We start from the raw sequence: 106,987 nt of genomic DNA, 5'->3' as shown, positions 1-106,987 counted from the left end.
GTAGCGAGTCGCATTGTCAGCGACACTTGATAATTGAATCGAGGACAAAGACCTTCTGTGACTTTATTTGAGGAACTGTGCAGGATAGGTATACCGAGGTTGTTCCGAGGGGAAATGCGAAAGCTGTCGGTAACTTTTCGCGGTTTTATTTTCGAGTTCGCTTGGGGTTTGAAACTGTCTGAAATTAGCTTTTGATGCTCCTTTAAGGGAAAAGGGGAATAGATGGTAAAGGGAAGAGAATCGCGGTGAAATGGTTGTATAATTAACAGGCATGAAAACGTAATCTTTCGTGGAAATTTTTCGGTCCGTTTTTATCTTCGTGCGCCGGAATTTTGATGTATGCAACGCAGCTATCTGTGCGGAAACGTGTAAAGGACGTGAAAATGCGGATGATAATTTTCATTTAAAAAACACTGTTTTAAAGTATCCTTATTTTTACTTTTTATCACAAAGTTCATGTTCGATTTTTGAAACATTGAAAACGTCAAACTACGATGGAATAACATTTTTAATAAAATACATCCAAAGAATTCTGTACAAAGCGTATAATCAACCATTAATTATAATGCACCGTTTAAGTCAGCTATTAAACACCGTGTCAAATTTAAATCCTATTGAAATTTAGTTTAATATCGTATAACGATACTCAGTCGCATTTATCAAACGTGTACTAAATCTGACGTAACGGAATAATTGTAATAATGTAAAATTTGCAGTAATTATCGAAGATTACTATTTTATTTAATTATGTTTCATATCCGAATAAATAGAGAATTCGCCAAAATTAATATCGAATAAACAAATGAACATCAAGTTGTTTAATGACTATTAATGGAAAAGAGCACGAACCGAACATTCTCTTGGTAAAATAATAAACAAAGGAGTAACTTGAAAACGAACGAATTTTATGCAATATCCCTCTGAAACTCTGATCCAAAAGCATATAGCAGTTTATACAGTCACGGTATATCTTTCCTCGAACTGGCCTGTATAAATCGTACCTATTTTTTCACTTTTTAAATTGTTTATTCTATGTATCTTTATATCAGAGTAATTTAAACGATTTTATAAATCCCTCGTTGAAGTGAAGATATCACGCTGCATAAATACGAAAGAAACGAGAGAGTGAAAATACGTTAGGCGTTGAAAAGTCACAGAATGTGGACAAAAAAAAAGTGTTACCAAAAAAGAAAATGTGCGATTGCAAAAAAAAAAAATTGCGCTACGCCGATGTTGACCTGTGTAAAACTGTATGGATCGATGCAATGCCCGGATATAGTGTCATATTGTTTTAAAAACAGTGGAAAATACCCTTTCTCTCCTTAAGCCTTAAATCATTCTATCAAAAATGATACTTTTTATACAACACTTTACACTTTTCTTCGATCCTTTTTCTTTCTCTTTATTTAACGATAATTTTAACGATATTGTTTGACGATATTCGATTGCCACACGCATTAACATTTTTATAAAACGAGCTTCTTCGTTTTACAAATTCTCGAGCATTTCCCACTAACGTGACGTTACTCCTTTTCCGAGTACAGCCATTATAAGCCAAGTAATTAAACTACTTATCGCTTTCCTTAGTCGTTTAATAACCGATTGGCCAAGTCATGATTTAATAATAAAGATCACAGCTTGATACAGATACGATAGCATATTAAAAATATCGACATTTTCATGGTATTTATCGTGATAACTTATTGTTCAGTATTGAAAATTGAGTTCACGAAATATCGATAAATTTCTAATATTTGACACTGCCACAGATATGTTGTAACAAAATATTTGGCGTTGCAAACAGGTGTTGGACGAAACAAACAAAAATGTGAATATTTTAATTTAGATTTATTAGGCCCTTCGCTTTTTCGGGATAGATATTTCTGAAACTTATACTCCCTTCATAAATACAAAGATAATTAGTTTCATAAGTTTCATTATGTTTCTTTATTAAAAGTAAGTCAGTTAATAGCTTCGAAACTTCTATTCATACTAAAGATTATTATAGTACTTTGAAATAAATGGGAAACGACGTTTCTGTTTGATCTTAAAGAAAATTTTAATAATTTTTGATAATATAGATAACAATATAAATTTAATAATTACCAGCCTTTCTTTCCGGTCATTGCTGAAAAAAAAAACAGATGTCCGTATGTGCTTTTTTTATATCTTAATTTATATTCTACCGAGCACGTCCAGAAAGATAGAATCTAAATAAAGTTTTGCCTCGTATGATAAATATTATAAGGAGAATTTTACTTTGCATATTTTATGCACTTTTGCACGCTCGAATTTCCTACAAATACACGTACGATTTAATTCGATGGCTTGTTTCATAACACGTACATCATACGTATAGCATTTTTTTCTCTACGTTTGTCCGACGAAAAATAGAATGTGAATAATAAATACATAACTCTTTGGATTTCGTGTATCGATTACACGTGCTATAAGAAGCAGAATATGGCGCGCATCCCCTGACGTCGAAGAGCGGGCATCGTATTTTGATACAAGTTTCTTTGGGAATATACAATTTCAAATATAATTGAACGCGTATCTCTCTGATTTCGATCCAATAAGCGTGGATAATGTCTCAAATAAGACGCGTACGCGATTACGGCTTTACACGAAAACGTATTTATGGAGCACCGTAGCTAAAAATAGATACTCGCTGTTATAAATGATAGGTATTAATACGGAAAGAATTGTTTTCGCGTCTCAAAATTGATGTTTTAAGACGAAATGAAAAGTAAAGACGCTGGCAAACCTACATTTTTGCGAGAGAGGATTCTGTCGTTGTTTAAAATCAATTAAATAAAAAAAAAAAGATCAAATTAAATAATTCATAAGTATAAAATATAAATACGAATTGAATTTTGATAACATTACCGCTGTAATCTTTGTGCATGAACGATATAATAATTGTAGTTGAACGATTTTTCGAAAACGACCACGACTTTGCTTTTAAAAATAGAAATGGAGAAAATCAAAATCACTCGCGAAATGTCTGCAAGTGTTGCGAAGCAGGTTTTCAGATAAAATGCATATAGGACGACTATAAAATTCATTTATTGTATCTTATCAATTTGTATAAAATATTGATTTATCATTACAGGTCACACATGGATACGTGTATAATCTATTATACAATTTATCATTGTTACGTGTATCATATTGTTTAAGACCCAAGAAAACCTATGTATATACCGCTTAAACTGTAACTGAAATCGTTTACACATATGTATATGATTAATACATTAGCAGAAGTATATAGCTCCTTTCGATCAGATTAGATAAAGAGAAGTACGTTATCTGCCAATAATTTAAATTTCATATTCACACGAATAAATAAATAGTTACTTTGATCACATACGGATTTTTCCAATTAAGAAATCTTGAGGATTTAAAAGCCACAAATTACTACATAAACTAGACTTCTTTGGAAAGATACGTGCAACAAAATTGCTTTTGCGGTTATTAATCCTAAAAAAGAAAAAATTGGTGCAACCTTTGATTAATCTTTCTTTCCTTCTTTTTTTTTTTCTATTTTCTTTCTCTTTTAGAATCTTCATTTTAAAAATTAATGGCTAGAACGTCCATTAGAGAAATAAGTTTCCGAAAATTAAATTCTAAAACATAAATTCTAATTAATAAAACTGAAGAAATTTTGTTTTCCTTCGTGCTGATAAATCATACCAAACTGTAACGCAGAAAGGAGCAAGCTACTTTTTTTAAGATATTTTACTTAAAACACTAACTTGTGAGACATACGGAGAAAATGACTAATCATAAACACATATTAATTTATCCCTACCTATAGATTTTCACTAATGAAAAATTATTATTGTTGCCGTTAGATCTCGTTTTTCGCAAAGTAAGACCTGAACGTTTGCAAAATGTCAATCTTTGAAAATGTATAATTATCTGCTTGTTCGAGGCACTCGTACATCTCACATCGATATTAGCATGCGCTTATAACGATAAATATGTCGTTATTATATCTAAAGAACGTTGTAAAATGCTTACTTTTAATATTTAAAGCTTATCATTTCTTATAATCGGTAGTAAATGTTCGTAACCATCCATTATAGTATATTTAACGTTCTTTTTTTTTTTTATATTTTTTACTATATGTATACTTTTTTTTATCATTATTATAGTGATATGACCGATACAAGTGCATCTTGTCTGTCAAGGTACCTATCTCGTATGTACAACATTACTTCTAAACTATGTAACATCTCAACATGAAAATGTCAAATCAAATCAATTGTTAGTACTCGCTCAATATCCATTGCAGATGAATCTCATGACAAGAAAAATTTTAACGATTAAATTTACTTATTTGCACGAAAGAAAATAACTGCAATTGATAATAACATAAGAATAGTAACAGTCAAATAATAACAACTTTCTCATTCACAGATCATGTAATGTTGAGATGTTATACATATTCATATACATCCTAAAGAATAATAAAGCATTTGATAAAAATAGCTGGCTTTTATTACAATCAGTGGAGATACGATTAATATTAATGAGAGATTTCATGAAATCTATTGATATAAGATATTTTTAATATCAGCAATTAAACTTCTCAAGTTACTGTTAATTATGAACAAGCTTTCAGTAAAAAATACGAACTTATTTGAATCTGTCTTTTGGTCAATTCACGTTTAAAAATACATATGCATTGTTTTATGCTTTTATCCTTTCTTTCTCCTCTATTTTCAATGCAAACAGTCACAAAAGACTACCTATAAAATAGATTTTTTTCTTTCTACGCAAAAAAGAGTACTTAAATGTATAATCTCTGAAGTACCAGTCTGTGCAAAATACTTTAAAGTTTGAACACAGTTTTTACATGGAAACAAAAGCTTTTTTCTAACTTTGTTCCAAATTTTTTCTTCCTTTCTTCCTAAATTAAGACAAGGAATCTTGTGAAAACTATGACTTGAATTTTCCATCTCAATTTAGTAAGAACTAGGTGTTAAATATTCATATTTGATCCTTGACTTCTAAACAGATTAACAACATAGTAACCAATACATAGCCAACTGATTATATTGGTATTTTTTCAACAATTATTATTACAGTTAATCTACATCCGTAATATTTACAATATTGTATACTTTAAAATTAATAGACGTTGTATGTGTAGCTTGTATAGTAGATTTGTATAAGTTGAATTTTCATTTCTAACTTTGACTGAAATAGAATACTTTTCTTTGAACGCACCAAAATCAAAGTAGTGGCACGATCATCATTTGAAATGAAACATATTCTATTAATCTGTCAGTCAGTATTTTATTGCATTAAGTCTTATCGAGTATCCTTACTTGCTCAGAGGGTATTTTTCTTTTATATGACATAACATTTACAAAAAGGTTCAATTTATAGTCACGTCTCAAGTACTTCTCTGTATGAGTAATCTAGCAATCACATAATACAAAGTAGCTATTTTTACATTCTCAAAATTGGAATTACAAATTATCGATAAAAATAATATGTCCAATTATAATTGGAGCTATTGCATATTACATTATTGACTTTACGAAATAGACGAAATAAATGTAAAAATAATCGAAAATTAAATAATGAAAAATGTTGTTTTTTTTACATAATAAACAATACATGAGAACATAACAACTATAGTAAGCATATTTAGTTAAGTCAGATATTGATGGTATTCGATATAATTACAACCAGAATTTTAAAATATTAAATCATTGAGACAATTATTCTCTTAATAAATACCTTCTATATCTTAGTACAAAGCTGTTAATATATGTCATGCCATAACATAATACTATCGATAGATTTCTCCGTAAAATTTAATTTGCGAAGAAAACGATACTATAATACATGTCAGTGTTGTCAAGGATCATATCATTGAGAATTACAAATAATATTAATAATAAATATCATACACAAAGATCATGAATCGATCAGTAAATAAAAACACTTGTTTTAGTCATTCTCTTGTTTTACCATTAGCTTAGCCTTCATAGATTCATAGAATACTTGGAGAAGATCTTCCCGACTGAACTTCGAACTGACTGCTTCAAAAATCTTTAATAAATCCTCTTTCGATTCACAGAATTGTTCGATACATTCGACTGCAAACTGGGAAGACCAAAGTTCACTGAAAATATTCTCCATAACAGGAGAAGATTGAGATTCCAAAGCTTGCGCTATGTCAGCTGGACTATTATTTTGCAATGCTATATCTAAAACGACACGCGGTGGTATTAATTCATCATTTGCGACTGTATGGCTAATGATTACATCCATTGGCATTCTTTTTAACATAGCGTTTAAACTAGATAATTCTGTCATAGGCTTCCTTATCCCCTGTTGTTCTTCTTCTTTCAATTTTTTGGACAACATTTCAGCAAGTTCTGAAGATACACATTTTTCATAAACAGCATCCTTAACTTCGTTAAAATCGAGAATATCCAAACAATCACTGGTCTTTATCTTTTTTCTATATGTATTCAATACTTTTACAAAAAATTGTTTGTCAGCACTGAAAATATCAGGAAGCCGAAGCAAAACTTTATTCACTCCACAAGCACGGCATGCCATCTTCAATATTACTTCATTAGAATTTTTTCTATTTTCAGTGCCAAGCATTCTGATGGTTTCACTTTCCAATTCCACCTGTGATACATGTCTCATTTTATTCTGAAAAAACAAATAATTGTATATTTTCAGCTAAATATCTTTTAATTTTTAATTAGCATTAGAGCTGTGATGAAACGTCATACGGAAATACAAACAAAATATTTACTTTATATTGTAGAAGAAGTTTTTCTGGAGTGCATCTCCTTACTGCACTTTCTAGCACTAAGTTAACATCTATCTCATCCAAAAGGTCTTCCAAAGCCATTTGTGCTGCAACCGATTTTGTCGCTTTATTCGCTCCTGCTTTGGATAGATAAATAGAGTCAATACTAGTACAGGTTCCAACAGTTTTTGTTGCTTGTGTTGTTGTCACTGCATTTCTAGCGCAAGAGCTAGAATTTTCAGTATCATTTTCTGATGTAGAAATGGTAACCTTAGATGATGCTGGTATACTCGTAATTTGTCTAAATAAAAACAGAATTTTGTTATACAATCATCATAAAGGAAAAAAGAATAAATACATAATTTAATACTATTATTAACATACGTAGTTGTCACATTTGATGATTCTGATCCAGTCGTTTGTGCAACTTCATACGTTGCTTGAGAATTAGTTTTAGAAGCATCAACTGTAAGCATATTTGACAATTCATTTGAAGCTGATTCTGTTGTTTCCTTAAACATCTTACATGCATTCTTATCGATTATAACATTGTTAAAAACTGTACTAGAGCTTGACTGGCTTAATGGTATATGATTTATTAATTCATTACGTATTTCACCAGTGCTGCTTTTTATTGCTTGATCTTCGGTTGTTACTTTCCGTGTAGATGCAGGTACATTAATATTTACAGAACATGATACTTCGTTGTTATTTGATACTTTTTCAGCATGTTTTTTCTCAAAGCATTTTAAAACATTTTTTACAAATTCAACTTTTGAATTACTCTTTACTGGAATTCTGTTTATTTCACGTTCAGATAATTGGGCGAGATCCCCAATGGTTTGAATATTTCTATGTTTAAAACACGTAAGTAAATGTTGCACCCAAAGAGGATTAGTCAAATGATCAATGATAGATGTTATAGGTTCTTTACACAGTATTAATGTGCGATATATAGGTTGAATAGAATCTAATAATTCTGGATGTGGAGTTTCTACATTAAATTCGCTTGTATTCTCACTGTCTTGACTTGAAGGTAAGCTTCCAAATACTGAATCTGTAACGGGTAGAGTATCTTGTTCTTGGATATTCTCTTGCATATTCTCAGTTGCTTGTGTACTAGTCCTTATTAATTTTCCGCAGAAAATTTCGTCTGAGTTTGCTGAAGAATTCAATACAGTAAGGTTTGCTGCATCTATTGTATCGTCTAAATATTCAGAATTCGCATGTTTTTCTGAAGAATGTTTTATTATAGAATTGTCCTGAACATTGAATTTCAGCAGATCTAATGAATTATTCATAATAGATGTATTTTCTATAGCGCTTGTATCAACATCAGAAGTCCTTTCTTCAACAAAATCATTATGTTTAGTATCTATTCCGGTAAACATGTCTTCCTGTGTCATTGAATGATCAAATTCATTATTTTCTAAACTAACATTACAATCTTTTGATACTTCCAAAATTTCATCTTTTTGACTTTGATCTATTTTGCTTGTAAATGTCCGTTTTACATGTTTGGAAGACGTTGAATCTTGGGTAATTTCAAGTTCAATATTTAAATTATTAATTTTAATATTATTTGGCATTGGAACTGCATTTGTTGACTCATCTTCTACAGAATTACACATTTGCACATCATTATCTATAGTAACATTCTCTGAATATTCTAATTCTTCAGCTATTTTTGTCAATAATTCGTTTTCTCTTTCACATTGTATGTCAACTTCGGATGCATTTGTCACATCAGTTTCTTCATCTTTTTCCAACTTATCTGAGTCTGTTGATACCAATTTCTGCTTAATTTGTTTTAACCTTAATGGCGAATCCTTACGTACTAGTCCACGTGAAGTAAATTTAATAGCTTTATAGATTGAGTCAGTAGATGTAATTTCATATCCCATTTCCTTTGAAACTGGAGGATCCGCAAAGCTTACTCTTTTTCGCTATAATAAAATATAATATATCACAATTAACATGTCTTAATGGATTCTAATATTACGTTAAAAAATATCTATTATATTTATTTTATAAAAATATTTATTTTTTGTATTATATCAATATAATTATAAAAATATGTAAATTATAAATAAAATTATAAATAAAATCATATTTTTATATTTTATTAAATAGCCTGTTGTTATACATTTGAAAAAGATTACCTTACTAGGAGTTACAGCTTCAGGATCAGGTTCTGGAATATATTGACGTTGACGTTTCAATATACTTGCACTTGGAGATGCAGTCAATGAAGGTGGATTTGCACTTGACCATTCTAGAATTGGCAGTTCATCTACTTGAAGCATGGTTTCTTCACCTATTTTATCACTTTGAGCATCAGTTTGTGCAGATATGCAATCTACTGATTTGTCAGCTTTTGTGAAAACTTTTTCTCCATCATTTTTCAAATTAGAAAATAATTTTATTGGAGGGGAAGAACAATAATCTGTTGACCTCATATTATTAAAAATTTTCTCTTGTCTGCTGCTACATGTTGCTGTTATTTTATCAACTTCTTTCAACATAGGTGCTTGTTCTTTTTTTCCAAGCAACATATCATTGTCCGTATCTTTGGATTTTACTCTTTTAACTGTATGTTCTTCATCTAAATTTATTACATAGTCTTCAGCTTCCATTCTTGCTTGTTTTGTTACTAACCCTAACATATGAGCTGCACGTCCTTGTGCTGAGAAGGTTTTTAATTTTGTCTGGCGTTTGGTATTACTTTTAGGCGATGATAACTCAAGCAAGGATTTAAACACTGATCCATCATTTACTTTTTGCACTTCAGATACACTATCCTTTTCATTATCACATAAATTATTTTCAATAATAGGAGTTGAAATCTTTGGTTCATTGATACTGATTTCATTGGTTTCTTCAAATTCCTTAACATTATCTTTAGGAACTTTGATATTGTCGTTATCACAATCATTTGAAACAATTTTAGCTACCTCCTCATTCTCAGCTGTAGCATCACAGCATTTCATCAAAGGAGAAATATCGTCCACTTTATTAATTTTAATAAAACATTGTTTTTCAGTACATTTTTTTAACAATTCTAATATTTCTTGGGAACTTTCTACTATATCTTCTGCATCATCTTGAGTTTGATTTTTTCCTTCTATGGACTTAAGATCTTGATTTAAAATTTGTGTTTCGCTATATGATTTATTATTATTAACTACTTCAACATTATTTTCAGTAGATTTTTTTGTATAAAGTAAATCACATTTATCATCTGATATACTTTTTGAAGTAATTTCTGTCTGTACATTTTCTTTTTGTTTCTTTTCCCCTACTTCTTTTTCTCCTTCTAATGAATTCTTTTTATTCTGTGAAATAGCTTTTTTATCTTCAATTTTGTTAAGTTCAATTCTTACTTTTGATAATTTACTTTTATCTAATTTAGATAATGCTTGTGAATCTTCTACTACATCTTCCATATCATCTTGAGTGTGACTTCTACCTTCAGTAAATTTAATATTTTGAACAGTATCATTAATTTCAATAGCTCTTTCGGTATTAAGTAAATCGCACTTATTATTTGGTATACTTTTTGAATTAACTTCTGTCTCTGCAGTTTCTTCTTTTGTATTTTCTTTGACTTTTCTTTGTTCTTCTAATCCACTCTTTTTATTTTGTAAGATCTTTCTTGTATCTTCACCTTTTTTAACTTCAACTTTATCCGATCTCTTAGGTCTGCCTCTATGTCTTGCTTCTCTCTTTGCAATATTAGCACCTTTGTTTTCTTCTGGTTGCTTTTTATCATCACAACATTTGGATCGCCGACTACGTGATAAGGGACTGTCAAATACCATATTTATACGTAAACGAGATATTTCATTCCTAGTACGTTGGCTTAAATTCGCTTCATCAATTGCTATTACACTCGTTACTGCATTATCATTTTCTACAGATTCACACCTATCGCTATCACTAGCTGTCTCCGTTAAAAGAACTTTCCTTCGTTGACGCACATTAGTTGTTTCGCTTTCACTATCTGAAATTGATTTTCGTTTAATACCTCTTTTTTCTTCTTTGGTTAATTTATTTTCTACATTTTCCGATGCTTTTTGTTTATTAATTATTTCAGACTTGTCGTGGATTAATTTCGTCTTTAAGCTGCTTCGCAAAATTTTATTTGTGTTTGACTGTCCCGGTTGATTGTAAATAATTTCTTCAAGTTTTGACGGAGTAACAGGCTTTACAGCAACATTATAACGATTGCGTCGTTTACTACTATCTAACATAGATGGAGATAGACTTTTGTCATCTTTATTTTCTAAAGATTTCTCTTGTGTATTAGCATCTAAATCTGCTGAAGTTTCTGGATCTGCATTGTCATAAGCATTTTTCACCGTTATCATTTGATCTTCTTCTATAAGCAAATTTTCATTACTGTAAGCATTATCTTTTGCTTTTTGTATGGATTCTAATGGTATGTTTTGTTCAACGTTGTCTGTTGATTTTGTATCATTTTCAGCAATTGATTTACTAACTGCTTCTAATTCCTTCATTTCAATTTTGTTTTCTTTATTTGCATCATCATCTAACATATTTCTTATTGAAATATTATCTTTTTTGTTATGATCTTTCTCTGCTTCTCCTAAACTTTTACTTTTTTTATCAAACCATTCTTGTAAATTTTGAGTATCTTGTGATGAAGATTGTGACAAATCATTATACAATGCTGCAATATCTTCTTTCCTTCGTTTCAAAGACTCTTTCTGGTGTTCTGTCAAGCGATTGACATCAAACTTTAAGTTTGTTTTAATGAAAACATAATCCTGTAATTGAAAAAATGCAAAGTATAACAGTTACAGAAGAAACATATTTACAATTATTACATAAATTCCTGTATATATATATATATATATATATATGTATATACCTGTGACTCTGTGTCAATTGATACTTTCTTTTCTGTATTTTTGACTGGTTCTGATTCCTTAACTAATTTTTGGCTATTAGTTCCTTTTAAGAAACCACTACTTACTTGGTTTAGTGACTTTTCAATTTGATCATTTTTCATTTCTGTAATTTCAGCCTTGCTTAATATCTTATTTGTCCCTACTTCTTTTTCAATTTCTTCCAATATTAATTTAGGACTATCACATAACGCATTTTTCAATTGGAAGAGAGACATTGTTTGAACTTGTATATCAAGACTTGAATGATTTAATGCTTTAATAATTATTTTTTTGTAAGATGAAAGAAGACTATAATTTATTAGTTTACCAAGTCCTTTAAAAATTATAATTACACTTTCCCATGTACTTGCTATCTACAAATGAAATATTTTAAGGTTAATTCTATTTTTATTATATATTCAATTAAATATTGTAGAATATTCATCAATTAAATGAATATTATATCAACTAAATATAAAAGAATATTAAAAAGTATGTATACCTCTTTATGTAGCATTTCTAATTCAGATTGAAGCATGAGCTCAATAGCAGGTTTACAAACGAGCAAATATAATATTGCTTTTTCTGCATTATATCCATAGATAGTAATAATTACTGCTGACAGTGCTTTAAGAGCACGTTCACATTCTTTAGTTCTTTTATGGGATAAAAAGTACATGACAAGATCCACGATAAGATGTATAATAGATGGAACTTCTGTATTCGCTGAAAGTTAGATTGAAAATTAAATATTTATCTTATACATTCATTAAGGTTGTTTCTTTCCAAACTTCCGTTAAATCAGTAACATACCCAATAAAAGCTTATAGTTGATAGTTTTCAGCAAAATGTCTAAACAGTTTAAAATAAGATTAGAAGACCCTCTATTTTCTGTTAAACAATGTTGCATAATACTTGCAATATTTAACAAAATTTCGTTTGATTTTACTGTTGTTATAAGATCTGTTCGCATTTCGAAATGCTTATATAAACATTTCCAAGCCTTTGCTACTTCTTGAACCTACCATAAATAGCATACAAACTAAGATAAAAGTTTATGTATATAATTTAGAAGTTATGAATTATTTAATAAAATTAACCTGTTTGTGGTCCTCCAAATTTATATACATAAATGGAAATGCTACAATAGATTCAACAGTTTTAAAGTTATGTTCTGTAGTACTTCCTTCATTAATTTCTTGTATATCACTCATGTATTCTCCTAATGCACATGCCAAAATAAACCATAATTCAAGAATAACAGATCTGGAAAATATTGTAAAAATAATAAAAAAGTAAGATAAAATTAACTTTATAATTAATATTAATTACTATTTTAAATTGCCTATAACTTACTCATTTTTATCTTCTGCATTTAATAGTAAATATATTTTTTCATGCATTTCTTTCAGACAATTAAATGCATGTAAATAATATATGTTTTTCTTTTGAGACTTAATACATTGCCAAAAAAGACATTTTAATGCTTTATAATGATTCCTTAAAGAGACAGTTATAATATATTTCAGTGCATCTTTTTATAACAATAACATATGTTGCACTAGTATTAGTACTAATATATATTTGTATCAATACTCACTTTTCAGCTTTATTTAGAATTGAAGTTTGTAGAAATTTGAATACCAATTTTGACAATGTATCATCTTGAAAATCAAAATCTGTACTCAAATCAGCAATTTCAAATAAGATTGTGTCAAGAATCAAATCTTTAATCATTGGTTTATCCCCAGCATAGTTTGTTAATTCTGTAATAACCCGTGTCATATCTTTATACATAATCTCCTGTAAAATATCATTTAGCAATTATTTTATATAAATGTATTTTAAAACAATCATGTATTTTTCATTAATAATATTTAAACCAACCTTTTCTGCAACTTTTGATTCTGATCTAATTTTAATTTTTACATAACTGACCAAGCTTGTCCATAGTATTTTACCAAATTGATATCTGTTTTTCATTTCTGCATTTGTAAGTTGGCTCAGTACAAGCAAAGCTTCTCCTACACTGTGAATTATACTTTTATAACATTCTCGAAAAACAACATCAGATATAGGATGCGGAAGTCTTTCTTCCAAAATTGGAGCAGTATAACTATCTTGTTTTGTGACAAGAAGTTGACATAAAGCATCCACAGCAACAACTTTTGTTTTAAAAAATCTTTTTCCTGGTGAGGCTACCACATCAAACTTTGAAGATAATAATGGTGTATCTCCAAGAGGTCCAAAACAAAAATTTAAAAACTGTGTGATTACAGGATTAACAAATTTCTGAATGTCTTTATAAAGCTTAATAATTACATGCCACCAAACTTCTAACTTTGTTAATGCTATTAATTCAGTTTTACTATTTTTGGCATTCAATGGAATACATAACAATTTTACTCGTCTAGCAGTAGCAAGTTCTTGTGGGTCTAAAGCAAAATTGTCCACCAGTAATTTCCATGAAAGAAATGCTTGCCTGTACCATAAGATATTATCATCATTATTTCTAATTTTTAATGAAAAATATAATTATTGATATAAGCGTTATATATACCTGCGTATAATTGTATCTGTAGATTTAAATGCTTTTTCTTCAACACTTAATAAATTATTTATTAAACCAGCACCACGATGGAGGTCCACACCAAGAAACTGAATACTAACATTCCATTGTGTAGCCCAATCTAATTCACATGTAGATACTAAAAGTAACATACGTTTGCAGTATGTAGACTGTAATGTTGCTATATAACGAGTCCATGCAGGTGCTAGTTTAGTACGAACATGTGATACTATATTTGTAGCTAAAGCTTGTTGTAAAAGTTTTAAAGCAGGACCTCTTTGTCTTTTATGACCCATATAAGCTAACAGTATTACTTTATCCATTAACAGGGCATGAAACTGTAAAGACATTCAATTTAGTATTTTTATATTTTTGTAATATTACAAATATTGCTTACATACTCTTTGAACTTTAATATCTGATGTTGTTGCAGCCACTTTATACAATCTTCTTAATAAAGTTATACAATAGTTAATTGTTTCTTCTTCTACCCTTTGGTCATCTGATAGTGGCTTAGTTTCTGCATCTATCAATGCTTGTAGATTATCTACGCATGCATTTGATGCCGTCCATGGCATTGTATTTGTTTGTATTGTACACATACAATTATTAAAGAAGTTTACAGCATATGCGTCATAAGCAAATGTTGATATAGCATTGTCTTCAACTACCTCTAATAACTTAAGAATTTTTAATCTGAAATTGCAATGATTGAAAGAAGTTACTGAAATTATTAATGTTTACATAAACCAATAAAATTATAGTTTACCACTAACAAAAACTATTAAAATTTAAAATTTTATATAAACAAACCTATTTTTTGGACTTATCTGCCACATAGCTTCAAATAAATTTAAAGTATGATCTTTGAAGTCCTGAATAACTACATTTAATGTTTCATATGCTTCGTTCTGTATGTCATTATTTCCATTTGCAAATGCATCTATAACCAGTTTACATAATTCCTTATATTGCTCTTCTTTAATAGATTTTGTAGATTCTAATTTTTTACTGTTACTGAAAGTAACATAATTATTAGCAAATTTAACAAAATCTACATATTACAATACAATATATTTTATATAAAAAAGCTAATAATATTATTATAATTAAAATATGATATGGTATAAATAAAATAAGGTAATATATATATATATATATGAATTTACAGATAAAAATATCGAAATTTGTACCTGCGGATATAGGTTAAAGCTTCACGTTTTTCCTTGATATTGCTATTTTCCCGCAGCATTTTCAGCATTCGCGGGAAAGATTGCATGTTAGAAGCCATTCTACAAATCTTCGTCTTTCAAAGAATTACAATGGAATTTCGTTCATCTCATCAAAAATGTGTTTACGAAGAATTTTCCACGAAAATTAAAATAAGATCTTCTGCGCTCTTACTAATATATCACATGAAATTAAAATGAAATCGTTTACTGATTCCCTTCGAAAATCTTTTTTTATAGACATTCGATATCTTCAAAGACTATCTCCTACAAACAGCCGAGAAAACAGGTTGTAGTAAGCAATTATTAAGTATTAGTACGCATTAATACATAGCGCATATTGCCACACACCTTCTACTTTAGCTCTTTCTTCATTTCTCTGTTTACGTTTTCCTTTCTCCTACCTTTTTTTCCCTCTCCTCGCTTTTTTCTTTGTGTCAGGAAATCACAATGCAACCAACGAAAACAAGTTTTGTTTTTGGAAAGAGATACAATTGGGTATACAACAGTTCAACGTTTCACATTCCCGGCGAGTTTGCAAAGTGCACGTAAACTTTAGATACCGTTTTCAATAGATTTTCGCTACATCTAATCAAGGAATTATGTTAATTATTAAAACAAAAATATCCTTTATTTTGTTACGTATCTAAATTATAGAGGCACTTTGTAAACTGCGTAATACAATTCGAAAAATGCGTATCAGTAAAAATCGTCTGTCCGCCAAAATATGTATCCCTACCACGTGATGCTCAAATATTAAACTAAAACTGAAGTTGACTCGACTCACTCGACTGTGACGCACTAATGTACATTGTAAATTGTAATGTACAGATCCACGACTATGTAGGTAGAACAAAGATAAAATTGAATATTTGTTTAATGCTGTTTAAAAACATTAACAATTTCTATTTATAAGCAAAATATTATTTGACTTTATTTAAATATGAATTTTAGCAGGTTCCATTCAGTTATTTATATTTATAACTTTTATATTTGCTTGAAATAATTTTTAAAAAGCTTTGTACTTCCTTTATATGCTACTTCAATGCATGTACTTACCATGTACGCGTTTGTTGTACTTCCTCCCAAATATACACATCAAACAAATTAAAAGAAAATACCAAATTTATAGTAATTAGATTTGAACTTTTGTATTCGTAAATAAAGTATTTGAAATAAATTGAAATATTTCAAACATAATTTTTTCTAGAAATTATTAGAAATAATAAGAAATTGATTTACAAACATTTATTTAATTTACTTTTAAATTAAAGTTATTCAATTATAAAAAGTTAAAAAATAAAAATATTTTTATTTATAAATGTATTTTATTATAAATTTTATATCCATTAAAAATTTCACTTTTATGTCATTTATTGGTACAAGTAAATACTCAATTTATTTAAAAATTACGTAGATAAACTTAGTTCTGTATAGTTAAATAATAAAATGCAATCATATAAATATTTTATTTAAAAATCTATGTTATACATATATCAAATCATGAAAGGTCCACATATATATAAAATAGTAATTGTATCTATTTTTACAATAGTTTATTATACTATCAAGTTAAGAACACAACCATAGTCGTACACTATTGTCCCTACCTTGTGGTAGGCTATCACAAAACCTTTGTCCTGTACTAGTAGCAATGATGGGTAAACTTTTGTGCAAGCTTACACCATTTATACAGTCACATGATAATTTTATTTTATGTGATGTATTAAGATCTTCGCAATTTGAACTTTGTGGTAATTTCCAAATTTTAATATCTCCATTTGTACCACCTAAAATATTTAAAATAATAAGAGGAATTATCTTTGCAATAATATAACATATTTTAATAATTACTTATTAACATACCCGAAACTATTTCGTCTCCATTAGATGTAATGTCAAACTGAATTCTCTGATTTGTATCAGACTGGCGTCCTTCAAGGGAGTACAGAACATTACCTGGGTTACGCAAATCCCAACATAAAAATTCATTACTACGCCTAACTACAGAAAATAATTTTGTTCCACAAGGGCTAAATTCAATTTGAGTCACTCCGCTTCCTGTTTTAAAAGTACATAATGGCCCATCTCTATATAAACCTAACAAAAGTATATAAGTGAATTATCAGAATTATATTGTTAGCATTAGTGATATTTTCATAATGAAATATAATCGATATCATTTACTTACCAATGTTCTTAGAATATGTACCAAAAGCAACTAATCCTGGCATAATTGGATTTTCTCGAATACAGGAAACTAGACCTATTACATTTGGAAAATCTCTTTTAAATTGAATGGTATTTATTTGGCGACCTGGATGTTCCACATTAAACACTCTTAAAGCATTTTTGAAGCCAGCCCATACTTCTTTAGCAGAGTCAATAAATTGAATACTAATTGCAGCTTCTACTTCATCAACTCTAACAACAGAATAGAATATTTAATAAAAACTTAATGAAAATATAAATATATTGGTAAACTATTTATATTACTAACTGATTATAAGCTCGATAAGTTGCTCTTAATTCACCATTAAAAGCATCCCATAAATGTATAGGACTTTCTTTACTTGTACTTAAAAAGCAACAACTTGCAGGTTCCCATGAATTCATAAAAGGATACCAACAAGCATCATATATAAGTCCTCCTTCTTTTACTGTTAAAGCTGCTGAAAATTTTGTGGATGATAAATTTGAAGGAATTTTTTCAGAATATAATTCTGTAGGGAGTTCATAAATTCGAATCCTAAAATCTTCTGAAGGTACTAGTAAACATGTTCTGTCAGGAGACCACTGACAACCCTTTGTAAAATTTTCATATGATTCAGTTGTCTGATATTCTGCAGTTGCTTCGCATAATAATCTTGGAGAATTATTCCAATTGTAATAAAACCAATTGGTTGAGTATGTTTCTTCTATATTTTTTATAGCTTCAATTTCACTAGTAAGTAGCAAGCTTTCATTGTTTTGTACTTCTGGTATTTTCCTTGTAATATCTTCCTCTAATTTTTCTGTTACTTCTGGTATTTTCCCTGTAATATTTTCTCTTATCTTTTCCGCGACTACTGGTATTTTCTCTGTAGCACCTTTTCCTTTTCTCCCTCTTAAAATTTCTTCTTTTTGAAAATCTTGTGACACTTTTGTGTCTTTGAAAATTGATGATTCTTCAATCGCCACTGATTCTGGCTAAAATATACAATAAAATAGAAAGTACTATATTAATAAAAATTTAATAATTACTCTATAAATTTTTTATAAATACATCAAGAAAATATTGATTTTAAGTTTTAAGATTTACCGTATCTACAACAGGTTTTGTAGTTGTTTCTGTATCTTCACAACATTCCATTGTGAATAATGAACGAAAACATTACCTTTTTACCTTATTATATTTAAAAAAGTACATATTTTATATAATTCAAACTTGTAAACATTAAAATATTTATAAATTGTAAAATATTTTTACAATTTATAAAATAATACATAAATCAAAAGAATTGTTTTTATATATATTGTATCTGTTACGGCATAATAAATTATTTCCTATATATAATAAATTATTTCAGTATATTATGTTCTACTGTCATCTGCATGTGTTGATCGTCCATAAAACTAGAATTAAACACCATATATGAAATGAAAAGCGATTTAACTGAAAAATAAACAATAGGGATATTTTATTTTTACTTAACTGTAAATTCTATAAATTACCAGAATAAAACTTTAGGTATTAAAATACGACCGTGGTATCAAGTATTAATTACCAAAGATACAATTGCGATAGAAAGCCACGTGATATTTCAAAATACTATATATCGGTAAAGAAAATGAGGGGCTCACTCCTTCATCAATGCTACCAATGGCTATCAGTGACGTTACGATACGCGGCAAAGACAAAACGGAAATACAATTCTTTTCATATTTTATAACTTTTTCAATGAAAATTAACTACGAAAAGAATCTTGTATCTTTTCCATTATCTTTTACATATGTATATTAAAAATTAAAATTTTAAGCAAATCCTGTTTAATCCATAATAGAATCTTTTTTAGTGAAGAGTATCGTTAGCTATAAATTTACACGTATTTTAAAGTTTGTTGGTAAACACAACATCTAAATCAAATGTAACGTTTTTTGTCCCGAAATAGTATAGGATTTACATTCCATCCCTTAGTAAGCAGTCAGCAATCATAAAGAAAAGTTGAAATGATGGAAAGTTGGGATTGTAAGTGATAAAATGTTTTAATAGAAGAAAAATGAGTAACAAAAATTACTTTAAACACATTACTTCTAAACAAAATGCTATACAGTATAAATATTATTTAATATAATTGTATATAACAAACATACAACTTAATTTCAGTTTTAAAATTGAAAATTAATTAATGAAGTACTTTTTAATAAAAAAAGCTTTCTTTTACCTTACTCAGGTGAATCAAACTCTAGTACAGAGTACTATGATGCAATTGAATTTCAAGAAGAGCATAGCCCAATAAACAAATTCGGAAAAAGACGGAGTACATCGTTACCGAACATAAATTTACAAGGTTTGTGTAATTGCTATATTTATTCTCCTAATATTATATCTATATAGAATGTAATTATAACTATTTTCTACTTTATTGAGGAAGAAACACTGGAAGTTTCACCTAGAATCGATACGAAACCCATAAGACCAGTTGCCGTTTTAAAGCAATTATATACGTATTCTGCAATTAGTAAGTAGTCTTAAAGTATTTGAATTTTAAATATAACAAAATAAATACGAAAGAGAAATTTCTTAACGCCAAAGTTATTTCTCAGTATAAAAGCTAATAATAATCTATTATATGTATATTAACATTTAATCTTTTTTAGAATCAAATATAAAGCGGTCAGCGTCATTAGTAAATAAAACAAGAAGAAAACTAAAGCCATTTATAACCATAACACCTGCGACGCCATTGTAAATGTTAAATTAAAAAGTTAAGTCATTTATTGAAATAAATATTTAGATTTTATTTATATTTATTTTATGAAAACTACATATATATATATATGTTCGAACACTTGAACACTACTCATTATTAGCTCTGAATACGAATGTTTCTTTTTTTTTTCAAAACATTATAGTACCAATCACAAAATGTATGAAGGATAAAAGCTGATTAATTCGTAATTTTTTCAGATATGAAACATGCATTGCATTTTTCATTATTAGTGTATTGTAATAGTTAGTTTTAATAGAAAATTGTGCTTCCCATTTATATTATATGATACGTCAAATATGGAATTTATTCCGTATATTGCAGAAAACTCAAGTTTCGTTAATTCTTACGTATAGTGCACACTGAATATGTACTTAACATATATTAAAAATCTATAAAATCCTGGTTACATCGTGTAGGTTTTCTTTGTAAACTAAAGTAATAAAATTCAAGCAGATTTAGAAAATCTAGAATCCTAATAGGTGATAAAAGACATATTGATAAGTATAGGTTATATATTCTATCAATTTTATAATACAAGGATATTCAAATACGTTTTACAAGTACATATTGAGATATTGTGGATATTGGTAACGAAATAGGTTTTTAGAATTATTTGTATGGCTTCTCAACGCGAGAATTGATTGTAATTTCAATAAATAAATAAAAAAAAAAAGAAATTTGTATGGCTACGCTCCATGAACTATAAATAGCACATTACTAAGAGAGGAATTATTTAGAATAGTAAGAAGGGATTATTTAAGAAATATTTTATTGTTGAACCGTGGATAAATAAAATAACAGGATGATGAAGAAACAATAAATAGGTAATTAATCGAATAATTGTATCAGAATATCTTTTTCTAATTTTATGAGAATGTTTAAAAATTTAAATTTAAAAAGTTGAATTTAATCAAATATTTAACTATTCTTCCTCTTGTTCATATATATATATATATATATATATATATATATATATATATATATAATATTGTTTTATTTTGAACTATAACATTTTTCAATTCGCGTAATGTTCAGAAGAGTTTATTACAGATTTTTTAGTCAGTTTTATTGTATTCCTATACATTGTATTTATATTCTTACATTGTATTACATTCTTATATATTGTATTCTTATACATTATATTGTATCTTAAAAATATCTTTGTTTTTATTATTATTACATTATTAGGAGCATTTTTTAGGAGTATATTTTTTACTCATTTTTAATTTTTTTTAATAAACACTTTAAAATTTTTAATAAATATAAGAAAATAAAGGTAATGTAGTCGTGATTTACTGCGTGTAATAGTGATTTATTGCGCTGTCAAGATAATGGATTTTAGACCTTAAGAATCCAACAACTACGTTTTAGTCTTCTTAAAGAAATTCTATAGAATAGACTCATGCATACTTTGTACCATTTGACCTATGTACATCTTTTGTGTCCTTGGCGAAAATTCCTTTTACAGTCCAAGCAGGTATAATTACAGAAAGGGATTAAGGAAATACTGTTGGAACAAAGGTTTCCAGGGTTGTAGCAGATGTGTCGAAGTGGTCAAAATTTCACTATGCGACTCATAAATCTTAACAACTTCATGGTATTATTGCTGAACTGACAAGTAGATTGTTACTTGTACCGTTAATTTAAATGCAGGCTATATTTGACCATAATTGTTTGCTAAATCACAAAGACAAGTCTCCGAAAATACTTGTTTCATTTATTCTAATTGTTATTGTTATAAATATATATCTTACTCTTCTAATATAACATTAACAAGCAAAAATATTACCTAGTAAGAAAAGTATATAATTCATTAAATAAAAATAATTTTACTTCTTAATATAACTTTACTTCAAATCTCTATTTATAACTGAAATTCAATATATATGTATAGTTATATATTCAATATAAATATTATTTATAATGTATGTCTTCATATATTTTATGTTACAATTGTTAGAAGTTCGACATTTTTAAATTCTTCATAATAATGAAAACTTTCTCCCGAAGTTCAACGGAAATTGCAATCCTGTGCCTTCTTACACATCCACAAAAGTAAGAATTTTTAAAGCCTCCGATCTTTGTCCTTCGCTTTGTAGCCCATGCCATAAATGCGTAGTAAAAGATACAATAATCCGTAACAAACATCTGCACTCGGTAAGTGTTTTCGTGGAAATTCTGGAAAAGTCTTTTAAATGGGATGTACTTGCAGGCCTCAGTAAATACTTTGTGAACAATGGCATTTTTCTTAGCTCACACGTTAAGAACCATAAAGGTATAGGAATATAGAAAAATAATTTTATTTTTATTTAAAAATTATTTACTCCACTTTGTTTAGAATTTTTCATAGAATATTAAGTTTCTACGATCTTCGAAATTTTATGTCGCAATCTCGTTCTTATTTCGTGAAACAAGAAGGCTCTCAATGTTTCAGGAGAAAGTTTGACATAAAATTGAAACAAGTTGTGATTCGAAATTTTTCAATTTGTAACGACGTTTAATTCTTAAAAAAGAAAGAACAATATCTATTTTTTGACGACGATTGAAAAAAATTTTTTTTAGAAGATTGCCAGAACTGATTGGAAAGTTTCTTAAAAGATAAGCTGGGTACTGTTTGGCGAACACTCTTTATACCTGTTCCTACCACTTACCGACTTACCATTTACCATGTACCCTGCTTGTGCGTATTGTTAAGCTGACAGTAGGTAATCGGTGATTTATTAGGTTAGAAAGTACAGTTCCGAAACTGTGTTTCACCATAGCGATGTGCATTTCGTATTTTCTAAAACAGCTTTTATGGTAGAGTAGCAATTGTACTTAAAATTTTTTTATTTATTTGTTGAAATTACAATCAATTCTCGCGTTGAGAAGTACTTTAAATTGACCAGAAAAAAGACGTTATAACTGTATAGTTAATATATATAAATTATATAAAAAATAGATATAATTGTATCGTGTATAGGCAGCGATAATTTTTAAATTTTTCCGTTATAACGTATATTTTTCAAGCAGAATTATCAGTTTCTGAGTAAATTGGTTCCTGTATAAGGGACGATTCTCATCTTCTAAATAACTTATATAGGAACGTATATACAAATAAGTATTCCTACATTTTACATGCTATAACTATTTATCTATAAGTACAAAAATTCTAACGTTCAATTTTAAAATCGAATTCCTTTATTTTATAGGTGAGGAAATAATTTCTTTGCACGAAGTACCAAGCAGTTCCTTTACATTATGAGACAAAGGCGTCACAGACATAACTAATTTTCATTTCTTCTATCATGATACGTTAAACATTGGCAATATATACTTTGACGCTGGAAAGCGTTATCGTCAAATTAAACTGACGAACGAACGAATTCGCCAATAAGAGAGGACATAATAAGCTACTTACGTAAATGGGAACCGTGAATTTTAACATGAAGGTGAATTCCGTTTACGCGCTAGAATGGCGCACGCGCATTCTATATTGCGTATAGGAAATACGTAAGTACATAGAGAGAGAGAGAGAGAGAGAGAGAGAGAGAGAGAGAATGGGGAGGAAAATCGAGAAGAGTAGCTGGAACGTCGATGAACGAACCACCCCCGCGTGGTGGTCTCTTTTGGCGCGTGGGTGCTTCCAAGGTCATCGCAAGAGCGAAACTGCTACGACGCCTTCGTCGCGACGCCCGCGCATAAAGCGTGGGTAGAGACTATATACGCGTGTACTTATGTATAGCTAGTGCTACACGCCGTTTCAATTCATCGAACTGGTCCATTCACGAAAAGTTTCAACTATCCTATCCTCGAAAATTCACGACACAACGAACGTTACAGCAGCCTTGGCCGATCGAAACTTCCAAATTTCCCTCATAATAAATTTTGAGATATATCGGACCTCGGTGCGAAAAAAAGCTCCCAACTTTCCTTCTGGAAAGTTGGCTACATCGTGGTTTAGTACAGTGTCTGTTGATGGAAAGTTTGACGCTTCGAGAAAAATTCGTTCCACCGAATTTCGTCATGGTAGTCATTGGTGCAAAGTTTTGGGCAAAGAAAGAAAAGGTTACTCTATAACGTAGAATTTTACATGAAAACTTTCGTTTCAAAGCTTCAATCTTATCGGTCGATAAGCTGTTTATAAATGTAGCTATCTGATTGAAAAAAATGTATTTTTTTATATTTTTAATATTATTAGAATATTTCATATACTTTGAACATTTGTACTTTCCTGCAGATTTCAAAATTATTAAATATTCTGCTAATCACATTCATAATTCGTACACGTTATTATTAAAATCGTGCTTCTGACATCAGGCATTGTTTGTTCATATCAAAATACATAAACAGTTTATAGAAATTTTTTTTTGTTATTTATTAAAATAACAATCAATTCTCGCGTTGAGAATCAGTTTATGGAAATGGCTACATTAAACAGGCATAATGTTATTATGTTATTATATGCTTATTCAGCGTTAGTGAAAGATAATTTATTCGTAACAGTACTGTGACATGATAATATCCTTTAAATTAATATACTTCGATACAGACTTATTCAATTTGAGACAGTTACAATTTATTTAATTACATAAACTAATGTGGTAGAGCGAAACGTACAGTATATTTTGAAAGATATTAGTCTGTCTAGATACTTTGTATCTTTTTATTGTATGAAGGAATTAACTGTTTGCGTTAGACGTGATCTTGCCAAAAACAATGACTTTATACTTTCCTGCTAAATCCGCCCACATGTGCACCCACAACTATGTAAGCACTTAGGTACGCCCACGGATCCTGTATCCTACAACTCACTAAAAAGTTTTGATCAATCTGTCATTTTAAAACATAAGAAATATTTCGATTGTCCATAGTAAATGTAATTCAAAGTAATCGTAAATTACTTTGTATAACTACTTTGATAGATTGTATAACAATTTAATGATATAAAAAGATGGCATTAAATGCTTAATACTTAAATGTGAATTACGATAAGATCATAAATCATATACTGTCAACACGTACATTCCTATAAAATCATAGTTTCTCTATCACCCAAAATTAAACTTCAGATATTACAGAAAAGAAGATGATACTAATTCAACCTTTCCTATATGTTTCGACAATTAAGTATGCTTTATAAACAAATATTTCATTCGGAAAATTCTTTGCGTCAAGTCTCAAGATATTCTCCGTTGAACAACGATGTTTCCAGCAAATGATATTTCGTTTGCAGGATATCTGTACTTGCTGAATCCTGATCGCTCCGATACGACCCAGATCCTATAAATGATACATCCTGTACTGGTCATATCAAAGGAGAAAAGAGGGGAGTGTGTGATAAAGCTCGACGAAGGGAGGAGACAGGATGTTCTCGATCGTTAAAGCGCCACAGCGCCGCGCCACGTGATCCTCACGCCCAAGGTACTCATTCATAAACCTGAGGTTGCGCTAATTCTTCATACGTCAATGTTACTACTAATGGCGACCTTTTAAAAAGCGAATCACATGCAATTCGGGAATTGATCGTGCCAACAACTCTCCATAGAAATATTTTTCCATTCATATCGTTCATGTCTTACGTCCAGTTTTATTTGCATATTAATAGGTGCGTGGACTCAAAAGAGAACATATCAATCACCTGATATGTTTATAAGCTCGACTATTATTCTGGTTCGGTAAATTAGCAATTGACGTGAAAACTGAAGAGAAATATTCAGGTTTATATCTCCCACCCTATTCTCTTTCCTTATCTCTTTATATCTTTCACATAAATACTTATAACACTTCCATGATTGAAATCAATATTCATTTACTCGTTCGATTTGAATGTTCAACAGGCTTCTCGTATAACATAATTTTAATTTTAGATTATCCTACGGTTATCAATAACTGGTACGATATTCTCATAAAGAGTATAAGATACTGAAAAATCAATTTCATAAAATAAACTTCTATCAGGAAGAAGAAATTTAATGAAATACATCAAAGAACTGTAATTGTAAATGTCTGACACATTGTTTATCTATTTAACCCACCCCCAAGAGAGACCAAAAATTATGCATATTACAAATAGCTCTAGCAAGCATGATTTCCAACAGAGATCATCGATTGCCTTGTGCAAATAAAATGTCCACATGGACCTAAAGGCACCAACTTCAGGATCATAATTTATCATCGGTTTGCGTCCTTTGACGAGAACAATCGTTGTATAAAAATCGTGAACAATCGGATATGACACCTGTTTCTCCACAGAATGGAGAACCTGACTTGTCTGATCAAACCTACCTTGGTTGAAGGTCGCCGTTGGAGGGATATAAATAAAAGTAGAGTGGATGTATGATTGTGATTGTGTAGCTGGACTCCCCTCGCATTGAGCGGTGGGCTCCATTCATGATTTCCCCGCGCACGCGTCCTATCGTCCCTTGATATGGAAAACTCTTCCGCCGAGTATATAGGTGCTGGATTACGTAGCTGCATGTACACGTACGCTCTGGAGGAGGTGACTACGATTAAATCGTCTGCGCCCTGGAATGCCGCCACAGTGGTAAGCTTCTATCCCTCGTAAGAGAAATCAAATACTAACGATCTATCGAATGCACGTACGTACGCACACGAGTGCAATCGTTCACAATGACACCGTACAGCAATCATGTATAGAGTGATGTGACCGTGTTTCCCTCGGTGAAAAGCTCTTATCTCTCGTGTTTACGACCACGAGCTCTACATCATTCTTGCGTTAGAGTCATGCACGTCATATGAGTCATGAGGAACTGGCTTCCGCTCATCCTCGTTGCTTGGTCATTCATTTATTCTGCACCTGGTGAATAACACGTTTAACTGGACTACAAGCTTCATTGCATATGGATACATATTGTTGCATGCTACTACTTCCGTGTCGTCACATTCACACTGCGAGGCGCCGACCTCTTCCAATTCACTTCCAAACGAAATAACTTATAAATCTTAATAATTGATTTTTATAATAATTTATATGTGATGTTGGAGCTGTATATATGCTGCCTATAACTCGAAGTGGAATGGTCCGATATATATCTGGATCTGAAATGGTTCGATTTAACGAAAATTCTTAGGTCCTCGTAGAGGAACGTAAACGTTAAATCGAATGAAAATAGATGGTAAGGGATGGTAGGGATAGAACAGTTAGGAGAGAGAGAGAGAGAAAAAGGGAGTATTGTGTATTTGTTGCTCCAACGTGGAAAGATAGTGCGGGGGTGTGAATCGCCAATTCGAATGTGGGGGTAAAAATGCATTCTCTCGATTGGTCGAGAAAAGCTCGCTTGCCTGGCTAAACGGACGGCGGAGGGTTGGAGCGGGGGAGCAGAGGAAGAGGAGAGGGGCAGAGGGTGCTAAAGGGATCCGAGTTTCAAACCAGAACTCAGTACTCGAGTTGTCGAATTCGGGAGATCACTAGACATCAGAGGTCCGACATACCCCTGCAGTTGCATTCTTCGACGACCACGTGCTCACACTTCTTCCGGTCTTTCCATCCATTTAAACTTATTATCGCGCCAGCCTCCAGCGGTGGAGGATCAGTTGATACTTCTTGCTTCAACCATTCATCTTGGCCTTCTAGGAACAACTTCTTCTTAACAAGGGTATTTATCTTTTTTTTTTTTTTTAACATTTTAACGTATTTTATATGTTAGATTTATAGTTCGTTTGTTGTTTTTTTTCTTTTTTCTTTTTTTTTTTTTTTGTAATTTGAATGAAAATCGTTAGACAAAGAGAGGCAAACGACTCTCCTGTTTCATGTAACTTTAAATAAATGAGAGCGTACGCTCTCGCAATGAAACGAAAGTGAAAACGATTCCATCGATTCTTGACTCTCGGTCAGTTTAAAGGTATTATTAATGTTGTGATCGAATAGAGCGACGTAGGGCGTTAATTAGATAGCTTGAAAATTGATTGTCACTCAGGTCGAACGTTGTTCGTTTACATTCGTGTATTTGTGTCGTAAAGTGCTCTTCTCGAACGACATTGAAATTCGAACGAGAGGGAAAGTAAGTATCTACGACGACGTTACCCAACGATGAAAACGAAATTCGGGAAGTTCGTTCATTTTCATCGGTTTGTCAAACGTGTCTCTATGATCGCTTACTTTCTGTCACTTTAAAAATATTTTTCAATAAAAATACGGTGGTATCGTGAAGTTAATATTTAATCGTTCTTTATTTTTTTTTATTTATACGTACAAGTGTATATAAATGAATTTGTTTAATATAATTTGAATAGAAGACATTTTGAAATATCAACATTGAATGTTTAAAAGAACTCTTTTCTGAATTTTTTAAACTGTAAGTATAGATTGTGTGTTGTAAAAAATTTTATTGGGTTTAATGATATAATAAACTGAAAAGTTTATATTTTAATATAATAAAATAAATATATACACGTATATATTGTCCGATAGATACGCAGACGCGTGTATTTTCCTCTTATCTGAGAAACAAATCTTATAAAAATATTTCGATTTATATTCATACTTTGTCCACTTATATTTTTTCAATTTTAACTTTTAATATATTACATTATATATTTAAATAACTATTTACACGAAATATCTAGCTAATTTTTCTTTACGTACATAATATTGCTCGTTAGGTAGCAAAACATTGTATGAATTTCTAGCTATTTTTTGCTATACTCTAAGCATAGTTTTCTTTAAAACATTCATACAGTCGATATTGAGAAATAATAAAAATACAATTTAAAATCAATTTATCATTAAAACCAATTTAAATTCAAAATAGTTTTCCATATTTTGCTTATCCTATTTTTGATCGACATGAAATAAAAGCATCGTTTCCGGATGAATTGTTTAGAATATCAAAATCTACGGTGCGATATTTCATTAATATTTATTTCCATTCTATATATATTTTCATACATTAATTCATCAAAAGTAAAAACTTTTGAATTTCACTTTCGTGTAAAATTCCAAAAACAATATCCTTGGAAAACAATTCTCAGCATCTTTCCTACAAAGGAAGCATCCTATATATATATTCAGTAACCCAAACAGGAAACAGCTAGATAATTCCTTTTCATATTTTCCTTATCTTCTTTTCTTTGTTACCTAGTGACAATTTTAAATTTGAAACATCCGACAAATTTTTCAAATATCTCCTAGAATAGTGACAGTTACCTGTTACTAGCCTCGTTTACAATTCCTCGGAATTTCTTGTTGCTATACGTTACTGGGGGTCCCAGGGAATGACAGATACACATACTTCACTTTCTCTTTCTTTTTGACCCTCGAAAAGAATAGCAAGTCTAACCTTCGTCACCATGGTAATTTCAAGGATAGCACCCCCTAACTGCTGCAGGCCAGCTGCTGGAAAAACGGAAAAAGGGAAAGTTTGCAGGTCAATGTGTAGGGTTTTCGCTTGAAATTACCGTAAACCAGACGTGCCATTTCTTCATAGACAAACCATCCCTGATTCTTAGCGGTCATAGTGGACCAACTTTTATAAATATATTATTAAACAAATAATTAGTAGATTTGTTTTTATTAATTTATTAAATTATTGTAAATGTAGAATATTTATAGAAATATTTTTGTTTTCGTGTTGTAAATTTCTATTTTTAGTCGAATGTTAGAACTTTTTCGTTTGCCTGAAACATTTTCTTTGTCGATTTTATACTCTTATTCGATAAATAGAACAGTTTTTTTTTTTCATACAAAGGTGAGAGGAGGTCATCCTTATACTATAAGGGTCATACAGATTTTATCAGGCGAATATTGCAATATTGCGTTTTATTAAAATTTGATTGTTCAATAATTTCGTTCAGGATGATTGTTCAGGAATTTTGCCAATCCAATATTATATTATTAGCAAACGTTTTACAAATTATTTAAAACAAATTACGTTTGTTAAACGCGATATAAAAAGCAATAGAATTGCATGGTATTATATTAAACTTTTGATAGAAAGTTAATAAATTAGGTTTTTCCTAAACGTATAATGCATACAAGTCATTTTATATAAGAAATAAATTGTGATTGACGTTTTGTATTAGAGAAATTTCTGAAATATAATTAAGGGATATACTCACTCTGAAATAACGTACAATATATTTTGTCGTTGTTGATATTTCATTAATTATAGTTAAACGAATATTAGAGTTGTAATTAATGAATATAATTTTATTCAGATTTCAGAATGCATTTTCTAATATACCCTTTGATAAACGTGTCAATTAATGAGTTATGTAGTTACATAAGAACGGAATTCACACAATTGAAAACTAATTAACAGTATTATCGGCCAGACGATGAAGTTTCATTCATACGGTTGTCAGTATTGAACTCGTTGTATGAGATTTTACATTTATGAAGGCAACACGAGTCATTTCCCTGTCATATTAATATTCGGTTTGAAGTATGCGTTAAATTGAAGAACTTGAAAGACTAAAAGACTAAATTCTTGTTTAAACGCAGCTATTAATTCTCATTGAGGAATTATTTTGATTTATTATTATAAATGTACGATAGAAATTTTAATGTAGTTTAAAATTCATAATTTCATAACGTAAATACTCTCACCATATAACTGTTGCATTCGATCTTGTGTATAATATGGAATATAATTTACAGGAGAAATATTTTTAATAATTAAAAGCAAATATTATTCTTAATAACACTTTATTTGTTACGTAATTCGAAACCCGAGAGATCACAGAATGGGACTTGGTTTACATCGTTTTTAACAATATTTACCTTTACATTCTTTAAATATATTACAATATGCTATTTTATTATATACGTAGATGCATGAGTATTTCTAGAAATAGAAATGCAAATATTCGTACATTAATGTTAATGTCAGAAGCTTGTTTGAGATGTTAATTTCATTTTATTCTTGACGCAAGCGTGATTTATACTGTAGTCGCATCATGTTACGAAGTTATAGTGTGTAATTTCTAACTTCTAGAGCGACTGGAGTAGCAGCTTTTGAACTAGAATGAGATTCACATTAATTTAGATTTTTAGTAATTGCTATAGATAAGTCATCTGATAGCAATAATGCAATAATAATATAAGGAAATAAGTAACTTTCAAGCCACGTGGCCTCATAGAAAACTGAAAGTCGATTCCGTTTTTAAGGATTGTTTTTTTTCTTTAGAAATCCCCTGATTTGACTATAGTTCATATAAATAACAATAGAAACCTGAAAAATTTTCCGTGTCTTTACCATTTACCATGAATTCGAAATACATTTTCATTCAATACCATCTTCAACAGAGGTGACGATGAAACGAATGAAGTAACGAATTCTATCCCATCGAATCGAAGTCTCTATATTTGAGTCACGAATAGTACTTTAACGGATGGAGAAAGTTACGATTAGAAGCTGACTGAAACATTCATTTAGAAACACATAGACGGCGATACGTGTGTACTTACGTCGAATTTCCTACTGTTATTGATTTCTACGAGGTCCCACCAATGGAAGCGGGATCCCATTTCTCGACCCCCGAACTAAAAAGGGTATCACGGTTCTTGGCTGTGCAGGACTCGTATGATGACCTTGAACCAGCTGTGCAGGGGTGTTTCGTCTTTAAAACTAGATCAAGAGGTCATCCGTACGATTCAAAATGCTTTTCCGTTGACTCCCCTATGAATCGATCTTGATTCAGCTTGTAACTATGATACTGTAAATACATTCGATATTTTTTGATCCGTAAGTCACGATCGATACGGTATGACTGTTAAAGGGACCAACGAGAAGTATCCCTATGTCTTGTCGAGTGTCCCAGTTTTCTCTAAGTCGATCTTCAATTTCTTCTACGGATATAAGTAAGGGGAAGATGTTATGTACGAGTACGTCGTTTGTTACGAATAAAATTTCCACCTACAAAATGTATTGACAAAATTTCGTTGAGAATACCTTAGACATCCTGTATATGTATGCGTACATATATATATACACCATATTGTTTAAGAGTAAAAGTTTCTGCAGAAATCAGCGAAGAAATTAATATTCATTTTCTTAGGATTTTATACATACAGAACCTTACATTATGTTTACGGTGTATGTAGTGGTTGATACAACGTGTAAGCTAGAGTACAGCTTTGGGGTTACTTACTTTCACGTTTGACAAAAATTTGTGTAATATAATGAAAATAATTACATAAGTCTTGATTTAAATTATTTGAATTATTTTTGTTCCAGGTGAAGTTATCACGACGAGACAACAATTCCATATTGAATTTCCCGAAGTGTTTTAATTACACACCTACAGCGTCATGGATCAAAAACACAATTCTAGATTAAATTACTTCTTCCATACTCCAAGCCTTCCACACATCCCAGGACCGGAAGATCCGAATGCAGAACTTCTTAGGGTATGAAGTGAAAGAAACTTTTATTATTCACACTTACCAATGTTGAATCACACACAAGATCAATATGGATGTTTTAAATAATTTTACATGTTTACACATTACACACACAAAACAAGTAAAAACAAGATTTTTTAATGCAAGTTTCATTTAATATCCATTTCTACATAAATTTGAAACATTTTTGCAATACCTTAGTGAGGTACTAACGGATCCAAGGTGTTCAATTATAAAGTAAAGGATTTTGATTTTTATTCTATCACACTTGTACGTTTTCTTTCGTTACAGTTGGCCAATGCATACCAGCCGCCACTTATCAGACCCGATAATCCCAGCGCAAGTCCACCAGGCACTAGTGCATCGTCCCCAAACAGCATGAACTCCCCACCCGGTTACAGTGCATCCCCAGAAGAATGTCAGATGGATAAATTGATTACCACTTTAGCACAAGTCTGCAGCGGTAGTTTGAGTATATCGGGTATATCTGGTATACCGGGTATACCGGGTATACCGGGTATATCGGGTATATCGGGTTCCCGCAGTAATAGATTCTTACAAGCTACCGATGTATGCAAGGATTGTACTGAGATACCTTGCGGAAAGTGCTCTAGGCGTCAGCGTTTGGTAAATATATTTTGATCTATCAGCCTTCCTTAAACGGTTAACTTCTATGTGTAATCTTTAACTTAAGTTTATTCGTTATAGATTTCTTATATAATAAATAAATTTAGAATATATAATATAAAAATAATAAATTATAAAAATTAATAAATTAATTATAAAAATTAATAAATTAATTATATAATTAATAAATTATAAAAATAAAATTAGAATAAAATAAATTTTAAAAAGTAAAAATTTCAATAGTATCTGAGAACTACCATAGAACTATGTTATATGCTAACGAAGTATCTTTTTTTCTTGTACACAGAATGTTCCGGACGCAGAGATCGGGGCCGAATGTGCTCCGCCGCAAGATGCACCGGTGGAGGTACTGAACCCCGCAGTCGTTAATCCAAATTTGTTTCTTTTACAAAGGCCATTTTACTGCGATATTCATCATCATGGTCAACGATTATTTTGTCAGACTTGTTGCACACCTATTTGCGCTGAGTGTGGATTCCAACTTCATCAGGACCACGCTACAATTGATTTCAATAAAGCCATTGAAGAAACTTGCATTCAAGCGGGCCAAGTACTGAAAGACGCTAAGCTTGGAGTTTCGGTCCTCACTGATGAATTAGATAATGTGCAAGTAAGTTATCCTTTGAGAAATTCATTTATCGCAGATATAACAAAATATGATAATGATAGTTTACATCGAGAATGTTTAATATTATTGTGTCGGTACCTTCTAGAAAAATTAAGCACAGCGAATTGACTGAAGTAATAACAGTTAATATTAGATATCTTAAATCAAGAATTATTGATACATTATCAACATCTATGTCGAAATATATAATTAGATACAATGTTTTTAGAAAAATTAAATATACAGAACAATGCTCCTATTAACCGCCCGCTTGCAATCTTATCTTTGACGTCATCTGCTTACTGGGTTGTCTAAATCCATGCAGCTGTTCTTTTTTAGGATTTTGTTTTCAAAAATTTTTCAATATAAAAATTTCCAAATACTCTTCTAACCAGGTTTCCAGTATACTCTCCGATAGTTTCTATCGCTGTATGTTACTTCGATTCTTTTAAGGAGAGCAAAATTTAAACAAAAATATGGCGAAAATGAAAATTCACTTAAAATCACTGGTGGAAAGTAAACAAGTGTGCAGATGGAGGGTTTTAATGTATTCGTAAAATGTTCGTGTCTACAATTTCTTTTGCAGGTAGCGGCAGAACTGTTAGATCAAAAAGCAAGACAAGCAGCTGCAGATTTGACAATGTGCACGAAAAGAATAGCTGTCGCTTTGGAGGCGAGAGAAAGAGAACTGTTAGACAGTATAGAGAAAGCCAGAATTGAAAAATATACTGCGCTACAGGAAAAAGAGGATGGGATCAGAAATGGAATAATGCGACTAACTCGAGCTGCTAACAAACTTAGTCAAATTATGGAGAACAAAGCTTATATTAACAATCCAATGAATCTAACAATTACCAAGGATATGGCTTCAGCTGAGGTATTGAAATCAAATCAATGAAATCAAATATCTAATATTTTTTAGTTTTTCGATATCTAGATAACTAACGAATCCTCCCAACATTCGTTATACGTAGCGAAACTAATAGTACTAAAAACCTTTCCACTACTATCATTTTATCGACATTGCTGGTTATCAAAAAATAGTACTGTAACTAAATATATTTAACAATTGTAACATCGTAGTTATTAGGTTACTCTATATGAAATGTTTCTTTAAAATCTGATATTAGTTGGTAGATATCACATGTTATCAATCTTCTGATATTCAATCGTGAATATATGGCACAAAACATTTTTCTACCTCTCTGATCCTGCGCTTGTGCATCATTTTCCAAAATCTCGATAGTATTTCGACAAATGTTTCCTCTCGTGGAATATTTTAATTCTAGAATTACCAATATTCATAAATTTACAGGCTAATGAAAAAGACGAACAGAATCATGCTGAAATTATCTTCCTCTGCATACACACGTTTTCTTTATACGTTCTATCTAAAATCTAATACAGATTTGATTGATTTGTTGTTTCATATGGCTTTTACATTATTCTTTTAGAGATATTGTGTCACTGCCTTAGTGAAAAAATTAGATTAATATTTAGTATAGGATGCTTATCGATATTGAATTATTTTTCATAATAATGTTAATATTAAAGGTCTCATAAAGGAATATAAAAATCACTATAACACCGTCTCGTAGATATCTGCTATAAAGATCAAATTTGAAATCGATTACTTTAACTTCCTAAATTTCAGCGTTATAGTAATAAATTTTATATCTTTCCGTCACTTTAAGATGCATAAACACTCTACTAACGCATGATTTTTATCGAATACAGGTTTTCCAAATCTATCAGAACTATCGATCCCTTCCATCTCATGATGAAAATTGGATCTCTTTCAATTCTACGGACATGAATGTAATGGGCGCTATAGCAGGTTTTGGAAGCATTATGGTGAATAATCCGGGACCTATAGGCGATCGACGACCTTTAAGACACCATGAAAGTCCGCGTCCTATGGTCTTTGAATATAGATACTGTTTTTTATCAGTTTCACCAATTGGAGGAAGAGCAGTTGCTTTAAGTGATTCGCCCGTCGTAGTAAATCGAGGCCATGATGCGCCAACGAGAGCCTCAATAATAATTGGAAACACCGGCGATGTTGATGACAATCTGTGCCGACCATGGGGCGTAGCATGTGATGGAGAAGGACATATAGTCGTTGCAGATAGGTCAAACAATCGTATTCAAATATATAAACAAGATGGTTCCTTTTTAAGAAGATTTGGTTCATATGGTACCGGACCAGGACACTTTGATCGCCCGGCTGGCGTAGCCATCGATGCACGTCGCCGTGTAATTGTAGCTGATAAAGATAATCATCGTATACAGGTAATTCAAACTATTCTCAAATATAATAAAAATAAGCAGTGAGAGAATAGCGAGTTTGAAAGTATTTGAACCCTCGTTTATCTTTAGTACGATATCGCTTAATTACAGAAATCCAACTAAACAAACCTGTAATGATCCCGTCACATGCCACTAATATAGCGAAATGTGAGAAACAACTTTCAGAAGCAAGTATAACAAATTTGTTAGCCATATGAAGTACTGTCAACAATTCTGTTAATTAACATGATTTCATTTGTTGTATCATTCAATCTTATTATTTTTTATATCGATATTACAGAAATCTTTTTTTTTTTTTTTTTTCATGACAAGAGTCGTTATGATTAATTCAAATAGGAAAGCATAATAATTATAAGCATAATAATTAAAAATAAGCGATCGAAACACTTGTTAATAGAATAGGTAGAAAATCGATAAATTTAAATTTTCTAGGGTTAAAGAAGAATCATTCGTATTTCGTCAATTTTTAGATTTTGACGATGGATGGCCAATTTCTTCTATTTTTCGGCGAAAAAGGCAGCCGCTGTGGTCAATTCAATTATCCATGGGATGTGGCTGTGAACAGCGAATGCCAGATAGCCGTGTCCGATACTAGAAATCATCGCGTCCAGTTATTCAGTCCTGAGGGCACTTTCCTACGAAAATACGGCTTCGAAGCCTCGCCGAATATGTGGAAGCATTTTGATTCACCGCGTGGCGTTGCTTTCAATCCCCAAGGCAAGGTCATTACCACTGATTTCAATAATCACAGACTAGTGGTTATCGATGCTGATTTCGTAAACGCCAACATTTTCGAGTGCAAGGTCGCTGGTGGCAACAAACAGTTTCTGAGACCACAAGGTCTGGCAATCGACGATGAAGGAAACATTATCGTAGCTGACTCTAGAAACCATCGAATACAGATATTCGACAGGTCTGGTATGTTGATAAGACGATACGGCAGCTACGGTAAGGGCGATGAAGAAATGGACAGACCATCGGGAATATCTTTATGTCTCGACGGTAAAATCGCCGTCGTAGATTTTGGTAACAATCGTCTCCTTCTTATTTAAATGATCAATCCGGTTGTAGGAATAAGAGAGGGGGTGGCGGGAAAAAAACGACAGTAAGAATAAGATTTTATATATGGGGGCTAAAGAAAAAAGAAAAAAAAATTACGCGACGATTGCGAACACACCAACTGTTCGATATTTTAGAAGCAAGCGTGTAACGCTTTAGTCAGACAAATTATTAGAGACATATTTTCTTACTAATTATATATTTTATGAAAATCCGTATAGATTCTTTTCGAAACTTCGGATTGTCTATGTGCCAAATACACAAGTACAAAAAAAAAGAAACTTTCAGAACTTTTCGTTCTGAAATCATATCGCTATGGATGTTCTCATCTGTGGCGAATAAGCACAACGTGGAAATAACGTTTCTCTATAGATGTTCCGTTTGGAGAGGAATATTATTTTTACGTTATTACGTACTTAACGTTATCTGTAAATTCATGGATAATAACAGAAAACGAAAAATTACAATAATTGAGTATGGTTATGGCAATAATAATTTTTTTGCAATAAAGAATATTAGAAAATTTTTATAATTCAAAAATTTTTCGTGTGATATAAAATGCTGGCCATTGTAAATTGGAATTTTTTTGTTTTATAAACGGTAGAGTTGTTTTACTTTTATTTATTTCTTCTTTACCCACTAACGAATTTTAGTAAAAATTTAAAAGATTGTTCGTCTGTTTTTTCGGTGGGAATATTTATTAAATCGGATCGCAAGTTTGAGAGTAGCACAATACAAGTGATATAATTATATATATATATATATAAAGAAAATAGTTGTCATTTCCCATGAAAATGTAACTATTTTCTCTGGTATAGTAGATATTTCGTAACAAAGATACCGAAATTCTACTTCTATAGCTTGCATTAGCTTTACTTTCAAAATTTGCTGCCATCCATAGTAGATGTTTTTTTTTTTAAAGAAAAAATCATTATTAAATAATGATAGAGTAGAATGCTGAATTGACCAGCTATCAAAATTCAGGATATTGTTTAAATTAGTGATAACCGTCTCATGTTGATTACACAAGGAGATATAAATGCAATTTATGAAGGATCTTTGTGATTAAAAAAATGCTTTTATCGGTGTGTGTATAATTAAGGTGAAATAACGGAATGCACCAAGATAAAAGTTAGATATATACGGTCGATGGTATGGGCAGAATTACGAAGGAAGTATTTACATAAAGAAAGAATGAGAATACATCGTCTCTTAACGATACCACAGTTGTCAAAGAAATACAAAAAATCAATGTCGTAGTAATATTTCGGACATATCATACATCGAAGACATTTTTTGTACTAGCATCATTGTACTAGTATCTATAGACTAGTAATGATTATCATTATTATTTTGTTCATGTTTATTGTTAGCATATGATTAATTTCATTTACCATTTTCATCGACTTTTTCCTTTCGCAATCACATTCGTGACTAGTAACATCGTTACCTATTATCTTAATTATCCGAATTGATGTCACAACAATTGGGAAAAAGTTAATGCAAAACGGTGTTTACTGTAAAATATGAATTCTATACTATGTATAAGAATTCAATGCATCGCTAGTCAGTCTTAAATGAATGTGAGGATATCTAATTTAGTTTGCCGTTAATGAAACTCACGAAGGCATTAGTTGCACTTGCACTCTGTAAGACTGAAATAAGACTGACTTAATAGATGTGAAATTTTGTTCCCAGTTCGTTTCTTCCTTATACAGAAACTTAAAAGAAGAATTTGTTTGAATATTTATTTTGATGTATTCACAATTACAGTTGACGAATTTTTAAGTAGAGTAATTTAATTGGCCTATACGTACTATGTCAAATTTTATTTATATTTTTTCTCGTTTTCTTCCTTCTTTTCGGGTAAGATGGTGATATATTTACCAAATAACCGACTTATATTGGCATAATAGTTTACACAGTCAGCAATCAATTAAATATTAGTTCTAGGAACTCATTGTCAAAGGATATATGATCTCCAATTGCATTGTGTAGAAATGTCTTCACAAAACCGAACTACTTAAAAAGTGGAAGGAAGAGAGAAACATTAAGAAGGATAAAGACTATTTTAACAAATCGCTACGCTAAACATGTTCAAAAACAGCAGTTCAACGTTAATACTGTTGAAGAGGTCTCTACACACGAAATATGATTTATCAGAAGAAGTTTTTACAAAAAATAATTTCTTCATATTAAAGGACCTCTAGCGTTAGAGTATATAGCAATAATGTTGTCCCTGGTATAGAACAATTTTATTAGCAAAATATCCTTATGTAATGCATGTGTTAAGACACAAAGATTAAGCTAAATTTTAAATATGTACCATCCTGCTCAATTACTACATACATTTAACTAATCAGGGACAGTTACAACACAAAATATTTTCGATTGAATATTTCTCAAAAGAGACACGATATAATATGATTTCTAGCATGAGAGCAAAGCCAGAGAATAATTGTCCAGCGTTGCACGTCCATTTAAAAAAAATTCATGGATAAGTTTGTTCTTCTATAAGATATTTGATGAACGAAAACGTTTTGTTATAGTTTCTTATACTACAACAGAATGATGCTGATACGAATTCAATATTGTATACACAGTGCACTATAATACGTATGTATAAAACTATATTCGGTAAACAGAAAATGTAATAGATATATACCAGATATATATATATATATATATACGTATACATTTATATATGTATATATACATATACCTGGTATATATACTAAACAACGTAAAAGTATTGCAAATCTTGCATACAAGATAGTTTACGAATGCTCTATGATATTATCCAGGAAATGAGATTTCTGTGACAAGAAGACAAAAGAAATAAATTGATTCTTGTTATTTTTTTAGACTGCTGAACTTTTTACGGGCAGTTTGCTGTCAAAATTTGAACATGTTGTATGCTCGATATGCGATAAAAAGTTGATATTTGTGTGAGGCAAATGCAGACATGAGATATATGATCGTGTTAAAGAAAATAATAATCAAAACTAAACAAAAATTATGAACACAGATCGAAATTTTTTTCGAAAATTTATAAAAAATTCCGTATGTCTGCGAAAAGTTTTTTACAATATAGATGATGTTTGGAAACAGATAAGCTGTTTCTTTTTAACAATCTATTGCACGTTGCGAGGTGGCGTAATAACAAAAAAAAAGATAAAAAAGCAGTAGAAAAAGAAAAAAAATTAAAAGAAAAAATTGTTATGCTTAATCATTTTCTAGTATAGTTCTATCATTTAAAAGCTGTATTTGTTATAAATTTGTTGTGCTCGTTAAAAATGCACGCCATGCATTTTAACAAATTTATAATGGTACTAATTGATTTACATGCATATTTGCATAACTAAGAGGTGTAATCACCTTCTAATAATCATTGACTAACACGCAATAATCCAATTTCAGTCCCATTTTTTTTTTTTTTTTTTTTTCATAAGAAAAGATGAAAATTGGAGAATGCGTGTGCGATTTATTATTTTAATTTTTTCATTTTTAAGAAAATGAACTAGTGCTCTCTTCAAGAAATATCAGAGAGGACTTAATAATATTTAAAGATAATTAGTTACTTAAGTTAAAAATCGAGAGCAAGAAAGTTGCTCTTCGAAATGTTTGAAATTAACCCTTTCGCTGCGAAGGACGTGCATATACGAATTTGTGAAAATTCTAAATGTGTATTTCGCATGATATAACATTTTTTGTCTTTTTTGTATTAAAATATTTTTAATTCTAAGGATACTATAGCAAAAGGGTTAATACAGTGTTAACAAAATGGAATTATGTCCAAGCGACATAGTTTACATTTAATTTTTCAATTTTTTATAATAATTTTTATATTTACGAATGTGTGATATTATCCGACGCAAACTTTCAGTTTTACAAATACCCCCATTAAAATTTTTCAAATTTTAATACCACTTGTAAAATTCTCTTCCCTCCCTCCAATTAATATTTCAGGTTTTGAATATAATCGGTTACATAATTTTTTAAATGTATCACAGCTATGTTTATGATAAATTTTCGACTCGTTTCATTTTCTTACTCAAATTTCGTTTCCTTTGAATTACGTTCGTTTTCAGAACGAATTTCAGATAAAACAATATAACGCAATTGATATTCACGTATTTATTTTAGTGTTCGTTTCGTTGAACAAAAAGAAGAAACATCATTGTGAGCGTCAATTAAAAACGTAGGATATAGAATAAATAATAAGGATAAAGTAATAAATAACGAATAAGGATTAGTACGTTTAAAAGAAGTCAATAAAAAATAACATGCAGCATTGTATGCTTTTGTATCTGACCTATAACCTTATATTCATATTCTTTTTGATAGTTTTAACTACAAGTCAAAAAGGTAAATACGATAGATCACGAATACCTCCTTAAAAACGAACGATAAACGAATAAAGATGAGTACTATTTTCGAACAAGATAGAATTATAAGACACACAATATTATCAGATGGAAATATTTATTCATTGTTCATTGTAGCACGTAATGCAATCCTTACCGATTTAATGAGATGCAAACTAACGCAAAAGGGAATGGAATATAGAGGAACAATAGCCAAAACTTCCGGTGGCATTCGATGCCAATCTTGGTACGCAGAAGAACCAATACACGAGGTAGCTTTTATCTAAACTAAATTATTAGTTTGAAATTGATGATAATTTCAAAGAAATATTTTTCTATCTAAGCCTTTTATCTTTTTTTTTTTTTATTGAAACTTCATAGATACTTCATAGAATATTCGTGAAAACCGAGGTAAATTAAAAAAATCATTACGAAAGTATTAAAAACCTTCAAAACTATTTTATTTATTTATATTATTTTTTTCTTTTTAATTTTTCTCTTTCTTTTATATTCATTACGATAATCAATCGTATCGACGTAAACAATTTTCATATTCGTTAATGTTACTAATTACTGTGATTGCCATTACAATACCATTTTATGTAGGGCGTGTGTTTTCATAAATCATTCAGGTCGTAGACAAACTCTTGAAATTAAAAAATTTTTAAATTTTGAATTATCGATTATTCCTTCGAGAATCTGAGTCAATTGGCAAATTTCACACGAGATCTACCAATTACGTAATACGTACTTATGAACTTAAACTGTAATAACTGTTTATATTAATAATAAATTTGGCACTTTTATCAGAGATCCTAGAGAGATTTTCATAATATTTGATGTCAGGTTAGTAAAGATATAAGCGACGAAGATTTTCCCGAAAGGTCGATAAAAATTGCGAAAAATTACTGCAGAAACCCAACGAGTGACAATAGAGGGCCATGGTGTTATACTTTGGAACCTTCGCTTATAGACGACGAATGTGACGTACCACTTTGTAATTTTGGAGGTAATATAATAAAAGTGAAACTTACAATGTTACAAAATTTGAGATAAGTAAATTTGTAACTTGCCTACTTTATTAAGTAACAGAATATTGTGTAAAAGATTATATAAATAATTTGATCGAAAATATTTCATTAGGAAAATTGAGAAAGTTTATAATTATCGATAAAGGTAGGTTTCAATGGAATAGAATCGCAGTAAAATTCAATTTTCTTTCAAAATCACGTTTCTTTTGAAAAATATTTACAATAATAATTATAATTATGTATAAACGAGTAGAATGCAAACTGTCGGGACCAGGAGCTGAATATGGAGGGACTAAAGAAATCGCAACGTCCGCAAGTAAATGTAAATCATGGCACAAACGATACGAGCTTGAAGGTTCGAAGGTGAATAAAATAAACCTTAATGCGATACTGAGCGAATAGAATTTCAAGAAATTTTTGTTGTTTGCCTTCGACAATGTAACATTGTCTTATAGAGTCAAAAGTTCAGAGATCAGGACTTTCCTGATCGATCACGTAGGGAGGCAGAAAATTTCTGCAGAAATCCGTCAGGTGACGTCGGAGGGCCATGGTGTTACGTCGAAGAAGATTTCGAATATGTTCGGAAACAGTATTGCGATGTTCCATTTTGCGACGATAGAGGTTTCACATGATTTTGTATTTATCCCATGGATTCTATTCACATGATCTTCTTCTTCTTACTATTATTTTATTATTACATTTCTTAGATTGCGTAGCATTTACGAAGAATTCGTCTAATTATGCTATACTCACAAAATTACACGCACCCAGTGGCAACACTTCGTTTTGGGTTAAATTGTGGAATCCAGATGACGAGAAAAAGGTATACACATCTATTTATTTATTTTCAATGCTCGATTATCCCAATGTATATGTATACCATTAAAGCTTTGTATGCCTTTATATATTCTTTCAGGAGAAAGAATAGAACATAAAAGATAAAATAAATATAGATAAAAGATCAACGCATATATAATTTTTATAGATAGGGAATATCGATGGAGAATTATTTTAAGGTTTAAATCTTAGTTACTTTTTTTCTTTGTGGCAAAAAATTCCTTAGTTTAACAGAATAATGCATACGTACAGGGGCAAGCTGGTATATTGCTTAGTCTTTTACCGATTCCCGCTTCCGCTGAAACAATAGCAGATATATGGACTGCAGGAGTTGAACTGGTGTTCGGAAATTCTGGCAGCCGTCAAACATTTCCAGCAGATGATGTTCGTAACAATACGATGTTTTAACTTTTCTATATTCCTAATTACGTGGTACAATCTATAGAGTATGAATATTCATGCCTTTTCTTACAGGGAAATTTATAAGTGAAGAAAATAAGAAAATATACATTTAGAGTATCCGAAATAAGAGTACTTAGACTTAAATAAAAAGTTGAAATTTTTGTGATTTAAACGAGAAGCTAAAGATTTGCAATATGCAAGATTTAATGATTATGAAACAATATATTTCTTTTTTCTCCGATCAGGAAGGAGAAAACGCTGAAAATACTCCTGAAATTTTGGTCGGTTCAAAGTGGACGGGAATATGGATAACATGGGGTGGTGGTTTCATTTCCGCTGGTATCGAGGGAACAATGAAACCTTTAGTGATGCAGGAATATAAGAAAAAACATGGAATTACAAGCTTGTACCCAGAAACATTTCTGTATTATGGAGTTCGAGGGACGAACGTTTTGTGGAGTACCGCGTTTTGTCACATTCGTACGTTTTCGATAAATCGAAATCAGTATAATACGAAGAAAATGTTATTGTTAAATATGGTTAAAGCACAGCCTAAAATTTCTAAAATTTAAGCCTCATATATATTGGCCAGAGAATTATCTAAATCTTAACTACAGTAAATACTAAATCGTTTTATATAACTATATGTAATAATAGCTATATACTAAAATTTTCAGATTGCGAGACGCATACGACTTTCGGCATTGATTTTTCGAAAGTTTGGGCCATGCAAAAAAATAACGATACGATCGATGTTCGGCTTTTCGTTCGTGCGAGCCAAAATATCGTAATACGTTTGTATCAAACTCCATCGATAGAATATCCCTCTGTGACGGTAAATATCCTAATATTCGAGTCTTGACAGATCGTTTTTTAAATTACCGTACGATATAATATAGGTAATAATAAGCAAAGACGTTACGACACTAACGTATCAAGAATTCGAAGAATCGTCCAAACATTATTTAAAAGAGATCTCCACCTCAGGCTTGCTCGATTTTTGGTCATGGAGGGAGTTCAGCATCAGGTTGACGATTTCGTATATTACAATCGAATTATTACATTCGTTCATTTCGCTACTTTAGTACTTTATTGCTCTCTTTTACGTTGTAGCATTTTTGGCGGACATTTACGCGTGTATTCACATAAGCAGAGAGGTGCTATCGAATTATTGTACATGAACGAAATCTTTTTTGCTAGTTTGAGGTGGTTTAGCATTGGAAGCGAAAAGACAATAGCGCAATGGACGCTATTTTGTTCTCCGGAAGGTAACATTCCTCGATTTAAATCTTCGTATTACGCGTATTTATCGTCAGATGTACGTAAATTAAATTTCATAGTAGAATGCAATTATACTGAAGAAAATATACTCGATAAATGATTATACGTCGATACGAAAGACGATTATAGGAAACTTACGTTTAAATAGAATCAGATGCGGTAGAAGATGCTTGGCCACCAAATTGTTTGTCCGATATAGGAGATTTTCAATTCAAAGGTACACAATGGACAAGCATTAAAGAAATTCCATGTATTCCATGGATATCGAAAGAAGTAAGAAATATACTTAGGAAAAGGTTATTAATATATCAAACTATAGATGTTAATTAAAAGATAAATGATTTTGACATGATTCAGACACTTGATCTTTCAGACAGTACATACTTACATAACGCGTGCAATCATAGTAGATATATAAATCTGTATTACAGTGAACAACGATAATTGTTGCAATTACTGTAATAATTACTGTAAACATGAAATTTTTCATTTTGGTATATAAGATCCCAGCAGAGAACAAAGATGACAATAATTTCATCGACGGATCTGCTTTGAAGGCACTTAATAAATGTAGAAATCCCACTCGCGACTCCAATGGTCCCTATTGTTACGCATACGTCCCTTGGGAGAGTGTAACGATTTCAAAACGATATTGCTCCATTCGAAAATGTAGATCGTCAGGTAATTAATGATTCTATTTAGGTGTTAATTAAAATTTCGTCCCGATAAATAAAATTTTTGTACTTAAATACAGTAAAGCTCCATTCGTCTGAATTTGTCAGACAGGACAAATGGTTTATATAGAAACTCGTCAACTTTCCTCGCTACTTATTTTCGTTCATAGTTTCTCGTTCGTATAACGAAAGCTCCTAATCAGGAGGTCACGCACAGACAAGCGAATTCAATCAGCAAAAGTTCAGTTAATCGGGCGTTACCTAAAATTTCGTTGCAATAAGTGGAGTTGAGTAGTACAGCGACGTAGTTCTACCGTACATTAAAACAAGTGCAAAACAAAGACGATTAACTCTCCTTTGCAGAATGTCGAATGGCAGGTACGGCGAACGATTACATGGGAACACTTTCGAAAACACGTTCAGGACGTGATTGTGACAAATGGCCAATCAGACCCAAATTACCAGCGATGGCCCAAAATGCGTCTCGAGCAAATACTACCAAATCGACTCGCGTCAGATCTGCAAAAATTGGAGCAAATGTAGCAGTTCCCAAAACCAGTTTGACAGTCGGTAGAGAATATTTCAATGATAGCGTCTTTCCAGAAGGAAGTGCCAAGAATGCCAGTAATTATTGCAGAAATCCATCGCGTAATATCGCCGGCACTTGGTGTTATACCAAGGATCCTTTGGTGCCCCGTGATCTATGCAACGTTAGAGATTGTGGGAAAGCAGGTAAATATTGCGGCATTATTTTCTCCAATATTTTATTCACAAATTTTATTTTCCATATTTTATTCAAGATCTTCCGTATGAAATAGTTTCCTCAGTGAATTTGCATTAGGAAAAAACGAATCGAAAAAATGTCAAGCGACTTGGAACCTCCTTGTTTATTAGCTAAAACGTAATAATAGTAAAGCGCGTTCTAGCATGATGGTAAAAGACATTCCAATATTTTTGTTATTTATTTAAAAAGTAATGATTCTCTTCTTGGGATGCAATTAAAGTATACTAATATAAAATCTAATTCTAATTAATCACAATGAAAATTATAATTAATCGTCGTTTTTACAGAGGAGTACACGTTCCTTGCCGTGGGAGATGGCCTAGATAGGCGTATATACGTTTTACCCGAATATCGTTCGGAAGGTTTACACTTTTCTGTGAAAGCTTGGGAACCGGATAATCCAGATTCTGTCGTGTTTGTCTTTTTAGCCGATGATGGATTAAAATCGCGTTACATCCTCAAAATAGGAACGTCGAACAACGAAAAAGTACTTCTCTTTTACGAATCGGAAACTACAGGTAATTAGCGAATATATTCTGTCGGAATACTTGTTTGTTTCCCAGTGATCGAATTTAGAGTCGGCAATTTCAAATTTGCAAATGTTAATATAATAATTTATAATTTATTTTTATCTTTCACCATCATTGACCGTTATCTGTCAATCAGGAGATCCTTTAGAAGTTGATAAATATGTCTGCATGTTTAAAGAAACTAAAGAACTTCGATTAATCAAATTATCAACTGAAAATCATTAAAACATTGGTAGCCCGACGAGTTAACTAGTCTTTCGCAGCTAACAGGTTAACGCGGGAACCGGTTAAAGGAAAACTGGATAAGAGGAAGTTTTAATTAATTTGTTCTATTATTGAACGTATAATTAATATCTTTAAAGCACGGCATTGTAATTTCAAGTTCGGTGTATTCCCATCCTACTTCTTCTTCTAATATTTCTAAGAACAACTTGTTATAATTATTTCGCTTTTTAACCGAAGTCTGTTTAATTACAGAAATTTCCTTAGTCAAGAAGAAAACTCTGCCACATTTGCTTTATGTAGGAAAATGGAGCAGCTTTATCATCCGTATACCACGCGGACAATTATTGCTTTATTACGAAGACGATCCTACACCATTGTTCGAATGGACTCATCCCGATCCTCCCAATGCTTTTCTACCAATGTATTATTATTATGGCAGCGAACAGTCAAAAGCTGTTGGCTTCGCGTTCGATCGTGGATCAAGTACGTTCACAATTAAAGAAACGAACTAAATATTATAATTTCGCATAAGTCCACGAAAATCTGCAGTCTATTAATCACTATTAATGTTAGTAGTGTGCTCGAGAAATATAGGGGTGAATGTTTAATATCGGTACATAGAAATGTTTAATGTTTTACATGAATATCCTTTCATATTTTAATCTAGATACAAGTATCAAGTTAAAATGAATATAAATGATTTTTGATACAAATAGATTGTCATATAGAAAACACGAGAACTGATAAATACACCAGAATCCTATCGTTATCAACATGGATTGACGAAGAAATATTGCTTCCTCAACAAGTGACTCTTCATCTTCGAGGGGAAGGTGCAGTTCATTTCCCTTTCTACCTGATGCCCGAGACTCCAGGGTAAATGTAATAAATTTTCTCACCTGTTTTCAGTTTCTCAATCTCTAAATTTCGCATGTATAATTTCGGTAATATATATAATACTGTAATATATTAATCAAATTATTGTTATATTGGCAATCTTACATATTATAAATTCTTCTTTTTTTTTTTTTTAATTCTTTCCTCAAAAGTTCTTAAAAGCCCGAACATCTCTTGCAGATGAATATTCAGTTTTCATGCAGCAGGCTGCATTACTATCCCAAAATTGTACTCTCGACTTTCTGTAAGTTACACGCAAAGATCTATCGTTACCCAACGACGTTAAATTCTTGTGATATACTCATTTTAATAAACACCAGAGCTTCCACTAAACGTAATTTACTGATATATACTATTTTAATAGATATTTTATGCTCAAGCTTAATGACCCAGATCGTTGGATATTATTCGCAAAAACTACGTACCCTACAGTGACGGTTTTCCACAAACAAAAATCGCGCGTACCTTTATTCACAACGAATTCATGGACTAATATTACAATAAGGTAAAAAATGGTATAAATTTTTACTTGGTAAATATAATTCGATATTATGCACTAAAGATAGATACCTTTATGATCCGCAGTAGGATCAACGATTCAGAAAGTTTTGTTGAGTGACATTTACTTTTTAAAATTCGCAGATGGTCTGCAAATACGATGAACATCTACTCCAACGCCACAAATGTGTTTCATTATCAGCATACCAGTCTTCTCATATTCTACTTCTTTTCCGTCGGCGTCGGTGCCAACAGCTGGGTTACTTGGTCTGTCAATTGCGTTCCAACGGGTAGAAACACATGCCCTTGTATTCTGTTATTAAATATCTAGGAAGATTTAGGAAGAGATTTAGTTTTTGTAAAACATTATTAATAAAATTAAATTTCTTCCTTGAAAGATATAGAAGGACCACCAGTTGATGGAGGTTGGTCAGAATGGGGACCATGGGCATGCAGCGTGAGCTGCAATGGTGGTACAGGAATTCGAAAACGACGTTGCGACTCGCCAACACCTAACATCAGAGGAGAACCGTGTGTAGGACCGAGTATAATGACTGGACGTTGCAACGAAATTCTTTGTGGCGATATAACCGAAGGTAACTTTAAAAATTCTAGTTCCATTCGAGAACTATGAATTTCCACGCGGTATACATATTGTCATTTATTGGAACCAGCTGCAAATAAATTTATCTTCGATTTGTCAGAAGAAATTATCGCATGTACGTATATTAAAATTAAAAATGAAAATTTTGTAAAATTTTATAAAGATATTATATATATAGAAATTTATATAGAAATTATATAAATATAATATTATATTTTATATAGAAATTATATAAAGATATAATCAAGTCCTTCTACTTTCTTCAATTTCCATAAATGCATGAATATCCTCGGTCTAACAATTGTATTAAGATTAGATATAAAAATATCAGAATGAAACTTGATATCATCTCTGCAAAAATAATACGTAAACTATTTTGCTCGCAGATACGATAAAATTGATAAATCGAAGAATTAGAATGAACCACACGGCCCTTACTGCCAAAGAACATCGTTCTATCACAATTAAATCCGACTCGGATATCGTGCAATTAATTATTAAGGAATCTCCTCGTTCCGAATTACAATGGTCCTTAAATGGTGTCTTTGTGGAGATAGAGCCCGAAAGATTGGAGTTAAAAGATTACAGTATTGGTAAAATATAATTTCTCATGGTTTTTTATTGAAATCACGCTGTCACCGAGAATCTCTTGTTCAGAGATAATTAACAATTATTTATTTAGAGATAATGGAAGCGGTTCTAAATGATTCTGGCGTTTATGCGATGACACTACGTCGAATCGATGGAACGTATTCGATTATCAAAGTGGTCACCTTGGCAGTGATTCCAGCAGAGGAAACTATACAAATAAGGGAAACTCTAGACACAACCATACAATGCCATTGTGCAATCCTAGGACACATTTATTCGGAGCTTGAAGTGTCTTGGTTAGTACGCAATAAAACGTGGAAGAATTATGGCATCACGCTTCCAATGGCAGCCGATGTTGAACACATTACAAAAGTTAATAAAACGCATAACGGGATGTGGCAATGTGTCGTGAAGCAAAATGACTTAAATTTTGTATGGATAACAAATATGATATATATCAGAGGTAATTGTTATTTTTAATCTTACCTATATTTTTCGTATTTTTATTCTGCTACGTCTAAATCATTCTACTGGTATCAATCATAAGCTGTGCAGCAAATATTTCTGAATATTTTGTATAAAAAGTATACAGTTAGCACTTGTATTTTGCATAACTTGTATTCTTAATTGGTAATAGGTATATGTATATATTATAATTTACGTTGTGCTTTGATCTTTCATCAGAGAATATTATTATAACGAGAATATAATGTGCATCACTGATACACTATCTTCAAGGAAACATTCTTCACTAAAAGAATAACATTTTAATGAGAGGGTATTCGGACAGTAGTAAGTGACTAATAAATCGTAGTATAATAAAAGTTCCCTGTTCCCATGATAAGATAATTACCATCAATTACCTCAGACATGATAAATTCTTCCGATATAAATCTTGACAAATGTAAAATAGATCTTATACTGTAACGATACAGAAAAATAATTAAAGTTCGATGTTCATCTGTAATTAATATCTGTAACAAATACGAAATGAAAAGAACATAGAAAATTCCAAATGAATTTAGAATAGAATATAGAATAGAAAATATTATTTTATGTAAAATCATCTACTTTTTTGATATATGCACAGTTTACTGAACGAGTCTTGGTAGAAACTTGTGGGAACCGGAAAAACCGGTAACAGTGTAGGTAACATTACATTCAAGATCTTCTAGGGATGTTATTATTTGAAAATTTTCCCTAAGTGAATTTCACACGGTTGTTTATTCGCGTTCAATATTTCTCGTAGACTTTAAAGCTTTCCTATCTGAATGTTTTGTCAAAACACAATATTTCTATAAAATTTATCCACTTATGATAATACAGCGAACTACCTTTGTAGTAGATGTAATAGCGGACCCAGTTTTAAATTTGATACAGTTTTTTGAATAAAAATATTTTGATTTTACGATATTTACTTTATATTAGCTGAATTCGCTTATTTTAAAGTTCATTTTTAAGTTCTAGGACCTCCAAATTGGCGTACGCATTTGATGGAAGATCAGGCAACGCGTTTCTTTTTTGGTTGGTTGCCAAATGAAGATTACGTCGGTGTTTTCGTATTGGTTCTTTTTCTGATTTTAGTCGCAGCTATAATCGCAGGATCTTATTATTACATAACGTATGTGCAGTAATTATTTTCACTATCCAATGTATTATTTTTCTTAATGTACAATTAATGTACAATGTCTTATATTTTTCAAGCCATAATTTGATGGTTAAAAACTTAAATGAACAAATATATCTTGCAATTAGAATTCGAGAAACTGCGAAACGCATATTTGACCTGAGAAATATAACCAGAAGTCCAAGAGGCACACAATATGAACCACTGACGGACGAAATGACTACCGAAGATCAAGCGATCACTGACGATCAAATAACTACCGACGACCAAGCGACTATTGAAGATGAAGTTACTGAAGACCAAACGACTACCGAAGATCAAGGAACTCCCAAACATCAAGCGGCAACCAATGATTAAACTACACGATAAACCATCGCTTTTTTAAGATGCTTAATATAAAATGTTTATTGTACAATTAATACAAATTATTATAATCATATTTAATACAAATGTTGGTAATTTACAATCGGTACACGTTGATACAGTATAGTATAGTAACAGTATGGATAAAGGATATGATATAAGATTATCCCACAAGACACTACTACGTTTATGAAAATTCCAGTCTACCATTTCTTCGAGTACATTTTTCAAATATCGCCTGAAACAAACATTCTCGTTTACCATTACGTGGATCGATTCCAAAATAAAAACCGAGGAACTGGAAACCTTGGAAACTCGTCAACTCTTCTGTACGATCGAACGCGTGAGAAGACGAACTTCTAATCAGCGAAGGAGCGAGTAATCGCGAGGTAAAAGCGTAGGGATCGGTCCCCGATCGATTTCGTAACTATATTCCTCGGTGTTCCAACGTTTGGTCGTAACGAACGAATAAAAGGAGAGGTTTTCAGGTGACGGGTAGAGCGAACGGCGGCGAACGAGAAGAAGGGCGAGAGAAAGAGATCAGAGTGGCGGCGAGCGACGACGAGGCAAAGTGGAAGAAGAGGATGAACGAGGAAGAAGGAAAGAAGTTGGACACAGGAGGCAGAGGAAGAAGCTGGTTGAAGCGAGAGGGAACGGCGTGGAATCAGGGAGGCAGCCTCGGCTGGTTGGCAGAAGATCGCCAAGGTGCAGGCCCGAGGAAACGCGACGAAAGAAAGAAATAAGAGAGTCCAGAAGGCTGTTAGGTGGAAGAAATGGCGAGGAGCAGGAGAGCGGCGGATAAAAGGATATGGTAGGGCGTGGAAGCGGGAAGATGGTAGGGAACTAGAAGAGGATGGACACGAGCGAGCAGAACGCGCGAAGGAGAAGGAAAGGGCACAGGGAGCGACAGGTGCCCAATCGCCCACGTGGGTTCTCTCTTTACGGTGCTGCAGCGACGGTAGAAGGGTGAAGAAGACGACGATGACGACGACGAGGACGACGAGCCGGCTTCCTTGTAATGGTGAAGCAGCCGATACTCGTTCTATACACCAAGTGCACTCGCCACAGGATGAACATAGTGGGGCAAAGAGATCCATTGGCGTGTATACCGTTTGGCTACTCTTATCTCTAACGAGTTTTCGTCGTATACTTCTTCCTTATGTGAAACGAGAACAGAGAACAACATTACGCGAGATACGAAGACAGTGGAGTCGTTGGAGATAAATAGTCGAACGAAGAGGTCGAACGAAAATGAAAGAAGAAGTGGAAATCGGTAAAAGAACGGTGAAGAGAAGATCGGCAAGAGAGGGCGAAGTACGGCGTCAAAGGATACTAGCAGAGGGCTACGCCACTGAAAAAGTCTGCAGCGGGCCATGTACTGTGGCCATGTGAGTGGGAAAAGAGGTAAGGAAGGGGAAGGGCTACCCATTCGGTAGCAAATGCTGGTAACCCGTCGCAAGGTCAAGATCAGTCGGTTAATCCTATCCAGTCAGCCGAGGCCCTTGCACCTTGGAGGACGAACGACCCTCACGCTCGCAACTGAAATTTCACTTTGCGATCGTCGCACGCCGCACTTGCTCGATTTGCTCCAATTTTTGAAATTGCTCGATCCCCCCGCCCGCAGGGTATATCGATCGATCGTGTTCCTCATTTAGATCTAAGTCGGGAGCGGACACGAAAACGACGTACGACCGGGGAACACGGGACAGTTTCGAGTGCGCTCCACAAACAGTGTCTCTCTGTACTTGTATTAAAAAAAACGATTCGAGTGCGTTTCAACGTCGTGGTGGCTTTTGACGAAAATAATTAACATCGTTCCCCTCGAATTCAGAACGTTGCTTTCGCCACCCTCTTCCATCGATCTCGAGTTACCATTTCTCTTGCCGAAAACCACATCTCTGGCAGAGACTGTTAAAAGAAAAAGAGAAAAGGACATCGACGTTTGGTCATTTTGCACGATCGTCTGGTAACAAGCGTTCGATAAAAAAGAAAGAATCGAGGATCTTGTCGTTGTGTGGGAAAAAGTGTTTACAACAGTGGAGACAACGGTAGCTGTGATTTTCCCCAAGCTACCCTTTGCGGGCCCTTTGTTATGGAAACCTGCGTTCTGATACCCAAAGAATTTTCCTTGGCACTAGCGAATGATCGATCGAACTACAAGGGCCTCTTCAAGAATGATTCAGGCGGTTTAGTTACGGACGTCAGGATATCCGTATGGTCGAACGTGCTTATTCCGGCAGGGACGTTGATCTACCCCTTTCAGGGCTCCATTCGATTCGACAAGATTGACCTTTACTCCCTTCTCGATGACAACGATGTAAGTAACGTGTTTCGTCGTAAGATTCTTCCAATTTTCGTTGTTCGGATTCTTGCGATTGATCTTAGCCGTTAATCTATTTCGGTCCTGTATCGAGCTCGTTTCTTTCCGTCGACGAGAAAACCTTACTCTATGCACCACAGTTTTGTCTGACCTCTCAAACGTTTCTCTTTGTAAATATCAACGATATCCAAGCAATTTTAATAGAATTAAAGAATACAATAGAAGATAAGGAATAGAATTAGTCGACTTTTATCGGCAGAAAAGCTGAAAGTATCGCTTTAATTGTAATGCGGCGTACAATTTAAACAACAAGGATTATATTTCAACACTTGGAATTATATTTAAACGCTATAGAAATTATAACACATATAGAAATTATAAAACGCTGTATTAATTCTAGGGACTATACTGTATTCACATTCCGCAAATTGATGATTCTAGCGTCGATAGAAATATATAAAATATAAATAAATGATGAAACGCGATATTGAATGTAAATCAGCCGAGATAAAATGTCGGGTGTGACTCGGACTGTAAGGGGCGAGGTAATGCTGGTTTTCGCGTGCAAGCTAAAAATTTGATTAAAAGTTTGAGTATTTCTTCGGCATCGTAAGTTGTTTAGAATATCGATGGAACGCAGCTTACAGTTGGAGATGATTCCGATATTATACAGGTATCGAGTTGGAACAGTCGCAAAAACATTTTCGTGCGTTAAACTTATGGAAGAGTGTGAACGTAAGGTAATAGGGTATAATGGCTAGAGGTATGTGAATAATAATTCTAAACGACCGCTTCTTTCTACGTCTTATTGTGTAAAGAGATCGCCATCTGAGATCTTTCGCTTATGAGATCCAAGTGGAACTAAAGGCTTGCGCTATAACATTTAATAACGAACAGATTCTGGTTTCGTGAAGCATAAGTATGTCTTATAGAAACTCAAATATATTTCATAAATATAGTGTAGAAGAAATACAACAAGTTTTAAGTATAAGTTAGTCTATCGAGTATTAGTCATCGTATGGTCATTTTAATTCGATTTCGCTTTGTAATTTTCTTGATCACGGACTTGCCCTCTGGTTATTAGATATCTAAGATAAGGATTCCACGAATTGCACCCTCGTATGAATTTCAAAATTAATTCGTTCGGAGAAACACGAGAAACAGTACAGATCGTAACTTCAAATTTCAAACTCCTTCCTTTATCGAATAAATTAAGCTACGAATTAAAATTTCCATTTAAATGGCAGTTTAAGTGTCGATTATGAACGAAAGGAACTAAATTGCTTTAAAGAGTCGAAGCACGTAAGTCTGAAACGTCTTAGAATTAGGATTTATTATACGTAATGCGAATATGTTACATCGGTGTTCGATTATATTTAAATTACAAGACATCGGAATAACTTATTTGCATCCGGTATTGAAAATATCAACATAGTAGTTAAAATAACATTAAAGTGTTTTTTAATTGCTCAATCAACATTTATATACGATTTTCTCAGTCGTTTTAATATGGTATATCGGCAGAATTTCTGTAGCTTAATGATAATGCCACGTCCTGATCGATTTTAAATAATAGAAAACGAACAGACTAACTATAAGCAGCCACGATAAATATCAAAATACGTAATTGAGTATTAATAAATATGAATAATGTTAAACGGTTAATAAACTTTTATCCATCCAACTAGCTAATATTACGAAATATTACAGGTACAGTAATATCGTAGATTCTGAAATTCACCTGATCGTTATTATTTACTCAGACGTGAAATTAATTTGCATTATGTTTACTTAATAATAAATATTTCTACAAGTTATTAAGGTATAAATCTGAATATACATGTTGAAACAAGGAAATTAACAGTTTTAATTACGGGACACATAATCTTTTTATAATTTTTATAATTTATATTTTTATTTTTTATTATATTTAAATACATTTGATTTCAAATGCAATTACTAATTGCAAATAATTACAAATTGCTTTCTCAAAAGCAGTATATCCATTAATTGAATATTTTCTATTTGTTAATTCATTCCTCTTCATACCGAAAAATGATTTTCTCTCTATCGAGAAAAAGTACTTAAGTTAAAAAGGAGAAACTCGTTACCATAACTCGATTTTCTTTTTTTTTTTTTTTTTAAACGTAAGAAGATCACGCTGTGCTAAGTACGTATTACAGATAGCAATTACAGTTAATGCAACCCATGCGGTTTTTTTAACCCAAGTTTCTCATAACTGCGATTTGTTTCAGATCAGACGCGAATACGGCTGCTACGATGAAGTCTTCTTTTCGAATTACAGTCTTAACAAGCGCCAGTGCAATTGGATAAGATTCCTCCGTATAGTTCAGTCTTACGACGAACAAGTAAACTTAATCGGTACCAAAGTGAAAGGTAAGTTAATGTATGCGTCGAAAGAAGAAGAAAAAAGATTAAGTAAATCATGAGAATCAACATGATGCAGCAAATGATAGCGTACGTGCACGTCAGTCGTGATAAATTTTCCATGCAAATTATTCATGTTGCTAAGTTTTCTGCCACTCAAAATTAATATTACGTTTCCTGCATTTCAATTTATAAATATCTGCTTAGCGAACTGTCCTGCGACATACAGTAACGAACAACGTTCGATATTTTCATCAGCTGATTTTCCTTTCTTGGCTCTCGTTTTCTCGTCGTCCGAACAAACTAACGCTACTTTGAATATCTAAATTTGAGATCAGTGTTACGCACATGTGACACATTATGTAATCTAGATTAGTCACATCGATCTGTCCGTACGATTCTGTATGTGCATAAGTAACTAAATTATCGGCGAATAATTATCTGTACGTGAGAACTCGAGGAATGAAATTGAAAACAGTTTAATTTCATGGAAATTTTTGCTAATACAAATAACTACATTGTTAGTATAGTTTATACGTAGAAAGTTTAATGTTTCTTGTCGTTATTATAATTTAGTGGATAATACGTTTACTTCGATAAAATCCAATTAACACTCCTTTATTAATTAACTACCTTCGCATTTTCCATCAATGCGAATTATCAACGTTCCTTTTATTCTTTCTGTTCGTTTATGCAATTCAGGGGATCCAATCTTCGAAGTAATAAAAGATGTCCAACCGGATACAGAATTAGTGGCTTGGTTTCTTCCTACGGCAGAACAAGATTTCGTCTTTATATCGCGCGACATGTGTTCGAGGTCTGCTCTGTACAGATGCACCATTGACTCCATTCTAGATGGTGAGTCTCTAAAGACTTTTAGCTTGAAATAATACAAAGAATCGAGACGGAGTCTGGTGAACGGACAACCTCTCAAATACGTCAATTTGCATTGTTCGTACGTTTCCCAAACGCATTTCAAATCATCTTCCATCTCTCTGTACTCTGATATACGTAATGTAACTAAAGCGAAACAAAACCAAGACTATAAAATACCTTTGCGAAAGGTGAAAAGCACGCGAAACTTACGAAAGAGTCACTTGGCAAAGACAACTAAGAAAGCTTATAAAAATCTACAAAAAGAAAGATAGAAACTCCGAAGCTTTGCTCGAGAACGTTTCATAGACGCTACCGACCATTCTCCTTGTTCCTTTGAAGGATTTATCAGAACGCGATGCACGCGAATTCGTTTTATACGTAGGTTGATGCGTTCGAGAAGAATCGCTCTGAAAGACCAGTGAGCGAAAGACGCAGAGCGGTGGGACTGTGTTCGGTGATCGAAATCTCGAACGGGTGCAATCGCGTTAATCGGCGCAATCGCGGGTCAATCGAAAAAGAAGGTAAAGAAAGTCGGCTAACAAATCTGAAATGCAAATATGCGCCGGTATTTTTGTCGGCTGGATCACAAGGTGCTCGTTCGTTCGCTCATGATTCAAATGCGCAGACCCCCGCGCTTACCGGGGGATATAAAGGACAGTACAATGCCAGCGAACCTTCAATTCCGAAGAGGAGGGCTCGCCGACCGAAGAGGAGAACCGCCGGATAAACGGGTGACCATGAGGGGGATGGTCGGAGTCGCGACCACGGATATTTGCTAGGAGATCCTTGGCCTTGAAAGAAACCGAGAAAATTATTATATCGGGTAAGGTACAATTGCACCAAGGCCGAGGACAGGGTGAAGTTTCGCGTAAAGACGAGTGGGAGCACGCTCGTTATTGCGCAAGTATCTCCAAAGTATCTCCAAAGAGGAGAAGAAAACGTTGTATCTCGATGGAATTAGAACGTTATGAGGTATCATGGTACGCAGACGCGTGCAAAAATTGATGTGGCTTATATGTTATGTTACGTATCGACGGAATATTCGCTTGACGATTAAAGCTTCTAAGTATCAAACCCAAATGTGGGGTACAAATATCTACAAACGTTTATTTTAGCGTAAATACCACTTTTTAAAGATATTCATTCGGGATAACGATCTTAGGAATTGAAAGAAAAGAAACGCTGTTTTAGTCAGGATATTTACAACGTTATTGTTTAAAGTGATACATAGTTGCACAGATGCAGGATGTTTCTTGCAATCAGTAGGAATCTTTTGCTCCTATAAATACACGAGGGACTCGATAGAAAAGCAGCGGAATCGCTTGTTTTTCCAAAAGTGACACGAGTACAGAGAACGATATATAAAATTTGTATTTATCTAGCGGATTTTGTTATAAATTTCCAGACCTTTGCGAACACGTATCGAAATGCGTTTTAGCGCTTAGAAGCAAAAAGAACGTTGACAAATAAAAAGTTGAATAACTTTCTCTGTTGGAATTTAACTTTGTAATTTTCTCGAATCGAAGATTTTTATCTGTGTCTCTTTTCTTTTAAGTCTCTCGTTTAACAAGATCTCAAAGATAGCGTTTAATAACCAGATGTTTCGTTCAAGAATCCCCATTAGACCTATCCATGGCGTTGCTTTCTCATCATTCGTCATCGACAATTTCACATCCGTACTACGAGGTAGACGAATACGAGTCTACGTCCGAAGAATCCTCGTCATCGACGTTATCCTTGACAGGGGATCATTTAGATTGCAGTATTTTAACGACGATTAAGAGAGGAGAAAGGGTTCTGTTGCCGTGCGAAGTCTGCGGGAAATCCTTTGACCGACCTTCCCTTTTAAAACGTCACATGAGAACGCATACAGGTGAGTGAAATATCGATCAGTGCCTTTCAAGCAAACAATTCTAATTTTACTCGATATTAACGCTATATGAACGTTGTATCATTTGCACGAAAAACAAATAACGCGAAGCAATGGGATTTAGAACGAGGAGAAGAATTTGTCGAATAATTAACGATAACTGTGCAGTAAATTTAAAGACCAGTAGTGGCATAATTTACGATTACGATTTCCAATGACAGTGAGGAAATTTTTATTTCTATGTAAGAAAGAATATTTTAACGTAACTCGATCGAAAGGGCTAACAGACGATTGTGTCTAAAAACGTAAGCCTTTCGACGGTTGAACATCGGCCAAGTAATTTGATTTTGTTGTTAAATTGAAGGAGAGAAACCGCATGTTTGTATGGTGTGCAACAAGGGTTTCTCAACGTCGAGCTCGTTGAATACGCACAAGCGAATCCACAGTGGTGAAAAACCTCATCAGTGTCTCGTTTGCGGTAAGAAGTTTACGGCCTCTTCCAACCTCTACTATCATCGTATGACTCACATCAAGGTAAGTTTCCAACAAGCTGCTCTCACTGAAAAAGATAAATATTCTTATATTGCGAGCATAGCCTATCGATACTCTTTCGCTAGTTACTCGGAGTACTCGTCGAAGCTTAGCAACGTGTAGCATCGTAGTTCGATGTAAAATGCGGTCTTTAATTTTTATCCATGAACCAATGATATCACATAATTATAGAAAATACCTCGCGAAACAACATTTCATTCCTTAATGAAATTACAACGTCGACATTGTTCGAAGAGTTCCTCGTCCGGAGTTTTAACGACGATCGGGGTACAATACGTAAGAGATTAATAAATCATCGATCTATCCTTTTGACTCGTCAGGATCGATCGTGTTATGCGTTGCATTTATGCGCTAATGTTTCGTCAACGTTATAACTCACTTTTTCAGGCTGCAGCTGTAACGTTTACACAAAAGCGTGTAGCACGATCGATGCTGAAGACCCAATAGCGTGACACCCGTCGATCATCGCGCAAGCTAAAATCCAAAATTCATCAATTTGTCACTACCTCGTCGTTACTTGAATCGGCCACGTAACTGGTTACTTAAAGCGTCCAGATATTTATCAGCGATACTATCACAAAGTGACAAATATCTAAAAAAAAAAAAAAAAAAAAAACACACATTTGAAAACACGATTAAGTTAAAGTATATGAAAGAGAAGAAGAGAAGGTAGATGGATCCCTTTGAGAATCGGTGCAGACCGACTCCCTTCAGGGAGTTTATCTTCATTTTAGCCGTAGTTATCCCAGTCGGTGTAAAGCTGGTTGTGATCGGGAAAACGCAAGGAAACCGGTACGCGAAGCGGTAACGCGAGGCGCGAGTGGTAAAAGATCGGTCGGAGTTTTTATTTATCAGAGCGGAAACCCCCGTATGAGTTTCTCTAATCCAGCGAAGTAATGATATCTCGGGAGCCATATAGGTTGCTCTTGCCATCAGCTACTGTAATTGGTCCATTACTCGCTACTGCTTGGAATGCAATCCAATTAGGGAGACGGAGAATATACCCGGAGGCAGACTCTTCTGGTTCTCTCTTCGATCTTATGTTAACATCGCTTTCCGCCTCTATCTCTCGTCTACCTTCGCCGGTGTACTATCTCCCCTGCCATCTTTCTCCTTCGTTTCTACTCACTTCCATTGCCTTCCTCTTTCACGTGCTCCGCCGCTCATCCCACTTACCCTTGCCACCTTTTCATCGTGTTTTCGCGAGACCACGCGTTCTTTTATTGTCGTTCGGCAAGTCGATCCAACTGGGATAACAAATACGACGCGTGTCTTTGGACTTTGTCTTTCACACTCGATGGTAGTTTTGCGTATGGGGAAAAATCAGTTTGCTGATTTCCATCTTTTAGAATTCCGTTTATTAGAATATATAGGATATTCGGCAAAATATAGTTGCTGCTGTCGAGCATATGTGATCCCGTGGATATCTTTCAGCCTCGTTTGTCCCTTATGACGTTGCGATAAACGTATGAAAAGTATGATCTGCGGGTTGCTTTTATCGTATTTCAACGCTTGCGAATTCTATCCTTTTTTTGTTTTTAATGGAAGAATTTTTTTGTGAATTTAGCAACCTATCTGTTGGTTGTATTGATTCTTGTATAACAGTATAAAAATATAAAAAAGTACAAGACCATAATATAAAAAATAACAGTATACGAAAAAGTACGTGAGCTTGGATGGGAAATAAGAGATTTTAAATATTAAAATACTTATGTAGAAAAGAAAATGATAGGAGTGTTCGATTAGCGACCATGACGAGTCCCATTAATTTTTTTAAATATTTATCGTGTTGGTAAAAATTGATTGGATTTTTAATCAAATGCAAAGCAATTCGTGTTGCGAGTTCCTTTATTCGTTCAAAGTTAACAGCTTTAACTCCAATTTATACAATAACGAACAGCATTTGTTTCTGTATAAATTTCTTCGCAATCAATGCCGTTCTTTTATATTTCTTTCTATCTATTATAATATCATTTCATCGTAGATCGGTATAACATTTCATAGATTTTTATTATACTTTTGCGAGTTGGTGAAATAAAAATAAGTTTAGAATCTTATCTTTATTTAGGTAGTAGTTTGTACTATAGAAGAAATGTTCTATATTTTGCGCTAGTATTCAATGAAAAGAGACAAAATATGCGGGTTACAATAATATTTATCGAACTTCCTTTAAGATATTCCTCATCGAAGATTCTCATAATCGAAGTGTACGTATTTCACAGTATTTTCCTTGAGGTAAACTTAGATATAAATATTAACCATCAAACGCTTGAAAACGACGAGTAATAGTACATAGTACACAACAAGTAATGTCGTTTTGAATTTACTGTAAAACTTACAATCTTATCTTATGAACGAAACTAAAAGTTGTACAAGTTGAAATTACATTGTTTCGCAAAACAGTGATTTGTTTCAATTTATTCGTAGTATAAATTCGCAGTTAAGGGTGCTCTTACGTTTATGTTTCAGGAGAAGCCACACAAGTGTTCACAATGCTCCAAGTCGTTCCCAACACCGGGAGATCTTAAGAGTCATATGTACGTGCATAATGGGCTATGGCCATTCAGGTGCCATATTTGTAGCCGTGGTTTCAGTAAACCAACTAATCTTAAAAACCACATGCTGCTACATCTTGGCAGGTGTTCGAACAAGAAGATTGTCAAATCCATTTCCGACTACTGACCAATCGATAACGGCCCCCTCGATAATTTAGAAAATCCATCGAGAAATCTATACGTATTTTGTTATACTATTGTACGAGATAGAAATGAAAGTTACTCGTCTAAACGTCTCTCCCTATTTATATCGCTGTTTAAAGAAACACGTACGCAAAGTTTGCGCACAATACAGTTTGACGCACAATTACACTTTAATCTTATTGTTAGTAACGTTTTCAATTGCTCATTACATTCAGGTAAAATTAGTATGTAAGTACGTATTGTTATCACGCCATAAGATCCATTTTCGTTAACTTTTATATCTTATTTAGAACAATTAATTGAATGTTATTTTTATAAAATTTCTTTATTGTTCCTCGAAGTTAATTAATACTGTTTACAAAGTGTTACGTTGATTATTATTGTAGTGATTAGATCGTGTTAAGATAGATCTATGTACGTAAGAGAAATCACATGAACTTTGAGTGAAACGTTCATTTCTTATGATATAGGAAATTTAAGAAATATGCATTGAGGAATAAACGCGTTGTTTCGCATTTCTTGTACGCGCGTGTTATTAACTACGAGAATCTAAATGAAAGAAGGAAAAAGTTACCCTTACATCGAGTGCTTGCCGGTTCATGAATTTTCATCGTTCCTGACAATTTCATATCGTTCAACTCAATGAAGAGAAGTAATTGCCTTTTTACCTCGTTCCAATATTTGTTTCGCAATTACAGCGAATGACCTATGCATACCTTTGATAAAATTATGTGATGTTTAAAATAATCTTTATCTTTTTAGATTTCGTCATAGCAGAACAACAATCAATATCTAAATGAATAAAAGTCGTTAGTACTCGTAAAATTAATCAAAGTTTAGTTACGATGAATAATGTATGCCTTTGTATTTTCTTCTTTTCACTTACCTTTGGCTCATATTTCATTCTTTTTGCTCATGCTAATATTTAATATAAGTTTTGTATTTATTGCTAATTACTTGTATTATAAAAGCATCATATTACTAAATAATCAGAATGAAAATTTTATGAACCTCACAAATAAAAGAAAAACTACGATTATTTAATGCACAAGTCGTGGTAATCACAATCTTCAATGGAAAATTGTTTTTAACTAATAATTGTAAAATAAAATTGAAAAATTGTAACGAAACTTTTTAATATTTTAAATTAATCTAATTACATGATATACATACATAAAGAAAACACCAAATAGTCCTATTTAAGTTCACAACAAAAATATTATAACATTTTTAAAACAAAATTATATTTACATGTAATGTATTAATATCTGTTTAATAATGTTAGAATTTATCACTTTCATTCATTTAGATTTGATCTCCAATTTAAAATATAACAAACATAATTTTATGTATTTACACCATTTTCTTATAATATTTAGTCGATATACAAAATAATGCGAAAATATTTTTCTCCTAAAGGTATCAATAAACGGAACACAATTTGGAGATATTTAGGTGTAATTTTTGTGTATAGACTTCCTTCACAAGTAGATCATTTTTAGATCATATTATTTACAACTACAGACAAGCTCCGCCACTGATGAGACCAGGTTTTGTATCAGTAGGTACTTGTTTCTGGAAACAATCATCCAAAAATTGAGCCATTGATAAGTAGAGGTGACCTTTCACTCCTGCTAATGTATGACCCACGTCTGGATACACCTGGAAACAAACAATTAATATTGTAAAAAGCAAGATGATCTAAAGTTATGTATTCATCGCGTAGAATGGTCGTATGCGTTTGTTAACATCTAAAAATGTCTACCTGTTGTCGGAAAAGTATGTCTTTTTTTGCAAGGTAATGCGTAAGTGCCATGGATTGTTGAAATTGGACGTTATCATCTGCAGTGCCATGCACTAAATAAAACATTTTATTTCGTAAATTTTCCACTTTCTCATACACATCTGACTCGGCGTATCCTTTATAATTTGCTATAACATCTGGTAAACCCATGTATCTTTCAGCATATGCTGAATCTGTTTAAATATAAAAATTAAGTTTCTTAATTAATACGAATAATTTAATATAAATTTAAGAAAATAATAAGAATTCAAAAATATTGAACTCAAGTAGTGTACCATGAAGTTTCCATGAAACAATAGGTGCTACACTTATACCACATTCAAAGACATCTTGCCCAGGATGCGCCAGCGCAAGGGCAGCTACAAAACCTCCATAACTCCAACCCCAAACAGCCACTCGTTGCTTATCCACGAAATGCAATGAATCCCGCAAATATCTAAAAATTTTGGATAACTTGATTAAATATTAATTTTATTTATACTAGCATTCGGTAATCTAACGTTTTTTCTGAAAAAGTTTTTCTTACTCGGTCACTTCAAGTTGATCAGCAACTTCTACAGAGCCGAGTCTATAGTACACTTCGTGAAGAAACTTATAGCCTTGGCCTCCGCTACCTCTCCCGTCAATTTGTGCAACAATCATATTTTTTCTACTAGCCAAATAAGTATTCCAATCAATTTTAAACGTTTCTGTTACTAGCTGTGAACCTGGTGCACCATACCTAAAAATAAAAATATTTCTGATCTCATATGCTTTCTTCCTAAAATAATGTTAGAGTTTAATATTGAAGAATATGCTTACACTTGTACAATTAATGGATATCTGGTGATTTCATCTTCTCTTAGTCCTGGTGGTAAATGCAATTTTACTTGTGCATTATATCCACCACTTATTTGAACAGGAAATGTTTTTATTTGTGGGAGTGCAAGTTTAGCAACTCGTTCCTAAAACAAATCTTCAATTTTATATGTGTTTTCACTATTTTATACTTCAAGTATAAAAGTATAAAAATTATTACAACTTACACGTAATAATGTATTATTCTGTAAGACATAGATAAGACGTGGCATAGGAAAATTAGTTTTATATAAAGTAACAGTGGGTATACCAGGCCCATAACATTCCAAAACAAAATAATCAGTTCCAACTAGTGGGAAAATAGCATTGTGATATTGACAAGGTTGATCGGTAAATTCTGAAAATAAAAAAAATATTATAATATTGTAATTATATAAGTCAATCATTAATTCTTCCTTAAAAGGCGCATATACGTGTATACTTACCTGGCGTAATGGATGCTTTCGCTTTCTGTTTCTTTGTAACATTTTCCTTTGGCTGTCCAACATATTTATCTTGTATACTTTCTGTTTGTGTTTCATAATGATCATGTATGTAATTATTGTCAGACCAAGCACTATGATGACCAGATGAAGCTGTTCTATGTTTATTTCGATTTCCTTCTGATGTTGCTGTACAAGTAACACAAACAGCAGGATGTAGAGACGAACCCACGTGTGGTAACAATGAACTCACATAATAAAGATGCCTCTGTCCTGGTCTCATAGGTGGAATACCTATAAAGTATCTATATAGAGGAAGTAAATTAGATTCAAAGAAAAATATTGTTTGGATATAGTAATGATCAATCAATGTTTAATAAACAATAGAATTTGTTACTTACATGGTATTATTAGGCTGATCCCATGCTACTATTTGTGTAACTTCAAATTTTCCATGAGTAAGTGGAACGACTAATTTTTGGGCAACATTTACCCAAACAATATGTTTGAAATAACCAGTTGGACCATCTTTTATTGGGCTTATAGCAATGTAACTACTGCCATTTGCTGAAAAAATAGGTGCCTCTGGAGGAGTATCTACCCAACCACGACCTTCAGCTGCTATCTTTTGAATTTCCTACATGAAGTGATAGAAGTAGATTTATAAATGAAATAATTATTTGATAAATAAAATGACAATAACTGGAATAACTGCAGTGTACCTGACAATGCCACGATGGGCTCTTGCAAATAGTCACAACAGAAAGATTTTGTGCACGGGTCAACCATGTTATGCAGACTTCCGTTGAAGAAATCCAAGAAGCCGTTGTAAAGTAATGTTCTCTGTTAATGGATATAAATATTGATAATATCTATAGCTAATATTGTGTATAATAATATTTCATAATTAATTTAATTTACTGAGTGTTCGATTAAAGCAATTTGCATGATATTTAACAGCAATTAAATCTATAAGAATGCAACTTAATATATTACTACGATTAGCTGATTATATCTATGCAAAATAGTAAAACTTAACTATTTTAATGATAATAAAACACATATGAATTTAATGACCTAAATTTCCCTGTTGTTTATATTCTTTTAATTATAAAAAGGAAGCTATGTTATATTTTTCAAGATAGCAGAAAGAAATGAAAGCGAATGAAAAAAAATGTCTATAATGCACACTAAAATAATTCGTGAACTAAAATTGCTAAGCTCAATTAAATAATCATTTATGTGCTAAAACTCAAAATATTTTCTACATATATCACATTAGCGGGATTAAAATGAGATGATTTCTAAGATTAACTCTATGAAAATTAATTCTTCAAGAACTTTCCAAATATTTAAATTATTAATTATAATAGGCACACAAAAAAACACTTACAAATGTATATAAATACTATATGATAAATGTGTAAAAAATCCATATATGCATAAAAGTATATGAATAAAATAATAATTTAAAAATGTTTACATGTTCAACAAAATTTTATGAATTATGTCTTGGTACAAAATGATGTAAATTCTGTTAACGCTCGTTTATCAAAATTATTTTAAAATTAAATGCATAATATTTTTAATGCTTTTTAGTTTAACTAAAAGAAAACGCATCAATGCTAATATTTTACAAAATGGTACAAAAAACATTTGTTTGTCGTAGAAATCGTGAAATTTGCTACACAAATATTAGATCAAAAACATTTTACTTTAAGAAATAAAGCAAAGATTTTCCTACTCAAGTTTATTTTAAACTAAAAGGTATTCTTAAAAGCCAGCTCATTTTAAACCAAGAAACTACTCCTCATGTATATCTTAAAGTATCTTGCCGAAAGAATATGCTTCCTTTTTTGAAGTACCTTGGGAGTGTCACCACAGAAACATCTAAATGTTTCTTGTAAAAAACAACAAAGTGCAATCTCTATTCAAGACATTTTGAATTTTGTTCATTCTTTTTTTTTTTTTTTTTTTTTGTTAAGACGAATAATTACACCTAATGAGGAAAAATTAATAAGAGAAAATTTGTTCAAGCACTTCATACTCCAAACTTTGTAAGTAAACTCACACATGCTCGATGATAGGTGGCGGTTTCACTACCTTCGTATGAATGTTTTTTGGATCTGCCAAGTCTGCTACATAGAGTCGTACCATAGGATTTGGTGTTCCTGGCTATACAATCATGTATAAAATATTTCAATCATATTAGAATATTTTACTTTGCGGTAAATTGATATCATGGAAAAACAAAATTATAATAATTAATCCAAAACAATAAATGAAAATAAAATTACCTTAGGATAACGCAAAGATCGTATATGAGGATACAAAGCTTTGTATCCTTCCCCAAACCAAGATATATGCATTTCGTCAACAAGTGAATCATTGAAGGAGGCATACAGCATCATATGGCCATCTGATGACATCCAAATTGCTTCTGCACGATGTAAAATCTCTTCTACAAACATATGTATAAATATTTATGCATATAAAATAATTTACCGAACATTCTTCTCAAAAATATAAATTAAATTACCTTCATATAGCCAGTCAGGCAATCCATTTGACAAAATACCAGGAACTGCTGTATCAGTAACACGATATCCTGTATTACTCTTAGGGCTTGTTATATAATAAATATCATAATCTTGAACCATAACTAAACCATGGTCACGTGGAGTCCATTGTGCCAACAAGAGGTAAGGGTGGATATCCTTCTCAGGATGTGGAGTCAATGGTATAATTTCTCTGTAACAATAAAGTGACTAATGTCTAATGTTAATTAATAAACATTACTAATTAAAAGTTCCAATAAAATCCCAATTCTTTAAGTAATTTTCAATTGACAAAATGATTTTTATATTTGTGTAGATATTTAGACACGAATTAATTTTTATTTCTGTAGTAAAGAGAATATTAAAGTCGAAATTTTAGCACTATATATTACATAATATATCGAATTGAGTTTGAATAAAATTTACGTTTATTTAATAATTGAAGAATTTAAAAGAATATATACAACTGGAACTTTATTGTATTTTCGCAAGATTCTTGATTATTCTAAATTAAAATTATCATCTAAGTCATATTTACTAACCCTGTATTTACGTCATAAATTTTATATTGTGCTAAATACGAGTATCGGAACAGTTTCTTCACATTGTACGCAAGGAGTAAATAATTACGATCCGGTGACAATGAGAACTTGGCGGGATTCAGTCTCCTCTGTATGCAAAATACCTCTTAATGTTCTGTTTTGCTAGAAAGCCTAAGTGTAAATATACAAATATTTTCTAACAAACACAATTTCTTCGTCTATATATAGAAAAATTATATACGTACCTGTTAAGTTTAATACTTTGTTTTATATTACACTATCTTATCAAATTAAAAACACATAAAATTAATTGAAATATTTAAGTAACTTAAACTTACAAAAGTCTCATTGGACATTAAACTGCGGGAAGTGATGTTTTTTGGGGAAACGTGTAATAGCGAAATTCCACCCCATACATCTCGATAGCAAATGTGCTGCCCGCTTACCCATGATCCATTGAAGAAGAGAGGTGTTAATTCTCCAGAGAGTACCTACAAAATATTTATTTTATATTAACATAATTTTTTAACTATTTGTTTATTATTAATTATTACATAACACTCTTTTTATTAATACCATAATTAGGAGAGTATTCGTTTGAATTTGCTAAAAAATCGAATCGAATTAAATTTGCTAAAGAGTCAAATTTTTTATTTAATCATTGATCTAAGAAGTATTTTATTGAAAGAATATTTTCAAAATACAGACGAAGCCATTTAAATCTGAAGTCAAAGCTTTTTCTTTCCGATTGTTAAATTTTGAAATTAAATTCAAATGTAAGTATGAAATAAATGACGATGGATTACGTCTACTAATTGAAGAGGTTTTTGAAATAAATTGCTTAATCTTCATATCAAATGTTAAACATCATCAAAAATCTAATGATTTGTAGTATTATGGATGTAGAACAAGGTGCTAGAGAATATTTTATGCTTGTTTAAAGAATATTCATGAATATTAAGAAACAGCATATGAAATAGCAATAAAGAGACTCATTAATAAGAAAGAATGAATAAAATTGATTAATAGTATCGCATTAATAATATTAATAGAGGATAAAAAAGATAAATCCTTTGTTCTATGTTTACAGGGAATTGATGCTTTCAATTAAAATTGATACTTTTAAGATGACGATAAAGAGATAATTTTAAAGCTAGAATATTAGAGTCAAAAGTACAAATGTTTACCTCAGAAAGTCTTATTCTAGCACCTCGTACCCTGGGACCCTCATCTGGCGGTGTTAATAAGGCAACCGATGTCACAATTAAAGTCAGGACCGCAACGATCACAAGAAGAGCTATCAAAATGCCACGCCAATTCCTTTGATTTGGATTCGCTGATACAAGCTCCTATCACAAAGGTACTCACTAACGCCAATGCCAAATAATCGTATAATACTATGTACATAGAAAAGTTTATTAACCAATTTATTTAAAATATAAGATAATAAAAAATCCTTAAAAAATATCGAAGATAAAAGTATTACATTGTTCCATTCGATTTAGAAAATTACGAAAAAAATAGCGATTTTATAGCAAGCAAAGTAAATAAATTTCTGCGATACATGACAAATTGTAATATAATAAATTTATTAAAATATAAATTATATATAAATATCTTTGCAATAGTAATAAATTGCTATATAATATATGTATGTATGTAACTACTGAAGAAAGTAATTGTATAATTAATTAATTGATTAATGTAATTAATTTTAGACTATGTGTATCAGTAGGTCAATGTTAACTTTTTACAGGCATTTATAGGGAAGGTAATTATTGATTTTGGAACTTAAGAGTGACTGTTTTTAAATCCTCATTTTTATATAAAAACAAAACTACAGAATGTCATACATTAATGTATTGTTCATTGTGTTGCCAGCGTCATGCTATGAAGCAATTATATTTAATAAAATTATCAAGCTTATTAAAAATATACGTAATTGATATTAAATTGCATTAAATAATAATTTTTATTTCGAAAGCAAGTTCTTAAACATACAATTTAGAAAAAATATTTTTAAAAAACAAGAAAGACAGAGAGAGAGAGAGAGAGAGTTAAAATAGTATTGATAATAAAACAAAAGTTGAATAAAGAGGATTGGATGAAATAATAAAAATTACATATTTGATTAAAATCTTTTTATCTAGTTGTAAAAAATATATCGATCATTACAAACATCGTATTACGATTCATAAGAAACATACAGTAATTCCTACTTGTCTATCCATCGCGGTATCTAATAGCAGTATAAAAATAGTAATTCATTTTTAGATGTAAATGAAATGAAAGAGCTCAAAAAATGTTGGATAAAAATAGTACTAGTAGCTAAAATAATAATTTATTCATTTATGTTCCAAAAAATTATTTTTTTTTAATAAGTATTATGATATTTTTCTCAATATACAGCTTTTAAAAAGAAATAGAACATTCAATTTCTTTGATTACAATTATTATATATTTCCGTCACGACTCTCACTTAATCTCGAGACACTAATATATAACTAATACTAATATGTAGATAATATGTAATAAATATCTGCCAGTAATTTGTTATAATTAAAGATCTTAAATATAACAATTTCTCTCTTGTTATAAATGAATTGTTAGCAATTTATATTCATCTTACTCTAATATATCACTTCTATACGAAGTCGTCAAGAAGGAATAATTTCTTCAAATAAAATGTTGGATGCATACAGTATAATTAAAAGATATAACAGTACGAATACATTTATAATAAAAAACCGACATACTTAAGCTACAGTTTTTATAAAAAGAAAATTTCAAAATTACGATCAATAGATTCTTGCTCTAATTTTCAATATAGCGCTAGTAAAACATATCTCTTCGCGTAAGGCATAAAAAGTATTCTTCTATTAAAATTTTTTATCTAAATGTTCGAGACACATTTATTAACATTAAAGAGGAAAAAAACGTGCATTATAAAAAACGTATATCTCTCAAAAAGCTTCATATATAAGTATTACCATTTTAAAGAAATGATTAATGTTTAAGAAAACCATCCAACATGAGGACAAACTTCCATCCTTCAAACACTTTTTATGTCATATAATTATAATAGTATATCTCATTCTAGCAAAGCATTTACACGCAAAGTTTACCAACATCAAGGAGCTTCATAATTTCCACGTCCTCTTAAAACAAAGTGGATGAAAGGAAAACCGAAAATTTCACAGGAAACGCAAGTAAATCGATTTAATTACCTCGTCGTCGTAAATGTTATCGTGATCTGCCATCGGAGAAGGAAATCGATATCCTGATGCTTCTGTTGAATTAAGAAGGCAAACAACAGAAGATCGTGTTAAAGTTTATCCCCTACAAAGCTACGATAAACGCTGTAGTGTAGTCCTTTGGGCAACGTGATACATACAGATACACACACTGACATATATGTAAAACAAAAGAAACACAACAATGGAAGAAACGAGGGAAAACGAAGAACGAAGGTAAATACAGTATATGCGTAACAATCCTGCAGCACGTTGCAACCCGCTGACTTCCACCTTCCACCTTGCACCGTGCAAAATGTTCGGTACTGAATTACTGATATGGAGATTGTCCCCGTTGATGCTGGAAGAACGAAGCCTGCGCGTTATTGATGCTGCGCGCTTCTATCCTTTTCTTTTTTCATTCCTCTATTTTTAAATTAATTTTTGGCGTGAATGGGATCATCGGGTTTCTGTCATTAATAATTACCAGTTCCATCAAAGATATTGCATTCTACGAATGCTCAATTAAAATCTCTTGGATTTATTTCATCTAAATTTGATATTAACAAAGTGACATAAATCAATGTATTTTGATATAGCCATTTTTAAGAATGAAAATAATTCTATTGAATATACTTAAGTTAACAATGTTTGTTTTGTCACATTTTATATTTGGGTATTATGTTAATTTAAGTTATCAGCATAAACTTGATCTGGTTTGATCTACTTTGAAAGTATGAAGGTGAATATTTTAAAATACTAGTTTTTGTGATGGCACATGATATATTTTTTAATGTATTTTCAAAAATAATAGATACTAAATTATTAAAAATTTCGAATTATAATTGTAAGTGACGATAATAAATATAAATTTTTAACCAATACGAAATCTTCTAGTTTGCAATAAATTTGAAACAACCCTTTTCATTTTCATTTCGTGCATGACATAAATATGAAACGTTTCAAAAACGAATTAGGAACAAACTTGCATGATGAAATATTGTTGTGCGTTGTGCCGTGCTTTCGTAAACGTATACGTACGTATAAGTATATGTTTCATTTTAATAGAGATTAAGTAAAACTATATATTACACGTATTAATTACAAATATTATTGATTTGTAAGTAACATGAGATTTAATATTTGGTTTTGTTTTGTTATAAAATTTACAAATAAAATTTATATGAAAGTATACAATTATGCAGTTTAAAAAATTACAATGTTCTAATACCTTCAAATTACTACAATTTATAGCAGATTATTAAAAATTATTTCGTAAAACAAATTTTTTCTTGGTGTTAAATGTTTATATAAATACGATTTTCTATATTTAATTCTATGAATTGCCACTGCTTACTTATTTATTGTTTTAAAAAATTATTGAATATGTAAAGGAACATTTAAAGCGTAGTAAATAATTTTTATTCAAATTTATTAAGTACATTTGATAACAAACGTGATATATAATAATTAATGAAATATGTTCAAAATAAAAAACATACAGGGATACATACATACATATATATAGCTCCCTTTATGTTAACAAACATTAGTTATTATAAATTCTTATTAATATTCATGAGATTATATTAATAATACAAGATTTGTATGATTAAAAAAGATATTAATTAAAATGTAAAATGAGTTACTAGCAATTTATTAAAGTGAATGAAGAAAACGTTCGTACAAATTAGACGAAAATATACAATGAAATTATTTCTGTATAAAGAGTAAAGACAAATACAATTAAGCGCGTCATACTACTAACCTCCATATACGTAAAATAATCTTTCGGTTTTTCTTCATAAAAAAGGTATCTCTTTGAGTACCACAAGTGGATATATATAAGTTTAGTGGTAAGTTACAGACCTTTTATATGCGACCCAGTATATTCATGGACACAGATCAATATCTCCTGCGTTTGCGTGTAAGTTAAGAGAAACATTTATGAAAAAGCGCGAATTATTTAAACAGAAATTATCTAAATTTATTACACGTTCACTGAATAATATTAAAAATTAAAACAGGTTCGGATTCACGTTGCATATAAACACGTATGTAAATTAGGCTATAAGTACCCTTTACACATTAGGTAAACAAAGCTACTGTCAAGTACGCGATGACTGATTGACTATAGACCGGGATGATCTTCACTCCCCATCGCTTAACATTATTTATGAAAGAAAACTAGAAATTATAGTAACGTTGCTAAATAATCTGTGATCGAATGAAAATAGAAGAAACTTCCTCTCTGGTTATTAAACGTACCTACAGCTTTTGTAAATCAGAAATAATAAAAATGAACATGAAATGCAACTTTCAGGTAATTTACAGAATTTTATATTTGTTAACTTGAATTCTTTCTTGATAGTTACATTAATATTATATCCAACCTTTATAAAATCACATATTTTTATTTTTTTAAATTGCAAACATTAAAACATTGTTTACATTCTTGATGTAATAATTATAGTCACAAAATCAAAAATTATAAGTTAAAATATCCCGCTATTTAACCATAATAGAAAATAGTTCACTTATCGTGCACATATAGCGCTAGTGTTTGTAATTTTCAGAAAACGACATCTATCTTTAAATAGTTTATTTTTATGGCATAAGGAACATCAACGTATTGTAATTTGTGAAATACATATACTGATTTATAAAATAATCTCTTATGCTGCGAAGTTGTTACCTTTAATCTCTTTCCCTTCATTTATTGAGTAATAAAAAATAACATTTTATGCTACTAAATATGGATAGAAGTTTGATCAAGGAAATACACTATTTAACACGTAAGTTTACGATTTTGTACAGTTCTAACTATAGTAGCAAATAAACGTTTTATCATATTTAAAATAAATTTAACAAAAGATAAAATCATGCTGTTAATTATGTCATTTCATTAACCATACTTGTATAAATATCAGGGCGAAATATGGAAACAAAACAAAACAATAATAAAAAAACAACAAATTATGAACTTTTCGCTAACAACAAATATTGATATATTGATATATATTATATTGATATATTTATATTTAAATATTGATATATTTAAAATGCCTTAACTCATATGCCACAAATTAACGTATCTATATTTTCAATTTTTATAATACTTCTTTATTAATCTCAACATTTATATCATTGTGATTCTAATAATAAATACGTATGTGTAAATTATAATTCATGATCTATAACTTCTATAATATATTAATATAATTCAATAATATATATTATAATTCAACAATATTCTGAATCTACACACGTGCGCACACACACATGTCAAGCTATTTTGTATTTATATGTTTATGAAGTATTATTTTTAGATTTAATAGAAAATCATAAGAAGAAATCATCAGATAAATTGTGCTGTGTGGATAAACCTATTATAAACCAACCTTTGAATTCTGCAAAATCTGAGAAGTGTATAAATTTACTTCATATGTCCCAACAATTGCCCAGAACATCTAGTAGCACATCATGTAATGTATCAACAAGTACTAATGTATATATTAATCCAAACTTCAATCGCCAAATATATGTTAATCCAAAATTACATAAGAGATCTTTAGTACATGTTAATCCAACAATGATGAAAAATATTAATTCCAATGAAGACGTGCAAAGTAATTCTGTAAATATAACAAGTACAAATTCTATACAAAAATCAGTACATGTTAATCCAAAATTAATCAAAAAGTTGTCTTCCTCTGTACAATTTAAACCGGCAGAACATAAAGAAAAAGTAATACAAAATATTACCTATCCTGTTTGTTCAAGATTAAAACTTGTTAAGAATACAAATTCTCCAAAAGTTATTCATAATCAAAAGAAAGTGAACAATTCTAGTATTGTAGTTTTATCACAAAGGAAACTTTTGCGTGTAAGGCGAGGGTCAAGAAAATCCTTTAGTACTTCTCAAATAGAACCATGTAAGACCAAAAGAACCTCAAATTCAATAGTAAAAAATGTGAAACCTGCACCTCAAAAAGTTATGAAAACAAAGATAGCAAATATTTTGCAACAGTCAATTAATAAAGATATTAACTTAGTAAAATCACCAGTTATAAAACCTAAAATTAATAAATACAGAATAGATCGAACAGCATCAAAAACTACAAATGCAAGAGAACATGCAAGCCTTGGTCAAGAAAAGACTGTATATGTATCTAAAATGTGAGTATAAAAGATATAACATTTTTTTAAGTTTTAGATAGCTTCTATAATTTTATCCTAAAAATTAAATTGATAATAATAATTTTTTTATGAAAAATTTTACAGAAATAATAAAATGGAACTAATTACGATTGGAGGAATTGTTTATAAATGTTCCAAGAATCATTTAGTACGTAAAAGTTATGGAATAAAAAGTAAGTGATAATACTATATTACATAAAATTGTAGAAACGAATATAGAACAGATTTTCATATTGTCTACATTTTAATTTCAGAAAAACGGGCAATAAATCTTAAAGTTGACAAATTTATAATAGCTACCAATGGGAAAAAATTATGTAGAGTAAAATCTATGAAAGAAACTCCAAGTAGTTCAAGTAAAAAAATATTGAATTCAACAAATGCAATTAAATCCCCATCTAATATGTCACAAAAAATAAGTTATAAAAATAATATAAGGTATATGGTTATCTTTAACTTCATAGTCTTATTTCACTAATTATATCTCTCTTAACATTTAAATTCATATTTCCTTATTGCTTTGTTTGTAATTCTATACATATTATATTTTTTAATCTTTTTCATATTAAATTCTTTTTTATTACATCATTATATAATATAATACTATTAGAAGCCATATAATCATTTTGTTTGTCTTTTCTCTTTGTAGCAATAAAGTCAAACAAAAGAGTATACAAATATTACGCAACAAAATGCAAAAAAATAACCAACCATGTTTAATATTTCAAAAATTTGGATATTGTTCAAATCATGAAAAAGGGATTTGTGTAAAGCGTCATGACAAGAAACAAATTTCTCTTTGTAAAAAGTAAAGTAACATTTTGTATCTATATGATATATAAAAAAGCACATTGTTTAATAGAGAAAATATCTTTTTAGATTTCTTCAAGGAAATTGTTTGTTGGATAAATGTCCATTATCTCACGATGTAGGTCCAGAAAAAATGCCAACTTGTAAATACTTCTTGGAAGGTTGCTGTACCCGGGATGCTTGCCCTTATCGTCACATCAAAGTTTCTTCCAGTACTCCAATTTGTATAGATTTCTTGCAAGGATATTGTGCCAAAGGTAGTGAGGTAAGTGCGATATTTTTTATTTTTTGAACTAAAATATTTACTATCTTCTATTAAGCCTTTATAACCTTCTCTTTTGTACTTATGTGTACTCATATGTACTAGTATTATGGAAAATTTGTCTCCAAAGGATTAATAAAAGATTAGACAATTTTTATTACTTATATAAATAAAGTGTTATATAAATATTTTTACAGTAATTTTCATAAGTACCTATCAGTAAAATATACTGAAATTTATTAAATCTTAATTAAATTTTAATGCAAATTTTATGTATTTAGAAGAATCTTAGATATCTTTTTAACATATTATAATTTATTTTTTCTACACTTATTTTTTTCTATATTTAATAATAATTTATATGTTTATAGTTTATAAATAATTATTCGTTTATTGATTAATTTTTAAATGAAATATTGATATCTTGACAATTAGTTTTATTAGTGGGGAAATATTTATGTATATAATTAATGTATTAATAACATATACAAGACAACATTTTTCAAAGAGCTGGAAGTTTCTTCTTTTACAGTGTAAGCAGCGCCATGAAAATCTATGTCCAGAGTTTGAGAAAACAGAGAAATGCAGTAAAGGTGAGTATTGTCCTTACCCACATAAAATACAATCATCTTCTAAGAATCAAAACCATTTAAAAAGAAAATACAACATGCATTGTAGTCAAACAGTAACAACCGTTACAAAAGATACTTTATCTGCTGAAAACAGACTTAGATATTATGAACAAGCACCTGCTTTAAATAAATCTCTCGATAAAAAAAAAGAAAACATTATGAGAAAAATTAATCTTATGAAAAATATAAACTCTGTAGTTCCTTCTAATACATCAATTGAAATGTCTAATAATAATACAAATTCGGAAATAAATGAAAATAGTGATGAATTAGAAACCGTTTCTGATCCAAAAGTATTGAAACGTCCTCCAATTGGTGTTTTACCTGCTTATATACCTATTGATTAATGCAAAAGAATGTAATTATTGGTAAAATTCTTTCGATACTTTTTATGGTTTTAATAATCATTTATTTCAAATGACGTATCATGTTTGTGTGATTTGACAAAATAATTTATCTTTAACAACTGAAAAAATTTATACTTGTAGTTAATAAGAGAGTTACATTTGTATTATATTATATTCAGCTATACACAAAAAATGGCAATTATATTTTGTGATGTATATGTAAAATGAAAGTATGTCATCTATGTACAAGTTATAATTATTTTATTTTATGTACATGTTATTCTTGCTTTGTTTTTCTAAAATAACAATTCTGTTTACAAAAAATAAAAAAGAGAGCTATTGCTAGCTATATAAAAAAGAAAATTTTCTGAAAATACGATAAAATATTTATATAATACTATAGAAAATGTACATTTTTGTATTCTTCTGACATAGATATATTTGTACAGCGCATAATGTACAATTTATTTATTTACATATATGCTATACAAACAATCCAAACACAAATATTTAAACTTTGTATTGTTACAATTCTTATACATTTTTTTACAATAAAAAGAACAAATATTTGATAATGTTGTTTTAAGTGTACAAAAGGATCCAGTTAGTAGGATGATTGTATGCCAGCAGTATTGGGCTATGTAACAACAATGAAACTGTGTTTTCATCGACTGTATTTGATATTATGAACCATTGTTCTAGCCAATTTCTCATACTTTCTAAGGACATAGTTGCAGGACTTACACCCCTAAATGAAAGTGCCTAAAATATTTTATAATTTGAATATATGTAATAAATATAGTATAATATGTAAAGAAATCATTGAATAAATAGTATAAAATATATCAAAGATATTGGAATATTATTTTATGCACACCCAACGTATTGCATCATTCGACATTGTAGTAGGTCCACCTTCTTTTTGTATTGCTTGATCCATTCGTTTTATTAACATAGCCCGTTCTGTTAATTTTTTTCTTTTAAAAAGCGTCCAAGTAGATATATTATATATACCAAGTAATTCTTTCTAAAATGTAATTCAGGATTATATTAATATTTATAAAAGATTTTACTCTCAAAAAATTGTTATAGATGTGAAATTAATTTACTAAAATATAATTGAATAATATATAAAAACAATATTAATTTAAATTAAATATTAAATTTAACATACTGTATGTTTTCTGTTAAGACTATTTAATGAATATGGTGGACCCGCAAATAATTCAGAACAGGCAATAATATCTTTCACATTAGGATGTGTACCACTACCAAGACATGCAATAATACCACTCCATTTTAATTTCAGTGTTTCATTTTTAATATTGTTAAGCTCTGCTTGCATGCATCTAAACAATGGTCTGTTGTGTTTTAATCTTTTCTTATGATCCAGTAGCATAAAATCCAGTTTTTGTTGTAACGTCCAATAATGAGAAGTTAAAAGATATCTTGGAAAATAATATGCTAATGGAAAGATGATGTAATTTGTAAAAGGAATGGCAGATATTAATAAAACAGGAAATATCTTTATTAAATCTTTACGCATTGTATAGTTCAACCTTAGTTCATCTGCAATTAAATTACTATCTCCATCAATATTTTGCTTTTTCATTACCAGAAGAAATTTTTTTACATCTTGAATAAAATCTTTGGTACCAATACTAAATATACGATATACATGCATTGTCTTTGGAAAATTCTTTTCCAGTACTTGTTCATAATTCTTAATATAATTTATATATTTATCAAACCAATAATTTTTGATGTTAGATATTCTATGTTTTTCTATCTTTTTCCCTTCTTGTATTTGAAATCGCATACAAGTATATGTGAGAGGTAAAAGTTTTTGATTTTGAAAAACATATCTTTGATGATGCATTAGTCTATACATTTTCATGGTTCTATTTATATAACATTACTTGTGGTTATGTTAAATCTTGTTATTTAGTTCTATTTCGAATTGACAATGCTATTATGTCAAATTAAATATATTTAATAAATATTCTGTACAAAAAGGTAATTATACTATTTAGTAATACTATTTATAATTATCATTTGGCATATAATGCTTCTTAATCCCATTAATATTTATACTATTTTCTTTTCATGTAGAAGTATTAAAGAGATATTATACTTGTATGACATAGTATTTATAAAATTTTCTAATTTCAAATAAGGCACCCTTTTGTTATTTAAACAATTGTTAATACATTATGTTATGAATATTAAACACTGCAGTCACAGAAACTAACTTCTTTGTATTCAGTTTATTAGTCTTATTCGGTATGTTATATCATATCTGAATTCATAATTTATTAAAAACAACTAAGCATATAAAACCCACAAATACAAAATACGAGGAGATTGAATTTATAATAATTTTTAAGAGTTGATGAATTTTTTGAATTTTCAATTCTTAATTATTTATTTTTGCTTGCTACGGTATCAATGTATTATTGTATATAAAATATTTTAATGCCAGTTATTTTTATAAGACTTATAATTTTTGTATTATATCGACTGGTCACATCTTAGATGTAATATTCCAATATGGTTCTAATTATACTGTATTAAACATAATATCATCTGATACCGTATACACATTTACTTTACACATCGTAGAGAGCACATGCACAATGTATAGATTCACAATAATCGATGGCTCGAACGTTCCTTTAGCGGTAAATTTAAAATTGATATTTGTATATCTTTTAATGAGTTTTTACTAAGTGGATAAATACAAAAAGTATTATCTGCTAACATATGCATACATTGTAAGCTATATAACTTTATTTTATGTTTACAAAATTTAATATAAATATAATTCTGGACATACGTAAATGTATTAATAGGAAAAGCAATAATGTAATTTTAAATAACTTTTTCTATTATTAGTCTTACTTAACGTAAATAATATTATATATAAAATTATTTATTTATAAATAAAGTATTTTTATAAATAAACATTAACATAATGAAGCAATAAAAGATTGATTAAGTATTATTATAAAATTATTGGGTGTCAGGATGTTTAGAAATATTTAAGAAGAAAAGTTTACTAATTTTATTCAATTTAAAAACTTCCGTTTGGAAATAAAGTATCTTTTGTAGCCAATTTTAGCTAATTAACCATTATTTAATACATTAGTGCAATTCTCGTCATGTCATATCATATAATTAACTGTAGGACATTGTAATATTTTGATTTTGCACTAATTTAAGTGATAAGACAATTCTTAAATCAGTTCGTCTTTTTGATTTTTATAAATATTTACATTTATAAATGATAGTGGCATAAATATTTTTGTTTAGTTAACCATCATTTATACATTTTACAAAGATTAACAGATCAATGGTGAACATACGTATGCACAGATAAATTGCATAATACACATGTAATAATATCATGTAAAATAAAACATACTCATAAATTGATCTTTTTAGAGAAGAGTACACAACAATAATTAAACTAATGTTTTTAGCTTATTTTTTGTTTAAAAACAGGGGGCATCCTTTAAAATCGTAATATAAATCACTTCGCAATATACAAGCACAATTATTATTGAAATTTCAAGCTTCTATGAATTAACAAAATTGAAGGCACATGTAGCAATATTTTGTAGGAATGTAATTCAAATTTGGTATAAATATGTATATTGAGAAATTATAATTTCTACTTACAGCATATAAAACATAATTCATTAATTTGTAAAATGAAAATCATATGGCAAATAAAGATTAATTACTTTTTCAACAAAAATTCTAAATATTCTATATCTCTGTGTGAAAACAAACTTGAATTTTCTGTATTTCATATAAATTTACCAGAAATAAGAATTAAGGAAAATCTATACACAATATGTATATACATTATTATGTGAATATAAATTAACAAAACTTTATAGAAATATATAATAGGAAAAGAGGCATTTTGCTATAGTGAAATAATCAGATTATTGAACTTTGGATATCCAAAGAATGGCAAAAATTTTCTTATATTAGCTTAACATTTTTTTAATTTCAGGATGTAAAATACTTTTAAAATAGACCATATGAATATGTATAGCATGTATTTGATATAAAAATATCTAAAAAGATTATTAACCTTTACACGTATTTAATAAGTTAAACTTTAAAAATATTGAGAATGGCACATATTTAGTAAACTAATTGATAGTTTTAACATAGGTTATTGATATCAGCCTTTGAATCTGGACTCAATGAGCTCCAGTAAGTATTAATACACTTTTGTAACTTTAATTTAGCATTATTAGCATTACAGATTTTATCAATTTCATAATGTTCCTGTACTAGCTTGTCTATCCATTGATCCAAGTTAGAATTAATTTTAATTTCATTATCTATCGTATGTGTAGTTCGTTCATAAAAATTTACGGAATTTAATAAATGTGACCACTTTTTATTCATTTCTTCGGTAATATGATAACTGTTGGCAGATGCATTATTTATTTCCTTAGCTCTCTCTGCATCAATCTTTTTATTTTTCCAATATCCTAAAGGAGTCACCAAAAAATTCATTTTTGTCACTAATAAGGAATCAGTAACTAAGAATAGATGCCAAGTACCCACAACTAGATGTTCATTGAATTGTGGTTTAACATACCCTGTCTGAAAATAACCAAACCGTTAGTTATCTATAGGATATTAAATATAAAACAATAACTAAAAATTTCTTATATTTACTAATGTCGTTTCTTCAAGCTGTATATAATTAACTTCTGCTAATCGACCATAAGGATCCACCCATAGTATTGACAGATTTTGTGGTATGGTCAGTGTAGTATCAAATTCGTATGATAAAACTGGATATGAATATGGTCCTATACTTCCCATCAAATTTCTAAATGTCTTTTCTTTTTGATCATAATCAGTATTAACAGATAAACTTTGTATCTTTCCCAACCATTCTCTACTAGTAGAAAAATTCTGTCTTAGGTAGATCAAAGCTTCTATTTGTTCCAAATATTCTTGTTGAACAGTTTGTTGTTGTAATGTAGCTTCAGCACGAATTAATATTCCAACAAACTGATTTTGTTTAAAATAGGCAGTTGTTTCCAAAAGACGGATATGTTTGTAATCTATATTCAGTTTACGAAAAATTAATCTTGCTAAGGAATTTGAAACAGTCAATTGTGCATCATCACTCAAAGGACTCAAATCTGCTGCATGGTATAAACTTTGCCAGTACGCGTCGTAACCTTTCGCATTCACAGATTTATTTAAATTCTCAGGGTATAACCATTCTTCTACCCTGTCTATGATTCTTTGGTCAATAATAGATTCAAACTTTCGTGCGAAAAACAAATTGCGATCTATTGTATTGCGAATTCTGCTAAAGTCTTCAAGTTTGAAATCATTTGGACTACAACCACACCAATCCACCACAGCTTTATACTGACATTTACAGCCTAACTTTCTTTTCCAATTAGTAACATGTAAATTATTATCAATGTAAGTATTGCAAAATTTTGAATTACGTAGAACTGTATGAAAAAAGGATTCAGCGGGTAATAAAGTATATTTAAATACTTTTAAGAGATCAGTCACTAATTTATCCGGATTTGGATTAGCAACATACTCTACAAATTCTCTGCTTAAGGCTACCCAGTCACTACCACCATCTATTTGAATACCTATAAAAACATTTTTTGTAATAAGTTGAGAATATTACAAATATTATCAAATATAACGAAAGAAAGAATATTTACCATCTGGTAATTTGCGATCGCCTATTCTCCACATACGAGTTTCACATTCTACAAAAGTCTTATCCAAACCTTGTTTGGTGATAAATCGTTGGACTTCCCTTCCATGAGATTTTACAAAATTCATACCTTTATTCAAGCTAAGAAATTGAGTTAATTGCGTATTGCTTTTTATAGGAAAATCAGATTCTGACAGATTTACAAGAAAATCCCAATGGTGATGATGTGCAAGCATCTGTTGTGCAGATTTTAAAAGAGTCGTTAAAAGACTTGCACCTCCCCAAATGCTTGCATGTCTTAAATTTTCTCCTCTTGCCACCTTAATATTATTAATTTTGCAAGATTTTTCCACTTCTAACATTTCTCGATAAAGATAATCTTGTCGCTGAAAATAGGAAGTACACGGATTACAACATGTTCTTCTATCATATTAACATGTTCACAACAACATGATCCACCAATGGTGCACGCATGCGTGTATAGTGCATTACCGGTTGATAATGTTGTCTCGAATATCTTAAAACCAAAAAACTTATATAATTACCGCATCGACATGAATATAAAATAAATGGGAAGGATGATAAAGAATATTGATAAGTCGTTTTACTTGTCGACTGGCTCTGCCATTTACTGTTAATAAATATGCTATTTGAACTGGCTTTTCATTTTCGCCATCTATACTTGTATTTCGAGCTTCTTGTGCTTTAAATTCTATTAAACAAAAGATGAGATTTATTAAAAATCTACATTGTTACAAGCAATAATGAATATATATGCTATAAATATATCAATTCTTTACTTCCTTACTCTGAATTCCAGTCCAAAATACATTAATTGTTAGATATCCACCACAAGAATATTTTGGATTACCAGAACATTTCATATTACAACTAGAATCTGGTAATCGTTTTAGTTGAGATGGATTTTCCATTCCACAAAAGCATTCAACACTAAAATTAGATACCATACATTTTAAATCTTGATGTAGTCAATTCAGAATAGTAACTGATACTTGATATAATTTTTCATTTAATTTCTTAAATATTTGAAAAACTTACGAATATTCAGTACCAGCATACAAATATCCTGACTGAAGACACAGAAAAGCACAGCGTTCTGGAGAATTGTTCCCTTTAAAAACATGGTAATAACCAGAAAGTATTCTTAATGTTTTATCATCTTTAAAACATCCTAAACTGACTGGTTTATCTATAAATCCTGGAGAATGAGGGCACAGAGACTGTATTCTTTCTGGGTATAATAATCCTTGTTGGTTAAGGCACGTCACATTGACAATGCGTTGTTTGCATACTTGACTTTGTGCACGTGTTACAGCACTCACTGCTTCTCTGCCAGTAAATTCACAAGGTGGCGTAAAATTTAATGATTTACGATCTAGCTTTACTCTAGTAGTACGGTTTCGTTGAAATTGTAAAATTTTATTTGAATTACTAATTTTGTCAGGTGGAAGTTTCAATTGACGTAAACCTTTTGGTAAACCTTCATCTTCTGTAGGTTGAGATGAGTCCTATATGCAAAGAAATATATATATAATTGGTATTATAATATTAATAATGCGACCAAAAAATAATATTTATATTATATATAGTAAAAATCATATTAAAACTTACTTCCCCTGAAGACAACCGACTAAATTTTCGATTTCGGATTTCCAAACCGAAGAATATATGAGCTAAATAAATTTGTACACATAGTACAGTAATACCAAATACAAACAGTATTCGATATTTTCGTAAACAACTAGAGGACCGACTTATTGAATGATTTTTTGGTATAACCATCTTTCTTATTTTAATTTATGTCAACTGAATCCTTTGAATTTTGTTGAGTTTTATAACTTTCATAACCCAATTTAATGGGTAATTTTCATAAGACACGAGGAACATGTTTCACTCATACGTTCGATATTATATATAATATTACATCCACTGCATTATATCTTTTATATCTATACTTATATGTAATATACAAATGTATACAGATAATTTAGGCAGTCATAAATTACCAAAAAGACAATAACAAAGTGTAAAATGTATGTTCAATATAGTACTTCAATATAAATATTCGTTTACATTGTTAACACACGTTCAACTTCATTCCACTCTAAATTCTTAATTAAGTGAGGAAATGTAAGCATAAAAGTTTCAAAAAGAAATTATGCGAGGTAACGTTCTTTCAAGTTATATTTATTGCTATAAATTAACAAATATATATACATAAAAATCTATACTGTATTATAAAGGTAACTTCATGATAATCTACATTTAGTTATCAGTATCACAGTATTGCCAGTATTGCCACCATAGTTAATAAATATTCTATTTCCTGCAAAAGATTATCTAGTTGAAATAACTAATTTAATTTAGATATATTTATAATCTCCTCAGAGAATCATTGACATAGCTCCAAAAGTATACATCTAAGTATTTCAGTATACATTTATGTATTTGTATTGATTACAGAAAAATCATTTTGGGGCAGAAACAACAATCAGGATACCACAAGCAGTTAGCATCAGTAGCAACCAAGAGTAACCAGCGACAAAATCTTCTTGGAAATGATTATATAGTACAATAAGAAATAAGATTATTTATTGTAAGATGATTATACAAAATGTATTTTGAATGAGTTTTACAATCTTGTTATTTATCCTTTCCCCTATCTAATCCCACAGAAATTCAAAAAAATTAAAAAATGAAGTGGAAAAGTTTCGAGAAGTGATGCTAAATTCCAAGAATTATTGAAATGCTGCCACCTCTCTGTTTTCCCGATACAAAATCGCAAAATCGATTCAAAATTCTGAAATAGGTCCCGTAAATTTCTTGTGTCACCTCCTAGGCTATCCTGTTCTCCCGTTACAAAATTGAGATTCTAATAAAAATTTTCTTCAAGAACTCGAGAATTTCAATTGAAATATGGTGTCATTTCCAAAAATTTCCAAAAAAGTGCTACCTCTTGTATTATGTGTTCTCCTGATAAAAGATTGCTAAGTTGGCGTGTTCGAAAATTTGTTGCTCTTGAATTTTCCCGGAAAATGATTTTCAGGAAATCATTTCTAAAAATTTCGGAAGGTTTTGAAATGCTACCTTATTCTCTTAATACTTACCAATATTTATCAATTTTCTCGAACTTTTTCGTCACTTTTTACAACTTATTTCTTAAACTAATGAGAATTGGAAAAGATTTGAGGGTTCATATGCAAAATGATATTGTTTTATTCAATTCAATTTGTACATTTGTAATAACTGTACAATTTTACTATGAGTTCGTAATTTTCTATATAGTAATTTGTGTAATTATGTAATTTTACAATAATTTTATACTGTTGCATGACTGATAAAGCTAAAACAACTCTTCTCATAAAAAACTCTTCTTAAAAAAGGCGGGAGATAGTCAATAGCGCTACATACTTACAAATTCGAATCCTGATCCACGAACCTCTCCCTTCTGAATATTTTGCACCCTTCTATGATTAAATTAGTATAAGAAATACCAGGAGTATTTTATAAAATTTGTATTATATTAATTTAAAAGAGTGAAAATTATAATAAAAACTGATACTGTAATACACATCATTATATATATATATTATTATAAAATTTGTTTAATTAATAATTATATTCGTATCAAGTATTATTAAATGATTACAAAAGGATCATTTAAATCTGATAAACAACGTTACTTTTGTTTTTGAATATGAATTAATAAAGATACAAAATTTGAATTTTCTAAAGGATTTTTATACGCATACATATCTATACGTATACATTACAATAATCATTTTTCTTGAAGTTTCAAACGATGATAAAATTATTCGTTAAATTGATATTTAGAAGAGTTATTGTTGTAACAAAAAGTTATCTTTTTATAAGACAAAATTTCCTTTCACAAAAGATTTAAAGAATCAGATTGTGATTGTGTTCAAATCTTAGAAATCAAAGGTGAAAAAGACAGATGGTTCGAGAGAAAAGAAAGAGGTAAACGAGTGAGCAGGAAAGAGATGACAATAGGGAGCTATAGAGAGGGAAACAAAATGTCGGCAGATTTCAATATGTTTACTAGCAAACGATTACATCCAACGTGACATGCTTGACATTGTACAAGAAATGACTAATGAAATGGTAGAAAAGTTGTGGCGTGATGGCCGTATCTTTTAATCGATATCTCATTTTACCGGAAATCGAGAAAAGTGACTTCAAAATATCTCAAGAAAACAAGCATAAATACACGGATGAAAGTACCACAAGAAATTTATCTAATGAGCAAAAGACTTCCGTAATACCGGCAACTGTACCTTTGTGTGTTCTGGGTGATGTCCAGTTACGTTTCCTGTGTCCAGATGATTTGGAGGAAGTACGGGCACTTTGTCAAGATTGGTTCCCCATTGGTACGAAGTTTCCCATCAGTTTTGAAATTAAATCATATAAACACCTCATATAAAGAGTAATTTACACTTGTTTCTCACATGTAATTAATCCTTTCTGGTTTTATGTTTAGTTTCTTCGAACTTAGTTAATACAATATTTTTGTATTATTTTTGATCCATGGCTGCTGACTCAATTGTCATAACATTCCAGTTCCAACAAAGTATTATACCAAATATGTAAATGTTTCAAGGATTACTCTTTAAAAAGAGATTGATTTGGCATTAATTCTGGCATTAAGAAAGGAGAATTTCATAGTTTTCTTAATTATCTATTTTTTCAAAAATAATAATCTTTATGTTCAGATGTAAGTGAGGTTCGTATTTAGAATAATAAGGCCTTAATCATTCATTATTTGGCTTTTGTATGTTAGTTGAATAAGTCTTTTGGCATAAAGTGTTTGATTTAATGCTTTGCATTATATTTTTAGTTTATTCATTAAATCTATTAAATTACTATAGTATAAGTATCACGTCAAATTATTTTAAATAAGGAAGTTTATTTTAAATAAAGTATATTATTTTTTACCTTATAATATATGTATCTAATGTGGTTAAAAATATTTATTTTTAATGCAATTGTAGTTTATTAGTGTTATAAATTTATTAGACATTATAAATATTAAATAAAAGAAATTTTAAATGGTGCTTTATCTAGTCTTTTGTTTATAAATTTGGATTTATAGAAACATACTCTTTTTGTTATATTTTGCTTCTAAACAAATTTATTCTGAAATTATTTGCTTAATTTGCTTTTGTTTAATTTGTTTTACCATATACGATTTTGGCAAGTATTTGTAACATATATAATATCATATTCTATTATTACTATTATATGTATAATGATGACATCAAACAATTTTTCAAACAGTTTCTTTTATTTGAATTATAAGATATGAGTCTGTTTGCATATTTTATGTTATTTATTCATAAACTCATATGGAACTGGATATAAAACTTATATATAATAGTAATAGTTTATATAATTAATAACATTTATCTTTATTATCTTTTACCACTGTATCTTATCAGTACTTATCAATTTGATAAGCAACTATTTGCTTTTAGTTCAATTTTTATTTAGTAACAAGCCTTATTAGTTTTATTTCTATACAAGTATGATAATAATTAGCAGCTAACATTAATTAAAAAGTAAATATAGAACAATAATAATAGAACTTATTACATCTATTCATAATGTATATTTTTTATCATTTTAGAACATAATACCTTATTAATTTAATACCTTATTATGTTTTATCATATTTTATTCACTTTTTAATAAAATACAAAACAATATACTTGTCAAAGAGAAGAAGTACATATGTATTTTAAAGCATGATAATAATTTATAAATGAATTAAAAATGTTAAAAGTTATATTATACATACACATATATCTTTGAACTAGAATAAGGCCATAAAGGATTAATTAATAAATATGTTATAAATTATTTTATGAAATAACAAAAAATTATCAAAAATTTAATATAACTATGCATGTTATTATATGTTAATTTTATAAATTATTCATCTTGTATTAAAGAAAATATCAAAAGTCACTTATATTAAAGCATTAATTTATTTTGTCATAGATTATCCTTATTCGTGGTATGAAGATATAACAAGTTCCTCACGGTTTTATGCACTTGCAGCTGTATATGGTGGAGTAATAATTGGACTCATTGTTGCAGAAATAAAACCTTATGCTAAGTTGAACACAGAAGATCGTGGTATTTTGTGTTCAAGCTTAGGAAATGATTGCTTAGTGGGTTACATTCTTAGCTTAGGTGTCCGTCGTGCATATAGAAGAAATGGGATTGCATCATTATTATTGGAACAATTATTAGCACATGTCACTGCTCCAGAACGCTCTTCCGTAAAAGCAGTCTTCCTGCATGTATTATCCAGCAATGCACCAGCTATATTGTTTTATCAAAGATGTCACTTTCGATTACATAGTTTTTTACCATATTATTATGTAATTCATGGCAAATGTAAAGATGGTTTTACGTATGTCCTCTATGTCAATGGGGGCCATGCACCACGGGGTATTCGTGACTGGCTACGTCATATAGCGAGTGCAATGGCTAGTCTTGGACCTTGCAGAATACCACGTTGGATTTGGCAACGACTTCTTTGGGTTACAACTATTCTTTCATATCATAGATGATACTTTTTGACAAATACCAATGTTAAACCAAATACTCTTGTGTTTCTCTTGTTTAAAAAAATGCATATAGCACAGAGTCTGCTAATTTGGATGTTATGCCTACTTAAGCAATGAAATTATTAGATTTATAATTGTTTTCACAACTTTAGGAGTAAAATTATTATGAGAAATAATTTATTGCTAAAATGACAATACTTAACTTAACAAATATCAATTTTTATTTAGTCAAGAGAATATTCAAAGAATTTTATTATATTTACTCTAACAGAAGTTATCAAATTTTATAATTCTTTCATCATGGATTATATTATTAAATGATTTGATAATTTAAGGTTTAAGATAAATGACATAAATATTATGTCATATAAAGTGTCGAATAAAGCGTTTAACTGCCAGAGCATTTGATCGGTTCAAAATATTTATATTCAAACATCTTTTTGAATACAATATTTGCATGTTAAAGAGATTTGTATTTTGTTGAATATAACATTCATAAAACATTGAAAAATAGAACTCGTTGCAGAGTAAAATAAAGCATTGGTGACGGGATAAAACTGAGAAATTTTGGAAACATTTATGACTATTTTAGCTTTTTCCTATATTTTGTTATAATTGACTCAATATTTTCATATGCGTTATTATGTTGTTGATTGATATGTAATTTGCTATTCCCAACTTTACAAATAATTTTATTATCAGTTATTTCACAAATCTTCAAGTATTCAAATTTTAATTCTAAATTTAATCTTAACTAGGTTTTTGAACAGTTCTTTCCAGCATACTAGTCATTTTCTTTTGGAATACTTCCAAATATTTTATTTCATCTCAAATACTTATTCTTAATTTTGTTAAAAATGAGAGATTTGTTTTTTATTTATTCATTTTGATGACATTGACAAATAAATCATTTTTTTATCATTCTTCATTTATTATATCATTTGTTTAAGGTTTTTTCTAAATATCTATTTTATTTATGATTCTTTTGATTTTATTTATGATTATGATTCTTTTTGTTGTTAAATTCAAATTCTTTTTATTTATCATTCATCAAAATTTTCTACTACTAAGTTATTCTTTGTTTCTTATCTTTTATATGTCTTGTTTACTTCTTCTGTATTACTAAAAAATAGCTTTTCTTAATTAAATAAGAAGTACAGACTTCTGGGGCCATGTCGCCCGTCACCAGTTTAAGCACCACAGGAGGACTATTTCTCAAGCTTCTCAAACTCATTATCACTAATTCTAACTAAGTGCAATACTGATTATTATGATAGTTGATAGTGTTGGGAGTGACTGCTGAGCATGTCATGCTTACTCACATTTTTTATTATATATGAAAAAAGACCATCATTTTCAATGCTTCTAATGAAGCATTCATTTTCCATGTAGATATCATTCTTTAATATAAACATACAGTTATAAGAAGTCCTCTTTACAATTATAGGATAACTTTCAGTCCCCTTTAGAAATTATTTATCAATTACTCAGATATATTAGAATTGGTTAGTTTTTAATGTTTTACAGTTAAGGAATAATTTGTTGAAAAAGAAAGCAAAAGTTCTCATAATAAATATATCAATTCAAATAAGATTCAATTACTATTCTTATTGAAGTAATTCAGTATTTAATATTTTCTGTTGTAAAAATTCACATAAATCATTACAGCTGGAAATATTCCTACAGGTAACTCAATATCAGGATAATGAGGCAGATAAATTGTATTAATTATATTGACTACACTTTATTAAGTTTTTTTAATTTAAAAGTATTAAGCTTTATAACTTAAAGTTCTAAAGGGGATTTAGTTTCAGTGGACATTACCAGGTATTACATAGCAAATATGATATTTTCCATGGTGATAGAATACATTGAATTGCTTCTTGTTTTAGGCTGTGCATGTATCCTTTAATTAAAATGTAATGTAATACATATTTTCTTTGTATTTTATTTTTATCAATCATTTAGAAATGAGAGCATTGTTTACATTTACATATTCAAACAAAAGAAGGAGCTTTCGTATTGATGATATATATGAATGTGAGTCATGAATGTGTGTGCATATTATTTATACATAATGTACATATATATTAAATGTGTCAGAGTAGTTGTATATACTAATGTATTGACTTTGTTTGTAATAAATTGACATGTTACAAGTTTTGCCCGCTTTTTATTATTATTATAAAATAAATACAATTTTCATAATAAACATTTATTAAGCTGATAGTAACTTCAATTGTATTTAAAAAAGTAGCTTTACTGATGTGTCCTCTATCAGGTCTTGGCTCTGACAGAACCTGGTTCTAATCCAGCACTCTTTGATGGACGAGACATTTCTTTTTGCCTTTCCTTCTCCATATCCTTCTTTTTCCCCAACCTATATTCCTATATATTGAAAAAAAATTTTTAATTTGAATTTGTCTGAATGCAATTAATCAGAGGAGTATATATGAGAACCAGGTCCGTGACTTTACTCTGACAATCTCTCTACTTATCTTTGTTTATATTTACGGATCTACTCAAATTTGAATCCCTATCAATAAATTATCATGTTTTGAGAATGAAATAATATGTTTAAACGTTCTTCATTTATCCAAAATCCATCTTCAATTTTTATAAAAGACTAATTATATCTATATGTCATTCAATGTATTCTTATATGTCATTTTAACATGTAATAGAGCAGAAAGTACCTGCGGTAAATCGTATATAATCGTCGCAAATCTAACCTCAATGTAAGTCTGCCTTTAATGACATTTTTACATAGAAATGCCATTATATAATTTAAATGAAATAATTCTTATATTTAAAAATAAATGTATTACAAATATTTTATTAATTTTTGAAAATAGAAATATATAATTATACGTTATAATATACATTTATTTATGTATATATCTGTAAATAACCTATATACAGTGTGTAATGTTCAATAATTATATCATTACAATGATATGAAACGATAACATTATTTAATGTAAATATAAACATAATTTGTAATTGAAAACATGATACGAAACGAAATATATTAAATGTAATACATTTATGATTTAACAACCTTTACTATGTAATATTTTCTAGGATTTGTGGTTGACGATTGTTGTTCTCGGATTAATTTAAAAGGGTACTTAACTGTATTTTGTTTGTATGTTGTCCAATTTGTAAATTTAATTAAAACATAGAAAATATGAATATATTACCAAAAACGCACGAAGAATTTAGCCAAGTTGAATATTGGAACACGTTTTTCAAGAAACGTGGTAAAAGAAACTTTGAATGGTATGTCTTACTTATTAATGGCATGTTCACAATTTAGTATTAAACACACATTTGCTTTACATATATATGATTCTTCCTTTTTATTTAGGTATGGAGAATATCCAGAATTATGTGGTATATTTTTAAAGTACATCAAGGTGAAAGACAATATTTTAATTGTCGGTTGCGGCAATTCTACTGTTAGCATGTGTTTGTATGATGCTGGGTACAGGTATGAGATCTTTAATCATGTTGACCTTATATTATAAATTTAAAGCAAAGTCATTTTGTTTAAGATTGTCATTTTTTGTACAACTGCTTTTTTTATAAAAGGTAATGTCGGTTAATCTTTAGTAATATTATTTTTAATTTTATTCTTAATTGCAGAAATATTACTAATATTGATATATCACATATTGTTATCAAACAAATGCGTGATATTAATGCAACTATGAGACCACAATTAGTTTATGAACATATGGATGCTACACAAATGGCATATGCTGATAATACATTTAGCGTTGTTTTGGATAAAGGTACTTTAGATGCTCTTATGCCAGATACTAAAGAAGGGACAGTATCTAATGTTAACAAATATTTTAAGGTACACCATATATATTAAGTAATGAGTAAATCACGTTTACACCATGTTTTATTTACAGTGTATATATGCACTATACTTTTTAATATGTCTTAGTAAAGTAATAATATATCTTACTATATAATAATTTTTAGGAAATTACAAGAATTCTACGCAATGGCGGCAGATACATATGCATCTCATTATTACAGGAATATATTTTAAGGCAACTTTTATCTTATTTTCCAAATGTTGGGTTCATGTTTCGTATAGTACGTTGTCATGAAGCAGAAGAAAAAACACGCCTTGAAGATGGAAGTTCAATCCCAGTTTTTGCAGTAATTGCAACAAAGATTACAAATTTGTCACAGACTGTAAGTTTTATGTTATTATTAAAAAGTAAGTTGCCTATTTTTAATAATATTAAATTTATATTTAAATTATCAGATTCTTATAATGTAATTGACAATATTTCACTGATGCCCATTTTAACAATTTCTTTCTAAAATAAATGTTGTATAATTACAATAGGTTCTAGAAGTAGTACTAGTTGATGGTGCACCAAGACGATTATCATCAGTGGATGAAATGATATCAGCTATACTTTCAGCACAACAATCTGCATTTATATTTAATAGTCTTCAAAAGCGTAGTGTGGCTGATATTGGAGAAATCTCACTAAATTTACATTCTCCTGATAACAAACATCCACGTTATACAATTTACGTTTTAGATCAGCCCAAGGTACATGGTACAAAAAGTTATGCAGCTTTTATAGTACCACAAGGAAAGTGAGTTTATGTCTAGTATAAGTACATATTTAATGATTCCAAAGATGAAATTGAGACAAAGCTTAAATTTTTTGTTCTGTTAGGGAAACCGATTGGCTATTTAGTACAAAAGAAGGTAGACAACAGGTTCTTAAGAGCTCCCAGCGTGATAGACTTGCTATTGTCACACTATGCAGGGAGCACAAATTTGAAAATTGGGAAGCTGTAAAAAGTGAAATCGAAGATTGTATTTTGAATCTAGCACCAGAAGGCTTGTCTGGAAAAAATGATATTCCATTTTTATCACTGGGTTCAGATGTTGGGGTCAGAACAATATGTTTTGAAGGAAAGAGCAATTTGAGTGGTCCTTTCGTTGTTGAAGAGATTGAAAGAGATGGTAGTGAATTTAGGAGATTAATTTTTCTAAATAATCCATATGTTGTTCAGAGTGAAGCTCGTCTTAAACAAGGTATACAATTTTACTTCTTATTGTTTCATCAGAATCATCTTACCACACAATGTTTTTAATTTATAAATAATTCTTTTTAGCTAAATCTAGACGAGGTAAAATGAAAAAAGTTGTTGATTCAGGATTTTTAGCGTGTGATCATCATGTATATATGAGCATTGGTGTTAGTGCTGCAATAAATTCTAAAGAATGTGACGAGATAATGATCATAGGTTTAGGTGGAGGTGGATTGTGCACATTTTTATATAATTGTTTTCCTAAGGTATATGTATACTACATGTTTGAATTTAATTTTTTTTAATCACATGTTACAAATATTTAATAATATATATATTTGTAATTCTGCAGTTACGAATTACAGCAGTTGAAATCGATGAGAAGATGTTAAAAGTCGCCACTGACTATTTTGGTCTCATTCTTGACAATAGAATGAAGGTTGAAATTGCGGATGGTATTCAAATTATCAAAGATAGTACATCGAATGGCAAAAGATACAAAGCTATACTTTTTGATGTAGACAGTAAAGATAATACAGTTGGAATGAGTTGTCCACCTAGGCAGTTTCTAGAGATGCCTATTATAAAATCAGTTGCAGAATGTTTAATGAATGATGGATTTTTTATCTTAAATTTAGTTAGTCGAGATGGAAATATCAAACAGAAAGTGAAGAGCGACCTAAAATCTGTTTTTCAGTCTATGGCATGCTATTCTGTACAAGATGAAGTAAATGAAGTTGTAATATGTTCTTTAAATGAAATTGACGATATTGAATGGAAACATATATTTAAAAATTCTGTAACAACTTTAAACGAACAGATATCTATGCGGAAGTTACTAAGTGACACAAATATGTATGATTTATCGTCTTTAATGGGAAATCTGAGTATAGAGTTTTAAGTAAAAAGTATATATATATATATACATATATATATATATAAAACCAACCAACTATATATATATATATAGTTAATTTCGTGTACAATATTCATTTGAACTTCTGTAAATATTAAAATAACAAAATTGAAATATATTTTTGTACAATGGTGTGTTTTTTCAATTTAAAAATATTTTTCTCCTTCCTCATCTTGCTGTTATCATAAAGTTGCACATCATACAAGAATTGAAACAACAGCGAAGTTTGACTGACTTCCATAATATTGGAAAAATGAAGATTGATTAAGGATAGGTAAAATATTTTTCTTACTATTAATTTTACATATGAACACTCTGATTTCGAAACCTTTTTACTTGGCGTAAATTCTCATTTGTTTGGTTTGGTACCAGAAAGCATCACGCAAAAATAGTGTACTAGGCAGGGTAAATAACGGTGCGGCTCTTGATGTTATGATACATTTGATTAAAAATCAAAAAGATACGAGGAAACGCGAATTTAGTTCACGATACCTCTGTTCTATAATGATTGCGTGCTATTAGGCTAACGCAAATCGCGATGAACACGAACATTGCTTCCGATACAGATTTCATACTTAGTGTTTTATACCTAGCATAATATGTATTTATATATAGGTATATTTAGTCAGTAACACATAATAATTAAAAACTATGAAATTAATATTTAACGTACATATATTATAATCATTTTACTTCGAAGCGGTTTCAGAAACAAAGATTTTATACCTATTTACAGTTAATCAATCACACAGTATGTAATCATCATAATTTAATAATTTGTTATTAGAGCCTAGTAACATTTTAGACATTTTTTTTATTAGGATCTATAGTTAATTTATCACACAGTATGTAATCATCATAATTTAATAATTTGTTATTAGATCCTAGTAACATTTCAGAAATTTTTTTTATAAGGATCAAGGAACTTTGTAGTCTATGTTAAATAATTCTCTTATCTTAATACTTCGATTGTATTTTATTAACGAGTAAAGAAAGGAAAATTTAAAAGGCATACGTATAAGAAAATACAAAGTAAATTAAACCAAAGGATCTACCTCAAAATCTCTAGAACATATGACAATACAAAATACTCGTAATATACGGTGATTTATCACGTGGTAAACAATAATCAAATGTTGTATGGTTCTAGGAGGTATAACTTAACGTAAACGAGACTATTCAGGATCTAAACTCTAAACAGCAGCCACATGGAACGTTCACGCTTGTCAGAATAAATTAACGGAATAAAAGTCAACGATACCCTAATGATACCATTGTGCTTCTATGTTCTGGCAATTTATGCGCATTTAAGAATTTTCGACGAACTAAAACGGACGTTATGCGTTGAATAGCCGTGAAAGTGAACCCTCCGCCAGACACAAAACAATCTTTCTCGTATCCCTGAAAAGGGTCTACAAGAATTTTGAAAGAAATTCGAGCGACTGAAAATCGAAAACTGTAATAGCTTCAATATGTTGGGAATATATAAGATGATCTATATTTACAAAATAAAAAGAATGCATATAAAATGAGATTAGAAATTTTATCGATTTGAGACATATGCTATATGTATATAATGTTAACTTTTTTATGGAGATTAAAAAATTTCATCTATTTAGGTTAATTACAATTATTTCTCTTAAAGAATTATAAATAATTGACACGTGGTACTCGTTTAATATCATTGAAAAGAAAAATTAAAGTAAACGTTTGTATTATTGAATACTTTAGTTTTGGAAGGTTTTTTCAAAACACAAAATAGTGAAAAGAAATTTTGTATACTGTTTACTATAGTATCACTAAGTTAATTACCAACTAAAATATTACTAAATATCGCTTTGTGATTCTTAAGGCGTATGAAACGATCTACAATGAAAAGTCGGGAAAGGGAAATGATTTTATAAGAAAAAGAAAGCTTAGAATAATGAAGTCACTGGTCCTAGGGACGACACAGCAGGTGGCATCGCTTTCGGAAAGACGAAAAAAATGTGTAGCGGCGAACTTTCACCGGTTAATGAGACGTTAATACAACAAATGGCACTCCTGTGGTTAAAATGTAACTTAACGAATGTAAAATGTCACCGTCGCAATTGGACATCCATCTTGGAATGATTACTTATAATTAAGATTTCGTATTCGCTTTCCCCGAGATGAATATTCGATTATTGGTAAAAAGAAATATCAACTAGTTAGCCGTTTTAGCTATAAGGAAATTGTAAATGCGTGCGTATTCCATGAAAAGTTCCTCGTAAAGTAATCAGCTTCTCGGTAGAGCATTCGATTTAAGTGTTTCTCGCATTAACGTGTCTATGGGATAGCTATTGATACACTGCTGAGAAATTCCTTCGTGAGAAACATATAATGTAAGACTACACTTTTTTGTTTAGTGAACGACGAATCTCATTTGTTCGTTTTATTGAGAACATATTCAACAAAGCAGCAAATATTATTTCCATTTTTAAAGCGTATTTTAATTTATTTATTTACTTTGTGTTAACTGAATCACAGTCATCAGAGATTGCTTCAAGCAGTTTGATAGCTTGTAAATAAATTTGTTATTCGGATCCTAGAGGAACTAATATTATTTGTAACTCTTCTAAATCGATATACATATACATACATAGAGTTTTGACTGTGATTGCAAAGATAGAATACAAGGAAAGAATACAAAGATACGCTTACATATTTCAATATTTTAGGTAAAAGTTGAAAAACGCTGTATTCATTTTCTCATCTTTCTCTATCTACTCTATATATGGTTCCAACGATTTTAAAAACTGTCTAAATTTCCAAAAAATATCCACATACAGATTACATCGAGATCAAATTGTACATAAGTATTGCTGTAACGAATACTGATATGTTAACGATAACGAGACTATTTTTTAGTTGTTCTTGGAACTGGATAGTTTAAAAAAGAAGAGAGGAAAAGCAAAAAATAGAACCAATAATAGTAAAACGGATCGTCTCTGTTATGAAGCGCATTCAGCGAGCAAGTATCACGAATGCGGGAGCTGGCGAGGTAACGGAGGCGCATAAACCTCGGTTATGGTACCAAGATAAGTTCGAGCATAGTCCTAGTATGGTCATGACAGGGAAAACCACGAATTTCGCGAGAACAGACTCCGTGGTTATTACAAAGATCATTGGATTCCTCGAAGAAGACGCACCGAAATTGGAGTGAGCAATAAACCAGCGCATTGATTTTCAATCCTAGCTCGATGCTTTCCACGAATTTTCTAGTAAAGTGCTTTTCCAATTTGCTACGTTGCACAGAATGGCATGCAGTGGATACAAATCGAAATAATCATTGCCTGATATTGATCTTATTATTCGATAATATCCTCAGTCTGTAAGTAATTAATATAAATGTAAACAATGGTTTCCCAAAATATCGATAGAGAATTACTAAAAATGGTTTGTACATCAAAATATAATCGCTTGATAATTAGCTCACTCTTTCATTATTCTTGTTTGTTAATTTTGGTTAAATAGTGTTTGTTACATTTTAAATAAGGAGAATTTGAGTAAAGATACGTATAATTTTAATTTCCAATTAAAACATTCTTTCTTTCTGTAAAGAGTAATCAAACAAACGATTCGAACCACCCTATAATTTTGATTGTTCTGTGTCAAGGAAGTATTATATTACATTGCTATATAATTTTTCTTCTATTGCAAACTGTTATACCGAGTATTTTTTATTTCTTTAGTGAAATCCACTCATAATCACGACTTGGTTGAAGATTTCTGACCACGCCTATTTCAAGAAAATTGTAAAAGTTACATAAAAATGCTGTATTTCATTAAATGTCAGCATGATATCTGATGGGAATGAAAGAGAGGATAAAAGATCTCTGCATGATACTTACGAGAAATGGAAAAAATGTTCCTCTCATTGGTGCTCGAACTTCACCTTATGTGCTTAGACAAAGAAAAAAATATTTAAGATATTTAATTATCCAAACGATGCCAGTGAATTTTTGTCGAATGTCTGCAGCGTCGAATGGAGTCATTTCATTTTATCTCTGTACATTTCGTTCGTTTGCTGTAAGTGTACCAATACTGTTTGACATTGTTTATTTTTATTTTTTAATAGATTGTAAATTAAACGAGGATAAAAAAATACTCTGCGTGCTCTTTTCAAAACATTTTAGAGAATTGTTTTTCACGTCTCTTTAATTTTTACACCCATGCTTTGTGTCCATTACAATTCTGTTTTAATAATTATCTCCATTACGGTATCGCAACGAATTCCTTCAAGTAACTTCAGCATCTTAAAGACCTGAGTAAATTTCATAAATCTCCTTATTCGAAATTCAAGGAAATAGAAGATAATTCCACATTGGAGAGACTATTTATACTATTGTACGTTACCCGCGAAGAAAAATCAATTGAAACACGATGTCAAGCCACGTTATATTAGCATAACAAAACAACCACGTTAACCTCATGATTTTCACCCTAATATTGTGTAGATTTCTGTTACATTTCATTAGACAGGTATATTCAAGGGTTTCCGAAGCCCCATCTTTGAGAAATGCACCTTGAAATCGATGTCAAGCTTCAGAATTTCCTTTTATGGAAATTAAGGCTCTCTGAAAAGTGAAATTTGGTCGATTCACTGAAACATCGCTAGGCTGACGATATCGAATATTTCACTAATGATTTGTTTGTCATTCTTCGAATTATCGAATACGAAATGAGAAGACCACCTACTCATAGTAATTTGCATACAAGATTTCTATTCGCAGTCTCGATGCAATTTAAATAGATCTAATTATTGAATTTATTGAATTATCTGTAAGGATAGAATAATATAATTTCTGAGACAAATTTTATCAAATTTTTATAGAAAAATATGAACGTGAAAAATATTGAGATACAAGTAGTGTTTTAAAAGCCTAGTTAAAAATGTTGCAGTCGACGATGGCTTTCTCTGAATTATTAATGTTTCTGGTACCTACATAGTTCCGTGAAAAATACCTCCTAAGGGATTTTCCACCGTGGAAAATACTATGTTTGCTGTAATAATGGAGCTCACCGCAAGTTTCATACCACTGGGAATAGAATTAATCGTTTGCACGAGCGCGACACGCTTTCATCACAAACCCTTGCGGATGGATTGACCTCAGAGGAAACAATTATGATAAAAGAAAAAGATGACATGAGATTAATATTGAATATAATATATTACCTTTCTATATTTTTTGCTCTTAGATATTTTTAAATTAAATAATAATACGAAATCTTGGTTCATCTTTAGTTCTACTCAATTTTTTTGTTAAGAAATTTTCTACCTGCGAAAAAAATAATATGAAAAAGCTGTAATTAACTATATATTAAATGAAGATTCGTCTCAAAATTGGGAAACCGTTTAAAAGAAAGAAAAACAAAGATCATGTGTACTAGAGTTCAAAACGTTTAACAAATCATCGTATATACATCGTACTTTGTCAAACTATTACGAATAAAAAGTTCTTAATAATTGCGTAAAAATGATCATGTTTCGCATAATTTCATAATTTCACACAATTCAACCGGTATGAATAATTATCGTGTCAATTAGACAAGATGCTCCCGGTGGAATTATTAATAAATAATTAATAAATAAAAGCCACGCGATGACGGTGTTCTTCGATGTTGGAATTATCTACAAACAAACGATTAAAATAAAAATTTTACACGGTCGCGCGGGTTCCCGTGGAGACCCTTGCAAAAACATTTATCTGCTTCCCCGTCAGGGAATTCCTTTTCTAAGAACAATAATTTTAATCGTGACTTTTTCTACGTCGTAAGAAACATGCTCGATAAATATCGACGGAGAATTGTCCCTGTGGGGATGGTGAATAAAAAATAAGCTGACTTCTTTCATCGTGTCGTTCCTTCTAAATAATCGTTCCCCATATGTTCGTGACATTTTCTAGCACCGCTCGAATAATCATGAGCTATGCCATTGGAGACCAATGAATGGATATAATCGGAAATTTTGATGTTTTGAATTCTCCTCTCTTTTCGTATTTTACAATAATTTTTATTCCTCCGTTGAGATCTTTGTGACAGCGAGATAAATTTGGAAAGCAGATCGTTAGATATTTATGTCTAACAATGGCTATACTAATAGTGGTTATAACCAATAGATTATTATCTTTTGATTGTTATCTCGTTCGAAACTGTGGCTTATAAATAATCCATATATTCCGTATTGTCAGAAGAATTTTATAAACAATACAATTAAATTCTGATTTTTCACGAACACCATTTCTTCAATTCACCCTAGAAGTTGTTATTATTTATATGTCATCCTCAAGAAGCGAGTCATTCAAAGAGTGAAGCTAATTGCATTAGTTTGCACGAGCATAAACTATATTTAGCAAAGATAAGAAGAAGCAATAATCAGGATCAGATGGAAGAGCCACAGACTTTCATCTTACGCTAATTGATGACGCGGGAAATTTTAATTTTTAATTCAATTAAGAATTCCCTGTTATGTAGTTTCTATTCAACGAAACAAGTAAAGACGCTCGAGAAAGTTTGACTTTCGATAATAACGCGAGCTCTCCTATTAGGAAGCGTTGGTATTAAAATGGTGCGAGAAATCGGTAGGTTTATACTCGGAAAGAGGCGCAGCCACGAGTTTCTGGAAGCAATTTTTGCAGCCGCCTCGATAACGAACATTTTCGTGCAACAGTCCGATGCTGCTCTGGTTTCCACGTCTCTGACTTTATTACCTATAATTATAGATGCAGCAAATGTAGTAAATCCCCGTTGCAACGCAGTCATTTGGAAACACGGCTTTTCCTTCGCGTCGTTAATCTCCGACTTCTACTCCACGCTCTCGGTTCATCGTGCCTTTATGCTTCTATGGGTCTTATGCCTTTACATGGCGTGATTAAGTATTTCTTTTCACGAGAACATCTGAAGAAATAGTTCCATGCCTTATTGAAGTATCAATGAAGCTTCTTTAAATCGATTAGTCAAGTGTAATACTGAATAAAATAGATTTAAATCGATTGGAATATCACCATACCTTATTGAAGACTTAATAGAGCTTATATCGATTAATTAATTAATTGTTATGACACAAAGTATATTTAAATTATCTTAATTCCTTTATACGAGTCAATTAAATATTTCTTCTCACAACAAAGTCCAGAGAAAGACATAGCTTATCGAAATCTTACCAAAGCTTATCTAAATCAATTAAAATTAGGTGTTATTAAATAATGTAAACATAAATCAAATGAGAATATTATTCTACATGGATCGATTAGCTATTTCTTTTTACAAGAACATCCAGAGAGATATTTCCATACCTTATCGATATCTTAATGAAGATTATCTGAATCGATTAATTAATTGTCATTAAATGATACAGGTATCGATCGCTTAAACATATTTCTCTACATAACCTGGTTGTGATATGTACACTTTCATTCATAAATATTAGGTTATTTTCGTCGATCTGTACTGAAAACACATGAATGTTATTCAAACGCATGAAATAATAGTAAACTAATCGTAAGCTATACCTATCTATACATTCTATGAAACGAGAGTCGTATTTGTCCTTTTCATACAATATTGGGCCCTTTTCTTACATTAAGAAGAAAGTTGAGACCCCAATTAGAGGGATGCGCAGTACACAAATCCACAAATTAATTCTATTAATTACCCTTTTTCGAAATAAAAATTTGATCGATTTATAGATCTCGAAACACTATCGCCACGTAGCTGCAAAAAGGTGCAACTAATTTCCATATCTGTGCATTGTCGCACAGTGGTGCTTTCTTTACGTTCTATGTTGCCATCTATCGAATCCGGCTGGAACTGCGAGAAAGTAACAGGAGTATAGAATGTGCGAGGAGGTATCTCAACTTCTGTTAGACAAAGAGCGCACTACTGTGCGAGAAGGACGGACACACGTGACGTCACAGACAAAGACAGCCATATTGTGCGACAAGGACAGACGTACTTCGCCCTCTAATTTCACGATTATTCGTCAATTACACTTTTCCCTGGTAAAATTTATCAACTTTCAGAATCGCACGACAAAGGTAGAGTCTCTGGCAAGATTCACACACCAATTTCGCCCGGAATTTCCCTTTAATTAATTAGTTATCAACAATTATCGCAGCAAGTGTCGCGGCTATCACGGCACGAATCTGCGATTTTCCATAAATATCAACCTTTTGCGGCATTGATTCGCTCTCTAAGGAATTGTGGAAGCTTCCTTAGATCCTACGCTAAATTCTTCGTGCGTAAAAGTTCGTAAATTGATTACGCGTGGCGAAAATTATGCGAAAATTCACGGCGTCGCCCCTGGGCGACGAGGGGACGTCCGTGGATAATTGTTAAAAACTGAATAATTAGGCACAAATTCCGGTCAAAAGCGATGCCAGAATGTTGTCAGGGATCCCCTCTATATTCTACGATTCCAAAAGTACGGGAATTTGTCCCGGAAACGGAGCAATTGATGAAAATTCAACGAATTAGAAAGAGACGTATGTCTGTCCTTGTCGCACAATATAGCCGTCCTTGTCTGTGACGTCACGCATGTCTGTCCTTGTCGTACAATGTAGCTATCCTGGTCTAACAGGAGTTGAGATACCTCCTCGCACATTCTATGTTCCTGTTACTTTCTCGAAGTTTCAGCCGGATCCGATAGATAGCAGCAGTCCGATAGACAAGGAACGCACCATTGTGCTACAATGGACAGATATGGAAATTAGTTGCACGTTTTCGCAGCTACGTGGCGATAGTGTTTCAAGGTTTATAAATCGGGCAAACAAGTGAATTACAAAAGTGAAAAGAAAAGAGGCGAATTAAGAGGAATAATTTACGAACTTCCCTATGTAAATATACTGAACGAGAATCTGTACAACGAACTCACGTACAATTTACGTTATATTAATTAATTCACGACTTTTTCGGATGTAATTTAAAGCATACAGCCTGATGAAACCTGTATTATTACATTTGAATGAAATTATTCTTGCAGACGTTCGGCATTAACAGAGCATCATCATATAATCGCCTTAGTCTCGATACTCGATGCAATAATCGTTAATTACCCATCGATTGAACAGAAATTCACAATGAAAACCGTCTAAGGAAATTCGTTCGGTGTCCAGTCTTTGTTCCACGGTCCCAAAATCGTCTAAATCTTTCGCAGAAAAGGCTGTGGTCGATGAACGTTCCGTAGGATTGGAGAGAGAAGTATATCTCTGTCCTTGTCGCGCAATACGGCGCTCCTTGTCGCACTAACAGTCGCTGGTACCTGCTTGCAACGTTCTACGTTCCTGTTAACGTTTCTCGATTTTCAGCGAAAAGTCGTGCTTCTCGCTAGATGACTGCAGTCTCAGTAGCGTGTTTATGCCCGAGTTTAGAGGCATCGGGATGGCTCTGACCCTCGCAGTTGACCAGCCCACGGCTATTTTTCCTGCCTGGATCTAGATTATTTCATATTTTGTTGCTTCCATTAATTTATATCGGCGGATTTATTCGATTAAACGTCAACCAGGTACGTAACGTGGTAATAATTATTTCTCTCTTTTCTAAATTATTTTATTTAATGTTGCAGCTACCTTTGAAGGTTGATTGCTGGCTACTACCAGCAGCGACAAGTTAAACAATTGTAAACAATCGTAATCACACGGACTTATACGATATTTCACTCGAATAGCAAGTCATTATTTCTTCACAAACATCTAGGAAATTTATATCGTACTGTGGCGGAGGTGTAGTCGGAGCTAGGTGTGGTGAAAAGAGGAGTTTGCGTTTCGTCCCGGGACTACCGGTGGACTCGTCAGTAAGGCTATGCCCGGTAATTCCTACCTTACACGTAGAGGGAGTCTCGCTAGATGCGGTATTTATATCATGCGCCTGTATATTCGACCGCTAGCGAGATAGGCAGACTCGTCGTCGTCGTAGCCCTCTGGTGGTGGCGGTTGGTACTCGCGGCATGTGTTGCGCCGCGTTGATACCGATCCGCCACAGTACCATTAAACGTATTTATATTGCGTGGAGACGATCGTAGTACAACTGGACAGAAAATGATCCTACGCGAAGAAAATAAATCGAAGATATAGAATAAAAGCTTGTCGTACGAAACAAACGTTATAGACT

At 30.9% G+C, this 106,987-nt stretch overlaps 12 protein-coding genes and 4 long non-coding RNA genes across 23 annotated transcripts; 7 read left to right on the top strand and 9 right to left on the bottom strand.

Annotated features, from left to right (window-relative positions):
- Positions 1–3,872: 3,872 nt before the first annotated feature.
- LOC117242181 (telomere-associated protein RIF1-like) lies at positions 3,873–16,240 on the bottom strand. 2 transcript variants are annotated; one of them, XM_033508653.1, is made up of 16 exons: positions 15,853–16,240; positions 15,466–15,768; positions 15,086–15,289; positions 14,674–14,968; positions 14,264–14,610; positions 13,591–14,185; positions 13,304–13,506; positions 13,060–13,203; positions 12,804–12,969; positions 12,517–12,724; positions 12,206–12,429; positions 11,685–12,077; positions 8,953–11,580; positions 7,175–8,736; positions 6,794–7,091; positions 3,873–6,687 (listed from the first exon to the last, which is right to left on the bottom strand). In XM_033508653.1, the coding sequence occupies exons 2-16, from the start codon at positions 15,561–15,563 to the stop codon at positions 5,971–5,973; spliced, it is 8,082 nt and encodes a 2,693-aa protein (XP_033364544.1). In that variant the 5' UTR covers positions 15,564–15,768; positions 15,853–16,240; the 3' UTR covers positions 3,873–5,970. The 2 variants fall into 2 exon arrangements, with proteins under 2 accessions (XP_033364544.1, XP_033364550.1); XM_033508659.1 differs by having other exon boundaries at positions 11,790–12,077; positions 15,853–16,239.
- Positions 16,241–17,040: 800 nt separating this feature from the next.
- On the bottom strand, positions 17,041–18,950 carry LOC117243165 (telomerase Cajal body protein 1). The gene is made up of 5 exons (XM_033510413.1): positions 18,803–18,950; positions 18,002–18,690; positions 17,693–17,925; positions 17,368–17,601; positions 17,041–17,291 (listed from the first exon to the last, which is right to left on the bottom strand). Exons 1-5 carry the CDS (start codon positions 18,851–18,853, stop codon positions 17,074–17,076), a joined length of 1,425 nt encoding a protein of 474 aa, XP_033366304.1. The 5' UTR covers positions 18,854–18,950; the 3' UTR covers positions 17,041–17,073.
- Positions 18,951–19,470: 520 nt separating this feature from the next.
- Positions 19,471–20,469, top strand: LOC117243135. Its single transcript, XM_033510371.1, has 4 exons — positions 19,471–19,729; positions 19,935–20,051; positions 20,130–20,222; positions 20,362–20,469. Exons 1-4 carry the CDS (start codon positions 19,711–19,713, stop codon positions 20,451–20,453), a joined length of 321 nt encoding a protein of 106 aa, XP_033366262.1. The 5' UTR covers positions 19,471–19,710; the 3' UTR covers positions 20,454–20,469.
- A 12,189-nt stretch (positions 20,470–32,658) lies between these two features.
- LOC117243304 (E3 ubiquitin-protein ligase TRIM71) lies at positions 32,659–37,724 on the top strand. Its single transcript, XM_033510667.1, has 6 exons — positions 32,659–32,826; positions 33,112–33,447; positions 33,755–34,078; positions 34,662–34,952; positions 35,813–36,367; positions 36,856–37,724. The coding sequence occupies exons 1-6, from the start codon at positions 32,728–32,730 to the stop codon at positions 37,435–37,437; spliced, it is 2,187 nt and encodes a 728-aa protein (XP_033366558.1). The 5' UTR covers positions 32,659–32,727; the 3' UTR covers positions 37,438–37,724.
- Positions 37,725–41,867: 4,143 nt separating this feature from the next.
- LOC117243306 lies at positions 41,868–52,149 on the top strand. Its single transcript, XM_033510668.1, has 24 exons — positions 41,868–41,871; positions 41,950–42,083; positions 42,658–42,820; positions 43,096–43,205; positions 43,298–43,463; positions 43,550–43,665; positions 43,932–44,063; positions 44,327–44,561; positions 44,759–44,916; positions 44,981–45,108; positions 45,195–45,442; positions 45,511–45,635; positions 45,866–46,043; positions 46,400–46,768; positions 47,108–47,338; positions 47,828–48,058; positions 48,292–48,451; positions 48,837–48,977; positions 49,115–49,260; positions 49,387–49,566; positions 49,961–50,167; positions 50,257–50,628; positions 51,627–51,786; positions 51,921–52,149. The coding sequence occupies exons 1-24, from the start codon at positions 41,868–41,870 to the stop codon at positions 52,147–52,149; spliced, it is 4,323 nt and encodes a 1,440-aa protein (XP_033366559.1).
- A 1,994-nt stretch (positions 52,150–54,143) lies between these two features.
- Positions 54,144–63,107, top strand: LOC117242992 (zinc finger protein 251-like). Its single transcript, XM_033510091.1, has 6 exons — positions 54,144–54,472; positions 56,731–56,872; positions 57,566–57,721; positions 59,352–59,612; positions 59,974–60,143; positions 62,631–63,107. Exons 1-6 carry the CDS (start codon positions 54,248–54,250, stop codon positions 62,841–62,843), a joined length of 1,167 nt encoding a protein of 388 aa, XP_033365982.1. The 5' UTR covers positions 54,144–54,247; the 3' UTR covers positions 62,844–63,107.
- Positions 63,108–64,300: 1,193 nt separating this feature from the next.
- Positions 64,301–74,067, bottom strand: LOC117242991 (dipeptidyl aminopeptidase-like protein 6). 7 transcript variants are annotated; one of them, XM_033510081.1, is made up of 17 exons: positions 72,272–72,634; positions 72,035–72,200; positions 70,232–70,393; positions 69,383–69,535; positions 69,045–69,172; positions 68,484–68,695; positions 68,242–68,405; positions 68,016–68,119; positions 66,667–66,787; positions 66,346–66,581; positions 65,948–66,249; positions 65,690–65,859; positions 65,466–65,608; positions 65,191–65,385; positions 64,940–65,100; positions 64,626–64,837; positions 64,301–64,522 (listed from the first exon to the last, which is right to left on the bottom strand). In XM_033510081.1, exons 2-17 carry the CDS (start codon positions 72,068–72,070, stop codon positions 64,379–64,381), a joined length of 2,643 nt encoding a protein of 880 aa, XP_033365972.1. In that variant the 5' UTR covers positions 72,071–72,200; positions 72,272–72,634; the 3' UTR covers positions 64,301–64,378. The 7 variants fall into 7 exon arrangements, with proteins under 7 accessions (XP_033365972.1, XP_033365977.1, XP_033365980.1 ...); XM_033510086.1 differs by having other exon boundaries at positions 70,232–70,390; positions 72,272–72,633; XM_033510089.1 differs by lacking the exons at positions 72,035–72,200; positions 72,272–72,634 and adding an exon at positions 74,046–74,067 and having other exon boundaries at positions 70,232–70,390.
- Positions 74,068–74,872: 805 nt separating this feature from the next.
- On the top strand, positions 74,873–78,676 carry LOC117243132 (zinc finger CCCH domain-containing protein 3). The gene is made up of 7 exons (XM_033510367.1): positions 74,873–75,072; positions 75,607–76,456; positions 76,562–76,650; positions 76,732–76,915; positions 77,127–77,285; positions 77,357–77,552; positions 78,082–78,676. The coding sequence occupies exons 1-7, from the start codon at positions 75,021–75,023 to the stop codon at positions 78,526–78,528; spliced, it is 1,977 nt and encodes a 658-aa protein (XP_033366258.1). The 5' UTR covers positions 74,873–75,020; the 3' UTR covers positions 78,529–78,676.
- A 296-nt stretch (positions 78,677–78,972) lies between these two features.
- LOC117242981 (LETM1 domain-containing protein 1) lies at positions 78,973–81,219 on the bottom strand. The gene is made up of 3 exons (XM_033510063.1): positions 79,703–81,219; positions 79,406–79,555; positions 78,973–79,290 (listed from the first exon to the last, which is right to left on the bottom strand). The coding sequence occupies exons 1-3, from the start codon at positions 80,423–80,425 to the stop codon at positions 79,111–79,113; spliced, it is 1,053 nt and encodes a 350-aa protein (XP_033365954.1). The 5' UTR covers positions 80,426–81,219; the 3' UTR covers positions 78,973–79,110.
- Positions 81,220–82,581: 1,362 nt separating this feature from the next.
- LOC117242980 (xylosyltransferase oxt) lies at positions 82,582–86,608 on the bottom strand. The gene is made up of 7 exons (XM_033510062.1): positions 85,886–86,608; positions 85,313–85,782; positions 85,062–85,204; positions 84,799–84,965; positions 84,258–84,639; positions 83,233–84,182; positions 82,582–83,157 (listed from the first exon to the last, which is right to left on the bottom strand). Exons 1-7 carry the CDS (start codon positions 86,054–86,056, stop codon positions 82,708–82,710), a joined length of 2,733 nt encoding a protein of 910 aa, XP_033365953.1. The 5' UTR covers positions 86,057–86,608; the 3' UTR covers positions 82,582–82,707.
- A 1,453-nt stretch (positions 86,609–88,061) lies between these two features.
- LOC117242968 (N-alpha-acetyltransferase 60) lies at positions 88,062–91,270 on the top strand. The gene is made up of 2 exons (XM_033510042.1): positions 88,062–88,662; positions 90,293–91,270. Exons 1-2 carry the CDS (start codon positions 88,416–88,418, stop codon positions 90,868–90,870), a joined length of 825 nt encoding a protein of 274 aa, XP_033365933.1. The 5' UTR covers positions 88,062–88,415; the 3' UTR covers positions 90,871–91,270.
- Positions 91,271–92,753: 1,483 nt separating this feature from the next.
- LOC117242969 lies at positions 92,754–93,605 on the bottom strand. Its single transcript, XR_004495370.1, has 2 exons — positions 93,564–93,605; positions 92,754–93,255 (listed from the first exon to the last, which is right to left on the bottom strand). It is a non-coding gene; the product is annotated as an uncharacterized LOC117242969 (long non-coding RNA).
- Positions 93,516–96,831, top strand: LOC117242967 (eEF1A lysine and N-terminal methyltransferase homolog). The gene is given in 10 exon segments (XM_033510041.1): positions 93,516–93,605; positions 93,952–94,149; positions 94,238–94,360; positions 94,516–94,732; positions 94,864–95,082; positions 95,240–95,499; positions 95,583–95,947; positions 96,028–96,209; positions 96,296–96,731; positions 96,734–96,831. Coding segments are annotated over 9 exon segments (1,950 nt in total). The 5' UTR covers positions 93,516–93,605; positions 93,952–94,057; the 3' UTR covers positions 96,790–96,831.
- Positions 96,832–100,996: 4,165 nt separating this feature from the next.
- LOC117243163 lies at positions 100,997–102,120 on the bottom strand. The gene is made up of 2 exons (XR_004495406.1): positions 101,237–102,120; positions 100,997–101,144 (listed from the first exon to the last, which is right to left on the bottom strand). It is a non-coding gene; the product is annotated as an uncharacterized LOC117243163 (long non-coding RNA).
- Positions 102,121–103,461: 1,341 nt separating this feature from the next.
- On the bottom strand, positions 103,462–103,966 carry LOC117243164. The gene is made up of 2 exons (XR_004495407.1): positions 103,890–103,966; positions 103,462–103,777 (listed from the first exon to the last, which is right to left on the bottom strand). It is a non-coding gene; the product is annotated as an uncharacterized LOC117243164 (long non-coding RNA).
- LOC117243162 lies at positions 103,967–104,605 on the bottom strand. The gene is made up of 3 exons (XR_004495405.1): positions 104,535–104,605; positions 104,176–104,324; positions 103,967–104,053 (listed from the first exon to the last, which is right to left on the bottom strand). It is a non-coding gene; the product is annotated as an uncharacterized LOC117243162 (long non-coding RNA).
- Positions 104,606–106,987: the final 2,382 nt, after the last annotated feature.

The sequence above is a fragment of the Bombus vosnesenskii genome, unplaced genomic scaffold, assembly GCF_011952255.1.
Source record: "Bombus vosnesenskii isolate JDL3184/JDL3185 unplaced genomic scaffold, Bvos_JDL3184-5_v1.1 scf7180000013265, whole genome shotgun sequence".
Classification (NCBI taxonomy): domain Eukaryota; kingdom Metazoa; phylum Arthropoda; class Insecta; order Hymenoptera; family Apidae; genus Bombus; species Bombus vosnesenskii.
The sequence above is the reverse complement of the archived record's forward strand: the minus strand, read 5'-3'. Positions and strand labels throughout refer to the sequence as shown.

Excerpts from the sequence above, each read along its gene's own strand:
- LOC117242181 (XM_033508653.1), bottom strand. The coding sequence starts at position 15,563 with ATGGCTTCTAACATGCAATCTTTCCCGCGAATGCTGAAAATGCTGCGG. Across the intron at positions 12,970-13,059 it reads AATGCAGAAGATAAAAATGA|ATCTGTTATTCTTGAATTAT; the intron begins GTAAGTTATAGG and ends AATATTTTCCAG. Across the intron at positions 11,581-11,684 it reads CAATTGACACAGAGTCACAG|GATTATGTTTTCATTAAAAC; the intron begins GTATATACATAT and ends TTTCAATTACAG.
- LOC117243165 (XM_033510413.1), bottom strand. The coding sequence starts at position 18,853 with ATGGAATGTTGTGAAGATACAGAAACAACTACAAAACCTGTTGTAGAT. Across the intron at positions 18,691-18,802 it reads CAAAACCTGTTGTAGATACG|CCAGAATCAGTGGCGATTGA; the intron begins GTAAATCTTAAA and ends TGTATATTTTAG. Across the intron at positions 17,292-17,367 it reads TGGAGACGAAATAGTTTCGG|GTGGTACAAATGGAGATATT; the intron begins GTATGTTAATAA and ends TAAATATTTTAG.
- LOC117243135 (XM_033510371.1), top strand. Across the intron at positions 20,052-20,129 it reads ACCGAACATAAATTTACAAG|AGGAAGAAACACTGGAAGTT; the intron begins GTTTGTGTAATT and ends TCTACTTTATTG. Across the intron at positions 20,223-20,361 it reads ATATACGTATTCTGCAATTA|AATCAAATATAAAGCGGTCA; the intron begins GTAAGTAGTCTT and ends AATCTTTTTTAG.
- LOC117243304 (XM_033510667.1), top strand. The coding sequence starts at position 32,728 with ATGGATCAAAAACACAATTCTAGATTAAATTACTTCTTCCATACTCCA. Across the intron at positions 34,079-34,661 it reads ATGAATTAGATAATGTGCAA|GTAGCGGCAGAACTGTTAGA; the intron begins GTAAGTTATCCT and ends TTTCTTTTGCAG. Across the intron at positions 36,368-36,855 it reads AAGATAATCATCGTATACAG|ATTTTGACGATGGATGGCCA; the intron begins GTAATTCAAACT and ends GTCAATTTTTAG.
- LOC117243306 (XM_033510668.1), top strand. Across the intron at positions 43,666-43,931 it reads ATCCAGATGACGAGAAAAAG|GGGCAAGCTGGTATATTGCT; the intron begins GTATACACATCT and ends GCATACGTACAG. Across the intron at positions 49,261-49,386 it reads TGTCAATTGCGTTCCAACGG|TTGATGGAGGTTGGTCAGAA; the intron begins GTAGAAACACAT and ends AAGGACCACCAG.
- LOC117242992 (XM_033510091.1), top strand. The coding sequence starts at position 54,248 with ATGGAAACCTGCGTTCTGATACCCAAAGAATTTTCCTTGGCACTAGCG. Across the intron at positions 56,873-57,565 it reads AATCGGTACCAAAGTGAAAG|GGGATCCAATCTTCGAAGTA; the intron begins GTAAGTTAATGT and ends TATGCAATTCAG. Across the intron at positions 59,613-59,973 it reads TCACATGAGAACGCATACAG|GAGAGAAACCGCATGTTTGT; the intron begins GTGAGTGAAATA and ends GTTAAATTGAAG.
- LOC117242991 (XM_033510081.1), bottom strand. The coding sequence starts at position 72,070 with ATGGTTTTCTTAAACATTAATCATTTCTTTAAAATG. Across the intron at positions 69,173-69,382 it reads TAATGTCCAATGAGACTTTT|AGGAGACTGAATCCCGCCAA; the intron begins GTAAGTTTAAGT and ends TTTTGCATACAG. Across the intron at positions 68,120-68,241 it reads GATCTTTGCGTTATCCTAAG|CCAGGAACACCAAATCCTAT; the intron begins GTAATTTTATTT and ends ATGATTGTATAG.
- LOC117243132 (XM_033510367.1), top strand. The coding sequence starts at position 75,021 with ATGCTACTAAATATGGATAGAAGTTTGATCAAGGAAATACACTATTTA. Across the intron at positions 76,651-76,731 it reads TAAAAGTTATGGAATAAAAA|AAAAACGGGCAATAAATCTT; the intron begins GTAAGTGATAAT and ends TTTTAATTTCAG. Across the intron at positions 77,553-78,081 it reads ATTGTGCCAAAGGTAGTGAG|TGTAAGCAGCGCCATGAAAA; the intron begins GTAAGTGCGATA and ends CTTCTTTTACAG.
- LOC117242981 (XM_033510063.1), bottom strand. The coding sequence starts at position 80,425 with ATGAAAATGTATAGACTAATGCATCATCAAAGATATGTTTTTCAAAAT. Across the intron at positions 79,556-79,702 it reads GTCTTAACAGAAAACATACA|AAAGAATTACTTGGTATATA; the intron begins GTATGTTAAATT and ends ATTACATTTTAG. Across the intron at positions 79,291-79,405 it reads CGAATGATGCAATACGTTGG|GCACTTTCATTTAGGGGTGT; the intron begins GTGTGCATAAAA and ends AAAATATTTTAG.
- LOC117242980 (XM_033510062.1), bottom strand. The coding sequence starts at position 86,056 with ATGGTTATACCAAAAAATCATTCAATAAGTCGGTCCTCTAGTTGTTTA. Across the intron at positions 84,966-85,061 it reads ATTTTGGACTGGAATTCAGA|AATTTAAAGCACAAGAAGCT; the intron begins GTAAGGAAGTAA and ends TTTGTTTAATAG. Across the intron at positions 84,640-84,798 it reads TTTATATTCATGTCGATGCG|CGACAAGATTATCTTTATCG; the intron begins GTAATTATATAA and ends TCCTATTTTCAG.
- LOC117242968 (XM_033510042.1), top strand. The coding sequence starts at position 88,416 with ATGGCCGTATCTTTTAATCGATATCTCATTTTACCGGAAATCGAGAAA. Across the intron at positions 88,663-90,292 it reads TCAAGATTGGTTCCCCATTG|ATTATCCTTATTCGTGGTAT; the intron begins GTACGAAGTTTC and ends ATTTTGTCATAG.